The sequence below is a fragment of the Salarias fasciatus genome, chromosome 7 (genome assembly GCF_902148845.1).
Source record: "Salarias fasciatus chromosome 7, fSalaFa1.1, whole genome shotgun sequence".
NCBI lineage: Eukaryota > Metazoa > Chordata > Actinopteri > Blenniiformes > Blenniidae > Salarias > Salarias fasciatus.
In genome coordinates, this window is record NC_043751.1 from 24,674,676 (window position 1) to 24,816,693 (window position 142,018).

General features: G+C 44.1%; 10 protein-coding genes and 1 long non-coding RNA gene across 11 annotated transcripts in view; 6 read left to right on the forward strand and 5 right to left on the reverse strand.

Annotated features, from left to right (window-relative positions):
• Positions 1-7,863, reverse strand: part of LOC115391637 (NACHT, LRR and PYD domains-containing protein 12-like) — a 435,710-nt gene extending 427,847 nt beyond the window's left edge. The window contains exons 1-3 of the mRNA XM_030095923.1: positions 6,065-7,863; positions 2,434-2,518; positions 1,620-1,831 (exon numbers count right to left, since the gene is read on the reverse strand). Coding sequence (XP_029951783.1) covers positions 1,620-1,831; positions 2,434-2,518; positions 6,065-7,863 — 2,096 coding nt within the window. The remainder of the gene's footprint in view (positions 1-1,619; positions 1,832-2,433; positions 2,519-6,064) is intronic.
• A 21,197-nt stretch (positions 7,864-29,060) lies between these two features.
• On the forward strand, positions 29,061-35,792 carry LOC115391558 (tRNA-specific adenosine deaminase 1-like). The gene is made up of 9 exons (XM_030095833.1): positions 29,061-29,340; positions 29,808-29,876; positions 29,957-30,011; positions 30,456-30,586; positions 30,663-31,248; positions 31,575-31,720; positions 31,796-31,895; positions 31,976-32,062; positions 34,372-35,792. The coding sequence occupies exons 1-9, from the start codon at positions 29,169-29,171 to the stop codon at positions 34,502-34,504; spliced, it is 1,479 nt and encodes a 492-aa protein (XP_029951693.1). The 5' UTR covers positions 29,061-29,168; the 3' UTR covers positions 34,505-35,792.
• A 1,992-nt stretch (positions 35,793-37,784) lies between these two features.
• LOC115391562 (gamma-aminobutyric acid receptor-associated protein-like 2) lies at positions 37,785-44,364 on the reverse strand. Its single transcript, XM_030095836.1, has 4 exons — positions 44,180-44,364; positions 41,573-41,628; positions 39,991-40,163; positions 37,785-38,045 (listed from the first exon to the last, which is right to left on the reverse strand). Exons 1-4 carry the CDS (start codon positions 44,211-44,213, stop codon positions 37,931-37,933), a joined length of 378 nt encoding a protein of 125 aa, XP_029951696.1. The 5' UTR covers positions 44,214-44,364; the 3' UTR covers positions 37,785-37,930.
• Positions 44,365-45,149: 785 nt separating this feature from the next.
• Positions 45,150-52,241, forward strand: LOC115391561 (transmembrane protein 231-like). The gene is made up of 8 exons (XM_030095835.1): positions 45,150-45,529; positions 47,727-47,893; positions 48,190-48,318; positions 48,501-48,644; positions 49,307-49,388; positions 49,472-49,577; positions 50,595-50,772; positions 52,053-52,241. Exons 1-7 carry the CDS (start codon positions 45,391-45,393, stop codon positions 50,755-50,757), a joined length of 930 nt encoding a protein of 309 aa, XP_029951695.1. The 5' UTR covers positions 45,150-45,390; the 3' UTR covers positions 50,758-50,772; positions 52,053-52,241.
• Positions 52,242-52,553: 312 nt separating this feature from the next.
• LOC115391563 (uncharacterized) lies at positions 52,554-54,587 on the reverse strand. Its single transcript, XR_003931776.1, has 3 exons — positions 54,468-54,587; positions 53,489-53,581; positions 52,554-53,089 (listed from the first exon to the last, which is right to left on the reverse strand). It is a non-coding gene; the product is annotated as an uncharacterized LOC115391563 (long non-coding RNA).
• Positions 54,588-56,039: 1,452 nt separating this feature from the next.
• Positions 56,040-68,928, forward strand: LOC115391560 (carbohydrate sulfotransferase 6-like). The gene is made up of 2 exons (XM_030095834.1): positions 56,040-56,235; positions 65,602-68,928. The coding sequence occupies exon 2, from the start codon at positions 65,636-65,638 to the stop codon at positions 66,833-66,835; it is 1,200 nt and encodes a 399-aa protein (XP_029951694.1). The 5' UTR covers positions 56,040-56,235; positions 65,602-65,635; the 3' UTR covers positions 66,836-68,928.
• Positions 68,929-70,114: 1,186 nt separating this feature from the next.
• Positions 70,115-79,554, reverse strand: LOC115392340 (alpha-(1,3)-fucosyltransferase 6-like). The gene is made up of 4 exons (XM_030096933.1): positions 79,537-79,554; positions 78,676-78,831; positions 78,091-78,586; positions 70,115-71,061 (listed from the first exon to the last, which is right to left on the reverse strand). The coding sequence occupies exons 1-4, from the start codon at positions 79,552-79,554 to the stop codon at positions 70,115-70,117; spliced, it is 1,617 nt and encodes a 538-aa protein (XP_029952793.1).
• LOC115392341 (alpha-(1,3)-fucosyltransferase 4-like) lies at positions 79,554-86,495 on the reverse strand. Its single transcript, XM_030096934.1, has 2 exons — positions 86,402-86,495; positions 79,554-80,500 (listed from the first exon to the last, which is right to left on the reverse strand). The coding sequence occupies exons 1-2, from the start codon at positions 86,493-86,495 to the stop codon at positions 79,554-79,556; spliced, it is 1,041 nt and encodes a 346-aa protein (XP_029952794.1).
• On the forward strand, positions 86,427-108,986 carry LOC115391666 (protein spire homolog 2-like). The gene is made up of 15 exons (XM_030095972.1): positions 86,427-86,841; positions 92,991-93,034; positions 93,282-93,680; positions 95,365-95,445; positions 95,561-95,725; positions 97,099-97,185; positions 97,397-97,514; positions 98,468-98,637; positions 98,812-99,034; positions 104,146-104,267; positions 104,615-104,752; positions 104,830-104,897; positions 105,171-105,198; positions 105,740-105,837; positions 108,528-108,986. Exons 1-15 carry the CDS (start codon positions 86,544-86,546, stop codon positions 108,931-108,933), a joined length of 2,445 nt encoding a protein of 814 aa, XP_029951832.1. The 5' UTR covers positions 86,427-86,543; the 3' UTR covers positions 108,934-108,986.
• A 6,637-nt stretch (positions 108,987-115,623) lies between these two features.
• On the forward strand, positions 115,624-135,994 carry LOC115391527 (beta-2-syntrophin-like). The gene is made up of 7 exons (XM_030095799.1): positions 115,624-116,513; positions 128,010-128,226; positions 128,499-128,709; positions 130,280-130,422; positions 130,575-130,771; positions 132,792-132,982; positions 133,216-135,994. The coding sequence occupies exons 1-7, from the start codon at positions 115,793-115,795 to the stop codon at positions 133,306-133,308; spliced, it is 1,773 nt and encodes a 590-aa protein (XP_029951659.1). The 5' UTR covers positions 115,624-115,792; the 3' UTR covers positions 133,309-135,994.
• A 3,966-nt stretch (positions 135,995-139,960) lies between these two features.
• The window catches only part of LOC115391528 (vacuolar protein sorting-associated protein 4A), a 9,196-nt gene continuing 7,138 nt past the window's right edge, over positions 139,961-142,018 (forward strand). Inside the window, exon 1 of the mRNA XM_030095800.1 lies at positions 139,961-140,151. Within this exon, the coding sequence (XP_029951660.1) occupies positions 140,131-140,151 (21 nt within the window). The 5' untranslated portion in view covers positions 139,961-140,130. The remainder of the gene's footprint in view (positions 140,152-142,018) is intronic.

Consider the following 142,018-nt stretch of genomic DNA (forward strand, 5'->3'; position numbering starts at 1 on the left):
ACAGTTAAGACAAAATGATATGCTGTCTGTTATATTGTAGTCCATTTCAGTAGTCATTTATTTTTCCTTTGTTTCTCATTTTACTCATTGTGTAGCCTCAGGGTGGTTTTATTTTATTTCTTATTCTTTATTTTTTACATCAGTGTGGTTTAGTACCAGTTTCATTATGGTAAATGGTAAATGGACTACACTTGTATAGCGCTTTTTACCCTGCTTGACAGAGCCCAAAGCGCTTCACACTGCAATATCACATCAACCCTTTCACACCATACTCGGTGGTGGTAAGCTACGACTGTAGCCACAGCTGCCCTGGGGCAGACTGACGGAAGCGAGGCTGCCAATCTGCGCCATCGGCCCCTCCGACCACCACCAACCATTCACTCTCACAACTTTCATACTAGGCAAGGTGGGTGAAGTGTCTTGCCCAAGGACACAACGCCAGTTTTACGCCTGCGGGAGCGGGGATCGAACCGTCAACCTTCCGGTTATAAGACGACCCGCTCTACCAACTGAGCTACTGTCGCCCGTTTCATTAAGGTTTTTTTTTTCATTGTCTTTACAATAATTGTGAACCTTTTATTGTAGGACTTGTATTAATAAAGACAGGATTCTGAAATGTCTGTGTTGAAAGTTATGTTGGTCTTCATATAATCTGAGCAACAAAATAATACTAAAGTCAACCAGAACCTGCAAATGCAATGACTACAGTAATAAGATTTGGCTGCAGGATCATTAAATGATGTAATGTGTAGAAAAATCCAGGAAATGCTGTAAACCACACCCATTTCTCACATTGTTGACAACAGTTTAATCTTATCCTGGGTAGTTAGCCTGCTGTGGAGCAGGTTAGCTGCAGAGAATAAATCACTATGGTGACTTGCCCAGGATAAACTTGGCCAGCTTTTGTGCAATCGACTTGGGGATAACTTCGTCCAAGATAACCACAAGATCGCCACAGGATAACAACAGTTTGCCGGCTTAATCCCTTATCCTGGTTTTGTGCAATACCCCCCTGAACCCATGTTTTCACAGGACAGCAGAGCAGGAACTCTAAGAAATCCAGCAGCAGCATCTCAGACTGTTGGAAAACTCCCACCACACCATCCCACTGTTTGAACGCTACAGCACAACACCATCTCACACACTCAGACAGCTGAACATGGAGACACAGAACAGACAGAACATGACATCAGCTGGAGCATCATGTTTCCATGTTTACGTTTTTGTTCCTGTTGATAAAGACCACTGTTCCTTCTGCTGCATCACTTCCTGTTTTATCAGATTCTACATTAACTTCATTGGTTCTCCTGCAGTACTGCTAAACAAAGCAAACATAAAATGGCCCTAGAACTACCAACTAAGCATTGCTCATTGGTCTACAGAAGCCTTGTAAGCCCTCCTGTGTGGCTCCTATCATCACATTACACTCACTCAGAAACCGTTCTTTACCCTCAGTGATTCTCAGTCAGTGTCATATTAACCTGCTGTTGGTCAGTCTGTTCACAATCTCATCTGTTTCATCCTAAAAACTAAAGCTAATTGTGTTCCAGTGGAGCAGGCTGAGTGACTGCTGGAATCAGTTTTCATTTACGGTCACATGTGATCTTGTCTCCAAATACCTGAATTCCTCCAGTTGACAGACTGGACCGATCAAGGCAGTGGGAATAAGAGTGAGCAGGGTTAACTCGTCATCGATGTCCTCACGGCTTTCCATTGTCTTGGACTTTTTAGAAAGGCTGTCCTCAGAGTGTGTCATAGGATTGTCTGCTTCATGCTGATAACTGTATCTGCAGTTATTCAGGTCCAGAACTCTCAGAGGGGATTGTTTGGACTGGAGGACGGAGAACAGCGCATGGCAATACAGAAAATTGAGAGAGAACCCGGTCAGTCTGTTAAAAAATGAACACACACACACATCAAAAATTAAAAAGATGTCAGAAAAATTGTAAAAGCTGTATGAAACATCTTTGCATGCACACAACATCCAAAACCAAACAGTTAATTTACTCATTTCGTGAACTGTTCAGGGTCGTGGGGTGCTGGAGACAATCCCAGTTCCTAAGGACGAGGTCAGGGCCCACCCTGGACAGTACACCAGTCCATCACGAAGGGACAGACAGTCACACACACATTCACACCAACAGGGGCAATTTAGGGTCACCAATTTACCTCACATACATGTTTTTACACTGTAGGAGGAAGGCAGAGTACCCAGAGGGAATCCACGCACGTACAAGGAGAACATGCAAACTCCACATCGAAAAGCATTTGACCTCACCAATCTGAGCCCAACCAATTATTTTAAGAATAATTGAATCCAGCAGTAAGAATTCATGACACACACCTCAGACTCTCCAGTTTACAGTCTGGACTATCCAGTGCAGCAAAGAGATTGTGAAGGTCATCGATGACCAAATAAGGAAAACACTCCACAGTGAGGTCTCGCAGGAGTGAATCTGCTGACTGAAGGGTGGAGATGAAGGCCAGGTCGCCATCACGCAAATCTCCATATCTCATTCTGTGAAATCAGAGAGAAAACACAACAAACCACAGTGTTCATATGGCTGCTTTAGGATTAATATCAAATAAGCTGCCGTGACTCCAATAAAGGATCATTTGGATTATTTGTCTCAATAAAAATTCAAATTTACTGAATTAAAAAACAAATCTGACACAAATTAAACTGTGAAGAAATTCTCTTCAAAAAACAATCCAAGACGAATTGTGACATTTGCCAATTGTTTAGGTCCTGTCTCATATTCTCTCACAATTTTAATTTTTTGACCTCAGAAGACCAAAAATGTTGCCACACCTCTGATTTGAAATCCTGTGATTTAACTTGTCACATTCGTTGGCATTTTTAACAGTCGTGTGATGCATCATTATATCTCACATAAAGAACAGAGAAGCCCAGACATCAGTGTCTCCTGTAACTTCCTCCAGTCCTCCTGTGGTGACCGTCATCCACTCCCAGACCAAAGACACGATACTCTTGTTGGGGATGCACTGATGGACAGATCCAGCTAAGGCATGACCCGGAGTCATGTTGTCTGCGAATACTGTCCCCCTTCACAGAGAAGACATGACCCCCGCCGTGGTGGAGACGCAGCAGACTTTGAAGCTCTCTAGAACAAAGAGAGAAACTTCTTCCTCGCAGCAGGAGGCCACCGCCATCTTGTCCCCCAGAACCTGAAATGGCTGCCCATCTCCTCCACCATGTGCTCAGAACAAAGAAACCCTCATGTAATGGCCGCTTATCTCTCCTCACAGAACAAAGAAGCCAGATAAGGGTGCAATGCCACTGCCAACCTCACGAGGGCGCTCGTGAGGTTCCTCCCCAGAGCAGAGGAGGGAGGACTCAGATCGCCTTCTGATTGGCTGAGCGACCGCCACTCAAAAGTTGAGATCCCGCCCTCCATCTTCAGTTCTCTAAAAGAATTTTATCCAGGAAGGACGCACAGCCGTCCCTCCAACGGATTATACCCGGTACCGAACGGACCCGCTGGCCGGGACTTTTGGGACCAGTTTCTCTTCACCGGTGAAGCCCCTTTTCCCAGCGGAGCAGAGCGGCAGGGACTCCCCTGGAGCAGACCGAAGACACCAGCAGGACCGCACCGCTACAGCTCAGCTCTCCTCCGTTCTCCCCCTCCTGGAGCCGACCAAAAACCAACTGAGGACCCGGACAGAGGAACCGGGACCTCTTCCTCCACGTGGACCCCTCCAAGAGCCCAGGGTTCTGTTGGTCGCAACAGAACCCGATCGATATCAGAGCGACGGCTTTGATCTCCCCACCGAACACCTCATCAGCCACAGGACACACAGCGGCAGAGAGCCGCTCGTTAAAGTCCCATCACACAAGGTTTGACACCTGGGCGGGTTCAGATTAGATAGTGGTGATGATTCAATGCTTGTGTGTTTTTATTGTGGACCAGGACTGAAGCCGTTCATGATATATGCACTGTTGTTTCCTTTGTTTCCTTTCTTCATCTCTCTCTCTTTCTCCTCGTGCGCACGTTCACGAACACGAACTTCCTCCTCACAGATCAGACCCGCAAGATGCCGGCTAGCCCTGCATCTGTGCGTGTGAGGTAGGAAGACAGGCACATCTTTCTCCGCCTTTCCTCTTTACTAACCCGAGAGTAGTAAATTGAACAGAGCGGTAGACCTCGAGTCGAGAGAACGCATGCGCGCCGCTCGCTCCCCGCTCGCTCCCCCCTCGCTCTCGTCTCGCTCTCTCCTCTCTCTCTCTACCGCGCATGCGGACACCCACGTGCGGACTCGTCAGCGATCCGGACATTCACGAACACCCGAGCGTGACCCGAGTCACGCCTACTTAGTCAGTGACTCAGGATCGACTCCTCCTGTCGCTTCGGGTGGCCGCTCTGCCACACACACACCCACGCTCACACCAACACTCACACACACCTCCTCTTCCTCCAGGAAGAAGGACCACACAGCCGACCCAATCGGGCCACGCTCCGAACGGGTTAACACCCTCCTTGTGCGTCTCCAGACGCTCACACAGGCACGCACACACACACACACACACACACACACACACACACACACACACACACACACACACACACACACGCACACGCACACACAACTTGCAAGTTTTGAATGTTCTTTTTTTGTTGATTAGATGTGTTAATTAGTAATAGACATTGTTAATAAACGCTCATTAACGGAACTGAACGATTCATGCTTCTCTTTTTGGTGGTCTTGTAACAAATGTCCTGGTTGTATCAGCCTGAGCTCGATCTCACACCTTCTCTGATAATTTAATGGTTGTTTATCCAAAGATTAACTACCAGCTTAAATTATTTTTCCATCTTTGAGACTGAAAATTGGTAATGAATGTTCCTCTGACGAGGTGGTGCCCCGGAATTATTAATTAAATAACCCACAGGTTTATTTAATGCATAATTCACAACTTCCCTCAGCTCATTTTCTGTAATTTACCCATTTCCAGTAATTGTTAATTTCTGGCATTATTGATTAATTAATAACACCTTGTTAATCAATAATTTAAAGGGGCTGTATCATGCAAAATTCACTTTTTGTATGTTTTAACCTTGTTATATAGTTATGTACTCACCAAAAACACCCCCAAAGCATTTTTTTCCTACGTGCCTGTGTGTTTAAGCTTTCCTCGTGTTTCCGCTGCTCAGAGAGGCAGCCCCTCCCGCACCTGTGAAAACACTCTGTTTCCCATGGTCACGTCACACTGTGAAGATGGCTCCCCTGAGCCCCCCTCCCGCAGGCCCTCGGCAGTCAGCATTGTCGCTTTTTTCTAACTGTGATTACGGAGATAAATTTTGACCATCATCTGAAAGCAACTGTCAAGCAAGAGCAAGAGTCTGAAGGGTCTGAAGGGTCTGCGCTTCGTGAGTTTCTCACAGGAAAAGATGTTTTCGCGTGTCTTTGTGTGTAGAGAAGCAAGAGCTAAAGAGCTAAAGCTAGCTAGCATATTTGTTTTGAAGCGCTGATTGGCTGAAGTACACTGTCAGTCAACGTCCACAGGGGGAGAGGCGGGATTTTTAGTGAAACAGAGCGTTTTCTCTTCCGGGTTTCAGAATTAGCCCCAGAAAATCTTTTATTTCACACAAAATTACTTTTCCTTAGCGCCAAAAATAAACTATTACCATGTTAATGCTAGGGTTTGGACTAGCTAAAAAAGCTAAAAAAGCATGATACAGCCCCTTTAATGGTTAAATCACTCTGTGGTCTACTCCATTCCCAAATAGCTGATTATTTAACATTATTAACGAATAAAGAACCATTTATTCTGATTAATAATAATTGATGTTGGGTTAAATTACTTGGTGCTTCACTTTAAACAGTTTATTACACCGTAATTGATTGTTATTGGTGATCCACTGTGAATGATCTGCAATTATTAATTGGTAAATCAAAACTTACCCACATTAACAAGTAACCAAATTACTTAAAGTAATCCATTACTTCCAGTAATCAATACTTTAGTAATTTATCCCCAATTACCAATCGTAAACCCCAACACTCTGCTGTGGAAGATTATCTTTGAATTTGAAATACTTACAAAGCCTTCTTGCTGTTCTTTACATTCAGGAGAAGCCTCGAGAGTCCCTCAGATGTACTAAAACAGTTGGTCAGGTTTAGTTCTTCAATCACTTCTCCAGATATCTGCAGCATGGTGGACAGCACAGCGCAGTCGACGGTTGATAATCTTGCTCCTGCATTCAGGTACTTGGGGATTTCCTCCTGAAATTGCGCCTCTTTCAGCTCAAACTTGCAAAGAAACAGGTTCATGAACCTCTCTGCTGGGATGTTTCCTGTGTGGAAGCTTCTCAGGTATGTCTTCATGTCCTCCGAGGTGTCTGTACTGCTCTTCGTCTCTGGTAGTAACGCCTGCAGCATCGTCTGATTGGACTCCAGTGACAATCCGAGGAAGAAACAGAGAAAAAGGTCGAACTGCCCCTTCTTGTTCTGAAGGGCTTTATTCACCACCTTCTTCTGCAGCTCTAGCCAGCTCAGGTCTGCAATGTCCTCACCGAGGAAAGACGTCAGGGTGCTGCGATCGGTGGCACGGCAGTGAAACACGTGAAGAGCCGCCAGAAACTCCTGGAAGCTTAAATGCACAAAGCTGAACATCCTCTGTTGGTACAGGCCGCGTTCCTGCTTCAGGATTTCTGAGCAAAAGCCACAAAACACGGAAGCTTCATCAATGTCGATGCCACACTCCTGGAGGTCTTTCTCGTAGAAAAGGATATTTCCTTTCTGTAGCTGTTCGAAGGCCAGCCTGGACAGATTTAAAAGCATGTCGGCGTTCTGTGACCTTGACAGACCTTCTTTGGCCTCGTTCTTTGAGTTCTTCTCTCCATACTTCTGCTCAGATCTCCGTGTTTGAATGAGCAAATAGTGAATGTAGAGCTCCGTCATTGTTCTGATGGTTCGGCTCCTCTCGTCTCCATTCTTCAACACTTCAGCAAGGATCCAACAAAAGATGGGGATGTGTCCCATGAAGTAGAAGCTGACCATCCCTTTGAGATAAGACAGGACTTCTGTAGAGTCGCTGAATCTCTTTCTAAAGTAAATCTCTTTGTCCTGGTCAGTAAAGCCTTGGACTTCTGTCATCTGGTCGATGCAGTGAGCAGGAACCTGGCCGACCGCCGCCGGCCGGGAGGTAATCCAGAGCCGTGCGTTGGGCAGCAGACTCCCCCTGATGAGACTGGTCAGCAGCACGTCGACTGCGCATTTTTGATCGATGTCACTCACTCTTCCACCTCCTTCAAAGTCCAGGGGGAATCTGCTCTCATCCAGACCGTCCAAGATGACCAGGATGTGCACGCTGGTGAGATGTGGGGTATTTTCCAGTGGGCTCAGCTGAGGGTAGAAGTGCAGGAGAAGCTGCATCAGACTGTAGTCCCCCTGTTTCAGCATGTTCAGCTCTCTGAAGGGAAGCAGGAAAATCAGATCGATGTCCTGGTTAGATTTTCCTTCTGCCCAGTTCAGAGCGAAGAACTGAACAGCGAATGTCTTCCCAATGCCGGCAATGCCTTTGGTCATCACTGTGCGGATGGGTCCATCTCTCACAGGGAGTTGGAAACTCTTTCTTCCTGTTGTAAAAATGTCCAAGCAGTCGATCTGATCATAGTGTCCTGTAATCCGCCCCGTCTGATCTGAGACTTTGAAGTGGTCCAGTATCTCGTGTGATCTGAAATCGCCCCCCGGGGCCTGATCAGTGATGTAGAGCCTGGTGTAGATGTGGTCGAGTCGAGAGCGGCCGTCAGACGTCCCCTCGTTTATCCATGTGAAATTGTATCGAAGGTGACTTTTCAGCCTGTCTTTAACTTCCTTCATCATGTTTTCCCTGTCCATGTCTGCAGTCTGTCCTCTTCAGGTCAGACGTCTGCCTTGTTCTGGTCGACCTGCAACCAGTCAGAACAACCTGCATTTATACTGGCAGCATTTATTCAGGTTCCTCTAATGAAAGTTAGATTTTTTAATTTTTTTTAAATGAATATAAAACACGTGGAAATAAAGAGCTGGCAGAAAATCTGCTTCGTCCTTACACACAGTTGTAGAAACAGTCTGCAGAGTCCTCGCATGCTGTTTATCAGCATGTAATGAAACATTTCTACTTTAAAGCTTTTAAACAGCTTATCAACTGTAACGGCTCTTCAGCGGCTCACTGTGACTGTTTTTCACATTTCTAACATGACTGCTAACATTTCTGCTTTTGTTCTCAACATTTTTAACTTCGTACCTAACTTCTCAGCTTAAACTATTTCACATTGTTCAACCACTTTCTTAAAATTGCAACCTTCTTCGAATTTGAATTTATTTTTTAACAACTTTGAAACGTTTTCCTCCAAATCTGAGTTTTTATTTATTATTCCAACTGTTTTCAGCTCCCTGACATTTCTTCAACAATTTCTCCACATTTTGATTTCTATCAAGATATGTGACATGACATCTGAAAATATCTAACGATTAAAATCTTTCTTCATTTTATTCTTTATATTTTCGATCTGCAATAATATGCACTATTAGAGAAAGCCAATTAAAAAAATACTGAACTGTATTTAAAATATTGCAACTGAAATTAAAGTTAGTTTAAACTTTCCCAATGACCTTTGAACTTCAATCTCGATCTTTTTGACGATGTTTCTGAAATTTTCCACTTTTCCTGCCATTTTAACTTCAATAGATTCATTTTCAGCTCCCATTAACTGCTGTTGAATGAACTGAGCTTTGTCACTTTTTGTTTCACTTCCTTTTTTGGGTGGAGAAAATATGGAGAGGCCAAATGCTCCACTGAGCTGATTTCAGTTGAAGTTTTCAGTCAGAAGGAACAAGTCAGAACAACCTGCATTTATACTGGCAGCATTTATTCAGGTTCCTTTGATTAATTACATTTCTTTTAGTTAAATAACACAAGGAATTAAACAGGTGGCAGTAAATCTCCTTTGTCCTTACACACAGTTGTAGAAACAGTCTGTAGATTCCTCGCATGCTGTTTATTGGTGTGTAATCAATAGGCGTGTAATAAAAAAAAAAAAGAGGAAATAAAATTCAAAGACGCATGAAAAAATTGTAAGAAATTAAAAAGGCGACAGGGAGCCGCGCACCACTGAGAATGATGATTTTTGATCCTCCTCCTCACCTACCGTAGCAAAACGAAGTGCACACAAGAGATACGAGCTGACGCTCCTTCGTCAAATAAATCTAGGGCCGCCACTATTTCTCGAGTACCTTTAGTATAAAAAGTGATCGAGGCAAATTTTATAGCTGGAGGCTTCGTTTAATTAACCTCACGTGCCAACGAGGTGCACACGCACGTGTGTGTGTGTTTGAGAGCGAGAGAGATGTGGTGTGCGTGTGTATCACCCGGACTGTTGTGATTGACAGACATATCCAAGCGATGCCGGACCAGGTACTGACACCTGTCCCGTCATGAATTCCTGTCCACGCGCAGCCCAAATTTTGTGACTGCGTTGCACGTACGTGCCGGTTGTGCCGGTATACGTATGCACCAGAGCGCCATCGGGCTGCAGCTCTGTGTACAAAGACACCCAGAGAGTGAGACACTGGTTGACAGAGACAGCAGAGTCTGTCTGGAGGGAGGAGAAGGTCTGTCGACAGAAGTGAAAGTATCTAATCTGTCTGGCGCTGCCCCCGCGATTCAGAAACAGAAAAAAAGATAAACTCTAATACTAAATAATAATAGACTGACAGCGTATGTGCTACATTTACTGTGAATAATCGGCAATAAAAGAGCAAATAAACAGTCTGGAGCAACAGAAAAGCTACCTGAGGATGCATGGATCAGTGCACATACATGGAACGCGCACCACATGAGCCAAAAATGTTGAGTACTCGATCATTCGAAGAAATAATCAACAGAATACTTGATTGCAGATAAAACAAGAACCGTGTACCCTTTGGCTTCTTCAAAAAGCATTTCGTTTTGAACTAAAGACAGGCAACAAGAATGTTATGCTGTAGTTATCCTGTTTGTTACAGCAACAAAGCACTTTTTTATTGAGATTTTTTTGTTTGTATTTGCACTGATTTTGTTTTTGTTTTTTTCAAAGAGAATTCATTTTGTGGTGATGCAGCATTTTTTTGTATGTCTGCATAAAGAATAAAATTATTAGGAAAATTTGATTTTTGCTTAACTTCCTGCTGTTGGGGATTTTCTTTAATCTATATTTCGTAACATGAGTATTTTGTATCGTGAGTCCTGTTTCGTATTTCATATCGTTTCGTCAGTTGACCAATTCGTTACACCCCTAGTGATCAAACTTTTCTACTTTCTACTTTCCAATAGCTTATTAACAGCAGAGTGCTCCCCTGTAGCTGCTCACTGTCACCGTTTTTCACATTTCCAACATGGTTGCTAACATTTCTGCTTTCATTCTCGATATTTTTAACTTCATACACAACTTCTCAGTTTAAACTATTTCACATTGTTGTATTTTCAATATGCAATAATATACACTATAAGAGAAAGTCAATTTGAAAAAATATTATACTGTTGTTAAAATACCGCAACTGAAATTAAAGTTAATTTCAACTTTCCCAAAGACATTTGAACTTCAATCTCAAACTTTTAAACGTTGTTTCTAAAATTTTACACTTTTTCTGCCATTTTAACTTAAATAGATTCATTTTCAGCTCCTGTTAACTGCTGTTAAATGAACTGAGCTTTGTCACTTCCTGCTTAGTGGTGGAGAAAAGACAGGCTAAATACTCCAGTGAGCTCAAGTTTTCAGTCAGAAGCAAACAAGTTCAGAGACTGAAGCGTTCCAGCCTGGTAAAAAAAAGCGTCAGTACTCACAGAGCTCTTGAACATCACTGCTCTTCAGCAGGTCGCTGACAGTTTCCAGTCAAACCCTGAACAGGTGAAAAAGACCTATTCACACTCCGCGAGAAGCCGAACAAAGTTCGGCTGCTCAGGAAGTGTTCTCCCACCTCCTCCTGGCCGAACAAAGGTTGGCTGCCTCGCCCCTTGCCCTCCAAGAACATTCTTGGCTGGGTGATCGAGAAGTCTTCTGTGATTGGTCAGATTTTCCTGCTTCACCTTGACACTCCGCATTAAATGCCAAAGTACAGCTGATTGAAGAGACTGTGCTTTATTAAATGGAGAAAGCTCCAAGTTTTCCAATAATCACTCATAAAGTCAGCTAAATTTGTCTTTATTTAACTGTCCATGTATATATTTACATATACTTGTGCGTACCGCTTTTTACTTAACAACATGTTACTCATGTTCAACAGAAAAGTGCCTCTTTTGGCTATTTATACATGGAAAATTATTCTGAACTCAGATCATGTGTTAAACTGATTTTGTTTAACTCAGAGAAAGCTGTTTTATTTTTCATTATAGTTCATTTTAAAAATGGTAAAATGAGTTGATTTTAAAAAGGGTATAACTCAGAGTTGTTTGTTTACATCTTGTACTTCAGTTAATTAAAAAAAAAAAAAAAACCTTAAAACCCAGAGAAATTGTTCTATCTTGCACTTACCGTGTTGGTCCGAATATACTTTGTTGCTGCAGCTTTAAATAGGTCAGCATTGTTATGCACCCGTCCATCCGCTTTTATCATGATATACATTTCTTCGAAGGCTCCTGTTTAATAAATCCTGTCCATAAGAGTCGAACACTTGCTGCGGTCCACCATTATCTCGGAATATTGCATTATCATGAGGAAATGAGCAAGCGCAGAACAAACGGAATGAAGCCATGTCTAATTTACCGATAATTCTGCTTCTGAATGAGTGTGTTTGCATTGGACTTAAAATTCCTCTTCAATTCCAAATAAGGGTTAATTTTGCTCTTAAGATAACCATGTAAAACCCCCATTTATCCATCCATCCATCCATCCATCCATCCGTCCATCCGTCCATCCATATTCTTCCACTTATCCAGGACCGGGTTGCGGGGCAGCAGTCTAAGAAGAGAGACCCAGACTTCCCTGTCTCCAGCTGAGAGACATAGTCTCTCCAGCGTGTCCTGGGTCTTCCCCGAGGTCTCCTCCCAGTGGGACATGCCCAGAACTCCTCCCCAGGGAGGCACCCAGGAAGCATCCTAAACGGGTCACGGCCGCCATCTGTCCAATAAAAATGCTTTGCAACCCCCAGTGTGAGAGTGGATTTAATCCTTGGTTTTTCCCATATCAACACACAGCTAATAAATGTAATTCAGAATTATTTAATTCAGACACTTTAAAAAAAGAGGGGCTTAAACTAAGGGCACATTCACAGCAGCCCTGTAAAATCTGGACCTTTGACCAAAGCAAGACTTTCTGAGAAAATCTTCATCATTTATGCATGTCTGAAAGCTCCCCTGATCAAAGATCCGGATCTTTCGGGCAAACTCTGGCCTCCCTGAAAACCCCAGTCTCAGAAGAGACTTTCAAGCCTCTGAGTGGACTTTCAAACTGCTTCAGTGAGAGGACATAATATGAGCACAATGCATATAAATAGCAAAATAAACAAAGCCAACGGTACAAGTCAGAAAAGGCAGACGCACAAAGAAAGCGTTCAGCGGTCAGACGAGGAGTAGTGTGGAAGCGCAGGCGCTCAATGGCAGATGGCCAGAAGACTATAAATCAGGTGGTTTGTGGTTCGCCCCTTGCCAGCTGCTTAGCCAGGACTTCTGGTTCTAATCCTCACCAATCGAATGAGCCGGATTTCTTCTTCTGCCTGTCTGGTCAGTGTTCATTATGGTCAAAAGTGCCGCCAAACCAGCAGCTTCTGTAATTGCATGGTATCCATGTGCAAGTCAAATTAAAATAAGGTGTGAAAATTCTTGGCAACATTTCGCTTTCATAAGTTATGTTTATGTATCAATAACTCAGTATTGTAGATTTTGTATGCATAATTTGAATGTCGTCATTTGAGAATGCTGTTCATTTTTCCAGGTTTGAATGATTTAACCACGGCCTTATGGATAAATTACTGCTTTAGGTCTGACAGACTGAGCTCTGTCAATAATTTCTTATTTGTTGAGCAGACAGACGAATGCAGACTCATATTAAACTGTGTTCATGTGATGCACGTGTTACACCTGATTATATTTTAAAGGAGTCTGTGTAATTCATGGATAAGAAACATATGGCCTGCGGGCCAGAACTGATCAGCAGACAGCAATGCTCCGACTGAGGACACAGACATGCTCAGGGTTTTAAGGATTTTGGACCTTTTGAGGGTATTTTTTTCTTCTTCCATCTCTTGATCATCTTTAAATATATTTATTATTATTGTGTTTCTATTTGACTATTTTTATTTTCAAGCCTCACTGGGATGGAACAGCTGCATGTGAAGCTGAGGTGATTCTGACTGAATTGACAGCTGTATGTAAAGTTTTTGTTTGTTGGATCTAGCTGAAGGAAGCTTGAGGGGCTGAAGCTGCTGCAGCGCCTCCTGGTGGATGGTAGAGGACCTGCACATCTACAACTCACATTCATAAAACTGCAAACCAAGAACGCAAAACAACTTTATTTTTTTAATCAACAAGATGGCTCACATTTTATTTGACACACTAATCATCATCATGTTTGTTGATGAGACTTAATGATAACCTTGTCATAGTGGGAACACAGTGGTGTCTAGCTGGGGTTTGCTACACTCAGCAAGCTGCTCATGAGGACCGCGGTTCTGACACCATGGACGCCCGACCACCCACATCCTCATGGAGGAGGGTACCACAGGTAGCGCAACAGTGAGAACCTCCCATTGCTCCCGAAATGCCACCTCTTATGTGCAATAAGGTGAAGAAAGGGGTGTGGATACAGCCTAGACAACTGACGCAAAACTACAGGGCCAGTAAAGTTTGGCTGAAGCTACGTTCATTAGAGGAAACGGCTGCCTTCCGGCTCCCTCTTCCTGCTGACTTTCCACTAGAGACACCATGCGCTGGGAGTGGGAGATGCAAACGGTGCATTCACCATCAACGGCCTGAGCTGGCACCAAAAACATGACTCAACAGACAGGATCAGTGTCAATAAACCAGGGGAAGAGAGCAATATGGCCTTCATGGCTCCAAACTGGCACTAACAGTGTGGCTCAGCAGGTCGAAACAGGGTCAGCGTGATAAGCTGAGGGAAAGGGGTCATACGCCGCCTGCACAGCAGATGCAAGAAAACCAGGCACGTACGTCTTAGCTGGGCACCTCAAGCTGACACTGACTGTCACTCACCAGATAGGATCGGTGTCAATTATCCAGAAGAAGGGAGCATCAATGCTTGGCTTAAGTGATAATAATCTGGGGGAAGGGCACAAACGCAATCCTTATCGGCAACTAAATCTAATACAAACCATGTGCCAACGGTCGGGCTCAGTACGAATACAGGAGAAGAGCACACGAAAAGGCTGCACCTGCACAGCAAACGCACATCACCGGGCCAGTAGCTCAGCTAAAGCTACATCCAAGAGAGGGAATGGCCACACAGTGTTTCACTCTGGACAGTGGGCGGGCAGGACCAGCGATGATAATCAGAAAGAAGAAAACACCACAGCAGCTGTCACCAGCAGCAACAAAGCTCACACCCGCCGTGCGGCTACTGGTCACAGCGAGGCCCAACGCAGTTTCTGAGTGGTGATAGCAACACTTTAGCCATGATGGTAACCACTCTAGAATCTTTTTTTTTTTTTTTTCAGCTGGACAAGGGGTGCATGAGCAGTGCCTCCACTACAAAAATTGTTGCAGTGCAGAAACTAAATTGTAGTTTTTTAATACTGAGAAACATCTGAGTTATTATTTTCTTAAAAAGGACAATTTTAGTTTCAGGATAAATTTAGAATAGAATAGAATAGAATAGAATAGAATAGAATAGAATAGAATAGAATAGAATAGAATATTTCATCAATGCCAGAGGGAAATTCTGCAATGTTGCTCCAACATAATGAAATATAGTAGATATAATAAAATGTTAAACTAGCTTAGGTACAAGGCTTAACTCTGAGTGATATATGCATAAAAGAAACGATCAAAAGTGAACAAAACACCATTTAAAAGGAAGCATTACAAAGCCTGACAAGTCTTGCTGAAGGAGCTCCTGTTGTTGAACAGAATCATGGTGGAGGAGAAAGACATTGTTCAGGATGGGTCTCACTTTCTTTTCTCCTTCTCCTCCTCCTCACCTCCTCAACCCACCTCTGCTGAGTCTTCGCTAAGAAGAAATAACTGGCCCAGAGATTTAAATGCTCATTACTCCAGACTGGGGTATGAATACGAGATTGTAGCACATTACATTCACCCATTTCTCAATTTTCTGTTTCCTATGCCCTGCCTCCTATTTCCTCATGACTGCCCACTACTTCCCCATCACTTGACCTGGGTTTCTCTCTCTCTCTCTCTCTCTCTGTCTCTCTCTCTCTCTCTGTCTCTCTCTCTCTCTCTCTCTCTCTCTCTCTCTCTCTCACACACACACACACACACACACACACACACACACACACACACACACACACACAAAGCAACACCAGGTCAAAAAAGGAGATAGAAGTTTTAAATGATCTGTCAAGTCTGTCCTGGTTTAATAATCAGTTAGTTATTAATGTAAGACACATTTTAAAAGTAGAAAAACACAATCACTGAAACAACATCAGTGAAGTTTCTAAACTAAATAAACATTGTTCTTAAAGTTATTACTTCACATGTTTTCCATTTTAAATTCTCCTGTGTAGTTTGTTCTTATTCTAGACATTTTTCTTACCAGTCAGATCCAGCTAGCCTTGTAAACCAGCCCCGCCCACTCCTCATCCACATTTGGATTTGGAGTTGGGCCTAGTCTGGATAGGAGCCCATAGAAACTTCTTTGTACTTCAGCCAATTAGCACTTCAAAACAAATACGTCATCAAAATGCGTTCGCTTCTCTAAGGGTTAGCATTAGCTCATTAGCTCTAGCTTCCCTACACGCAGACACGCAAAAATATCTTTTCCTGTAAGAAACTCCCCAAGCGCAGACTCTTCCTCTTGCTTGATTGTTGTAATTCTTGGTATTTTGGCTATAACTTTACTTATTTCAGCTTTCAGAAGATGGTTAAAGTTAAAAGTCCGTAATCTCCGCTATGCAGTGATGGTGTCACTTCCGGTTTAGCCACCGGAATTCGCCAAAAACTTTGAAAACAAAAAGCGGCAATGCTGATTGGCTCGGCCGTTTCACCATGAGTGAAATCCCCTTCTATGGGCTCCTACCCAGACTGAGCCCAACTCCAAAATCCAAATGCGGATGAGGAGTGGGCAGGACTGGTTTATGAGGCAAAGATCCAGCAGTAATGGGGTTTTTCTCTGGCACTGTCACAAACACTGACATCCAGTGGCCACAGCTGGTATTCATTACAAGATGTAACTTGACAGCAACAGAAGATAACTAGAAAAAGTACCATTTATTATTTGTAAAATGCAGTAAATGATGCCAAAGTCCAGTTGTTTGTGTGACTTTTGTGTCCGGAGATCAGATATGAGCAGGAACAGGCCAGTCTCCGGTAAACAGAAGCACTTCATGTAGAAATGTGTGTGTGGATGATGGAGTCTGATTCATGTGTCTCATCTGAGTCTGCAGGTTGTTTCCAGCTCATTTCAGGTGTGATGAAGTTGCTGCTTCATCTCTCTTCTGCACCAGGTTTGTCAGAATGATCCAGAAAACGATGCAGCTCCAACACAGAAGAATGGGAATCAGGAAGAACCAGGACTGTGGTCCAGTCTCAGCTGTGGGGAACAGGTCAGAGTCCAGTCAGTCACCCACAGTCTGGCATCCGGCCTCGAAGTCTGCATACTGTTACACATACTGATGCCCAATCTGGGGTCTGAGACCCTCTAGAGGGTCCAGCAGAGTAGATTGATGACTTTACAAGAAGAGCAATGACCAGATGCTCTGGTGAACATTCAGACAGAAGCTTCAGTCTCACCTGCTAGCTTCAGTTTGCTGCAGGCTGCCTTCACGTCCACCTCAAGAGACCGACGTTCTGCGGGGTTTTCAGCCACACATCTGTGAGAGGAGTTGTAGTCCGGCTCACGTACGGTGAGAGACAGAGGCCCAGCAGAGCCGCTCTGCTTCACCACGTCCTGGTCTTTATACCACAGCAGCGTCGTGTCTTCAGCTCCGTCCACCGAGCAGAGCAGAGAGCAGCTCTCCGAGCTCACCGTCACTGTGTGCACTGCCGGAGCGTCAACAGGGTCTGCAGGACAGAGTCACACATGATGTTCAACCCCGACCACTGAAAACTGCATCCTCAGGTGGTGAAGAGGGAGATGTGACTTGGTGGTTCCACCCACTTCCTCCTCTGCAAGTCTGGAAGTCACTTCCTTCCTTTGTCTCTCAGTCTCCATCTTGTTTTCCTTAATAAATGTGGAGCATGTCTCTGGTTCTACATCACTGTCAATGAATGTTGTTTTCCTGAAGATATATTTCATCTGAAGACATTTGGAAAAGTTTTATTTCTTTCTGGCTTTTCATTAATAATTTTGGACGTTCGTATGGAACCATGGCATCCAAAATGTCCAATCAAGATGATTACTTCACGTATGAATTGAATTTTGAAGCTGAAACAAGCCCTGATCCTTTACGGCTCTTTAAGAACCCCTGTTCCCAACACCTAAAAACACCACAAAAAAAAAACCCAGAACCAGACAGACACAAGGTAATGCTGCAGCACTGATGATAAATCCACAACATGAGTCCTAAAACTGCAACATGAATGCTAAAACCCAAATGTGACACTCTTTTCTGTGTCTCTGCTGTCTTCGAAGATCCAGGAGACAGTCAACTCAGTCCATCGACCAGGTCCAACTGCAACTTCTGTTTACTATTAAAACTCCAGATTTTCAAATCAGCTCTGCTTTGTTGAAATGACACCAATCACAACATTTCCGTCCCATTGCACTTTACGTTCCACATAGAATACAGAAAAACAACAGGTCAAGTCAAATCATGTCTATATCCGTATCAAAAGTTATAAACTGCTGAACTTATGACATGAATGCCAATGATTCAATGTTTCAACAAAATGCCACGACAGAAATTATGAAAAACAAATGCTAATGTTCCAGTAGAATCATATGATAAATCCATTATATTTAGGCTTAAGCCACAATATTCTAACACAAATAAAAAACTGTGACATGAATGCTAAAGTTGCAGCAGGAAAGCCCAGGGTGAGATGAGTCCAAACATTAAATTTCAATTAAGACTGTAGGGACAAGCCTACGCTTGAAGCGCCTGCGCTGTTACCCGGATTTTCGGCTGACACGCTGACACCCTTTACGGTCTGAATAATGCTGCTGAGGCGATCGTTTGCATGTTGGAAATATTTCAATTCATTCTCCTCTTTACAAACTCCACCACAGAACACTAATCATTCACAACGGCGGCGTGGCGGTCAAAACCGTTTTTTATCTCTGGGCAGCAACACCTGCCAGGCCATAATTACTTTCCTTTTCTACACCTGGTGCTAACTGGCTCCTACAGAGACTTTAAATATCGAAGCTTGTTTTCTGATTGAATTGACTGCTGCTATGTAAATGAACATCTGAGGACACAAAAGATGTTTTACTTTTTCAGAAAAAGAGGTGCGGAGCATTGTAAACCTGCAGCAGCACTGAGAAAACACTCCAGTCTGACCGAGAAGCCTCGTCAATCCATTGTTTCCAATCCGATTGAAAACGATCGTATCAAAAGCATCTGTGTACATGGATGCCATATAAAGCGATCGAGGTTTAACCCTCCTGTAGAAAGACCGTGAGCGGATTATTCAGTATTTGGGACATGTGCAACAGGTCTCCCAATGAATTTTCAGGTTAGCGTTGCAGTCAGCAGTCTTCAGCACTGAGCAGTGTGTTTTCATCTGCTCCAATAGTGATCACACATCTCCATGAGGTGCTCAATAGGAAGCGTGTTGCTGGCCGGCGAAGCCGCTTAGCCCGCCGGCCTCTGCTGGCCGGCCTCGGGGCCCCACTCAGCCAGGCCCGATCCTCCACTCTACTGCGGCTGGTGGTCGACCACGGAGCTCTTTGAACAACTTACTGTTGTGTGATTTGCAGCCATCTCGCCTCTCCAGTGTTTGTTCTCACGGTTTTTATTAAAAAAACACCGACCAGTTCTCCTGCTTGGACTTTCCTCATCCCTGCTTCCTGTTTACTGCACATGTCACTATGTTACGACGTACGAGGGCAGAACAAATAATCCGCCGGTACAACGCGATCTGCTGCCTGGCGCTGTTTATATGAGGCACGGAGCGGAGTATTGATCGGTGTAGACTACCTCGCACAATCGGATCCAAAATAAAATCCGCTCCAAGTGAAGCAGATCCATCAGGTGTTTATACGACGCATTTATAATCCGCTTCACCTTATAATCTGATTATGAGGGGGATTTTTAGGCCCATGTTAACATGCCTAGTGAGGAAAGTTTGAAGTCTAATCTATACAGGAGAGACCATGTTCGAGTCCTGAACACAAACCAAGAGCTGGATCAGCATCAGTCTGACACTTCTATGAACAGTAGAAACCTGTAGGGGGCAGCACTGAGGAGCTCTGCGTGAGAAGAAGAAACCTGCTTTTTAGGAGTTTTAAATTCTCTTTTACATTTTGACAGGAAGCTGACAACAATAAAATCAGATGACAGAGGAGTTTTACGGTTCCCCCACATGCGGCTCATGCGTGTGTCCTGACCACGAATTCGAACCACACGTTACAGTTTCTTCATAAGACGACCACACAGCACAATGGAGGATTCAGAGCGGATGAAACTGGCCTTTAGTCAGTTTTTCTTCATGTTTCTGCTCAGAGGTCTCTGTATCCAACACTTCATTCACATAGTTTTAAGTAAGTAAGTAAAGTTTATTTATGAAGTGCTTTTCACAAATAAATCACAAAGTGTTGTAGATGGTAAAATAAAAAAAGACAAACATTTTGCATATCATAGATTTCTCTCATGAGATATTCAGCTCAACGCTTCTCTGAATAACGCCGAGCGCCCACATACTGCGGAACGGCTCCGCTGCGCTGCGCCGCGCAGGTCGCAGCACTCACGCAGCCGTACTAGAGCGCCCACCTGATGCGGTGCGGCTGCGCCACAGCACTCCGCCTTTTGACCAGACATGCGCTCAGCGCATGTCTGGGATTATGTTTCCATGACGATCTCCATGAAAACATGTTTGATCAGGCACTTTATATCGTTACAATTTACTCACCACTCACGCCAATAACTTCAGCTATTGTTGCCCGAGTGTTCTCCTTTCTGCTGGTGTCTTTATAAAAAATTATTACTGGTGTAAGAGAGGATTTTATGCTCTTGTTCCTCCAGGATCCGTTTCTCTTCGTCAACCATGCTGCTCGAGTTTAAAAACTTCCACTACTCCTTTGTTTTGCGACGCCAGAGCGTGTTCAGGTTTCAAAATAAAACCGTCATCCATAAAAGTGTATATTTACGCTTTTATTTACATGTAAAAACATGTGTGACAGCTTATATATATATATATATATATATCTCCCCCTAGAACTGCCACCTTAACGTGGTGGGGGAGTTTGAGAGCCCGCATGATCCCAGGAGCTATGTTGCCGGGGGGCTTTATGCCACCCAGTAGGGTCTCCCATGGCAAACAGGTCCTGGGTGACGGGCCAGACTGAGAGCAGTTCAAAACCCCCTATGATTAGAAAAAGAACAAAGGTCGTTACGTCGCCCGGTATGGCGCAGCCGGGGCCCCACCCTGGAGCCAGGCCTGGGGTTGGGGCTCGTAAGCGAGCGCCTGGTGGCCGGGTCTTTGCCCACGGGGCCCGGCCGGGCTCAGCCCGAAGGGACGACGTGGGCCTGACCTCCGGTGGGCTCACCACCCACCGAGGGAACCGTAGGGGCCGGGTGCAGTGTGGATTGGGTGGCAGCCGACGGCAGGGTGCCCAGCGACCCGATCCCCGGACACAGAGACTGGCTCTAGGGACATGGAATGTCACCTCGTTGGCGGGGAAGGAGCCTGAACTTGTGAGGGAGGTTGAGAGGTACCGGCTAGATATAGTCGGGCTCACCTCCACACATAGCCTGGGCTCTGGAACCCAACCTCTCGAGAAGGGCTGGACTCTCCACTTTTCTGGCGTTGCCCGCGGTGAGAGGCGGCGGGCTGGTGTGGGTTTGCTTATAGCCCCACAGCTCAGCCGCCATGTGTTGGAGTTCACCCCAGTGAACGAGAGGGTTGCATCCCTGCGCCTTCGGGTCGGGGATAGGTGCCTCACTGTTGTCTCGGCTTACGGGCCGAACAGCAGTGCAGAGTACCCGGCCTTCTTGGAGTCCCTGGGAGGGGTGCTGGACAGTGCTCCGACTGGGGACTCCATTGTTCTACTGGGGGACTTCAACGCCCACGTGGGCAGCGACAGTAAGACCTGGAAGGGGGTGATTGGATCGCACGGCCTCCCCGATCTGAACCCGAGTGGTGTTCTGTTATTGGACTTCTGTGCTAGTCACAGTTTGTCCATAACGAACACCATGTTCGAGCACAGGGGTGTCCATAAGTGCACTTGGCACCAGGACACCCTAGGTCGGAGGTCGATGATCGACTTTGTTGTCGTGTCATCTGACCTCCGGCCACGTGTTTTGGACACTCGGGTGAAGAGAGGGGCAGAGCTGTCGACCGATCACCACCTGGTGGTGAGTTGGATTCGCTGGCGGAGGAGGAAACCAGACAGACTTGGCAGACCCAAACGTGTTGTGAGGGTCTGCTGGGAACGTCTGGCGGAACCCTCTGTCAGCATGGCTTTCAACTCCCACCTCCGGGAGAGCTTCTCTCATGTCCCGAGGGAGGCTGGGGACATTGAGTCCGAGTGGACCATGTTCTCCACCTCCATTGTCGAAGCAGCTGCTCGGAGCTGTGGTCGTAAGGTCTCCGGTGCCTGTCGTGGCGGCAACCCCCGAACCCGGTGGTGGACACCGGAAGTAAGGGTTGCTGTCAAGCTGAAGAAGGAGTCCTATCGAGCCTTGCTGGCTCATGGGACTCCCGAAGCAGCTGACGGGTACCGGCAGGCCAAGCGAACTGCAACCCGAGCAGTTGTGGAGGCGGGTCTGGGAGGAGTTCGGGGAGGCCATGGAGGAGGACTATCGGTCGGCCTCGAAGAAATTCTGGCAAACCGTCCGGCGCCTCAGGAGGGGAAAGCAGGTCTCCGCCAACACTGTTTACAGTGGAGGTGGGGAGCTGCTGACCTCAACTGGGGATATTGTTGGACGGTGGAAGGAATACTTCGAGGACCTCCTCAATCCCATCGCCACGTCTTCCGTGGAGGAAGCAGAGGCTGAGGTCTCAGAGGTGGACTCGTCCATCACCCAAGCTGAAGTCACTGAGGTGGTTGGCAAGCTCCTCGGTGGCAAGGCACCGGGGGTGGACGAGATTCGGCCTGAGTACCTTAAGTCTCTGGATGTGCAGGGACTGTCTTGGTTGACACGTCTCTGCAACATCGCGTGGCGGTCGGGGACGGTGCCTCTGGATTGGCAGACCGGGGTGGTGGTCCCCCTGTTTAAAAAGGGGGACCGGAGGGTATGCTCCAACTATAGGGGGATTACACTCCTCAGCCTCCCCGGGAAAGTCTATTCCAGGGTACTGGAGAGGAGGATCCGACCGATAGTCGAACCTCGGATCCAGGAGGAACAATGCGGTTTTCGTCCTGGTCGTGGAACAGTGGACCAGCTCTATACCCTCCATAGGGTGCTCGAGGGTTCGTGGGAGTTTGCCCAACCAGTCCACATGTGTTTTGTGGATTTGGAGAAGGCATTCGACCGTGTCCCTCGTGGTGTCTTGTGGGGGGTGCTCCGGGAATACGGAGTCCGGGGCCCCTTGTTAAGGGCCGTCCGGTCTTTGTATGACCGGAGTAGGAGTCTGGTCCGCATTGCCGGCAGTAAGTCGGACCTGTTCCCGGTGCATGTTGGACTCCGGCAGGGCTGCCCTTTGTCACCGGTTCTGTTCATAATCTTCATGGACAGAATTTCTAGGTGCAGCCAGGGGCCGGAGGGGGTCCAGTTCGGGAACCACAGGATTTCATCTCTGCTTTTTGCAGATGATGTTGTCCTGTTGGCTTCATCGAACCCGGACCTACAGCATGCACTGGGGCGGTTCGCAGCCGAGTGTGAAGCGGCAGGGATGAGGATCAGCACCTCCAAATCCGAGGCCATGGTCCTCGACCGGAGGAAGGTGGCTTGCCCCCTCCAGGTTGGTGGAGAGACCCTAGCCCAAGTGGAGGAGTTCAAGTATCTTGGGGTCTTGTTCACGAGTGGGGGACGGATGGAGCGTGAGATTGACAGGCGGATCGGTGCAGCGGCTGCAGTGATGCAGTCGTTGTATCGGTCCGTCGTGGTGAAGAAGGAGCTGAGCCGAAAGGCGAAGCTCTCGATTTACCGGTCAATCTACGTTCCCACCCTCACCTATGGTCATGAGCTTTGGGTCATGACCGAAAGGACAAGATCCCGGATACAAGCGGCCGAAATGAGCTTCCTCCGTAGGGTGGCTGGGCGCTCCCTTAGAGATAGGGTGAGGAGCTCAGTCACCAGGGAGGAGCTCGGAGTAGAGCCGCTACTCCTCCACATCGAGAGGAACCAGCTGAGGTGGCTCGGACATCTGTTTAGGATGCCTCCTGGACGCCTCCCTAGGGAGGTGTTCCGGGCATGTCCCACTGGGAGGAGACCCCGGGGAAGACCCAGGACACGCTGGAGAGACTATGTCTCTCGGCTGGCCTGGGAACGCCTTGGGATCCTCCCAGAGGAGCTGGAGGAAGTGTCTGGGGACAGGGAAGTCTGGGCATCCCTGCTGAGACTGCTGCCCCCGCGACCCGGCCCCGGATAAGCGGTAGAAAATGGATGGATGGATGGATGGATATATATATATATATATATATATATATATATATATATATATATATATATATATATATATATATATATATATATATATATATATATAGCTATATATATATATAAATAATACGCCTAGGAATATAAAAAAGTCAACTTTTGTAGTCATTTGTTTTGATAAAATGGATGTTGCACTGTTTTTGTTTCCTGTCGGTGCTTTAACATTATGGGAAATTGACTCCGGCTCCGCTGCGCCTCCGGCAAAAATAGAACTGGACCGAATTTGTGCGGAGAGCTGTCCGCAGTACGACGGCGGGCGGACGCTCGACGCAGCCCTCGCGCAGGCAGTGGGCACGCTCTGCCTGCGACTTCATTGACTTCAATGGGTGCGTAATTGCTGCGTGAGTGCTGCGAACTGCGCGGCGCAGCGCAGCGGAGCCGTTTCGCAGTATGTGGGTGCTGGCCCTAAGAGTCTTCAAGTCCTTTTTGAAGGAGTTCACAGACTCAGGCATTCGGAGCAGCAGGGGAAATTGATTCCAGAATCTGGAGGCAACAACCTGAAAGGATCGGTCTCCTCGGGTTTTAAACTGTCTTTGGACCTTCAGGAGTTTCTGGTCTGAAGACTGGAGGGTTCCCTGTGATGATTCGGGGCACAACAAGTCTACACTGTTCTGAGGAGACTCACCATGCAACCCTGGGAGAGACCTAAAGTTTTAAAGTCAATCCGAGTCTCAACAGGAAGCCAGTGAAGACGAGACAGAATGGGGGTAATGTGAGATTTTCTGGGTGTACCTGTACCTGTATTAACGATACGTTTCTCTGATATAACATGTTTGTATTTCCTGTTTGTTACAGTATTATTCATGAAATAGCTAATTCACACAAACATCAAAATTAATTCATACACAACCTGAACAGAAACGTATCACACATCAGGAATCTTCAGTAACAGTTAAAGGAAGGCAAAAAAGGGCATACGTCAAGTCAAAGGCATAAAAAGAGAATAAATAAGTTGAAGAAAAAGTCTCTACCTCTGCATCATTTGACCAGAGGGGTGGGCTGACCAGTGAAAATGGGGGTTCTGGTGAGCTGCATTTTCTTCAACCTTCAGCTATGACTCCAACAAGAGGCCAAGCTGTGCTGGAATTATCTGGGAGAAGGTTGGTCTTCCACCTCTTCTCAAGGGACCAGAGTTCTGGTCTCAGTATCAATATGGTCAGAAACATGAACTGCATCCGTTCATCGATGCTGCCCTTGAACCTAACAGGGAGACGTCCATCTTTGCCAAGCCGGATCTGAACAATGTTCTACCATTTGGTTTGTATCAGATAGAGAGACGATTTGAAGTTGGTCATGTTGGATATCTGCTCATGCCCTTTGGCTTCACAAGCACCAGTTTGGTTTTTCTCTCTGGTTCTGCTTTCAGATGGTTCAACTTCAGTCTCACAGATTTATGTTAAGAGTGAAGCTCAACCTGGAGCCCCATGCTCTGTAACTTATACACACTTCCATTTAGGAACATCATCAGGAGACAGGGCCGCAACTTTCACAGTCTGACAGATGATACACTGCTTTATATTTCTACGTCTCCTGATGACACAGAGACAGTTGATGCTCTTTTTAACTGGCTCTTAAACATTAAATTCTGGATTTGTGAAAACTTTTCACACTGAAACCAGGACAAGACTGACATTCTGACGGTATGTCTTTGGTGAAGGGAAGGCCTCTCTTCTGAACATGGTCTTTGTGTACCTCGGTCATATCGAAACATGTAACCCCTGTCAGGTAGTTACTACGCTGGTTATTAGAAAAGAAATTGAATCTGAAAGTGGGAAAATGACTAATCAATTTCACCCCTTTGGGATATGATTACAGGAAGGGCAGCTGAGGGCAGACATCGTGAAGACCAAGTGGTGGAACGGCCTCAACCCACCTCAGTAAAGCTCAGTGAAGTTTGGCTTTCTACCAGCAGTTTCTTGTGGCTTTCAGCTTGGTAGTTGGTGTCCTCATGGACTCCTGAAGTCAAGGATGACTTTAATGAGCTTCTGTTTTACATTTATTCAGAAGCTGCTTCAGTCCAACCTGTCCTCCTGACGACTGAAGGTCTACCAAACCACTCTCACTCCCTTTTTCTCTCATCATGAAAGTTACACCAATAAGTTGCCTTTTGGTAGCTAAGTATTGTTGCCTTGAAAACCAAACTGTAAGCTTTGTGAGTATTTCCAACATTTGTGACCAAAGTCAGTATAAGCAGGTAAAATAAATTCAACATACCATAGACAATCAGTTTATATTCTGTAGATATATGTGTTCCTTTCTTCATTTCAACTGTGTAGAGCCCAGAGTCACTTCTCTGCAGCCCAGTGAGAGTAAAACATCCTGTGTTCTGGTTCCAGTGAAGTCTCTCTGTGTAATTATCATCCAGTATCCGCAGCGTATTCTTATAAATCACTGCTAAATTGTTTCTTTCATATAACAGTAATCCTCTCTCCTGCACAGCCTGGGGCAGAGTGGTGTTTCCTCCTACAGAGGCTGTCAGGGTCTTCAGTGGATCAGCAGGAGATGAGATTAACACTGTGGAATAAAAACATATTCACCCATCAGAAGGAAAATTAGCTGCAAGCTATTGAGAACTGAATCAGACTTTCAGAAAAGCTCCATCAGCCGTGGAAACTTCTGCAGGTCAAAGTGGAGCAAAGAACTTTCTTTGAGGAAACCCTGAGATATTACTTAATTTAAGAGACAAGGCAGATTTATTGATACAGCACCAATCAGACAGAAAATAAATTTCTGAACAAGTTTCTCTGAATGTTATTTGGCCTTTAATTCTTTCAATATTTCTCAGATGGAATAAAGCTGATTGTGTTGTTGTCGTAATATTATTGTTGAATTTCAGGTCTGAGTCCATAAATACATCCAGATTTCTTCCTTGTGTGACATGAAAACACAATGAGCACTGGCCTTTAAACTTTCTTGATTGGGGTTTGATGATCTATGATCTGTTTTTCGTGGATGAAGATGTTAGTTATGACACATCCACTCATTGTTTTAATTGATGCACTTATTCAGAAGGGCTGTGGTGTTCCACTGACACTGATATATAGAGCTGTGTGTCTTCTGCTGTAAAATTCCATGATCTGAACCAGAGGGAGCATGGAGATGTTAAATAAAAGAGGCCCAAGGATGTAACCTTGAGGAACCCCACAAGTGATTTTCATATGCCCAGATTCAATATTCCCATTGACACAGAACAGTTTCTGTTTTGCTAGTAAGATTGAATATATTGTCAGAAATTGCCAAATGTTTTTCAAGTCTCCTAAGCAGTTTGTTGTTTTCATCCGTGTCTACAGCAGCACCAAAAGCCAGTGACACTAGAACTGAAACTGGAGCTCTGTCACTTCTCACGTAAATGCATTTCAGCACTTTAATAAGTGCTGTTTCAGTGCAGTGGTTTGACCTAAATCTAGATTTACTCTTTTTGAAGAGGCTTTATAATTGATGTCTTTCGAGCTTTTAGAAAAACATCTGAAGAGAACTGTTGACTATCAATACATCTGTACATTTGAAGTTATACTTTTAAAAATGCCACTAAAAGAAGTTCAGGCAGAGTATTAAGACCACTTAAGGTGCTGAACAATGTCAGTCTGAGCTACACAGTCTAAAAGGTGAAAATGTGCCAGATTATACAGAATAGTAATAGGGTGTAGTGTGAATGAACATCTGGGTCAAGAATGTTCGTGTATGAGTAAAGGTGGAATAAATAAGTTTTATTTCATTACATTTGAAAACACAAATTTTGGGAAAAGACAAGAGCCATCAACAAAGATCTGACAAATTAACTCCAGTAATCTTCCAGGAATCCATTTTCAAGGTGAGTTTTTAGAGAGTGCTGAATGCGTACCTGTGATGAAGGTGAGGACGCTGAGTTGAAGCTTCATGGTTGAGTCTCTCCTCTCTGAAGGTGTTGGACATACGAAGCTGTAAGGAAACCTGCTGGTTTCTCCTCTGAGGACCAGGACAGATCAGCATCTTATTCAGTCTGAGAGCCGTGAGCTCCTCCTCCTCCTCCTCCTCCTCCTCTTCACTGCTCCTCCTGTTTCATCCACCTGCAGATTCTCCATCTGTTGTGAATCTTTCTTCATCACAATATTTGAATTTTAATGTTTTAACATTCCCAGTATTTCTTTTCTTAACATTCACCTTTGAGCATTAATCTGTGACTGTGATCGTTTTAACTCAAATAAACACAAATACTTTCTTTTTTTCTGTAGTGTCAATTTGTTTGAGGTTACACTCTCGAACCTTTATCAGTAATAATCTCTAATAATGTGTCAAGTGAACTTTAAATGTGATGCAGAGCCAGAGCTGGTTTGTTCAGGTGAATGCTTTATTCACAGGTTGTAATCTGGAATTTCAGAGGATTTATTTCTGCCTGTATGTATTCCTGTTATCATAATTATGCAATATAGTTAACACATTAAGTCAGAAACGATGTTGTCAACGAAAAACTTGTTTTCCCCAAGTATATGGTCATTTCATTTAGTTTGCCAATTTGTTGTAACATTCAGCTAATATCAAATGGACTTACAAAAAGTGTTTACATGTTGAATAGCTGGTTTTTGGGTAACTACTGTAAGTAGCTGAAATGGCATATGTACTAGATCAAGTCCTACAGTGATTCCCATTGATAAATGAGATTAATTTGCCAATGCTTAAAAGCAATCAATTAAAAATTAGGCCTATACCCTTAATTTTCCCCAGCAGATGGCGTGAAAATTGCAATAAAAGGGTATTAACTATGTACTTATGCAGTGTCTTGCCAAAGCGATGAGAGCATCTCTTCTCCTTTATTTGTGCCATTTTGGCCAGTAAAAGTTGAATTAAAGAGCACAAAAACACAGAAAAGTTGACGGTTGGGTCCATTTCGCCGATGATGAGATTCCCACGGCAGGTGAGTGGTGCCAACATCAAAGACCATAACGTATCAATATGATAATTTTAATAATATATTTTATTTATTCTTCAATGATTAGAAACACAAGGAAAGTAAAATGCAGAATAAGAGCACATTTAAAAAAGATATTACGTCTTAGTGAGCCGGTGTGTGTGGTTACCATGGTACCGGCAGAGCTCTTAATGTGAAAATACTTCAGTCCGGCAACATTTACCGGAAGTCCTCTTCATTATTTTCGGAAGTACCTATGTGTTACACCGTTAATCTTCCCCGAGTGCAGCTCATAGTGGTTCCCGCGGTCCCTCCCCTCTTTGGGTCCGTTCTGTTTGCACACTTCTCCGTCCAGTGGTCCCTCGTCCCTGGCGCCCCGTCCCGGTTCCACGTTCCCTGTCCAATGTCCGCCAGTTCCCGGTCCCCCGCTGACATGTTAGACGCGGATGAAGTCGCCCGGTTGTGTTACGAGCGGTTCGACTCGCTGCCCCGCAGAGGGAAGCCTGAGGCGGGCAGAGAGTGGAGCCTGCTGGCCGCGGTGCTGAAGCTCAGCCGGACGAAAGAGAGCGGACCAGGTGGGACACGAAACACACTACTGAACACTTTGATTTAGTAACAATAATGTCAGGAAAATAGTGAAGGAAAAATCCTCAGCAAGTCTTTTTCTTGCCCAAAAACTTTTAACTGTCTCAACTCAATGTAGCAGTCAATATTTTAAGATAAGTTTAGTTTTTTAAGTTTACATTTTTCCTTATTGTTTTAAAGATTGGAAAGTTGGACTTTAATTTGACTTTTTTTTTTAAATAGAAATAAATAAGTTTAAGAAAAGGGCTAGTGATTGACCAAAAATGTGCACATTAAACATTTTTCAACGTCAGTTCCAGAAGATACAAATTATTGTTGTTTCTTGTTTTATTGATAATTAAGCCTTGGAAGATTTAAAAAAAGCCATATATCATGAAATTGAATCTTTAACTGTATGAACTTTACAAAATGCATATGAAAATTGAATCCGTAAATACTGATCTGATGTGTTTTCCAGCTGAGATGGAGGTTGTTTCCATGGGAACGGGGACCAAATGTGTGGGACAGACAGCAATGAGTCCCAGTGGTGTGTAATCATTATCATTTCTAACTGAATTTCTTTAATTTTATTTTCTTTGTTAAAATACCTTTGTCTTGTCCTTTCAGGTGACATTCTGAACGACAGCCACGCAGAGGTCATTGCCAGAAGAGGATGTGTTCGGTGAATATTCATCACTTTTTATTGTGATACTCTTGTTCCCAGCCCGTCAGTATCTTTGTGGCGTTGCATGTGGACAGTCACCGTAATAACAATCCAACTTGGTCATCTGTCCATATGAATATCCATGTTCTCCCATTGTTAATGGTCATAGTGCGCATATGTGTGGTTTCATGACAGAAGAAAGCAATAGTGCCAACTAGTGGCCCAACATAACTTCATAATTTTCAGTGTTTCTGCCATCGCTATGTAAACGGACGTCATTTTCAAAATTTTCCGTGTAAATGCAAAACTTTTCTGAAATGAAATCTCAAAAACGATGAGGTTCACTTTAAAAGCTGTTGTGTCAACAGGTGTGAGAGGAGTTCCATAGCCTGTTTCAGTATGAATGTGGGAGACTCGGGGTTAAAGCTCCGTGTTTGATTTGATGATTGTGTGTGTGTGGAGGTATCTGACCCAGCAGCTCCTTGGGGCAGTTAGCGGCCGGGGCAGCTCTGTGTTTGAACCTGCAGAGCAGATAGGCAAGTGGAAGCTTCAGCCAGGAGTGTATTTCATCTTCTTCACCAGCCACACACCCTGTGAGTCTAGCCTGCTCCTCTCTGCTCCTCTCTGCTCCTCTCTGAGTGTCATCAGTCCAACTGTGTCTGTTTTCAGGTGGAGATGCTTCCATCATCCCGATGACTGACAGTCCGTCTCAGCCCTGCTTCGCTGTCCCGTCTGTGAGGAGCTGTGAGGCAGGAGTAGGACCCCTGAAGAGAAAATCCGAGGAGCCTGGTGGAGGAGGACCCCTGAAGAGGAGGTCTGAGGAGCCCGTTGGAGGAGGGGAGTGTCAGAAACAGACCGAGGAAACTCGAAAAGAAGACGGCGGAGGTGAACAAGTGTCAGATTGTGAACGTCTGCGGAGAAGTCCTGTTGAAACAAACTCCACAGACCTGGAGGGTCTACACCCACCAGTCCCTGACATCCACAGAACTGGAGCAAAGTGTGTCCCGGGGGGCCCGGTGGACCCTCTGCAGCCCGGGGCCCGGTACCACAGCACGGGGGCTCTGCGGGTGAAGCCAGGCCGAGGGGAGCCCACCCTGTCCCTGTCCTGCAGTGACAAGCTGGCCCGCTGGGGGGTGCTGGGCTTCCAGGGGGCCCTGCTGAGCCACTACCTGCAGGAGGCCCTGTACTTCAGTGCTGTGGTGGTGGGGGCGTGTCCCTACAGACAGGAAGTGATGCACAGAGCGCTGGTGGAAAGGTCAGCAACAGAAACTTCAGCACCTCAGGTTGAGAACCAAACAGCTTCTATGAGTACTGGGGGGTGGGTTTACAAAAACCAAATAATTACAACAAAAAAATTGATAACAATCTCCACATAACGTGAGTTTTAATGAAGTCTTGTGGTGCAAATTAGAGTGAAATGTCCAAAAACCTCTCCTGTAGCTGCTGGACTCTGCATGTTTTTAAGAACTCGCCCTGGCAGCATGGCTGTGAGGCTAATGCTGGTTTGCTAGCTTTCATTCCACCATCGGGGTAGATGCGGGGGTATTAAACCGTCCTGACGGTGGCGTTCTGTCCTCTCAGGTGTTCCATGGTCTCCGACCTTCCTCCTGGTTTCTCTCCTCATCCTCCTCAGCTGCTTCAGTCCACACTGGAGTTTCCCTTCAGTCAGGCTCAGACTGAGCTCCGACACCAGGACACACAGGGCCGCGTCTGCCCCTGTGGGGCAGGTAGGACCACTCCTCCCTCACCCCTCCATCCATCCATCATGTAGCTGCTCCACCACCTGCTAAACTGTGTTTCAGCCATCAGCTGGTGCAATGTCACCGATCAGCCACTAGATGTCACTGCTAACGGCTACAAACAAGGAGCGACCAAGAAGTCTCTGGGAACTCCCAAATCCAGGTTCCTCCAGCACACACACCTCCAGCGCTGGTGTCATTCATCACATGTGACCCCCTCCGTGTGTGTGTTTCTCTTTTCAGATCTCTGCTGTGTAAACTGGAGCTGTTTCACTCCTTCCTGTCCGTGGTGTCAGCCACCGATCCCTCGGCACTCCCCGACTCTCTCAGGTAACAGAAACCTGTTTCAAGACCTCACTGAGGGGTTTTCCTCCCCTCAGACTAAAGCCCCGAGAAGCCCCCCTCCTGACACTCCTACAACACAGTTTTCCTCTGAAAAGCTGCAGCTCTGACTCCGTCCTCTTCCTGTGAAAGTGTGTCACAGTCTGCGTCCTGCTCGGCCTTTTGTTTCCAGCTCACAGATTACGTGTTATGAAGGCTGAAGGAGTGACTCGGCTTTTACTGAACTTACACAACTAATTGTGTCAGTACAAACTTAAAAAGTCCTCATAGGCCCCAGTGAAGCCTTTTCTCCTTTTTTCTCATTTAATTCACTTCTGTTTTTTCTAATTATAGCCACGTGCAACTACATGTTTCAGGACTGTTTAAGATCATATCCTTATTTTTTCTCACAAAAAAGAGAAATTAAAGAAAAAAAAAACAACAGAACAAGTTCATTTTCTCATTTCTGACCTCTTGTTTTCTTGCCAGGGATCAGATCTCAATGTAAATTCAAACATAATGACTGGTTTCACCTTTATATCTTCTTATTCAGTCCAGTTTTAGTTGTTTGGTCAGATCACAGCAACCACAGCTGCTACAAAGTGTGCTACCCTGAAAGCATGAAGTGAAAAGGAAACAAATTTTACTCCTGCTGGTGACATGTGCAGAGGCAGCGCGTTTCTCCTCTGTTTCCATGGAGATGGAGCATTTCCAAAAAGTTGGGTTTTCAGTTGCTGTTATTGACACCCAAAACACAGTGAAGTTTTGTTTTTTTACCTGAAAATATTGTCGAGTAAACTGGCCCTTAGACTTCAGGTGAAGATATGATGGAAGAAACTGAACAACAAAAAATATGTCCCAGAGGGAAACGCTCAGACGCTCAGAAAAAGGGAGCAAGAGAAAGATCACTGTTCTTTGTAAGAGCTGAGAGATCTGATGACATACAGCTGCAGTCCAGATTATATACACCAAGAAAATATGTATTTCCAATGCAAACACAAATGATTCATTTTGCACACACACACACACACACACACACACACACACACACACACACACACCTGTGTATTGAGTTCCTGTGAAGCGGGAACAGTGGTTCTTCTGTTCCTCAGCATTTCAACACATAACCTGAACCACCCACCCCCCCCCCCCCCCCCCCCCCCCCCCCACACACACACACACACACAAGACTTTGAGGAATGACAATAGTCCGCCTGGTGAGGAGGTCACAGAGACAGTTTTCCTTCACTCACAGGGTGGCTGATGGGAAATAAATCATTAATCTGCTACTTGAGATGCAAACTGTTCATTTTAACTTTTCCGGGTTCGTTTGTTCGCAGCAGATATTTTAACCCTTTCAAACCGGCTGTGTGAATGTGATGGGTTTGGACGGGACAGGTTTCAGTTGGAGGCGGTAATCGGATCCTCGGTGGGCTTCAATCTGATCCCACTTCCTGAAGATTAACAGGAACTTGACCTATCCTGCTTCCTATTCTAAGCCTGAGAAATGAAAAAAAATGAGGTTTTGCTTTCTTCCCTGCACTCTTTACTCTGTCCCTCCACCTCTCCGTCATTTCATAATGTTTTTCAAATCAAATGTTTTCTCTTTTTTATTCCCCTAAAAGACAGTTTCGCCTTCTTCAACAATGTTTGTGCCAAACATTTCCTGTTTTTCATGCTGTAGTTTCAGTGACTTGTTTTTGTTACTTCAGGAACTTTTTTCTGATGTTTCACCTTTTAGTATCTTGAGATTGTGAGTGAGCCCTTCCTGCACCACCTTCTGACTTGTACCAGTTAGTTACTTTTTATCCCTGAAATATACCCAGAAGCTTCCTCGTCAGATACCTGAACCACATCCAGTTGTAGCTGCTCTACTGATTTCCCCATGTGAAAAAAAACAAAACAACATCAGATTTTGGTCATTTTGTATCCCTGAACTCGTTCTCTCAGGCGTGAGTCAAAGTCCATGTCCAGAGGTGAGGGCGGGCCGCAGAGTTACCAGTAAACAAAAGGCTTTGCCTCGTGGCTCAGTTCCCTGCACAGATTAGTTACTGCTGGCATTCCTGGGCGAGAGCCCGGCGGTCACTCAGCTCATGTTTCCTGAGCGGGGTCCATCAGTAAAGCCTGTGCAGGAAGGTAATGCGGCTCCATCGTGGAGGGTTGATGCTCTGCTTGTTGCATCGTGGTTCTCAGCACCAGATTGTGGCTCTTTTTGAGCAGACTATCTTTCTCCTCCATTCCCCTGATCTGCTGGTCTTAGATTTTGCTGCCAGCACAATAATGAACGTCCTCCACCCTCCCCTCCGCCCTGTGTCCAGGACGCCGGAGCTGCGGACCTACTGGGACTACAAGCGGGCGTCGCAGTCGTACCAGCAGGCCTGGCAGCAGCTGCGCAGCCAGGCCTTCCCTCTGTGGCCTCGCAGCGACAGGAACCTGCTCCTCTTCCACTGAGGACCCTCCGTGAGGCTGGAAAACCCTCGTCCGGATCCACGAAGGCTGTCACAGACACCCAGAGGTCGAAGGTCAGATCACCACAGACCTGCGAGAGACTGTTTCTCCGCGTGCACAACCGACTCAGGACATTTGAGCAGAGCTCAACGTCAAATAAAAGCAAAACCTGAGTAACATCCTGTGTGTGTTTGTTGCTGGTGACTGTTGGATCAGCTGGTGAGGAGCTCGGGACGTCTTGGCTCCCCGCAGCAGGACTCTGCACCCTCACGCTGTTCAGAGGTCGATGACCGAACCGCACTGACCCGACCGGACGCCGTGTTTTCATTGATCGCCCATATTTTTATGAGTCATAAAGAGGCTGAGGAAATCATGGAGGATGGAAAAGATGCTTCTCTGAGATTTGAATTTGTCCTATTTTCACTTATGAACCTTAAATCATTTCTCAGGGCAGAATTATAAATACAGTCACAAACTGAATTCAGTGCAAATCTATTTAACTTCGTAGTGGAGAACAGCATCAAAGGTGTGAACACTGCCTTCGTCTAACAACACATTTCTGCAGCGGGGCCCCATGTGAGACACATGATCACCCCAGCAGACAAAGAACAAGATGAATCTGCATCTTTTCACTCAACAGTGAGTCCCTTTATCGGAGCTAAGGCAGCAAATCAATGCAACAACCGAGGATCAGCTGTGTTAACGCTTCAACTCAGCAGATTCCAGTCGATTAGTAGCGTGTTGCAGCTTATCAGCAGGATGACTGAAGACTCACTCCTCAGAGTCACAAGACTTGGTTTTTATTCACTTCAGGCTTTGTTATTCAAATAAGATTTTTAAAAGTACAAATAAAAATTGCCCATATCTGCTCCATAGTGGTCCCTATTAAAAACTCTGTCACAGAAAGTCGGTGCGAAAACTAATCAAAGGAATAACTAAAGAAGTCCAGAAATACTAAAAATCAGATTAAATACACTCACTGAGAACCACACAAACTCAAAATCTCAATCATGAGCTGGGATTTTACACCTATGGAAGAAAGACACAACGATCCGTTTTTCATGGGGTTTTTATTGGTCAGGTCTTCCAGCTACCTCACCTTTTTTCAAATATCTAAAATTTATTTCAGTTTTTAAGTTACATTGAATGCTTTTACAACACTGATGAAATGCAGCAGTCCTGAATCAGCCTGTTGAAGAGGGCTGAATCAGCCCCAAAGTGCACAGATATGAACACAAAGCACGACAGCGGAAACACGCAGGATTTATTTTTGATCTGATTCATCTGCAGCCGCAAACCCTGAAGAGGAAACTGCTTTAGTTTTCAATCATTAATCCATCACTAATATTAACCAGCATTTCTTTTTTAATCATTACAATCTGAACAGAACCTGAAGGACTTATTATTAAACACTGATCTATTTTTAAGGGTAGACAGTAAAACCATCCAATTTACTGAAACGCAAAGCTTTTGCTCTGAATGTTTAAATATTGTTGCAATGAATGTGCGATAAACTGATCCAGTAAAATGAGCAGTCCAAAACTGAAGTGACAAATACCAGAAAGAGGATCACAAGAAGTCTTTTAACAAATAATAGTCAAAAAATCCAGCAGAAGTCTGAAATTATACCAAAACAAATAGAAAAGAAGTCCAAGAATGGTCCAGAAGTCATCTAAAACCAGTCCAAAAGCAATGAGTACAGACTAAAATCACTATTTGATTAAAACACAGTTTGAGTAAACATTAAAATGAATATCATGCAGACACATTTAAATGATATATGACAAAAATCAGACCATCATCAGCATATGACTTCTATAAAAAATTATCTACACGGAGGTCCAATACGTAAGAGGTCAATCCAAAAGAAGCCAAAAAACAGACCAAAGACAGTATAAACCTGCTCTGAAAGTCTTCTAAAACCCGTCCAAATGTGCTTCAATAACTCAATACAACAAAACTAGTCAGGGTTGGATGTCAGTCCAAAGAAAATCCACAAATAAACAAAAATACTAAATCAGTCATCAAACCCAGTCAAATCAAGTCAAAAAAGACCAGAAACTGCACAAAATTACATCAAAATGAACTGCAAAAAAGTATTTATCAGACAAAAACACAAAAATTGTTTGCATATCATTATTTTTTAAACATATTTTCTACATAAAGTTTTATTGTATTCCTGCTCTTCATATTTTTATACCTTGTAAAACACTGAGTTTAATTATTTTTAAATAATTGTTTTGTATGACTGATATAATTTTGTACATTTGTTTATTTTCTCTTGAATTGAATTGATCATTTTCACTTGTCATTTTTGAAGGTTTTCTCTCACGCTCGATAATTCAAGACACGTCACTGAAATTTTGTCAATCAAGTTCTTAAAATGTCCTTATAATAATTTTCAATTTGGACTTTTATATTTTTTTCCCAATAAATGTACGCCTTTAATGAGAGCTTGGTCGTTCAGCTCTTGAATGTTGATTTTGTTTTTGTAGCAGTGTTGTGTCGCAGAAAGAAGTCTCTGGGTTTAAATCCTGCGTGCTTCACCTCATTCAGTAACAAAATGTGCAAATAAAAGACATGGAGGTGGGAGTTGAGGAAGCATCGGCTGACAGGGGGATCGCTCCAGCTTCGCCTTCGTCTCCGGCTCTCTCAGTTATCTTTGCTCAGCGGCGTTCAGCCCAGTGTGGATTCAACCCACAGTGTTAAAGGTACCACATGTCTGATTTCTGCAGTGTCACCGTCGCTCTGTGGGTGGCAGCACTGAGTCGCTGGAGCATTTGGTCTCTCCTCAGCAGTTTGTGACACTCGTTAGCGTCGCCTGTTCAAACCTTCTTTGGGACAAAGACGCTCCAGGGACTCACTGCACCACCTGGTGGCAAACACTGGTATTACGGCGGGTTAGACAGAGCTTGGCAGCTCGTTGATGGATGCCTCGATAATTCTGAACATTTGAAACTACAAATCAGACATATCATACCCTATGTGATTCTCCTTCCATCGTAACAGCAAAAATCAAACCATGACGGGATCAGGGTGGATGACCGGCATGTGTGTGGATGTTGTGTGTTCGTAGCCTAATACTGCTGCCCGGTTACAATGTGCTTGTGATGCGTGGTGATAATTTGTTTATCGGCAGTGTTCCTTAAAATGGCTTCAGTGACAGAAAGACCGAGTGTGTTCGAACACTAACAATCCTCTGAGTCTGTCTGCGGAGACAAAAAGTCGTGTGTCGTTGCATTTTTGGTTAATTTTCATCATAAATTTGTCAATTTCTATATCAAAAGTCGACCGGAAACAACAAATGTGTGGATGCATCACTAGTGTTAAACGTGTAAAAGGCTGTGTGTGTGTGTGTATGTATTCGTGTGTGTTTGTGTGTGTGTGTGTGTGTGTGTGTGTGTGTGTAGCCGGTGTGGTCTAGCTGTGTTAACCCTTTGTCGTATAGAAGGTCTTGAAGCCGAAGGTGTTTTCTCCGCTGTAGGCCACGTACAGGAAGCCGTCCTCATCCTTCTCCTTGTCGTACAGCTGGCCCATCGTCAGACTGCAACAGACACACACACACAAACACACACACAGTCTGTCAGAACATTAGGTCTCTTAAAGAAGCTAAGGTCATCTCAGTGGAACATTGTAGCCTCTTGATATTTCCTGCATTCTAAACCAGGAAGAGATGCTTCCACTGTAACTTCATGTCTCATTAAAAAAGGAGGAAAGACTCTAAAATGAATGAGTCCATATTAAAACTCCTGAGTAACGGTGACGTCGGGGTTGGATGTGGTCGGGTTCGTTCAGCTGCGCTGTCGGGATGTACTGTACCTCCACTCAGCAGGATCAATTATTCATGTATCATATTTCACCCAGCCGGCAGAGAAAGTCCTCCTCATCGCCGTGAAAGCAGTTCGCTCTTTACTGCTGAGGTGTCGTGAAGTGTGGACGTGTTACCGGTGTGACCGGCGAACACGCCGAGCTGTGAGAAGCAGGTCAGATCCTGCAGATTGGCGCTGAACGTGGTGCAAACCGGCGCGTCACAAGAAAGCGGAGCGAAGGTGTGGCTCCACCCTGTTTCTCAGGGGGATCGATTACTGATGTACTCCTCGGTTACACGCTTGGACAAGAGAGTCACGCTTTCTGCTTCCACCTTTCTGGGCTGAGAAGTGTGTGTTTGCCTACAAGAAGCTATAAATGAGTTTGTGAAACATGTGGGAGGATGAACAATCCTCTCAATGGCTGAACTTTTTTAATTTCATGCTGTTAGTGATGATTATCACCCACTGACTGGAGGATATGAAACTGACCCTCCATCAGACCTCTGATATGAACTGTGAAGCTCCCTCTGATGAATGAGGCAAAGCTTTTTGCAGTCCGGCCACAAGTAGCTGGTTAGTATCAATAAATCTCTGCAGCATTGATTCTGACCATAATTAACATGAATAAATAAGAGCATCAGCAGAATGCTGCAGCTTCTTTCAGGAGCAGCAAAAAAAAAAACTTTTTGGCCAAAGCTGATAGGCCTGCAGTGAGAAAGTCGCTGTTGGTTTTGTGTTTTACTGATAACCTGAGGCTGTTTAACTGTCATGCAGACTCCTGCCACTAGTTGGAGATGCAGGACAGAAGTCCCCCTTACTGTAGCAACTACTTGAGTAGATTGCAGCAGAAGCATGATGTAATGTCGCAAAAATATTCACAAAACCTGCGTGATGTATCATCTAGATAGTGAAAACAAGGCAACATCCAAGTGACATACAGTACAACCAGTTTGATTTTGAATGAGCAAAATATTTACATATCATAACCACAAAAATATTTCCATTTTATATAAAGGGACCACAAGTAAATCCAGAAAATGTTTTAAGCCTGTCTTTCCTTGACAGCACAATCTCTCTGGCCATCTGTCTTTACCGTACATGGCTTTAATTCCAATTTTACTTAACAGACAGCATTACAGGGATTATTCCTGATCTGAAGCCCCGTTTATATGACATTTCAAGCGACAATACAACATTTCCGCATTTTTGTTTAATGTCAGTAAATATCCTCTTAATAATTTCACCCTCTTCATCGTCATCCTGTGGCTCATCCCTGTGACGGGCCTGTTTTGGTCCTTGGGCCAGATGCTAGACAACCTTGATATGAGACATCTCTCCACGAGAGCATTGCACTGCTACATTCAGCTCAAGCATCTGCACAAATTAACTTCTCCTAACAGCTACAGCTCATCCTCATTAGATATCATTTACCCTGAGACGCTGTGATCTGAGACGGTAACACGGCTCATCCTTCGGCCGATTCAACCAAATGAAGCAGCCGAAGGCTTCATTTGGTTGAAGCCTCCAGGAAGTTGATGGAAAACATTCCATCTGAATACAAGGTGCTAAATCTCGGCTGTTTTCTGGGAACTTACGTTTTTTTCTGGAGGACTCGACTCTTTTTAATCAAAATTATTGGTCTGAGATCATCCAGACTGCATGAGCAGACATGTCTCTCACCTGGACTGGGGGACGGTTTTGTCCACGAAGAGGAAGATGGCTTTCTCTGAAGGCAGCTGGATGCGTTTCCTGATGATCCACATGAATTGAGCCACTGTGATGTCCGAGGGCACCAGGTACTTCCTCTTATCGATGTCCACGATCTGAGAGCCGGAGACCTTCTCCACGATCACCTGCAGCACGGGCGGGAGCACACAGACGGAATTTAATGTGGTGGCAGAGGAGCACTTTCTGTAGCTCTGAAAACCTACTCTGGACGTCACAGATCAGAGACTGAATCAGATCCGTTTGTGAGACTCTGGCCTGAAGTCAGAAGAACCTCAAAGTCCGCCAGCTTCTCCTACTGGTTCCAAACTACAAATACAACGTAGAACCTGTTAACACGACATTTCATGTGAACCCCTTCAAATTAGTTTACAGCTGACAAATAAAACTAAACTTGAGGCTACTTTTAGATCATATTTCGATTATTTCCAAGCTACATTCAGACTGGTTCTGAAGTACTTTAAATCCACATTCTGATAGCATTTGGGTTATTTCTGGACTGGTTTTGAAATGCTTTCACAATATTTTTGGACTACTTTCAAGAAACTTTGGTGGTGGTTCTCAGACGCGACAATGCATCGAGCGATCACAATAGAAGGAACGTCCTGCTCCCATTAACCAGGTGCAGACGAAGTAGGTGCAGGGATTGGATTTAAAAAGGCATTGTCCTCCACACAAAAGGCTCCAGGTCCGATGCCTCACCTCTGTGAATGCAGCATGACCTCAGGCGTCGGCCCTCAGGCCCTTATATGCTCACCTCCTTTATTTCTCAGGGTGTTTAAAGCTTTTGTTGGGCTGTGACAGGTGGACTAAACTTTAAATACAGTGTAAATAAGCAGCAAGGGACTGTGTTCATTTGAAACAATACATCACGATGGAGACAATTTAAGAGACAAAATTGGGAAATAACATTGACGCCTGGGACCCTGGGCCACCTGGAGGGGTCTGACGGTTAAAACTAGATTTGTAAAAGTTGAAGAAGGAAAAAAACAAACTTTTGGCCAACGTTTACATGACAGTGTTGCAAGTGAAAAGGCAAACTTTGGTTGCATTTTGGGTGTCTGTTTACACGACACTGGTGCTTGGAGCCACTGAGAAATCTGCTCCCAAGGAGGAACTTTGTGACAATGCTCCGACTCCGCCTCCGTGGAAATGGGGCGAAACGCAACTTTTGGAAAACAGTCAGGTTCTTATGTTCTTTGTGTAGATGGTAGAAAAGCTGCTATTGTACATGCACACAACGACCGTGGAAAATAGTTCTTCTGCACATGGTCAGTAGATGGACCATAGTGTTTCTAAAATAAGGAGACCACAGGACAGAAAGAGGTCAGACCTCAGTCACCGTCTCCTCTGACTGAGCAACACCTCCCTATCTCACCGTATGCTGATGACTAACTACTGTGACAGAGTTTATCCAGTCGAAGATGAGCTGTTACCTTACGGTCACTTTCTCTGACCCTCGCTCCTCATCCGTCACCCTTAAGCCAATAACACCTCCCTCCCCTCCCCCTCCCCTCCCCCTCCTCCATCCACTCACCGGTACTCTGTCGGGGTATTTGTTGCGTATTTTGGCCGACTCCACACATCGGTGCTCTGAGGGAGAAATGACAAACAAACAGGAAGGCTGGGATTAGAGGGAGGAGAGAGGCCTCATGGGAGATTGGGGAGGGTAGGGGTGGATGGGGCACTGGAGGTAACTGAACACTCAGTCAGAATGTGATTGTTTGTTCCCGTTGAGGCGATGTAAATGTGTCTATCATTGTCAGACAACCCTCACACAGGCAGTGAGAGCGGGGAGAGGACGGGTGAGGCAGAGCAGAGGGGCAGAGAGGTGATAAAGCCTTCCATTTACGTGTCTTCATTAGCCCAGATAAGAGGCCTACTTCTTTAAGTGCCTCTGTGGGGCAGATGCAGCAGCAGGATGACTTGCAGAGGTGGAGAAAGCTCTGAACCTCACAGCTGCTGTGATAAGACTTTAACTTAACTCCACCAAAATACAGCTTTTGTACAGTAACCTGAGTGTAATTTGTTTGATAAATTTGAACCCAGGTCTTGTAATGTAATGTTAAACTCTACCCTACTACACTGCAACCCAGTGATAAGACAGCTGTACAGCTAATGACACACAGTCAGGGTCAAAAGACAAATGATCCACCCTGAGAAGAATGAGCCCGCCAGTCTGAACCAAGGACTAAGAAAACTCTGATTTAGACTGGGTGAACATTATGTTTTTAAGTGAAAACACTAAACTTTCGTTGTGTTTTGGGCGTCTGTTTACAGCACAACAGTTTTCAGGCCTACTGAATACAAAAGTTTTTGAAAACAGTCCACTCTGACTCCATCTCTGTGTGAATGACAGAAAACATAACGTTATGGAAATACTCCATCTCTGTGCAAACAGAGCAAACTGCAACTACTCATGAAGCTGACTATGTTGTTTTCAGTGTTCTGCTGTTTCTGTGTAAATAGTAATTTTCAAAACTTTTCTGAAACAAACAAAAATGATACACTTGCTCTTGAAATGTGTCAACAGGGCCTTACAAAAGAGCAAAATCCTCCACAAAAAAGAACGAGAGGTGGAGACAGAGATATTCACAGGTCAGAATAAGTCTGGGTATACTTATCTGAATACACACAAATCTAATTCCAGATGCACAGTTTAATTGGTGCACATGACCAGTAGCAGAATGAAGCTCCAGCTTTATCTTTTTTTGAAAACTCCCACCTTGGGAGCTGTTTTCAAAAAGTTTTCTCTTCAGTAGCCATTTTCATGTAAACAGACACCCACAGTGCTACAAAAAGTTTTGTGTTTTGATTTGAAATTGTTGAGGTGTAAAACGAGTTCTGGGACTGTTGGCAGTGATTGTTGGAAAGGTGACAGTGGAATTGAGAAACAACAGCTTTTTTTGGAGACTCTCTGAAAGAAACAGCAGATTAGAAATGGGGCGAAGGTTGTTTCGGTTTCTTAAGAGCTGTGGGATATTATAGCAGCAGCTTTGAGAGAATGGAACAAGCTCTGCATCGGTTTCAGTGGTCAGGACTTCCTGTGCAACCTCGAGAAGCTGTTAGCCTGCAGCCTGTTGCAACACTAACACTCGAGGTTTCCCATATATATGCAGAAAACACTAAATCAGTCTGGGACAAGATCAGGGGGATTAATGTGACGTAGCAACAACGCTTGAGCATGAAGACTTATGGGGTGATTACAATAGTCATATTTGAGTCTCTAAAAAAAATTGTGCTTCCAGTGTAAACGTCTGTCTTCACCTCCAGGGACTGTGTGGTTAGTGCACAGCTTTCAAAACACAAAGTAACACTGTAGTAGAGCTCAGTGATTATACACATCATGATATTACAGGACCTAGCTTGATGTCTGATGTCGAAACTCAGGACTAAATAACACAGGGATTCTCTCTCATGGCAAAAAAAAAGGCAATCCATCCAGGTACGAAGACATTTCGATGTCTGAGCACACTCACATATATTACACAACTCCAGGTACACGCTCACAACTATGAATATCAATGCGCACATTTGATAGACTGACAAATATTCCACACATAATGTTTATGCAACACACAAATGTCATTACAGTGACACAAATGTCAATACACGCACAAGTCTAATTACTGACACAAACAGAAATATCCTCACACTAATCTCATCGAGCACACTCGAATTTCATCACAGGGACAAATATAGCACACCCAGAAATATCAATATGTAAATCAATATATCACACAAATATCTGTTCATGCACTGAAACTCGAAAAACCCAAATATCACTCCACTAAAGGAAAAAGCATGATACACACATATCGCTACGTACATTCAAATATCAATACATCCAAATGCACACATGCACCTGTGCACACACGCTTCCATAACAGCCCCATGAACCCTGCAGGACGAAAGACGCTGATGCATCGACGGGGCGTCTGCAGGGGGCCGAGGCTGGCGTGCACACGCACCCCGCACATCCCGCACCGTGTGTGGGATGAGACTGCATAACATCTCCTGTTTCATAACAACTGTGTGTGTGTGTGTGTGTGTGTGTGTGTGTGTGTGTGTGTGTGTGTGTGTGTGTGTGTGTGTGTGTGTGTGTGTGTGTGTGTGTGTGTGTGTGTGTGTGTGTGTGTGTTACCCAGGGAATGGTCCTCTTTAAACATCCATTTCATCTTTGCTGGTTCCCGCACTGAGGCGTGACGTGCTGGCGGGGAGAGGCAGAGCTCCTGGATCCGCGGCCGAAGTCTGCGTGATGCGCTCAAAACGCACAAAAAGCGAGGAAACACAAAACGTCAACAACGTCGCGCGGAGCTCTCAGCTGTGCGTCTAACGGGAGCTGACGTCACCGTCTACAGAGAAGGACGGCGGCGCGTTCACGGACCCTCCGACCAACTCGCACAGGAAACATGAAAAGTGTGACGCCATTATGTAGTGTTGTATTCAAAACCACCGCGGGGCTAACCCAGGATCACCAAGACCCGAGAATCCCAGAAATCAAGACTTTCAGGGGCCAAGAAGACCAACCCAAGACCAATATCCTGAAAATGTTCGACTGATTTTGAGTACTACTACTACTACTAGTAGTAGTGATTAAAGTGAAAAACTACAAAGGAGACTCGATATGACAAAAAAAAAAAAAAAAATGCTACAAAATAAAATCGCCTTAAAGTCACCAAAAATAAGCCAAAACCAGGTTACCAATGCTATAAAAAATAACCATAAATATGTCTTTAAAAACACCACGTAATGCAAGATCAACAATGAGAAATGAAATGACACAACAGTGTAATAGAAAAATACCCAGACACGTGCAGTCAACCCACAACCAGACACTGCAAAATAGAAAAAGATGGCCACAAAGTTACAAAACAATCACAAAGAATCAAAATGGATACAGATATTCAAAACACTGCAACAAACACAAAGCATCCACAAAAGGAACGAAAAGCATCAAATCAGGAGACACAAATGTCTATAAAGTGACATAAAACGAACAGACAGTGAGAAATAGAAGCCTGTAATCTAAAATATGAATGTATTTGGAATCATCAATAATCCGCCTGATGCGCCTGTCTGTTGTGTCCGTGAACGTAGCACGACCGCTCTGTAACCACGGTAACCGCGGGACTCCAACATGGCGCGGTACGTGCGGCTTCGTTAGCTGACCGAGCTAACGTGAATATCACGTAATTGCGACACTTTCCGCGAAAGCGAGCGCTCCAATGAGCGGTTTGATTCGTGATGCGGTTGGAAGGATGTGAACTTACGACTGTTAAAGTGCGTTTTTTGCCCTTTTGCCCACGCTACTCCACGTTGTTAGCGCCTGTGCTATCCTTCTAGCTTTAGCCCATGGCTTTCTACGATGTGTACTCTCACCCGGCTCTGATCCGGTACCGGACGAGCGTGTGCACTAAAGCCACACTGTTCCTGTTTCTGGTTCTATGTCTCACCTACATCTCACCGCTGCTGGTTGCTTACAGGAGCCAAGGTAGGGATTTCCATTTTTATTTCTATCGCGCCGAATATAACGGTCATCTCAAGACACCTTTATAGAGAAAAACCCACATTTCCAAACGAACAAGTAAAGGAGACGGGGGGGGGGGGGGGGGGGGGGGGGGGGGACTCCCGCTTAACAGGAAAACATCCGCAGAACCAGACTCAGAGGTGAAAACTTTCTGCAGAATCAAAGGAGAGAGAAATATCTCGCCGATTCACTGTAAACATGCTGCTCATGTACAGTTCACAACAATCAACTTGCAGGTCATTTAAAAGTGCAAACGAGTTCTCATTCATCACAGAGACTTTTTGAGTGCAATCGGTCCCACCACATATTCATTATAAGTGACCATTAATTTAGGTTTGCTTTGGTCGTTATTTCAAATGCAATGCATATTCAGAGAGACCCAAAAAATAAAAATTTAAAAAAATCAATCAATAAAATGTAAAGTGGAATCTCACAAAATCATTTAATTTTCCCCAAAGAATCAAAACACTGCACAAAACCTCCCAGAGCCAATGAGAATGCATTTAAATCATGGCCATATTCAGCGAGGAAATAACTTCAATAAACATCAGTATTTGTCCCTATGTGCAAATCTTGTGTGATTTCATGTATTTTTCATTGTCAAACAGACAGTGATGCCCAGTACCACTGCTTCTAGTACCTGTTACTGCTCTCTTCAGGTCCACATTCATCCCCAGGTCATCCCTGACTGGTCTGGGTGAGGTCGATGAGAAAATACTAGTCAAAGTCAAATCAAAATCAGTGAACCTGATTCATATGATACAACTGCTTTGCTTTAATTTTTTTGAATATATGTAATAGTTTTTGTAGGTTTATCAGTCTGTTAGCCATTATCACCCTGCAGAAATGGTTAAAATGCAGAATGTTGACTTTTTGGAACATTTGTGTTTTTTTGAAGGGCAGTTTGAATAAATACTAAAGAGTGGTCCGTATAAGTGGTGTTGTGTGAAGAAAGAAGTATCTTTGTATAATGCAGCAACACTTTTCGAGCAGAATAAAACAATTACTTTAGCTATCAGTGAAAAAATAGTGGGATTCATTTTCACTCAAAGATGAATGCAAGATTGAAAAGAGGATATTTGTGTTGCAGCACAGCAGGTCTCCGGTTCACCAGGAAGCATATTGCATGTTTTTGAAACTGATAACTTCCTGTTTCTCATGACTAATACCAATAATTGATCATCTTTTCTAAATCATGTGTGGAGTTCCAGCACAGGCCTGAGGTTAAGTGAAGAAGAACTAAACATTATCCTCTGAATTATTGACACAAGGGAGCATTAGTGAGTAAGAAACTGAATCATTTGAAATGTTGTTTTGTTAATGGTTCCAGTGACTGGCAAAGGTTTTTTTTCTTGTCAGTGTTAGTGTTTTTCTTCAGTAGAGCCGATGCAAGTAATAATAAGTCAATCACGTTGAAATGGAGGATTCCAACATTTCTAGACTTTTGGATCTGTCTTGTTTCTAGAACTTGTCTCCTTTCCAGTGTTTTCCCAATGAACCTGTTGACAGTAAAGCTCCTTCAAACACGTCCTTCATGTGTACCATTTGTCAGACCGGGATCATTCACTTTCATGATGATGTTTGGTTTTCTTCTTATCAACCCAATTCCATATCATTGCTTCTTCTCACATCAACAACCTGTCACAGGATGAGTTCAGGACATAAGGTCAGAGTTGAACGCAAGCACTATGACCTTAAGTCCTGGACTCACAAGCAACTATGTGCACATGAACTTTTTCAGTTCCTTGAACAGAAGGAAGTAAAAGTGATGCAAAGCAACACATTAGCAAGATCTAAAACGAACTAAAATTCCCTGTTAGTAGGTCAACAACCCAATACTGAGATTCTGCTTCACAATCAGAATCAGATTTTATTGCCAAGTACAGTTGCTCATACAAGGAATTTGCTGTGGTGGAAAAACACCAAGGCAGCCATTTGCGGCACCCTGTCTTGGGCGATCAAAAGGTGTTGTTGCTTGGCCACCACAAGAAAGTAAACCGCATGCTAACTTTTCTGACACCTCAACTGCAAACATTAAGAAAACGGAGCTGGTGTGAATCAGGAGCAAGAGACAGAGAACTGTTATTTTTAAGAACAAGCCTGAAAACACAAAGACATTGACATCAAGGTCACAGCAAAGCTTCTGCTCCTGTCGCCTCAGGTTTCTGGATCAAAAGGAGCACGTACGAGGAGCAGCCGGTGGTCAGATTTCAGTACCAGATTCTGCTGGTGGCAGCGACCAGCACTGAGGGAGACTACCTGGCCTGGAGCACCTTCCCCCACCTCAACAACATGCTGGGGCCCAACCTCAGGATCCCCACCGTCTCTGTAAGCCGCTGCAGCTGACATCCAGATTATTGAGTGTCTTCCTCCCGCTAACTGACATAACTTCAGTTACTCTTAATGAGTGAATCGGTCATTAAACTGGCCCATAAAGCCCTGTCAGCTCAGCTCGTGCTAACACTTCAACAATACACCTGGCTAGCTGCTTTTTACTTTCACTGACCTCTCAGTAGCACCGCTACATGAACTGTGACCACTAACTGTTTCAGCATTGCACAGGTGCAGCAGATCCCTGCAGATTTGAGGGTCACTTCATGTTTTCATGTGAACTCGGCCCACAGGTGAGAGAGGAGGACCAGAACCAGGACGGGAAGTTGGACCGGCTCACCTTTCAGCTGCAGCTTCCTCTGAAACCTGAAGAGCAGCTGTACAGCATCCAGCTGCTGCTCACCTTCAGCTACCAGCTCTTTGTGCGCATCCCACCACACACACACACACACACACACACACACACACACACACACACACACACACACACACATCACATGCCATGTCCTTTCTGTTTGTTGTCATTATGCTGAAGATGAAGCTGTGTGGGATTCTCCTGACAGACGAGTGTCACACTGCGTTGACGCTGTCTGTGTTTCCTCAGCGGATGTCCACGGTGGTGATGCAGAGCCTGGGCTACCTGCAGCACTCGTCTCCCGTCCCCGGAGCCAGGCTGTGGGTCAGCGGAGACCTGAGGCTGCAGCAGAGGACGCCGCTGCCTCACCGAGGACTCTACGACGTCTACAACGTGAGAACACGCACCTCTCTCTCTCCGTTTGGACGTAAATGGTGTGTTTAATGTACATTGTTTAATTGGCTCTGAGAAACCTTAACCACAGGTTGAATCGCCCTGCATCTGAGAATCAGAAGCAGCAAAAGTACTCACATTACTTTCTAAAACTTAAATATTTAGGGGAAAAAAAACAAGTCTCTTCTTTATAGAAGAGACTAAATGAATTCCATGTAAAACTTTGATTTTGGAGGTAATTTTATTGTTGATATAAAGACATGAAATCTCGTCACTCAGTCACTATTGATGTAATCTGATTACTTGTGCAGTTTCAGTGGGGAAAAGTGTTTTCATCAGCTGTTTTGATCCTTTCACTGTAACTCTGAATTGTCCTCATACAGCCACACCATAGGCAAGGCGCAGCTTGAGAAACTATAAAGATTTGTCTTCACATGGAGAGAAGAGAGGATTTAGTTACAGTTTTTGTTAAATTTTGTTGTTTCCCACTCCTGCTGAAAACACAAACAAGCACAGGGAGAACATGTAAACCTCACATAGAGATAGAGAAAGAGATGACGCTTAACACTGCACCACAGAACCATCTCCAGTGGAACTCCAGTCATTCAGTATTAGTTGCTGAACAGTTTGAGAAACATGAACGTCTCTGTTTCGATGCGCAGGTGTCAGTGATCGATGCCTCCAGCCTCTTCGCAAGCTCATACGACCTGGAGAAGATCCTCAGGAGCTACCAGGAGAGAAACCGTGAGTGCAGCTGGACTCTATCAGTGTCTGAACCTTGCACTGCGATGGGTTTCATCGCTCCTCTCTTTGCTCTGTCCTCACAGTGACCACAGTGCTCTCCTGTCCGATGCCCGTCTGGACCGTGGGACGAGCTGCAGGTTCACCGTTTGAGCTCAACGCTGAAATCCGCTACCCTGTGGAGGTCATCAGATATCCTTTAACAAACACACTTTAACTCAGAAAGACTCCAAACTGACCTCAGCTTTCTGTTAAATATACTTTTTATGGCAAAACTCCACAAAACGCCCCATATGAGGCTTAAGATATTTTTATTGTGGTAAAATCTGCTGCACATAAATGAGTATTTACAAACATTGCAAATGAATTGATGTAGATCAGGGGTCATAACAATCCAGATAATAAAAGATGAGGAGTTCCATGGTTTGGGAGCAGCAACAGGAAAGCTTTTATCTGCTCTGAAGTTTAAGGCCATCCTCCCTTAAATGTCACTGAGATAAAAGTGCCACATCAGCGTGACAGTAGAGAGAAATTTGATACATTAAAAGTAAATATAGAGAAAAAAGGAGGAACCACATATATCAGATGAACCAATTATTTTTAACAGCCACCAGAGTTCTTCCTCTTAGACTGGATCTGAAGTACAAATGCCTGATTACCGGAATATTCTGCTCCACTGTATCAAATATGAAAAACACGAACAGATCAGAAAAGAGAAAAAACACTTGGGTTAATATGTAAAAGAGTACCAACGATTATCACCAAAAGAAGACTGAATCCCGACAACTATCTGTTACCACAGCCACCCTTTTTTCTGCTCCTGTTATCTGTAGAATAGCTGTGGACACTCAAATCTCTTGGCTTGCTTCCTTCCTGTACAGACAAAATCTGTTCAGTGAGCCTTTTAATAATTTTATTTTTAGGCTAATGCTAGTTTTCTACGTTTCATGGCAGCGTTCTGATATCTCAGAAAATGTTCTCTTGTGTTCATATCATATTTATGTGAAAACATATGCAAGCATATAACATATAGTTCATCAGATCCCCTGCAGGGAATTGAAAAACATTGGCAGACACTGGAGTCATGAGGTGCAGGTCATCCCAGGCGAGCGACGGCGTGCAGTAAGGAAGCAACGAGGCAATGTCAGGCAGGGAAAGAACATGTCGGACAGCATCGCTGAGGTTTGGCCTTGACATCGTCTCGTCCACCTACCGGCCCGGTTTCTGGGAAACCATCAAGTTCGCCTGGATTCAGTACGTCAGCATCCTCCTCGTCATGCTCTGGGTCTTCGAACGCATCCAGAGATTCGTTTTCCAGAACCAGGTTCTACCAACCGTACCCATCCCCGTGGAGAAGACGCACCGATCGTGACGCTTCCACCTGCCGGTACTGACCCTCTTCAACACGCTCTCTGTTCGCTCCATGTCTCAGTTCAAACAAAACCTCACTGGTGGTGTCTGACTCAAACGCCACTGAGATCAGACTAACCTGTTTACCTTTTGGCTCAGACAGCTAAATGTGTTTCATGTTGCTTTTTTATGTATGAAAGCAGATTTGGATTGAGCATTAACCTGCTGTCGCCTCCACTAAGAATAGTTCCTATTCAACTAAACTCCTGTTTACTGACTGAGGAGTGTCTGATTAATCCTGAACTAGTTCAATCCTCCTGACAGCAGCATAAAAGATGTCCCTCTTCATATAGTATCAGGAACCAAAGTTAAATAGAGTCTGTGTAGCTGTGATGAGCGTTATGCGTTTCACAACACAGGGATAGATTATATTAAACGTACCTTTACCTGGTAACTAGCTACTTTTTACTTCCAGTAACTTGTACCATAACTACTTGTAGGTAACTTGCACATAAAGCACTGATGATCAGAAACTGAGCCACATCTGTTTTGAATATTTGGAGATTAATTTCGACCCTCTTTCAACCAGCTCGTACTGGAGCTCCACCCAAGCCTTTAACTGTAACACAGCATCTACCAGTTAAGCGGTTAACTGCAACGCAACATCTACCGGCTGCTGTGAGAGATAACCACAACAGCACCAGCTGTTATCTCTGGGTGTGGCTGATTTAAAAGGCTCATATTATTCAGTTTTTCCACAGTTTCAGATGTTTATTCCTTCACTGTGGCAGTTCTACGTTTCCAAATGAAATAAAGGACTTAGAATACTTCACTTCCACTTAAAAAGATAAGTCAGGTTGAGTGAAGCTGTATTCGGAGTGCTACGGTGGTGCAGTGGTTAGCACGCTTCCTTCACAGTCATTCTGTGTGGAGTTTGCACAGTCTCCTTGTGCGTGTATGGAATTTTCATAAGGTGCTCAGTTAATTTGTGATTCTAAGCACAAATCACTCCTTGTGTTGTCTGTGTGATGGGCTGGTGAGCATTTTAAAAATGTGAACGTCAGAGGTTCTGGATCTGATCCCAGCTGACTGAAAGCAGGTGTGAGCAGAACATCACAATTCACCTCCAACACATCAGAAAACCTCCGAAAGCACAGCGAGAACAAAGTCTGCACAGAAAAGATCCAAACTGAGGACATTTTCATTATAAAGCACGACCTTACCACTACACCACTGTGGCTCCGCATTTTAATTCTCCCCAGTGTTACGTCAACAAACACACTGAGACACTCTTTGTTTCATCTTTTCTTTCCACAGGTTCCTGCTGTCGTCGTCCTGTGATGGATCTGCACTGACTCTTTCTTTCTGAAAAACACTCCTTTTTTCTTATTTTTACTATGGTTTTCTAGCAAAAAAAAAGTTTTTATATGTTTGTACATTTGACCTTTTTTGACAGGAGACATTTGACAGTCATTGACAGAAATTTGTGATAAACTTATCTTTAGAGTAAAACTTAATAAATAATTGCTTTAAATCTATATGGTGTAAACAGAAAATTTTTTTAGCTGTTTTTTGAGCAGGGTGTAATCGTTAGGTGGGATTTTGTTGGTCCTGATGAATTGGTGACCTCTGTAGTGTGTGGCCAAAGTCATTTATTCATTCAGAACTGTGACTTTGGACCTCTAGTGTGTCAGCAGTAATCGTAGAGTATTTATTTTACTGTTTGGGTGATTCATGGAATCAAGGCTATAAAGTCACAGCTTGATTAAAAAACACACACACACACACAATCAACACCTCCGGCCTTCATAATCGGCTTTATTTTTCCTCTGGGCTTCCAGGCAGGAGAGGCAGTCTGCAGGAGTTTGGCTGCTCCTCCTCCTCCTCCTCCTCCTCCTGACTCACCGTCCCCGGGGATGTTTGTTAGTCAGTGGGTTTGTTGTGTGTCCTTCTGTCTGTTGGCCCATTAGAACTGGAGCCAGACAGTTTGGTGAAGGAGTCGCACCCTGTGAGCTCAACAACCACAGCTGCTGGTTCTGCACACAGCCCCACAACTGTTTTCCACACATATGAAACACATTTTAATAAATGGGTCAGTGATGCCTACAGACTTTTTTACAAGGATTCATAAGGATTTTTTTTTTTCATATAAGCTTCATCTTCAGCTTGGTTGCAGTTCAAAATGTCAAAATGGCCAACAGCAACACAAAAACCCACTAATGTTATTTTGAAGTGTACACACTAGGTCATTAGGTACACCTGTTCACGTGCTTCAAAGCCCGGTAAACTATGAAAAATACTTGAGTTTAATACATGAAGCTGGAAATGAAGTCTACTCCTTGACACGGTGAGGGCTGAAAAAAAGGTGGACAAACCAAAGTTAACCAGAAATACTCTATATGAAAGTTGTCTGAATACCTTCAAAACTAGTTGGAAAATGGTAAAAACAACAAACTACTTCAAAATTGGTCCCAGAGAAATTTTAAACTGATCGAAAACCATTTCCGAACTGGTATAAAACCATTATTAAATGTAGTCACACAAGTCTCAACCTGACTGACAAAAAAGCAAAAACAATCTACTCTAGTCTAGAACTCAAACAGTTACAAAATAATGATGTTCCAAAGCAGGCCTAAAACTAGCCCAGAACTACTAATGAAACCCACCAAAACTAGTCAGCAAAGTTTTTTTGTTTTGTTCTTTTCTCCCAAAGAATGCCGTGATGAAATCAGAAATAGCCGTAAAACCAATACCAGAGCCGTGAAGTCTGCAGAGTGTCCTGAGGTCAAATCTTCATCCTCTTTGTCTCCATCCAGACGGGTCGGTTTTGGTTTGGGCTGTTGGGCCTCCGAGGGCCAGAGGACAGGATATGAGTGTGACACACAGGAACCAGATGCATCCTATTTCTTTTCACAGTGTATTATTTTACTCTCTGAATGAATCTCTGTGATCATTTCATTCACAGAGACAGTGGGAGGAGGCTAAACTATAGTTTTGTTGTGTTCGGGTTAACATTAAAAAAAGCCCATCATATGGTTCCTGCCCAGGAAAACCAGCCTCAGCCTCTGAAATTAGTCAGAACACAACTTCTCCACAAGGCGTCTAACAAGCCCTCTAATTGAACTGCACAAGGAAGAATACCGGGTAAATTTGGAACTGCCTGAATATACCCGTCTCTGTGTAGACAGCCGAAACGCTGCCACTGTGTGTGGCATCGAGATCAGAGTAAAGAGTTCTTTTGCACATGCTCAGTAGATGAACAAAAACGATGTTTGCCTCCAGAGTGTCGTGACTTCCAGTCCATGTTCTCCTGGACTTGGTAGTTTTAGAGTTGACGGTCACTGTAATAACAGTCCAACTTGGTCATCTGTCCATACAAATGTCCGTGTTCTCTGTTTTGTTAGTGTTTACTGCAGAATGTCGTCAAACAGAGGTCAGTCCATGTCCACAATACACTCACTCACACCACGTTCTAAAGACCAGCTCCGGACCTAAACCAGGTCCCTGCCCAGGTCCTGTAAACCAGTTCCCGCAGCTCCAACATTAACAGACAGAAACCAAAACACTTTTTTATTAATTCCACATTTTAAATGATGTAATGGAGTATTATTTTCAGCGCTACAATAGTACTCTCATTGTTGACATGAGTAAAGATGCTGAATGTATCATCCAGAGGTGTTTACCAGAGTTCAGGATGAGAAGAGTTATTGTGTTGTTGGTTAATTCATTTACCTCCAGCCTGGTGCTTCCAGGGTCCCTGGGGACCCGGGGCTCCTCTGTTGGTAACCCAGCCTCGTCCTCCATGACTCAGCAGCTCTGGGGCGCTCTGGGCATCTCGCCCGGTGGTGAACATGTTGTCTGGCAGCACCGGGCCGCCGCCGCCCCCCTCCAGTCGGGACACTGGCTCTAGTCCCGGCTGCTCCACAACACCCGGACTCCAAAAGGTTTTTAGGTCTTCTCCAAACCTGATCTGACACTATTCTGAATAAAACCTCTCCAGAACTTGTTCCAAGATGAGTAAAAGACAATTTAAAACTATTTCAAAAACATTAAAAAGTAGCCTGAGACTAGTCTGAAATCACTCAAAATCTAAAGTCAATTATCAATTCACGCTAATATTAATCTCACAGTAAATGAATTTCACTTATTTAGCCTTTTACTGCGTCAGTTGTCCCAGAGCAAAAATTACTAGAAAAGTACACAGTAAAAAGCACTTCAAAGTGTTTGTGCAGGTTATTTCACCTGTTGACTCCAAATCGCTTGTGTACCAATATTGGTGATTCAAACATAGTTCTTTATATTCACTTTTAATAAGCATCATTATTAAATCAATAATTTATCAAAATTACAGTGGCTTGACTGCCTGCCATGAAGTGTAGGCTGGCTTGACTGCAGTCATAGTTCACAACTTGTAAAGGAGCCCCTCAAAATAAACCTGGAATATTTTAAAGGTACTTCAAGATTAAATCTTAGGCCCCATTTTGCTGCAATGGTTTCAAATAAAGATGCAGAACCACACATAATTAATAGATGGACAATAAAAATAATGGCGGGCAGTGTCTTATTTCCCTCCTTGGACTTCGTACTTTTAGAAGTAAGAGTCACCTGAATTGCAAACCAACTTATTTGTCTGTCCATCCGAATGTCTGTGCACTCTCACTTTTGATGTTCAGAACAGAATTGTTTGCGTTAGGCATGGGTGTGTGGCTTCATTGCACAAACAACAAATAGCACCAATTGGTGGTCCAAACTACATGAATTGCTGTTCCTGTGGAAATGGACAGAACTTTACGTTTCTGGAAAGAAAACGCAATTCTGATGCATTTTTGTACTTGAAAACTGGTCTTTAAGTTCTATCAAACCAGTATTAATACGCCTTTAAACCAGTTAAAAACTAGTTTGACAACTGTGGTAAAATGGGCTTCAACAAACCTTGAAAAGACTGATGTGTGTAATCTTTGTTTTGACTTTGGACAAAGGTTCTTGGTGTCAGTCCAGGTTAGGTTTCAATACTACTGGACTGGTTTTAAGCTCGTTATTGGATTAAAAGATAGTTTTGGGTTAGTCTCGGATTTAGACTGCTTTTGTGATGGTACTTTGACTTGTGAGGGAGTTCTTTTCATGATAGTCCATCCGTATGGTGCCTGGTGCTCCGGGGAGCTCTGGGCTTCTTGGCCGGAGGTGAGCGGGTTGTCCGGCCGCTGCCCCCCTCCAGCCGGGGTCCCGCCCCCTCCTCCTACCACCCAGCACCCTCCTCTCTCTATCTCGGAGCGCCAGCCGTCGCCCAGCCCACTGCCGGGGAGCCTCCACAGCCTCTGGCCACGTCTCAACGCTGCGCTTTGTGCACAAGCGGCCGCTGCCAGGAACTTTCTCCCGGCAGCTGGTGTCCGAGCACCGGGGGGGAGGAGAGCCGAGCCGAGCACCGCGCGGCGGAGGGACCGAACGGGCGGACGGACTGAGGACTCAGCACGCACCGGTCCCGGGCTCCGGGCAGCTCCAGGTGGGAGACTTTATTCTCTAACAGAATGGCTGGAATACAGATTAAAACGGGTCTTTCCGCTGCTGACCGTCTTTTTTCTCTCTCTCCTGTTTGTGGTTCAGCACGTAAATTAACACTGAACCAATCCCACGAGACACTTTCCATCAGTTTAAAATCCAAACTAACTTAAAAAAAAAAAAAAGTTTTTTCTCAACTTTTAACCAGACTCAGATTTTTTTTCCTTCTTCTTCACTTCGGAGCGGGTAGTCCGCGCACCGGGCTCCGCAGCACCCCGTTAACCCGGCTCCGTACAGCATGTACCGGGTAACGCGGGGCTCTTCCCCCCTCATCATCACCCACCAGTTCACCCTCTGATCACACTCCCTGTCCCGATTTCATTAATTCGATCATCAAATGTGGCTCTTGAAGTTGACTCAATGTATTCAGCATCAGTTAAATAATTTAAAGCAGTGTGGTAGGAGCAAATATGATCCTTTTGAATGTCTCCTGACAGGCATTTAATTTTTAATACTTGTGCTTTTCAGGTTAACAGCTGTAGTCCATATCTGAATGTGAAGGTGCAAGGATCTTTCTTGAAAAAGACATCTTTATCCGTGAAAAGTCAGACTAAATTCAAACAGATTTAGGACTGAAGCCATTCCAAAATGTTTTAATCTTAATTATAATAAGTCTGAAATCTGTCCAACAGCTGCAGATGTGTCTTCCACTGTCAATGTTAAGGGATATTTTCAGGGATTAAGTCTTCAAACTTCCCCATTTAAAACGGTTTCTGGAGTCAGGGCTGCCACTACTCTGAAATCAGTCCAAAATCAGAGTTGAACAGCTAGAAATCTCCTTGAACCAATTTGAAATTAATCTGATCTCAACCCACAACCTCTTTGAGTTAGAGTCAGTATAAATCCGTCAGGGGTTTATAGAGGGGCCAAAATTATATGGAAATTAAAAATTTGACAAAATGTATGGAGATAAAGCATCAACTCTGTCAGTCACCAACCACGTGTTCAGGTATGGGCCCCATTTCAGCAGATATGTATCTCTGTTGTCTCCTGCAGCTTATATAACACTCTTTCTTAAGCTGAAACTTTACCCATTTGTATTGTCCGCCCATTGAAGAGGTTCACGCTTATTCCAGTTCGTTACTGCTCAGTCTGATTCCAGTATTGAGTGTTCAGATGTTGAGAAGAAGCAAACAACACATTCTGTTCTCCAAGTACTGAGGTAAATTGACTGTTAAATAATATAAAATGTTTATCCAGTGTTAATCTTAGTAAATTACCGCTGTAAGTGTTTCAATGTTCCCTAATCCACCTGACACATCCAGCAGGTTGGAGGGTCTGCAGAGGGTTCAATAAAATCAACACAGCCTCATTATTCCAATAAGGATCACTATTAGATTGCTGAACATACATAATCTGAGAGTTTCTGCAGACATTGAGTCGTTCCTTCTTCATTATTAAAAAAAAAAAAACTTTTTCAATGGAAGGCTTAAAGGCTGAAAATTCTTCGTCTTCGTCATACTCCTCCTGTCTTATTTATTTATCAGCTTCATGACCTTTATGTAGAAACTGAATAATCTTGTGTAATTTATCTGTTAAACTGGTAAAACATAGACTCACTCTATAATTTGTTTACAATAAGTCACTGAAGTTGTCTTCAGAGTCGGATTTTTGGTTGTAGATTATGAAACAATTTGTGAACACTGCGTAGTTAATCTATTGTAAGGTTACCTGAGTCAGTCCATTTCTTCCAAATGAATACATATTGTGACGTTAATCTTTAACTTCGGGTTTTGTCACATACTGGCAGCTTTATAAATCCTATTAAGGTTCAAACAAACTACGTCAGCCTTGAGAACTTCCTGCATATCTTTGAAGGTGAGAGATAACTGAGTGAGCACTCCGATCTTCGGATGTTTCACTGGACTGACTGCTCAGTGTGCTACCACACTGATACCTGGGGGATGTTTATGCTTGAGACCAAAACATTAGGAGCCCCAGGAGTAATTTTAGTAGGTTAATGAATCATTTAAATGAGCTGCCAAGGATTTCCAGTAGATAGTTCATTTCAGGGGGCACAGTTCATTTTGACAATGTTAACTTTTCACCATCCAGAAGTACTTTTCTAAATTTTATGCCAGTGTCTCTAACATATTTAATAAGGGTCGGGATGAAAGGTCATACAGGTTTTACAGTGCAAGAGTGTGCCAATGTAGCGGCTCTGTACTCTCTCTTGCGTTGTGACGGAATCAGCCAGGACACTGGATCTCTTTGGCATCGATCCGCCGTTTAATTCTGGTAAAAACACACGTCGTCATATACTCTCACAGTCGCGCACGTGAAGTTTGAAACTTGCTAAAAATACAAAAGAAAATATTACCTATAAAGAAAACGTGCTACATTTATTCAGCATCTCGTTTCCACAACTTACCACGGCGCCGGACACAGCAGACTGAGAAAGTTATGTGGGGTGAAACACCCCAAGTCTGCAGGGGCCCGAATGTACGTCACATCCGGTCACCGTGGGAAATTATTATAATACTGCACAATATGAGATGGCAAGTGGAATCAATTTTTACTCCGCTACTCTAAGGTGTGATAATTTTTTTCCGGGCCTGTTGAATCTAGCTGGAAAACATCGCTGGGCAGTCCCTTGTAGAGGGTAGCGCCTCAGATTTATCCCAATGTAGCCTGATACCCTTGACACCAATAGAACAGTATCATCTGCACACAGCAATTTAGCGGAAGTGCCATTATCCATAGTTTTGATAAACTTTGTATAACCTTTGATTGCAGTTATTCTCAAGGCTAACTATACAGATTTGGTCTGTATTTACAGAGCTTGCAGATATGTAGAACACCCACATGGAATCAGTACCAGGAATGGACTCTGGCAACAACAAAAAAAAAATAGCAGAGCTTTTCCTTTTAGTTAAGGAAGGTGCAGATAGTTATATTAAACAGTTCATCAATTTTTGAAACATTTTCATGAAAAAATGCACTGTGCTAATGGAAAATATAATTGAAGTCCTCAACTAGTGGCTTCTTTCAGATTGTTGGCAGCCAGGAGTTGGCAAACCTAACCTGAAAAAAAACAAAAAAACTGGACCAAATGTCGTCCTGACATTTTAAAACACTTGGATTTTCACAAGAAGCGTCTCCTGATTGGAACCAACCTTCACCAGAACTGAATGTTGTGAAGTCCTACCACCGTCACAAAGCCTTTTAAAGACTTTAAATACCGTAGTCACACCCGGAGATGTAGTGCAAGATGCAAGGTTAAGCTTAAGCAGCTGAAGTTTCACCGTGTCTTGCCCAAAGACACGTTGACACATTGACAAGGTGAGATGAGGGATCTAACCTGTGTTTCTACCGTTGCCTTAAGTCCTTGGGATATTCTGCCCACCCAGCTGATCACACAAGGAAAAGCAAAGAATGTAAATATGCCACACCTGCAAACCGGTGAGGATGAGAAGAAAAGCGGAGTCATTCTGACAGCTTTTCATTTCTCTTTGGTAACTGCTGTCCATCATTCCACCCAAGCCAAAACCACAGATGTTGTCCTTAACAGCTTCAACCTGTTTTCTGAACTCTTTAGTAACATTTTGGTCTCCATGATTTCTGCCATATTCCTCTGTGAGTATTCTTATATGTGGAACTCCTCTTACTGGTTTCAAATTCTCCTCCAGAATCTTCATGTTCAGCACTCGGCATCCAGCACCATGCCCAGAAGTCCTTCAAAACAGCAGCTTCCGGTGCCTCACTGGCTCATTTTCTATGGGCCTGTTTACACGACAGCGATTTCTTGTGAAAACTGCAATACTTTTGTTGCTTTTTGCGGCTCCATTTACACAACAGCTGTGCTCGGAGCCTCTGAAAATGCAACTTTTTCAGAACGTCTCTTGCGGTGGAATTATTTGAAAATGGTCTGGTTTCATTAGAAAAACAAATAGCAGCGTCAACTCATGGCCCAACATGGAAACGACGTCTACATCTTCTTCAGTGTTTCTGTCTTTGTCGTGTAAAAGGACATCGTTTTCAGAATGTCAGCATGACATTTTGTTGCCATTTAATGCAAAAACTCTTCTTATTTCCACGTTATGCAGCAGTCGTGTTACTGATGGTAACAAATGGTCCTTCAGGGTGTTTTCTGTGGTAATAGTAGCTCTTGTTTAATGTCTGCTTCCACCTGCATCGCTGTGAAACGTCTGCGGAGCGTTTGGGGAAATTATGTGAAGAAAGCCTCTGACTGCTCGATGTTGACAGATTGAAAATCTGTGATCGTTTCAGAAGTTTATTTATCTTCCACAAAGTGGCCTGTGCAGCTGCACAGCATCCTCAGGCAACCCCAACACACACATACACGCACACACACACACACACACACACACACACACACACACACACACACACACACTTTTTAATTGCTTTATGATCAACAGACTTTTGTAGTCATTGCGTCACATCTTGTTACTCAATCGATGATTTAAACCTTTACATAACTTTTTACTCGCTCTGTGTTTCTGCAGATGGATGTGCGCTTCATTTTTTTTCAAAGTTATGCATGAATAAGCTGTGTGACATCCCGTGATAATATGATGATGTCGTCTAATGTTTCAGTAGTGATTTTATGTAGGTGATGTTCAGGTCTGTGCGCTTTGGGATTTGTTCTTAGCAGTCCTCTTTCTCTGGCCACTAATTTATACCAGCTGCAACTGGACCATGTTTTTATTAGGGGTCCTCCTAGAAGAGGAGCAGCTTGTTGGCTTTTTGTCTTTTAAATCTTCCAGAGTGTGAATGGAAAGATCATTTATCACAGTTCAGTCTTTTTTGACATGCATATGGATATCGCTGTAATGATTTGCAGTATATTTTGCAGCCCTGGTTGGAAACAGTCACTAGATTTGCACTTGTTTTACGATTGGTTTGGTAGTTTTGCATTTGGTGTTCTCTAAGTTTTGAACAGCATTTGAAACCTGATTTTAAAGGTGCATTGAGGAGTTTGCACGTTTTATGCGAAACAGCGCCCCCTGCAGGCCTTGGCCGTAATGCAGCTTAGTGAAAAACTCGTCCCTGTGGCTCGCGTGCACGGAAGAGGCGAACTCTGTCTTCGCTCGTTTAGAAGCGCTCAAGTAAGATTTAAGTTTCTTTTACCTGGTGGAGTCTGTGCTGGAGCTGTGGCAGTGCTAGAAGCCAGTCTTTTCTTACTTTCTGGGAGATCCTGCTCAGTTGTTGCTCACTAAGCATCTGGCGGAGTAATGGCGGACAAAACGAAACTTAACGAGCTGGAGCGTGCATTACGTCATTCCTTTCAAATTCTCCACAAAAAAATCCTGGTGCCGGACCGGCACTGTGACTTTCAAGTGACAATTTAGCGCTGTTAGAGGTACTTGTAATGAATATGTCAGGGCACATTGTACACATCATTAAAAAATGTGTAACATATTTATGGTGGAAAATAAGTATTTTTAAGGTTGTAAAACTCCTTAATGCACCTTTAAACTGGTTTTGAACAAGTTTTCAGAATTGGTTTTACACTGGTTTTTGAGTGCTTTTACACTTGGCTTTACTCAAGTTTTAAATGAGGTTTTATACAAGTTTTCAACAAGTTTTCGACTTGATGTTACACTTCTCATATCTCCGTTTTAGACTAGGTCTGGATACGGCTTAAACTTGGGTATGCAGTGGTGTTTTAAAGTTGGTTTCATATCAGTTTGGAAAACTTTTAAAGACATTTTCCAGGTTGAAAACAGAACCATCCTCACACGTGACTCCACTGTAATCCCTGTGAGAGGCAGTGGTTCTCAGATAAGAACAACTGGATATGCTGTAATAGGCAGTTTCAGATTACGTTACATTTGTTTGACATTTAGTTTCTGTTCTGAGGTGTGACCAGGAGGAGGACGTCAACCAGATAATGTTGCCAGAAGGAAGAGTGAAGAATGAGCCTCTGCAGGCGTCTTTCTCCTCCATGATGGGATTGCTGATAACTGCACTCTTATGTCACTTACATACAAAACTGCAGTTCTAAGAGGTTTTCCAGTCCAACGATTGATCAAAACATGTCTGGATCAAGATTAAGCACAATACTGATTCACAATTAAATGTCTACAACCTTGTTTCAAACAGCTCAGGGTACACAAGTGTAAAATACGTTCTAAACTAGTTCAAAGCTCCGTCTCAAACACGGAGTCTTGTGTTGGTTTTTGGTTGCGGATCTGTTTTGGACTGCAGCTGGTGCTGCTTCACATGCAAATGGTATACTGCAGTAATTACACCCAGTATGTGCCAGTTTATGCTTATTTTTGCGCTCATTTGGGACTAATTTCAGGGTCTAGTTAGAACAGTTTAAGACTACCTTCAGGCTTGGCGTCACAAAAAATTTGAATTTATTTTACACTAATTTTAAGACTTACTTTTACGCAGTAGTTTTAGATTCTATGTTATGTTATTTCCAGACTTGCATTTACACTAGTTTTTTTTTTTCAACAGCTTCAAACTTGGTTGTGGACTACTTTTTGACTAACTTTAGACTTGGTTTTTCACTGGTATTAGACCGGCTTTTAAACTCAGATGCAGTCATGCAAATGCAGTGCTTTTTCAGCATGTTCATTTCCTCATATATTTGAATGTGAAGGACATCTTTTACCAATGAGAGTCACTGGGTTTCTCTGCACTGATGTCTGACGTGGCTGCATTGAACTACCATATGTTTCATATAGGCTGTGGTTTGGCCTGCACATGGTCAGGTTTACGTCATAGCCATGAGTCCACGGCATCATAAATACTTGGCTTCAGAAGGGCTCCTGCGCCACATTTGCTTTTATACCATTTGTCTTTTTCCATCCACGCGTAGCACAGGCAGCAACGTGTGAAGATGGATACTTTAGGTTCCTGCGTTTAAAGCCTTTATGTAGTCGGAGGAACATGATGAATAAATCACTCTTTCATAAAGTTTTTAGAATTAGTCTTAAACTATGTTTGTATTCATTTCTGAGTGTATTTTGAAGAAATTTCAGATTTGATTTTGCACAAATTTTAGAATTGGTTTGACACCAGGTTTGTACTAGTTTTAAACTCATTTTAGACTAGCTCCAGATGTGGTTTAAACTGGTTTTATTCTAGGTTTGTACTTTTTTTTTTTACATTTTGCACAAGTTTAATTTTTTTGACTAGACTGATCCTTTTACCAGTTTTGTCTCAGTTTATAGAAGCGGTGTTGAAATAATTTGGACAAGTTTAAACAAGTGATGGACTTGACTTTGAAGTGCTCATGGGCTTGATATGAGAGACTGGTTTAACGTGGGCTTTTGGCGGTCTTTGATTTAGCTGGTTTTGAGCTGGTTTCAGACTTTATTTTGGACAGAGGTCCTCCAGATCAAGACTCTGATTAAAAAAAAAACACACAACTAAATAATCCCAGATTTTCGGACTCAGTCGGGGTGAATTTATTCAAGTCAAATTCTCCACTTTCACTGCAGAAACTCACGTCATGAGCGAACTGCAGGTTTTAGACTTCAAAGGAATTCTGGTGATATATTTGTCTGGTGCAACTCCATCAGCACGCCATTAAAAAAAAGTGTAAACATTTGCTCAGGGATGAAGTCTTGTTTGGCTCCGATCCCACATTGTTAAAACGTCCTGGTTTGTTCAAGGAAACAAAACCAGATATGTTAATCTTGGTTCACACCTGAGGATCAGTCTGAACAAAGAGTGGAGAAGCCAAGTCTGCAAACCACCAGCAGGGATTGCTCTGGGTGTGCACACAGCCTCGCCACCAAGGGTGCTGAACACACACACGCACGCACGCGCACACACACACACACACACACACACACACACACACACACACACACACACACAAATGAGTCATTAAAATGGATCACTGGATCAATTCGAAGTAGATTTTTCTAATTAAAGTCAGGATGTTGTAATATTCACAAGGCATGACCTGAAGTTAAAGCTGCAACTAACAATGTTTCTGATAATTTTTTTCAGTTCAGGAAAAAAGCTTTTCTCTTGTTTTATTTTAAATTTCTTAAGGAGTTGAACTCCTCTTAAATGTATCTGCATAATGTAATGGAATGGAGTCAAAACCTTGACAAGAACAAGTTCTTCATCATTAGTCGTTTGAGCTGGAGCCAACTTGCTCAAACTTCTGTTTAACATCAGCGAAACTATTTAGAAGCAAAGTTTATAGATTTCTAAAAATGTGTCTATTACCAGATTCAAAACCAAACAACTCTCAGAAAAACCTGAAGCTCAAATGCAGTTTAAAACCAGTTTGAAGTCACAGCTTGAACGATGAATTCAAACCTAAAAGCAGCAACAACTCACAGCACGGTCCCTGTCCAGTGTAAGAGCAAGTCCAGGAGTGACCCTGTTTGCTCTGCAACATTTCAAGTAAAGATGCAGTTTGTTATTTATTTGCAGGTGTGTCTCCGATAAGCTGGTTGTTAAGTGTGTAAAGTATTGCGTGTACATGTGCATGCAGGTGTGTGCGTGGCAGTGAGAGAGCTGTCACCTGTAAATGCGATGACAGATTCCTGACAGGTCGAGTGAGGTAGAAGGGATGTGAGGTTTCTGCCCTGAGGATCTGGAGGTGAGTCGCTCCTGTCAGGACTTGTCCCATCAGCTAAACACATTAACATCTCTGGGATCACGTCAGCGTGCAGGAGGAAGCCCCTCTGCTCCTCCCCACCTCCCCACCTCCTAAACAGAATCTATATTACACCCACTTAAAGCCGACAGTGTTTGCCAGAATCAATTGTAAAATTCCTAATTGTTCATTAAAGTGGTGGCCTTTTTTCAAGTTATTTATCAAGTTTGCGTTTGACTTTTGAATTTTCAGAGCCTCGGGGCCCTCAGGGAGAGGTGACATTGCCTGGTCGTTAGATTGATATAAACCTGCTCTGGTCATGTGTCACCCCATAAACCTGCTTTTAGAAATTAGTGCTTGACTGCTGTTCATAGTTACTTTAAAAAAAAAAAAAAAAGTAGTGGAGTTACTTAGCTTAGTGACTGAGATCACGTCTCAGTTTAAAGTTTGTTTTCGCTCGTCTTTCCTGATAATTCTGAAATGACTGTATTACTGTAGTGTTGCTGTGACACACTTTTGACCCTTTATTCTTTATTTAGGGATGAAAGTGTTTTTTTTCTGGTTGCTTGTGCTAAAAGTTATAGGAAAACACTGGTCTTGCTCTTTGCCCTTGCTTTTAAGACCAGGACCAAGACACCTTGAATTTTACCATTTGTGGAAAATTCCCGTAGAGAGGGTGGTGGCGTCTGCTCCTAACGGTCAGTGCTGCCATCGCCGCCGGCTGCAGGCCTGTCACTCATATTCTCTGTTTTTCCTTCTGTGTTCCTGCAGGAAGAAACTCGCAGGACGACCGTGATCGTCAGCCATGATGCCCCGCTGCAGAGTCAACCTCAGCACCATGATCTTCCTGGTCATCCTGCAGGGGGCGGCGGTGGTGCTCTTCTGCGGCTGGTACGTCCAGCTCAACCCCTGCGGCTCCGCCCCCTCCAACGGGAAGGTTCACGTGGTGCTGCTGTCGTCGTGGCGGTCCGGCTCGTCCTTCCTGGGCCAGGCGTTCAGCCAGCACCCGTCCGTCTTCTACCTGATGGAACCGGCGTGGCACGTGTGGACGCGGCTGCAGAAGCCCGGCGCCCGGTCGCTCCGGATGGCCGTGCGGGACCTGATCCGCAGCGTCTTCCAGTGCGACCTCTCGGTGATGGAGGCTTACCTCCCGGACAACCACAACGTGTCTACGTTGTTCATGTGGAGCCACAGCAGGGCGCTGTGCTCGCCGCCGGCGTGCCCCCTCACGCCGCGCAACCAGCTCAGCAACCAGACTCTCTGCATGCAGAAGTGCGACGCTCGGGGCCTGCAGAGGGCGCAGGAGGCCTGCGCCACCTACAGCCACGTGGTGCTGAAGGAGGTGCGCTTCTTCGAGCTGGAGTCCCTTTACTCGCTCTTTCAGGACCCCGGCCTCGACATTCGAATCGTCCACCTGGTGCGAGACCCGCGGGCTGTGATGCGGTCCCGGGAGGCGTCGGCCAAAGCCTTCATGAGGGACAACAGCATCCTGCTGGAGCAGAGGAGCGTCCCGGCCGCCGAGGTGCAGTACCAGGTGATGCAGGAGATCTGCCGCAGCCACGTCCGCATCAACGAGAGGGCCGTCCTGAAGCCGCCGCCGTTTCTGAAGGGCCGCTACAAAATGATCCGCTACGAGGACCTGGCGCGCAACCCGCTGGAGGAGATACGCGCCATATACGAGTTCGCGGGTCTGGAGATGACCACGCAGCTGGCAGAGTGGATTTACAAGGTCACACACGGGAAGGGCAAGGGCGCCAAGAGCGAGGCCTTCAAGATCACCTCGCGAAACGCCGCTGACGTCTCGCAGGCGTGGCGGACGTCGCTGCCTTACGAGAAGGTGAAGCGTATCCAGGAAGTGTGCAAAGGCGCCATGTCGCTGCTGGGATACAGGACGGTGAGCAGCGAGCAGGAGCAGAAGAGGCTGGACATCGATCTGCTGGTGCCCCGGGAGCCGTACCAGTTCAGCTGGTTACCGACCAAGACGCAGCATCCCGGCGATGATTAGCAGACGTTAGCGCAGCAGAGACTCCGCAGGAAGTACGAACTGCTCCCCGGCCGGTTTCAGGCTGTTCTGGGTACTGCAGACTGACCGATGCACTGTATGAACGGAGGAAGCTCTACCGGCGGGGAATGTGCCATGGTAACAAGTTTCACAACATTTGGAGTGCAAAGTTACCTTGATCCTCAACACTCCTTCACAGGATGAAGCATTTCAGAAGTTTTTATGAACCTTAAATGTAACACAAATCCTGAAAACAAAGCAATTTAACCACTAAGTAAAAATACTTAGTGCTTTTTTTTTAACCCCATGCTATAATTTTGCTCCACTCTTAAATTATGAGGAAAGGAGCCAATGAACTAGAGCGAAAAACATCATGTCACTGATTTTACTTCTCAGTCATTTTGAAAAAGCATCAAGAGGCTACAATGTTCCGCTGAGCTCATTTTCTCTGTCATTTTCAGTCAGAAGAAAAAAAAAAACGAGATTTAAGAGTTCACAGCTGTTTATTATATTTTATTGTCTTGACCTGCTGCAGCCACTCGGTCTTTGAGCAAAAGCACAATGCAAAACAGACATATCAGTCCAGTTATTACATCTTTTTCTCTCCTCACACCAGGAGAACAGCTTCCAACGCTTTTCTAACCACTCAAAGTTACAGTCAAAATCAGCTCCTTGTAACTTTGTAGCCTTCTGTTATTTTTATTCTTTTAACTAAGACGTCTTGATGAAAAATAAATATTTCATTCAAACAGGCATTTTTTAGCATTGAATTTCCCACACGTATGATGGAGACTCATTTATGAAATGATTTATAGCACAAAACCAAAAGTTGTAACACTTCGGCTATTTATGAAGACTTTGAACTTGGAAAGCAAGAGATGCAACAAAAACTATTAAGTCAGTGTAAACTTCATCAAGTGTGATTTTTAAAATGTGTGCAACTGTTTTTTGTTTTTTCTATTATTTGAAAATAGATCTGTGAAATCCAAATGTCTTAAAAAACACACCTTTCCTTTTTAGACCCTATTTCCAGTATGTTTTCAAGTGAAAACGGTACATGACAGCGTCACTGAAAACAACTGGCTCTCTCTGGAGTTCATATCACATCCCAATGGTTGTGATCTGTATGACTCTCCCTCTGTTTCCCCAAAGTGGTACGGACCAGTATGACAGGTTGGCGAGGTGTTTACTGTTAGCAGATAATTATCACTTAGTCGACAGCGTGACTGTTGTTTCCTGATATGTATGCTGTTCCTGGTATCTAAGTTCCTTTGGCGAATTGTTGGTTCTTTTTCGTTTTGTTATTTTACATTTTCACACTTTTTTTTAGATAATATTATTTATTAATAACTAATTATATAAACATCACAGCACCACTGTCTTCAACCATTGTAGCGAAACAAATTATTCAGTTCATGTTTATTAACATCAAAGTACATCGCCTGGTGTGATGTGTCCATCCACTCAGTGGAAAAAATGTTCTAAAAATTCTGAACTTTTTGAAAATGCTCTGAATCACTACAAAAAAACAAGCAGCAGCACCCAATACTTGCCCAACATCAAAACTACATCGTTTTTCAAAATGTTTTCGTGTAAACGCAAAACTTTTCTGAAACTCAAGCACGATTAGTTTTGTCATGAAATGTTGTGTAAAGGTGTCCTTGAAGTGAAGTTGGAGAGAATGTGGAGTTCACTGAAGCTTTCAACACATCGTACATCTGTGAAACTCATCTCTCGCTGCGAGTTTTCCTCGTGTGTCACAATCGGTGACACATTTCTCGCTGACAGATATGAAGATGTGGCCGGGCGTGAATGTGCTCACTGTTCTTATTTATGTTTGTACATTATTTTAAGTGTTGAGTGATTAATTAATAACGACGCACTATAAATGACTTGTGCAGTTTGACAGTGATGGAGGATCAGAGCATGTCGGAGTAAAGTTGTGTTGATTTCCGTCTTCTCGGTGGGATTACAGAGATTCCGACACTGTGAGGAGTTCTGATATTTATTTTGATCGATCTGTTCGTACCATGAGCTGTGAAGACATTTCCTTTGAATGTGGATTTATAAACTGTGATAAAGTTGAACTCAACTGTTCAAAAAAAAAAACAAAAAACACGTGACATGTGTGTCTACTTCAAAATAAAAAACCCTGGTGTCAAACTAAAAGCTCTTGAGTGTGTCGTACTTGTTACAGAGTTTATCTCATGCCTCTTTTCTGAGGTAGTTTTAAATGTCCTATGAATCCTTTCCGACAGTTGGAACATCAGAAAGGCCTCAGAGGCTCCTCTGACTGCTGCTCGCGACATGAAGGACTGTTGTGGCTCTTTGTGTGTTTTCTGCAGCTGCCAGAGCTCAGAATGCAGCCAGGGTTTTCTGTCTGAGATAACAGGCTGCAGCTGAGACCGAGACCGGCCGTGTGCCATGCGTCTGATCGGAGGAGGAGGAGGAGGGACGAAGAAGAGGAGGGTCTGCAGAGATCTGCAGAGCTGTGGATCAGGGTGAGAACATCGTGTTCTGCTAGTGACAGAGGAAGGCAGAGTGTTTCTTTATCAGACAAGCTATTCCTTTGATTGGCCCACAATGGGAGAAATTCTGATTGTTACAGAAGCAAGTGGACAGAAGAGTAGCAAAAGAAAAGAACAAAGAATAACTATGTAAAACAGTAAGAACAGTAACAATGACAGTACAAATATGACCGTGGCATAATTTACATTCTTATGAGAGTAATGTTGCTGTTCATTGGAAATACACCATCGATGTTGATCTTTTTGCACAGAAAAAATGAATAATGGGTGTATATTGCACACAGAACAGTATTCAACATGAAGTGTGCAGTATGTGGAATTGTCCAGGTTGAAGGTACAGCCCTCTTTCCACAGCAACAATTCAAGTGGAATTGCAAAGAAATCTTCCTCCAGTGGAAGTCGCGAAAAGAGGAGATGGACAAGGGAGTAGGATCGAGTGTAGTTTATTAAAAACACACCAGTGACCGCTGTTGTCCCAGAAAGCACCACACTGACAGATCAATTCTGCCTTTTTAACCCCCACCGTCAGTTCACCACACCTTCCCAAGTCACCAAACCCCACCCGTTCAAATGTGATTATTTCCCCCTCCCAGCAGACACCACACTCCTATCTTTTTTTTTTTTTTCTCTTCTCATGAGTGGCCCAAAAACTCTTTCTTAGTTTTACGTATCTCCCAAAGAAGAGTTTTATGTCTTCCTGGTCATCCCAGTAAACCTTTTCTGGCTCCACCACAGGCCGGTGGCTCTGAGGACATCATGAGTAAAACCACGCTGCCAGGTGTTGGACCACATCAGTCCTGCCTTTGCGCTCTCTCACCACCCTGCAGGCTGTACAGTGGAATTCCCTCCATTTATATGGCCTGTACATGCTGTAGTCTCTCCTCCAGCTGAGGTGTAGCTCGATCAGAGACGGACTGTCCTTCACCACCAGCAGGTACCGGGCCAGGTCCCGCACTGTGGGGAAGTCATCAACGTGGATGAAGGCCTCGGGGGGCAGGAAGCGCTCGTAGTTCTTCCTGGATGGACCCAGGACCACGGGGATGGCGCCACCCTGCACCGCGTTCCACAGCTTCTCCGTGATGTAGTCGGTGTACTGCGAGTTCTCGAAGGCCAGGTAGAACCGGTACTGTCGGATCAGCTCCACCACGTTCTCCTTACCAGGTGGGATCGGTGTCCCTACCCCCCCAAACACGTCGATTTGAATGTACTCTTTGAGGTGTTTGTAGAGGGACACGCGCTCCAGGTTCTCCCCCCAGTGGCTGACCACCCAGGACACGAAGCCGGGACGCGGACTGGAAGTGGACGATGTGTCCAGCCGATAAGCATAAGAAGCCATTGGGAAGTCATCCAAGAATGCGTTTGGGATTACATACCCAACAGGCAGAGCGATGTCAGAGTCTTCACGGTATGTCAGTGTGAGGTTGTAAAGTCCTTCATATTCCCACAGCCGCAGTGAATTCGCAGGATGGTTCATGTTGAACCAGATCCACTTTTGCCCAGGCGGTCGTGACTCCTGAGGCAGAGACCAGTCGTCGCTGTTGATCACATCGCGGTGCGCGATGAGCACGGCGTGGGCCCGGCTGTACAGCCTCCTGTCACCGGTGATGGTACACCCACTGATCCCAAAGCTTTGCTTGCAGTCGGGAGGTTCCCCCCCTTTGTGAAACCACAGCAGGAGCAGCGTGTCTTCGCTGGTCGGCTCTGAAAGAGGCGCAGATGGTTCAGCTGGTACGCAGACTCCTGGAAGCAAAAGAAAAGTCATTGCTGCCAAACAAACCAAAGAGTAAATCCCTTTAAAAGAAGAGTTCTTGCGATGGGATGGAGCGGAATTCATGTTTGATCGCAGAGCAGCCGGTTCGTACCAAACAAGTGTTTCACTGCCCAACATCAACTGCAGGGAAGGCTGTGTAACTCTGACATAAAACTATGTGTCACCTGTCTCACCCATCTACAAAGAATTTCCCTCAGGCATCAATGAAAAATTTCTCTTTTATTCTATCCCACTTAATCCTGTGCAGGGTCATAGTGTGCTAGAGTTTTCAAAAGGTGGGGGCAGGCTGTACCTGAACATGTTACCGGTCCGTCACACGTTCACGACGAGGTCACCAGCTGACCTCACGTGTGTTTGAATCAAATGTTTAAACAGGCTGCCACAATTCTGTTGAATAAACAGACTTATAAATCTACACAGTTACCATCATTACCTTGATTCATTGTTTCTTTAATGCATGACTAAACTGTAAGGCGGTGGGAGTGGCAGAAATGTTTTCATAAGAGATACATACGGTGGAACTCACTGATGATCGGCGAGCGAGCGTTCACAATTAGCAGACCTTCATCGAAGAACGCTTTTAAATAAATGTCAAGGCATTGTTATGTGGGTGTGTTTGTGTAGCACACCTTTTTTTCCGTGTTCTCATTAGCTTCATGACACACAGACACAAACACACTGTTGAGCTACATATTTGTGGTCCACGACTGTTTGTCTTTGTCGCTTCTTCACTCCATCCCCACTTCCCGCAGTGCTTTGAGTAAAACCCGGGTTACTAAACAATGTTGACGAGGGAAAACAAGTTGTTTTTGTGATTTAGTTTCAGAAAATGTTCATATTTACACAGCAACTATTTAAAAAAAACAATGTCTGTTTTACATGGCAAAGGTAGAAACTCTGAAAATGATGTGGTTAGCATGATGGGCTAGGAGTTGGCGCTGTTGTTTACTGTCCTCTACAGAAGGTCAGAACATATTAGAACACAAACCAAGCACGTAGTCAACGGAAGTGTCTGCAGAACTCAGAGACAGTATTCTCTCCAGGCACAAATCTGGGGAAGAATCTAGAGAGATTTCTGATACACAGTGGCCTCCATCATCTGTAATTCCAAGAAGATCAGAACTGGCAAAACTCTTCTAGAGCCGGAGGATCGGGGGAGCTGCAGAGAATTGACTGCGAATCTCATGGTGACTCCGTCTGAACTCCAGGAGAAGCTTCCAGAAGAACAACCATCTCTGCAGCGGGCCAGCGGTCAGAACTGTTGGTAGAGAAGTCAGAAGGAAAACACTACAGGGTAGAAGACACATGGCGGCCTGCCTGGAGTTCACCAAGATGCACCTGAAGGATTCTAAATTTCCACAATTTTCCCACAGAAACTGAATTCTATGGAGACAAAGATGGAACTCTTTGGTTCAGTCACCAGTCACCTCTCAACAGCAGGTCAATACCATCCCGACAGTGAAGCATGTTGGCGGCAGCAGCATGATGTGGAGAGATGTGGAGAGTCTGGACCTCAGACCGGGATGACGATTCATATTTCAGCAGGAGAGCGATCCAAAAAACAGTCGAATGAAGACTTCAGTCAACTCTGTCATGGTTCTTGAGTTCGCCAACCAGAGACAAGACTTGAAAATTAGAAAAGCAGTGCATAATGTTTATTTCTAGAGACTTTAAGTAGTCAATGAGCCTCGTTTAAAGGACTGAATAACTGGTTTTCAGATTTTTAGCTTCAGGGCAGGAATTTTCCTCCACTTCACAGTCACAGCATTTTGTGTCCTCGCAAAGGTTTCCTCATTTTCTAAGTGTTTCCTGAGAAGACGATCATTTCGTTTCCCTCAAAGTTCCTGACAAAACCTCCAGCTACACAAATAAACAGCAGCTTTTTCAAAAGAAAATGATAAAAAACAATATTTCACATTTCAAATATAAACCCAAAACAAATAAACTAGTAAGAGGTGGGGAGATTGCAAGAGAAGAAGATATGATCTAAAAATATATTTTTTTAAATAACTGACATAGTGGAGTTTTTAGGTAAACTGCTGTAAGTTTAGACTGCTGGAAGTGTAAACGTGACAGACTTTCTCTCTCTCTCCCTCCCTCTGCCCCTCCTTCAGGTTCTTCTGTGCTGAACTGAAATTCTCAGGCAGGTGAGAAACAAGTTCCAAAACCTCCTTGATCGTTTCATAAAAAAAGAAACACAATGAAAAGAAAAACACGGTAAAAAGCATCTTGTTCTTATTTGTTGGTCTTTTTCATTGGACAGCCTGTTTTGAATCAGATGGTTTCACTGCGTGAAGTCAAACAGAGTGTTTGCGCCCTCTGTTGGTGCTTTGTTGCACTACAAGCTTTCTCCAGGTGACTGGTTCATTTGTATTTGGTGAGTTTTTATATTCACTTTAAGGTTTTTTTGGTCATTGTGCGTCAGTTTTTATTTGTTTGACTGCTAACAACATGCTAAACAAACATGCTAAACCTTTTGGGGAGGAAAAACCCAATTTCCTCTTCATTGAGATGTTGCTATGCCACATGCCTCCTTGGGTGTAGACCACCAGCACCAACATTGTCGTGCCGAGCCTTGGACTCTGCCCACTGAATCTGATTGTTTTTTTTTTTTCCTGACCACCTAGCAGCCTTTCCCAGACACTCTAGCCACTACATTCAGTCTTTCTACTCTGAGTAAAGTGGCGTTTTGCCAGGAAGGAAGCTCTGGCACCTGACCGGCGTGGCAATTCTGGGCTGTGCGTCTATCTCTTGTGCTTCAGCGACAAAAACTGCTGTGAGGCCGCCGATGATGGGCTTTCAGCCTTTTTGTTAGATGAGGACAAGCATCTCTGACTTTTCAAGGACTTCTCAGAAATAACCTCTCCTACATTCTCGGCACCAACAGTCAAACGGGTTGGAGCGCCATAATGTCACAAAGGGCCCCCAACCTACACCAGAGCGCGACACCTCAACCTGAAACTCGCTACAGCGAAAGCTGAGTTCACTCACAAGGGAGAAACTGGGCATCATCTGCCGCTCTGACAGCCCGTGGCTGCACTGCTGCACATCTTCCTCAAACCCAATGGTGCCCGGGTGGGGACTACCATCGCCTCAATAACAAAACAAGACCCAACCGCTACCTGGACCTGGTGCACAGGTATCATCAGATGCCACTGCACCCTGCAGATTTCCCCACGACGGCAGTCATCACCCACTTTGGGCTGTTCAAGTACCTGCACATGCCATTCAGGTTGAAGAACGCAGCCCAGTCATTTCAGCGGTTGATGGACTCAGTCCTCTGGGACGTGATATTCATTCTCATCTCCTTGGATCTACTTGGATGCTATTCCATGCCCTCAGTCAGTGCGCTGTCAAGGAGTTCCTCAGCATGGTAACCTTTCATCACTGCTTCATCCCACGAGCCGCCCACATGATGCAACTGTTATATGAGGCACTTAAAGGTGAATCCCCTAGCCAGGCCATCAGCTGGACTGAGGAATGTGATTTAGCTTTCAAAGAGTTCAAGACAATGCTGGCTCAGGCAACACTATTGGCACACCCATCAACCACGGCACCCATCACCATCACCACAGATGCATTGGATTATGCAGTGGGTGGGGGACACCTGGCATAAATAATAATAAAAACATGAATATATGTGAGTCAATATGAGATTGGTAAGATTGTTATTATGTGAAATTTTTAGGTGATAATTTAGATGTAAATTTGCTAAAAAAAAAAAAAAAAAAATTGACTTGACTTTATTTAAAAATGAAATTTTATAATTCAGCATTTTTTCACTTTTATAATAACCTAAATCTTTTGCTCTGATATTTCAAATCAAATCAAATCAAATTTTATTTATATAGCACTTTTCATATTTATAAAAACAACGCAAAGTGCTGAACAATAAAAACAGTCATAAAAAAAGAAGAATTAAAGGTGCATTAAGGAGTTTTACAACCTTAAAAATACTTATTTTCCACCATAAATATGTTACACATTTTTAATGATGTGTACAATGTGCCCTGACATATTCATTGCAAGTACCGCTATCAGCGCTAAATTGTCTCTTGAAAGTTGCAGTGCCGGTCCGGCACCAGAATTTTTTCGGGGAGAATTTGAAAGGAATGACGTAATGTGCGCTCCGGCTGTTAGGTTTCATTTTGTCCGCCATTACCCCGCCAGATGCTTAGTGAGCAACAACTGAGCAGGATCTTCCAGAAAGTAAGAAAAGACTGGCTTCTGGCACTGCCACAGCTCCAGCACAGACTCCACCAGGTAAAAGAAACTTAAATCTTACTTGAGCGCTACTAAACGAGCGAGGAAGGAGTTCCTATACGGGAGCCACAGGGACGAGTTTTTCACTAAGCTGCATTACGCCCAAGGCCTGCAGGGGGCGCTGTTTCGCATAAAACGTGCAAACTCCTCAATGCACCTTTAAAAAAAAAAAACCTAATTTTTTTTTTTTTTAAAACCATGCCATCAAACTATGCATGACACGCGCACACACACAGGTTTGTATTTCTATCCTTGTGAGGACACTCATTGACATAATGCATTCACTCGCCTCTAACCCTGACCCTAATCCTAACCCTAACCCAAACCACAACAATGCCTAACCCTAAAGAAATGTTTTTGCACTTTTACTTTTTTCAGTAACAACATGGTCAAGAAAACACTGTTTCCCCTCATTAGGACCGGAAAAAGGTCCCCACAAGGCACATCGTGCCAGGTTTTCCTATCCTTGTGGGGACGTTTGGTCCCCACAAGTATAGAAAAACACGCACACGCGCACACACACACACACACACACACACACACACACACACACACACACACACACACACACACACACACACACACACACACACACACACACACACACACACACACTCACTCCCATTATGTTGCACAGAACAGAGGAGACATAGCATGGCACTGAGCATCTTGACTCAATCTATTTATTAAAATGTGGTGGTCTACTGTGTCGAAGGCGGCACTCAGGTCCAGTAGAACCAACACTGTGAGCTTTTTCTTATCTAAATTCAACTTGATATCATTTAAAATTTTTAAAAGGGCTGTCCCGTCTCGGTACTGTGATTCACTCTAAAACCAGACTGATGTCTTTCTAAAATGTTATTTATCATTAAAAAGTCATTGACTTGGTTAAAAACCAGTCTTTCTAAAACTTTACTTAAAAATGGTAAGTTGGATACTGGTCTGTAGTTGTTAAGAACATTGGGGTCTAAATTGCTCTTCCTAAGAAGGGGCTTCACCACGGCCGTTTTAAAGGCAGTGGGGAAGACACCCGTCTGAAGAGAGCAATTCACGATATTTAAAATCTGTTCCTCCAGGAATCCATAAAATGATTTAAAAAGTGGTGTGGGAATGGGATCTAAAAGGCAGGTTGTTGATTTTACTTGGGAGAAACTCGACTAAGAGTCCTGCATCAACCAGGTCGAAACTGTCCAGCTCCTCAGCCATGGACAACGGTTCAGCTGTGTTCACTGATAAAACCTGTTGGGGTAAAAAACTTGACCTAATGTCCATGATTTTAGTTCTGAAGTGGTCTGCAAAGTCTTCACAGAGAGCGTCTGTTGGCACCTTAAAAGCTTTCTTAAAATTAGTGCCAGTTAAAATGTTGAAGGTGGAGAAGAGGAACCGGGGGTTGTCTTTATTGTCTGAAATACGTTGAGAAAAGTGTGAAGTTCGGGCCTGTTTAACTGCATTATTGTAAATTTTGAGTTGTTGACGTAGAATCTGGTAATGTCAACTTGGATTTTCTCCACCTTCTTTCAGCACTCCTGCAGTTTCTTTTCAGTTTGTTGATTATATCATTTTTCCTCCACGGGGGTTTAGAATGGCCCTTGACAGCTTTAGTTAAAAGTGGAGCTACTGAGTCCAGGCTGGACTTCAGTTTACTGTTAAAATCGTCAACAATAAAATCACAAGGTGCAGGTAAAATCCCAGCAGGAGTGCTCTGTAAAATCTCTATAAAATCTGCAGGCACTTCAGAAGTAAGGTAGCGTCTCCTCACTGTTCTCACCGGGGCTTCCTGCTGGTTAGAGCTGGTGATGTTAAAAAACACACAGAAGTGGTCAGACACAGCCAGGTCAACAACAGAGGACACACTGATGGACAGAGCGGGTTAGAACCAGGTCCAGGGTGTGTCCTCGGTTGTGAGTTGGCTGTGTGACATGCTGTTTAAAATCTAAACAGTTTAAAGGGTTTAAAAATTCTCTGGACATTGAGTCCGAGATGTCATCAACATGTAAGTTAAAGTGCCAGGTAGTCAGTCAGCGGGGGATGTGTGGACTGTGTGCTGAATGTTACCTGCTAAAATGGAGCTGCTCGGATGAAGTCCGGTGATAAAAAGCTGGGCGGTTCCAGAAAAGGTTAAGATTGTCAATGAAATAAAAATTGGAGGCTGTGCAGGAGTGTTGAAGCCAGGTGTTGAGGCTGAGCAGTCTGGAGAAGCGTTCAGCGCCCCTGGAGAAGGTCGGCAAAGGTCCAGAAATAAAAACCGACCTTCCACAGCTCTCCAACAGGTTAAAAAGGTCTTTAAAACCCTGCTTAGTGACCTCCGACTGCTGCCAGGCTGTGTCGTTAGTGCAGACATGCACGATGACCCGGCGGACAGTGGAGGGAAGGGACTGCAGGAGCTCTGGGAGTCCATGGAGGATCGTGGGGACAGTAGCACCAGGAATACACGCGTGATGGCATTAAAAAAGCGAATATTCCTGATGCCACTGTCCCCAACCAGGAGAGATGTGGGGGGAAAAAAGGGGACGGGGTGAGGGCGACTGCGTGGCGACGATGTGGGTGTCCAGGGCTGGGGAGCACTCCGTCGGCGCAGCGGTGCCGCCAGCAGCAGCCACGTGGCTGGAGCGGTGGTCCTGGTTCTGGTTTTCCCCGGAGCGGTGGTCCTGGCTCTCCCCGGAGTTGCATTGGTGACTTCCCGAGTGCCTCTTCACCGCCTCCCTGGTCAGCCTCCGGCGAGCAGCGGAGGTTGAGGTCCGGGATTACTGCTGCCGCGCTAAGGCCGACGGTGCAAGGCCCACTTCCAGGGTCGCGGCAGGGGGCTGCGGCGGAGTGAACCGAGGCCGCGGCGGAGTGATCCGAGGCCGTGGCGGGGAGCTCCTTCTGCGGGGCCGAGGTGGAGTGGGCCAGGACCGCGGTGGAGAGATCCGTCTCCGGGGCCGGGGTGAAGAGATCCGGAGCCGTGGCAGAGCGACGGCGGTGCCTGGTGGTGTCTGGCAGCATGGCTTCCGGGGTGTCATGGCAGCGAGCGGCGGGCCCACCAGAGGATGCGGGAGCAGCAGCGGCCACAGCAGGCCGCGGACCCTCACCACCCGCCGGGCTGTCGTCATACTGCACCAGGGCATGGAAGCGGTTCGAGAGGGGTAGTGGAGGCGAAGCCGCGGTGGGCTTAGGCTTGCAGCCCCGCACTGCCACCTCCGCCCAGAAGTGCTGATGGTCCGGAGTCGAGCAGGAGGAGCCCAGGATGCTGGAGCGGTGGTGTTGTTCATGAAGGACGAGAGGATCATTGATTGTCCTACAGCCAGCATCCGGGCCTGCTCCAGCAGATCGTCTTTTCCCCTGAGCTCCTCCGACAGCTGGCGGATATCCTCCCGCAGGTCGGCGACGATCCTGTCCGCCTTAACAACCAGGGGGTGCAGGCGAGGTCCGCGGTGCAACGCTGCGGCCGTGTTGGGCTGGCGGCACAGCCTCACACGCCGGTACCCACGGGAACGCACCTCTGTCCCTGGTGCCCGGGTTCACTACCGGTGTAACCTTGCTGCCTCGCCGCTCCTGATTCACCACTACCGGCTCGCCACTCGTAAGCCGCCGCTCCGCCTCAGTGCCACTGCTCTGCTTCTGACCCTGAAGTGCTGCGCGCTCGTCTCAGTGCTGCGCGCCCGTAATACACTATCGATGTTGATCTTTTTGCACAGGAAAAATGAATAATGGGTGTAAATTGCACACAGAACAGGATTCAACGTGAAGTTTGCAGTGTGTGGAATTGTCCAGGTTGGAGACACAGGCCCCTTTACACAGCAACAATTCAAGTGGAATTGCAAAGAAATCTTCCTCCTGTGGAAGTCGCGAAAAGAGGAGATGGATGAGGGAGTAGGATCGAGTGTAGTTTCTTAAACACACACCAGTGACTGCTGTTGTCCCAGGAAGCACCACACTGACCCCACCGTCAGTGCGCCACAAGTTCCCACGTCACTAAACCCCACCCCTTCAAATGTGATTAATTCCCCTTCCCAGCAGACACCACAATACTATCTTTTTTTTTTCGCTCGTCTCATGAGTGGCCCAAAAACTCTTTCTTATTTTTAAGTGAAGAAAAGTTTAAGAAGAGTTTTATGACTTCCTGGTCATCCCAGTAAACCTTTTCTGGCTCCACCACAGGCCGGTGGCTCTGAGGACATCATGAGTAAAACCACGCTGCCAGGTGTTGGACCACATCAGTCCTGCCTTTGCGCTCTCTCACCACCCTGCAGGCTGTACAGTGGAATTCCCTCCATTCATATGGCCTGTACATGCTGTAGTCTCTCCTCCAGCTGAGGTGAAGCTCGATCAAAGACGGACTGTCCTTCACCACCAGCAGGTACCGGGCCAGGTCCCGCACTGTGGGGAAGTCATCAACGTGGATGAAGGCCTCGGGGGGCAGGAAGCGCTCGTAGTTCTTCCTGGACGGACCCAGGACCACGGGGATGGCGCCGCCCTGCACCGCATTCCACAGCTTCTCTGTGATGTAGTCGGTGTACTGCGAGTTCTCGAAGGCCAGGTAGAACCGGTACTGTCGGATCAGCTCCACCACGTTCTCCTTACCGGGTGGGATCGGTGTCCCCACCCCCCCGAACACGTCGATTTGAATGTACTCTTTGAGGTGTTTGTAGAGGGACACACGCTCCAGGTTCTCCCCCCAGTGGCTGACCACCCAGGACACGAAGCCGGGACGCGGACTGGAAGTGGACGATGTGTCCAGCCGATAAGCAAAAGAAGCCATTGGGAAGTCATCCAAGAGTGCGTTTGGGATTACATACCCAACAGGCAGAGCGATGTCAGAGTCTTCACGGTATGTCAGTGTGAGGTTGTACAGTCCTTCATATTCCCACAGCCGCAGTGAATTTGAGGGAGCGTACACGTTGAACCAGATCCACTTTTGCCCAGGCGGTCGTGACTCCTGAGGCAGAGACCAGTCGCCAATGTTGATCACATCGCGGTGCGCGATGAGCACGGCATGGGCCTGGCTGTACAGCCTCCTGTCGATGGTGATTGTACACCCACTGATCCCAAAGCTGTGCCAGCAGTCGGGAGGTTTCCCCCCTTTGTGAAACCACACCAGGAGCAGCGTGTCTTCGCTGTTCGGCTCTGAAAGAGGCGCAGATGGTTCAGCCGGTACGCAGACTCCTGGAAGCAAAAGAAAAGTCATTGCTGCCAAACAAACCAAAGAGTAAATCCCTTTAAAAGAAGAGTTCTTGCGATGGGATGGCGCTGAATGCATGTTTGATCGCAGAGCAGCCGGTTCGTACCAAACAACTGCTTCACATCAACTGCAGGGAAGGCTGTGTAACTCTGACATAAAACTACGTGTCACCTGTCTCACCTGTCTGCAAAGAATTTCCCTCAGGCATCAATGAAACATTTCTGTTTTATTCTATCCCACTTAATCCTGTTTGCAAAAGGTGGGGGCAGGCTGTACCTGAACATGTTACCAGTCCGTCACACGTTCACGACGAGGTCACCAGCTGACCTCACAAGCTTCAATCAAATGTTTAAACAGGCTGCCACAATTCTGTTGAATAAACGGACATGTAAATCTACATAACTACCATCATTATCTTGATTCATTGTTTCTTTAAGGCACGACTACACTGTAAGGCGGTGGGAGTGGCAGGAATGTTTTCATAAGAGATACATACTGTGGAACTCACTGACGATCGGGGAGCGAGCGTTCACAATTGGCAGACCTTCATCGAAGAACGCTTTTAAATAAATGTCAAGGCATTGTTATGTGGGTGTGTTTGTGTAACACACCTTTTTTCTGTTTTCTCATTACATTCGTACCATACATGTTTGACATGTGTTTTTAAATGAAGAAACGGACACAAACACACTTTTGGTCTGTAGATTTGTTGTCCACAACCGTCTGTCTTTGTCGCTTCTTCGCTCCACCTCCACTTCCTGCAGTGCTTTGAGTAAAACCCGGTTTACACAACAATGTTGATGAGGGAAAACAAGTTTTTTTGTGATTTAGTTTCAGAAAATTTTCACATTTACACAGCAACTAAAAAAAAAAAGCCATGTCTGTTTACATGGCAATGGCAGAAACTCTGAAAATAATGGAGTTAGCATGATGGGCCGGGAATTGGTGCTGTTGTTTGCTTTTGTGATGAAAACACACACTTCCGCTTGAGAACACTAAGCTATGAGCATGAATAATGGGAGAACACAAACATTCACATGGACAGACGACCAAGTTGGATTGTTCTTCTGGAGACTGTCAACTTTGAAACTACCAAGTCCAGCAGAATATGGACTGAGTCATGAGACTGTGGATCAAAACGTTTTATTTACTGAGCTTGAGCAGAAGAAGTGCGGAGACAACATGTTAGAACACAAACAAAGCACGGAGTCGACAGAAGTGTCTGCAGATTGATTCTCTCCAGGCACAAATCTGGGGAAGAATCTGGAGAGATTTCTGACACACAGTGGCCTCCATCATCTGTAATTCCAAGAAGATCAGAACTGGCAAGACTCTTCTAGAGCCGGAGGATCGCAAGAGCTGGGCTTCAGTCAGAGAATTGACTGCGAATCTCGTGGTGACTCTGTCTGAACTCCAGGAGAAGCTTCCAGAAGAACAACCATCTCTGCAGCGGGCCAGCGGTCAGAACTGTTGGTTACACAGGTCAGAAGGAAAACACTCCTGGGTAGAAGACACATGGCGGCCCACCTGTAGTTCACCAAGATGCACCTGAAGGATTCTAAATTTCCACAGTTTTCCTAAATTCTATGGAGAAAAAAATGGAAATATTGTGTGTGAATGTCAGGCATCATGTCAGGAAGAAACCAGTCACCTCTCATCACCAGGTCAATAACATCCCGACAGTGAAGCATGGTGGCGGCAGCAGCATGCTGTGGAGAGCAGGAGAGCAATCCAAAACACACAGTCGAAAGAAGACTTCAGTCAACTCTGTCATGGTTCTTGAGTTCCCCAACCAGAGACAAGACTTGAAAATTAGAAAAGCAGTGCATAATGTTTATTTCTGGAGATTTCAAGTGTTCAATGAGCCTCGTTTAAAGGACTGAATAACTGGTTTTCAGATTTTTAGCTTCAGGGCAGGAATTTTCCTCCACTTCACAGTCACAGCATTTTGTGTCCTCGCAAAAGTTTCCTCATTTTCTAAGTGTTTCCTGAAAAGACGATCATTTCGTTTCCCTCAAAGTTCCTGACAAAACCTCCAGCTACACAAATAAACAGCAGCTTTTTCAAAAGAAAATATTAAAAAACAATATTTCACATTTCAAATATAAACCCAAAACAAATAAACTAGTAAGAGGTGGGGAGAATGCAAGAGAAGAAGATATGATCTAAAAAAAAAAAAAAAAAATATATATATATATATATATATATATATATATATATATATATATATATATATATATATATATATATTTTAATAATAAACATAGTGGAGTTTTTAGATAAACTGCTGAACAGACTTTCTCTCTCCCTCCCTCTCTCTGCCCCTCCTTCAGGTTCTTCTGTGCTGAACTGAAATTCTCAGGCAGGTGAGAAACAAGTTCCAAAACCTCCTTGATTGTTTCATAAAAAAGAAACACAATGAACAGAAAAACAAGGTAAAAAGTATCTTTTTCTTATTTGTTGGTCTTTTCTTTTTCATTGGACAGTCTGTTTGAATGGTGGGTTCACTGTGTGAACTCAAACAGAGTGTTTGCGCCCTCTGTTGGTGTTTTTTTTTTTTTTTTTGCACTGCAACAAAACACCTCCAGGTGACTGGTTCATTTGTAGTTTGTGAGTTTTTATATTTGGTCATTGGTCATTGTTTTTTGGTCATTAAGCGTCAGTTTTTATTTGTTTGACTGCTAACAACATGCTAAACAAACATGCTAAACCTGTTGGGGAGGAAAAACCCAATTTCCTCTTCATTGAGATGTTGCTATGCCACATGCCTCCTTGAGTGTAGACCACCAGCACCAACATTGCCGTGCCGAGCCTCGGACTCTGCCCACGGAAGCTGATTGTTTTTGTTTTTTTTTCCTGACCACCTAGCAGCCTTTCCCAGACACTCGAGCCACTACATTCAGTCTTTCTACCCTGAGTAAAGTGGCATTTTGCCAGGAAGGAAGCTCTGGCACCTGACCGGCGTGGCAATTCTGGACTGTGCGTCTATCTCTTGTGCTTCAGCGACAAAAACTGCTGTGAGGTCGCCGATGATGGGCTTTCAGCCTTTTTGTTATATGAGGACAAACATCTCTGACTTTTCAAGGACTTCTCAGAAATAACCTCTCCTACATTCTCAGCACCAACAGTCATGGGGTTGGAGCGCCATAATGTCACAAAGGGCCCCCAACCTACACCAGAGCGCGACACCTCAACCTGAAACTCGCTGCAGCGAAAGCTGAGTTCACTCACAAGGGAGAAACTGGGCATCATCTGCCGCTCTGACAGCCAGTGGCTGCACTGCTGCACATCTTCCTCAAACCCAATGGTGCCCGTGTGGAGACTACCATCGCCTCAATAACAAAACAAGACCCGACCGCTACCTGGACCTGGTGCACAGGTATCATCAGATGCCACTGCACCCTGCAGATTTCCCCACGACGGCAGTCATCACCCACTTTGGGCTGTTCGAGTACCTGCACATGCCATTCAGGTTGAAGAACGCAGCCCAGTCATTTCAACGGTTGATGGACTCAGTCCTCCGGGACGTGATATTCATTCTCATCTCCTTGGATCTACTTGGATGCTATTCCATGCCCTCAGTCAGTGCGCTGTCAAGGAGTTCCTCGGCATGGTAACCTTTCATCACTGCTTCATCCCACGAGCCGCCCACATGATGCAACTGTTATATGAGGCACTTAAAGGTGAATCCCCTAGCCAGGCCATCAGCTGGACTGAGGAATGTGATTTAGCTTTCAAAGAGTTCAAGACAATGCTGGCTCAGGCAACACTATTGGCGCACCCATCAACCACGGCACCCATCACCATCACCACAGATGCATTGGATTATTCAGTGGGTGGGGGACACCTGGCATAAATAACAATAAAAACATGAATATATATGAGTCAGTATGAAACTGGTAAGATAGTTATTTTGTGACATTTTTAGGTGATGATTTAGATGTAAATTTGCGCACACACACAAAAAAAAATTCAATTAATGACTTTATTTAAAAATGAAATTTTAGAATTTGGCATTTTTTCACTTTTATGTTAACTTAAATCTTTTGCTTAGATATTTACATATAACTACTAAATCGACTGTAATATATATATATATATATATATATATATATATATATATATATATATATATATATATATATATATATATATATATATACATATATTAACATTATTAAATTATTTGAAAATTGATTATTAATATGATACAATCTGTTGATCGCTTGTTTCCTGTGATGAGGCTGAAGCAGCGCGTCTCCTCTGCAGGTGGACACTGCGACAGCCGGGACGCCGCTCTGCCGCTCCGTGTCTGTTGGTCCATTCCGCATCTGCCGCCGCGCCGGGCCGCCGCCTGAAGGCCTCAGTATACTTCCCCGTTGCCGCTACGTCGTTCCTACGACGTAGACGTCGTAGCCCTACGACGGGCTACGTCGGGCTACGTCGGGGCTTGACGTGCGCCTCCCGAAAATTGTGACTTCGCGTCGTTTCGACGCGTGGTGACGTGAACGTCGAGGGCTGTGATTGGTCCGCTTTCGCGTTGTTTATAGAATAAAGTAGAACTCACCCGGAATGCTTTTCTGATCCGAACAGTGCTTCGGGAGAAATTGAGATCCAGAATTGAGCGGCGCACATCCCTATACTGTTAGCAGTGTTAGCAGACGGGGCTATGTGTATAGCCGCTCCTCAAACGGCTTTAATCGTCCAAAAGCTCATTAGTTTCACCAATATTTCATCACAGTCCGCTCATGCCTCTCCTCCACCACAGCCCGGTGTCACCAGATATGTCATATATGCAGATATATGTTCGGTAAATGCACGCGTGTCTAGATACGTACGTCCACATATCTATGTGTATAGATCTATGTCTAGGTAAAGCCGGAGCTACGGAAGCCGCATTGTTGTTGTGACTGCCAGCGGCTTGGCAGAGGAGGGCGTTCCCTTGACGCAGGAGCAAGATATGTTCAGTAGCGGCGTAGGGTTGCCGGCGTAGGAACGCCGTGGCGGCGACGGGGGAGTATACTGAGGCCTTGACGTGTCTCCGCAGCGCCGCTTCCATTCGCTGCATTCGAAATAAACCGAGTGAAGTCAACCAGAAACACCCAGAAACACTTCCGGTGACGCTCACGCTTTACTTTCAAATTCAAAGCACCGAACTCAATAACTTTAAATTTATTTATTTATTTATTTATTTATTTATTTATTTATTTATTTATTTATTTATTTAGACTTTGCTCGGTACAGTTTGCTTGATGAACTTTAAATAATTAATCAGCTAAGAGCTGTTTGTCAGCTGATTAGTGGTTTCCTTCGCTCCTGGAGGGGCAGTGGGCTGGTTTGGGACCTGTTACCTTGGATGCCAGGTGTGCTGCTTTGAATCCCCTCCGCATCAAGTTCGAGTTGTACCCAATGTAAAACAGACACACATATCCATCTGTTAAAAAAAAAATTGTAATACTAATTCCTCTAATAACTTATGTATCTGTTGTGTCATGTGCTCATGTGCTTGTTTATGCTTGTTAAACGTGGACTCATTTGGAAATGTAACTGTTTTGGCTTGTTTTTGGTTTGTGTGGTCAGTATAACTAATATTAGCAGCAAGGTTATTGTCAGTTGTGATTATTTTGTGATTTGATGTGGTAAGATAAAAATTGTGGGGTTTTTTTTGGGTTAGTTTTTGCACGAATGGCAAAGAAACATCAGATTTTAATGTATGGGTGTATTGAAATATCTTTTATTCCTACTCAGGGGTTGAAATTTAAATTTTCAAATTTTCAAATTTGTTGAACCATTTTACTTTGAAGCTTTTATTTTGGTTAGGCCCAAACCGGAAGCGGTGCGCTTACTATCCCCGCCTTGACAGCGCGGTGGTAACGACCTGAAGCTGCGGCACTTGACGAGACGTTTGGCGGCTGCCAGGAGCAGACTGGGCCGCTTCATGGCACCGGTGACCGCGGACTGAATAATGGGCTCCGCGGCTTGGCAGCCATGGCCAGATCCACCAACAGAAGCTCCGAGGACGGGGACCCGCGGGTGAGCGCTCCCGGGGACCGCGGAGGGGCGCGGGACCTGGCCGAGCCCCGGGAACTGTCTCTGGAGGAGGTGCTGAAGTCCTACGAGCAGCCCATCAACGAGGAACAGGCATGGGCGGTGTGTTACCAGTGCTGCAGCGGGCTTCGGGTACCCCGCCCGCCGGCCGGCAGGGTCCGCCGGGTGAAGGACCCGTCCTCCATCCTGCTGCACCGGGACGGAACCGTGTCGCTGCCGCCGGAGCCCCAACACCAAGGTAGGACGGCCGCAACTTCCTCCCGTCCCAGCAATTCCAAATGAGAATCCAAAAGTTCCGTTTAACAGCAAATCATGAGTTTTCTGAAAAATTTAAAACTCAACAGTTTCACTTTTGATCTTGTTTTACATATTAAACATATCTTTAAAATTCGGCTAAGAAAAAAATCCTCGCAATTATTACATTTCAGCAATATAGCGACTTTTTGTAGCTGTTTTCCAACAGTAAAACTCCTTCGCTGCATTAGAGGGAAAGCACTGGAACCAATGCAGAATATCAAGAACTCTCAACAACTGCACTAGTTTTGTTAATTTCACTTGAGCCGAATTTAAGACAGTCTTGTATTGTTTCCTAAAATCTTGCAGTTTTACTTTATAAGCAGTTGCAGAGCACTACATCAAATCTCATATAAATTGTGCGAAATTCAAGCGGAGTTTGGGACGTAGGGACAACCTTCTCTTGCATATACCAGAACAGCTCCCCTGATTTTAACCGACCTTCAGCTTTACCATTTAATCACTTTGCTGGGAATTGAAGCACACACTTCCCCACGCAGCATTGTTTTTATTATGTAACATGTGAGTTTGTCCCCCACCCCTGAGCCAGCCGGGATGACTTAGATTATGCCGGTAAATGATTAATAATTCATGGGGCACAGCTTCACCCGAGCATCCCCTCATGCTCAGACTGTTTGGGAGACTTCAAAAGGATGGAAGGAAGCCCAGAGGATCTTACTGTCTTCTCCTGGTTCCCCTGCTGAATACCTGCATAATATCACACTGAGGCCTATTTATGTCCTTCTTGGAAACTTCAGTCAAACTCCTGAAAACCTCCAGAGAAAATCTGGACCCAACTTTAGTTCATGTGATTTTAAATCATTGTTTTTAACCACATTTTAATCAGTTGTCGGTTGCAGGAATTCAGTTAAAAGTAGACACAATTCTGACATTCAAGAAATATTTCTTAGATGATGAGTGAAGTAACAAAGAACCTGCTCACTCCTACCATTAACGTGTTTCAGGTGATCTGGTCACAGATCACAGTATGGCGAGTCCCGGATACAAGTCTGAATAGGCACTAAAGTGGTTTCACGCAAACCAATTCCCGAGGTGTTGTGGGATGCATCTGACCACATCGGCTCTGGCGTGTGAATAGTCATGCATGCAGTGAAACTGCATTCTAGGACAGTGGCATAGCAGGAAAGGTACATCATACTTAATACATAATCATCATCAGTGCGTGCTGTGTCCTCGTTTAAAACAATTCGCCGGTCTGAGTTTCATAGTGGCGGCAAAATGCACAGCTTTTGCGATGGCAGTGAATCCTTCTTAGCTCGAGAAAAGGAGATATAAACAAATCCAGCTTTTGTGTGGGGACAGACTGTGGAAACTGGCCTTTTGACCTTTTAGTAGCAGTAATATAAAATACAGTCCCAACTCAAATGGTTATCCCGAAATGCATGTTATGGACAGTGTGAACAGTCTGTATCAGGGCTCACCATGAAAAAGTTATAAGATAGTAAACATGTAGCCACAAAGTAGGCTACTAGCTGCATATTGTTTCTTTTTATCAATTGTGCTTAATGATGTATAGTATTTTTTTGGACGGTAGTTTATGTGTTAACGTTAAAGTTTTTAGCGCTCTTCCTCCAATTCCTTGTGTTTTCGCTGCGGCAAGTGGAGTAAAACGTAAAGCCATAAGTAAAACGCAGCTGTAGCGCGTCCGGTGGAAAAACAGCCATTAGAATGAGGGCTGTTTGTTGTGCCTGCTGCAGTGCACTGCGAAAAAACAAGTCTGTAAAAAAATAAGCTACTCAATATAAAAACTACACTCAAAAGTAGATTACATGATCCGAGTTGTTAATGAAAACTACATTTTTGAAGAAATTGTCTTAGTATCGAAAACTACTACTTAAATACATAAATAAAAACATTTATGGTTCAGTGCCTTCACCCCTTTTGATCCTAAAAGGATTCAGTAATTACTAATGTTTTGTCTTTCCCTTCAGTCTCCAGCAGACTGAAACCATACAAACGCTTCAGAGTGCAGATTTCCTGATGTTTACTGTTTTCCCATCAGGAAAAAAAAAGCAGTGTGACCCCAAACGGTCGTAACATGAAGTGAATCAATGATCTGCAGAGCTCAGAGAGGCAGAAATGTTTCTGCTGCCTGAGCCAGAATCTGTCGGCTTCCTACTGCACCATCTACCTCCAACTGAGTCTCAAGATAGATAGAAGCATATTTCAAAGTTCTTATCTTTTTATGATCATTCTATCAGTTTATTCTATTTTTTTCTGTTCATAAATATCTGACCAGAATGAGGAACTGGGAATTGTGACACACTCTGGTGGTCGTATTGATTATGGCAGCAGAAATGTTGACAGGAAAAAGAAGTTTTACTAGGTTAATACAACTTTTTGTAATATTTTTTTTACCCATGTTTGGTGGGCATTTAAAAAAAATATTTTGGAATTGTCTGTTGTGTAGCATCGCTAAAAGTTATGTTTTGGCCTATTTCTGTTGTGTTTTATTTTTAACAATTTGAGTGAAGTTTTGGCCATTTGTGAGACTGATTGTTAACACAATAATGTTTGCAACATTTTTGCGTTTATGTTTCTGAAAAGCTTTGTGTTTCCACAGTAAAGTTTTGAAAACGAAGTTCATTTACACAAAAACAGCCGACGCACTGTAAACAGTGTAGTTTTCATGTTGGGCCACTAGTGGATGCTGTTGCATGTTTTTGGAATGAAACCACACGCGCACACACACACACACACACACAGCACACGCACGCACGCACACAGAGAACAAACATTGTTCTGCGCATGAGCAGAATTACTATTTATTGCAGCCCTGTTGTGTGCGTGCGCAGTTGCGGCGTTTCCATCATCGACACACACAATTCCACCCCGTTTCCATGGAAACAGCTGGCGCATTCTCGAAAAGTTGCATTTTCAGAAGCTCCAAGCACCGCTCGGTCGTTCAAATGGACCCCCGAAACACAACGAAACTCTTGAGTTTTCACCGTTGTGTAATCACAGCTCCACAGCGTCTCTTCACACGTGAGTTTGTTTGATTGACGAGATTAAAGGTCAACATGATTCACTGAAGTCAAAGTCCAGACACACGTAACTCCAGTCAGATAAAAAAGCCGGCACCACTCAAACCCCTGACCCTCAAGAAGGAGGACAAAAGGCAGTTTTTCACCGTCTGTTAGAAGCTTTTAACCCACGGTTTCACGTTTCAGCTGCGCACACACACAGCATCCATTCATAGACACTCACAGCTCATCTATCCCTTCAGGTACACATTCAGGAGATTACTCCTAAATGTTTTCCTGTTATGATAATAAATGCTCTCATCTTTATCTGTGAAGGCCAAAGGGCTGCGTGGATGAATCTGGGTGAAGGTGTGATTTCCGCTACTACTGTGACACATCAGTCGACTTGTCAGAAATCTGCTTAAAGATCTGCAAATGCAAAGACATGTTGTTATCCCAGCAGCAATTTGTCTTTGCATAAAGACATAAATTTCGCATTTGTGGTTTTGTTTACAAAGCCCACAAGAAGCTGTCTTTTGCTTTGGTCAGTTCACTGACTGGATAGGATGATGCTGTGCACATCAACCTCCAAATGAATCTGATTGAACAGTTTACATGAAAACAGGACAATGTGATCTCTTAATGGGAGACAGTTCAATCAGTGACCAATCAGAGCTGCTGTTTTTAACCAGTTTGTTGTATTTGGAAGTCTGGTGTTTGTACTCAGAAGACCCCAGCAGAGACTCCTGTCTGTCCTTCACTGGGGGGTATCGGGTTCCTCAGATGGCAGCTGGAGGGCAGTTGGAGGTGTTTACAGGGCAGATTCCTCTCAGCTTTTGTGTCGATGCCGTGGCGACTGTGGGAACCGGTGGGTGTCGGTATCGGCCGAGCTTCACGTGAACCTGCTCCACAGGTTTACGGGGGTTCAAGTTCGGAGGCGGAGGAGGGGGCAGCGCCCGAGGAGGGGGAGGGGCTCTTTTGTTTGCGGTGGAAACAGCGTCCGCGTTCACATGGCGAGCACAGCGGCGCTTCTGTTGTCCGTCCCAGCTTCACCTCCCGCTCTCAGCGCTGTTGTTGACAGCAGAGGATGCTGGAGAAGGCTCCCCTCCTCCACCTCCTCCCACCTTCTCTACCTCCTCCTGCCTCCTCCACCTCCTCCCTCTTCTCCTTTTCTATCACATACACTGTTAAAAACTTAATGGATCACATTATTCTAATATGAGATCTTTCTGACAGTCGATTAAACTATAAATTATTTTATCACGTCTGGCTGTATTTTTATTTCAGAACAAGGTAATTTTAGCATTTACACTAACTTTCCTGTGTTTGCTGAGGAGTTACCGTCAAAATGTCAAATCTTTTCAAGTCAGCTCTCATCAGTGTCTTAGAAGAGAAGGTTGTTTTGCAGCAGAGTTGAGGTTTTCATTTACATGTTCTTAAAGTCGACTCAGGTCCCACTTACCACACGTTTTCAAGTGAAAATGCAAAGCTTTAGTTGTGTTTTGGTGTCTGCTTACTCAACAACACAACAGTGCTCAGAGCCACTAAGTTTTAAGGTGAGTTTTTGAGGACTCCCAGAGTGGAACTTTTTGACAACAAGCAGAAACGCAGCTTTCTGAAAATGCTTGGGCCCGTCTGCATGTAGACGGCGCCAAAATGCTGCATTTTCACTTGAAACTCTGTCGTGTAAATGGGGCCTCAGTTTTGGAGTTCAGATCTTGAAAGTAACCCAGAAAAAAGATGTCGAAATCTCCAAATGAGGCATTGAGAGTCGAAGAAGTTTGATTCATTCGAGCTCGGTTAAGAATTAATGCCTTCGTGCAGAGATCCTGAAATAGCGACTTCCTCCTGAAATAAGCCACAAACTCTTGAAATTCTCCTTGAGACATCATTCTAAGCAAGTCATCATCGCTTATTTAAGAGCAATTAGACCTCATTTTCCTGCATCAGAGATAAACGATCTCATGCAGTCGTTTACAGATTGAGCGAATAAAGAGACGCGTCTGATCAGCGAGTGCAGCTGGCGCTCCGATGACAGAGAGGATGATGTTACCGACGTGTTGGGTTTCCCTTTTTTTTCTGCAATGTTTCTTTCTTTATTCTGCTGAACTCTCATCCGTCTCCTCCCTGATCCTCCTCCCGTCCGTCCACGCTCCGGTTTCTCCGCAGTGAGAGCTGCTGATCGAGGAGTTTCAGGCCTCTCGGGTGTCGTTACTGACATCCGAGCCGAGGCTGAAGGATTGTTTTTACTCTCTGACCTGGCAGACACAACACAACACAACACGGCTCCGAGCTGAGGGACCGCCGGAGCGACACGCCGGCTTCTGGGAGAAAAAGCCTGGAAACGGACCGTGTTGGCTCACTGTGATTTATTTCACTGCTGCCACACTGGAATTGGACTGATGTAGTTAAACTGAATTGAAAAATGATGCAGTTCCTAGTTAGTGTACTGAAAGTTAGGACTGTATGATCGATGTTAAAAGGGGATAACGATAAATTATCAGTATTAATTCTGCTCATCAGAGTGATTCTTAATGGATTCCAGATCAGTGTGGGGTCTTCTTGTTTTCCACTGAAGGTTTTATGGTTTAAAACAGGTGCCAAACATCAGGCCTGCTGGCCAAAACTGGCCCATTAGAGGCTTGAGTCTGGCCCACCAACAAACAAATTGTAAATATTTCAAAGAAAACTGATTTTTACCAAACAAAGAATTTCCGCTCAAAAACAAAATACATGACCGAGGTCAAAACAGCAACTTTCAAAATAGAATTATCTCTTTCAATACCATCGTTTTCCAGCTAGTTGAAGCTATAACTCCAACACTGATAGTTAACATGTTTAAGTATGTTACTTTATTGTAATTTATGAATATTTTACTCTGATTACAAACTGTGTGGCCTCAGTTTTTAGTCTTTCTTCCATTCGACGATGCTTCCTGTTGCTGAGCGGTTCGAATCACAATGCAGAATCATGTTGTGTTACGCTGAAAAAAGTCCGAATGAGTCATAAGAACCTTACTAAAGGAACCAACATATAATATGTTGTGTCATCTGCAAATGCGACCATTCAGATGTGTTTTACATACTTTTGTTTGTTCTTCTTTGTTCAGATGACGCTGAAGCTCCTCCTCTTCCTCCGGCCGCAGAGCGACAGGTGAGAAGAAACACGACAAGTGCTAAAATATGTTAAAAAGAACCAAAATCACACATACTTGATCATTTTTAGCTTCAGAATTTTTAGAATAGTATGAATTCCTCGCTTCTTTTCCATGAATGATGACCTACATGGTTGTGTGCACAGTTTTCTTACTTCGTATTGCATTACTTGTATTTTAAAGAAAAAAAACAATGAGTCACACCGGTAAGACGCATCAGGTTGTGATTTTCCAAACGCTCCTCAGCTGGTGCAGTCGCTGGGCGTGGCCATCTACCGAGCGCTGGACTGGGGTCTGGACGAGAGCGAGGAGCGGGAGCTCAGCCCGCAGCTGGAGCGCCTCATCGAGCGCATGGTGGGCGGAGATCAGGGCGGCCAGGCCCGCTGCTGCGCCGCCAACGGCACCTCGGACGAAGGCTACAGCGGGCAGGAGGAGGAGGAGGAGGAGGAGGAGGACGAAGAGGAGGAGCAGGTGGAGGGAGCCGTCCGGCCGGTGGCTACGTTCCGCCAGGTGATGGCGCTGTGCGCGTCCCGGCTGGCCAACCGCAGCCTGGCTCCGGAGCACTACCAGGCCGTCTGCAGGGCCCTGTTCCTGGAGACCCTGGAGCTGCAGACCTTCCTCACCAAGATTAGAAATGCAAAGGAGGTGAGTTCACTCATCCTCAAACATAAGATGTTCCTCCTGCAGCTTTCCAAACAATGACTCAGAAGTTATCAGGAAAAATTTGTGTAGAATTGACATTTTTACAATTTACGTGATGTTTTGGTCAGATTGGAGCTTTTTGCGAGTCGGTTTTGGTCCACGGACTTTATGTTTGACACCCCTGCTCTAAAAGAGCTGAGTTTTTACTTATGTGTCAGTCCTCCGATCACTTTTCTATTTGAAATTTGCATATCTGTTTGTGAATTTCAGAAACATTGTGCAACAAGTCACGAAGAAAAACTTTGTTTAATACTACGAGTATTTCTGACCAGACTGCATCTGTGTCTGTTTTGATGTAACCTTTGCAAGAGGTCATGTTAAACTTTTCACATATTATGCACCAAGATTCTGTATAATCTGGATATTATTTATTGCTCTGTAGTATTACTCGTACATTGACATTGTGAATCTGTAAGAAAGGTCCTGATCCAGGGAGGCGGGAGCAGCCGAGAGCTTCCCGGGAAGCAGGAAGCATGACCTGCTTTTTCGTTTGGAACTCGGGCAGCTTCTGGCTCCGTGCTGCAATGCACGCTCTCTGAATTTAAAAATGCTTATAGAACCTTTCACATTAACATTCCTGTTTATGGGCTGCGGAGCAGCGGCTGATAACTGAGCGAAGAAGAAGCTTGAGTCTTCCTCCCTGTGCTCAGCTTCAGATGTCTTTCTGCAGTCGTGTCTCTGCGGTGGTTACCATTCTTCATGTTTATGTAGCACAACCACAGCAGTGGAAGATTTTTTTTTTTTTTTTTCATGAATTCATCAGTGTGTTTTCTCAGCACAGATTCATGACACAGTTTGAATTTCTGCAGCAGATCTTTTTTGGCCTGTTTTCACCCCCTCTGACAACCGTGCACAACATTTCTCATACAAATAGAGAATGACATGCTTCATTTTTCCTGTTCAGTCATCCTGAAGAACGAGAGAACATAGAAACATCTAGTTCCACGTACCCGTATGATTATTTGTGGGTAATTTTGAGAGCTGCAGGTGTAATTTACTCGTTTCAAGTGAAAATGCATTGTTTTCAAAACGTGTTTGCAGTGGCTTCACCCAAAATGAAACAAATGTTTTTCCCTTTTTAATTGAAAATTGCCTAATTGACAACTCATCAGCTGGTTATTAAAACTACAGGTGGAATTTATTTGCAAGTTATTTGCAAACCAATAACAACTCATTGCTTGTTCCCTGTGTGTCCTGTGTTTATAGGTCGTGGCTGTATGGTTGTTGTGCTGCTGTGAAACATTAACAAAGCTCGAAAACGAGTCAAAATATAATCTTAGCCAAAGTTACGTGCGTGAGCTGAGAGTAGAATGAAGTAGCCCAGAGTTACACATGAATAATAAATTGAGCAAATGTGGATTTAAAACTGGATTTTCTCATTCACAGATCAAAAGGTTTTGACATTCATTCACTTTGCGATCAGACCTCAGGAGTTAATGAAAGAGTAGCATCATAAATTTGCATGTTTGAAAGGAACACGCACACTCCAATCTGACTTTTTTCTGCTGGTGGAGGTTATAATGAACCTAATTATGCTAATAATGGCAGATTAAATATAATAATGATATCTATTGTAGTGAAAATGTCAAGTTTCTGTTAATAAATAACTTTGTGCGTTTCTTTTCAGATGCTGAAGAAGATTTCCACTGAGGAAGCTCTGGAGGACAAATCCACGGCTGAGCTGGACGCCCTCAAACATCGAGACTGGGTGAGACGGGCGGAGCCAACGGCCGGGACGGTGCAGCAGGCTGACACTTGACGATGATGATGATGATGATGATGATGATGATGATGATGATGGTGTGTGTGTGTGTGTGTGGCAGGCCCGCCTGTGGGTGCAGCTGATGAAGGAGCTCCGGCAGGGCGTGAAGCTGAAGAAGGTGCAGGAGCAGCCCTTCAACCCGCTGCCCACCGAGTTCAGCCTCACGCCGTTCGAGATGCTGATGCAGGACATCCGAGCTCGCAACTTCCAGCTGCGCAAAGTCATGGTGAGCGTCCGGAGCGCCGCTCCTCCAAAAGAAGGGAAGAGGAAAGACACTTTTCTGCAGGACAGAGCTCTTCGCTCACTGAGCCACTGTGTTCTTGTGCTGCCATGTTTTTCTCCTTTTCACCTGTAGTTTCCAGTCAGAAGGAAAAAAGCTTTGAGATTTAATCGTTCACAGCTTTTCTTGAGGTATGAAGAAGAGAAAAGAGGCTGGTAATTGTGCTTATTTCAGACTTGTTATGTTCACTAGTTCTCGTCTGAATTTAGTGTTTTTATCTAGACTAGTTTTGAACTCAGCATTTTTCAGATTACTTGCATTTCAGACGAGCTATGATCAACTCTGTTCTTTTTCTATGTTTATTTCAGACTATTTTCAGACTGGTTATTGCCATATTTCAGACCAGTTTGCACTTATTTTGGTGACATACTTTTGAATTAGTTATGAGCTGGTTATAGTGCTGCAGGCCAGCTTTTGGTGTATTTTAGACCGATTTTGGAAGCGATCTGGACTGGTTGGGATCATATTCTGGACTGTATTTCAGATTAGTCATGAACTGGCTTGAGCTGTATTTGAGATCGGTTTCGGAATATTCATAGACTGTTTTCAAGTTTGTATTTTGTGCGCTGGACATGATGATGTTACTTTGGATATATTTTGTAATATCTTTGATTGTATTTCAAACTTATAATTCACTGTTTTCAGACTAGTTTGGAAACTATTTCTCTGCTACATTTAAACATATTTAAGACATAAAAGGGTCTAACTGGTCTGCTGCCAACATCTTGGTGTCAGATGGAATAACGCACCTTCTGGTGGAGTCTGGGTCAGAAAGGAGAATTAAACAGCATCCAGCAGGTGGTCATAATGTTGCAGCTGATCTGGTTTTTTGATTTGTAGATGCTGAGAACATTCAAAACGTCTGTTTCCGGATGAGCTTGTAAATCATCAAAATGCTCGATTCAGAAGGTCGATCAGGATCCGACTGCAGACTGGAGTGAAAGCAAAGACCTTGAGGCTTTTTTTTTTTTCCTTCCATTATTCCGTCCGCCTGCTGATTTCCACCCTCTATGAGCTTTTTGTACAAATGGAAAACACCATGTAGCTGGCACACATGTAGCAGAGAGACACCTTGGGGCTTTCTCCTGAGGGCAGATACATAATTCAGCCTCAGAGCACAAATATTAATGAAGGCTTCTCTCAGTCTGTTGTTCTGGCTGAAACTACCCAGAGGACCGCAGTATGAATAACACTATTCCTACCCGGTATTTTCACGATAGAATAAAATACTACAGCTGAATGCAGTATGCACGATGCTGCGCCGCTCGCAGGGAGGGTGGCGTGTTGCTGACGATGTGGATGTGGTGATTTTCTCTCAGGTGGACGGTGATATTCCTACCAGAGTGAAGAGAAACGCTCACGAGCTCATCCTGGATTTCATCAGATCGAGACCTCCGCTCAAACCGGTACCATCTGTTCACTAATTCACACTGCGAAGGGTTTGTTTTCTGCAGCATATTCCGTTTTAAAGTGGAAAAAACTGGATGTGTCAATGGAAAATCTATGAAATTGATATGTAATGAAAAGTGGATGGATTTTAGCGGTCAGTAAAACTAGACGAACTAAAAGTTACCAGTGTTTTTGAATTGCACGGGGTGTGTTTTGTGTCCTCGTCAGGTTTCGGAGCGCTGCCTCCCTCCGCCTCCCCCCCAGCAGCAGTCCCTCCATGAACGGGTCCTGGCTGAGATCAAGCAGGAGCGAAAGCTGAGGCCGGTGGACCCGCCGAGCTCCCGACGTAAGATCAGGACCGCTCCGAAGCCCCCCCCCAAGAAACAAACAAGAAACAAAAACTAAATGCGAAAATGTGAAGATGATCAAAGTAAATTATCGGTTGTAATCCCATCAAGATGTGCTTCTGTCGTGCACATACACATAGTAAGTTTTTGTAATAGGTGGGGTGTGGCTTTTTTCTTTCTTTTCAATTTTATACACTTACCTGCTTTAACAACAGTTTCATATCTTTATGGGCCCGCACTAAAAAACACTCATAAAGATAAATAGGGTGATGTTGAGCTAAAAATATTCCCATTAAAATGCCCGTTTGTGCTGTCTGTACTGAAGCACACAGGGGTCAGGAGCATTTCTCCATTTAGAGCCGCAGTGTCTGTGAAAGTGGTTTCACATTTCACAAATATTGACCGACTGTCTATTTCCAGACGAAGGTCACTCAAGGTGAATGACCGTGTGGGCCGCTGATGAAGGAGCTTCATTTTACACACAGTGAATTCTCTCTCCTGCATGAATTTATCGTAACACTTTACTGAAAATAAACCGTCAGAAACCCCTCAAATTTCCGTAATCTGCGGAGTTGCCTGTTAAAAGAAAAACCCCGGCTTCTTGTACACTCAAAGATCAGTAATGCTGAACTGTTATCACAAAGTCATTTTCCAACATGTGAAGCCTTCCGAGGGAAGCGGTGAAACTACTTTTTATGAGCAAAACTCGATTGAAGGCTTTATAAAACAATAAACGTCTGTGAATGAATAAGAACTGGAGTGTAATTTCCTTTGATGTCAGATGGGCTGTCAAAACTCAAAGTAGCTCTTCAGATGTCTTCAACTGAGGTGAAAATGGATTATTAAAAAGTTAACATCCAGATTAGAGAGCATCTTCCTCTAACATCCAGATTGGTGGCCAGGCTGAGTGTTGGCGCCTCGGCCTGTCTGATGATGTGTTTTCCCCCCTCAGCGTTCGGCTCGCTGCCCTGCCTCGCCCAGACCTGTCAGTGCAACGTGAAGTCCACCTCCTGCATCGACCTGTCCACGTCGGGGCTGGGGACCCGGGTGCCGCCGACCCGCCCTCGCATCCTCCTCAAGGCCCCGACTCTGGCCGAGATGGAGGAGATGAACATCTCCGAGGTGCGCTGACGAAGCATCCGCCCACTCTGCTGTATTCAGAATCCACTGCACACTGCTCACGATACTTGATTACATTTGCTAGTTATTTTCTTAATAACCTACTGCTCTCTCTCTCTCTGTCTCCCCCTTTCCCTCCCTCTCTCTCCCTCTCTGACCGCCTCGGATCCTCCACAGGAGGAGGAGTCCCCGGACAACGGGGAGCTGAGGAGGACGGAGAGCTCCCCGATGCCTCTGAAGAGGGACCGCTCCTTCTCGGAGCACGACCTGGCGCTGCTCCGCGGGGAGATGCTTCCTTCGCTGTCCGAGTCGGCCCAGCTGGACGGTGCCGTGCAGCTGAGGAGCGAGAGGCCTCGATCCAGGACCCTGACCGGGACCGGGCCACCTCCTCACTTCAGAGGTCAGAGTCGAAGAACCTGAGCTGCTGCTGTGTTAATCAAATGCACAAAGCACGCTAGCAGAATTAAAACTCCCTTTTCTGAGAGTGTTACCAGAGCATTGCTGACCAGACTAGACCAGATTGACACCACACGCATCATTTTTGTGTTTTCATTTTGGACAACTTTTGCGTTTAAAGGGCAATGCTTTGAAAAAAAAAGTCTGTTTTTCTTTGAAAACAGCAGATATGGTGAAAATGGTGTCGTTTTCATGTTTGGCCGCTGGTGGGTCCTGTTGTTTGTTGTGGTGATGAAACCACACACACATGCACACAGAGAACAATACCTAGAAAATCAAAGCAGACAGCTGAAAAGTGCTGATAAAACTGTCTGCTACCGGGAGGTTTTAAACCTGGAGGATTCTGAGGTTCACATGCAGCTCGAATCTGGATGTGTTTTAGCTGTTGTCGACACTTCAGGCTGTGGAGCGTCGATTTTCAGTCATTCAACCATCTGCAGGTAAAAAAATACTTAAAGCTTTGCTGCTGCTTTCACATTTTACATGTTTACTTCTTCCTCTTTCCTGAATGAGTGATATCCCATCCATCCATCCATCCATCCATCCATCCATCCATCCATCCATCCATCCATCCACCCATCCATCCATCCATCTGTCTTCTGCATTTTATCCAGGGCTGGGTCACGTGGGCAGCAGTCTAAGCAGGAATGCAGGGATAATTAGCTGGAAAAAAAACAAGCTGCACTCTCCTCCTGCTGCAGTTTGAGCTTCAGTCCTGCAGAGGGAGACACAGCACTGTTGTTTGTATTGACACACATGCTGATGTTTGGTTTTTGACTGTTTTAGCAGCAGTGGACGGTACAATATGTTTGTGGTTTCAGAGAAGATAAAGAAGCTCCAGACTGTGTTGTTTGGAAACCAAGAGCGTCAGTGATCCTGCGACTGACTGAGTGAATGATGATGAGAGTGATGTGGTGTGTAAAGCTTGTGAATAAATCCAGGATAAATAATCAATCACATGGGATTGTGAGTCCAGGGAGATGAGGGGCAGGAGCAAGAATCACTCCAGACTAGAGAAGGCTGGACCACAGCAGAGCTACTCCACCCCGGTCCTCCTGGACCCTGGTAGTTATAGCTTATTTTACTGCAGATTTGACTTCTTGTTGGAAAATGAGAAGTTTTTTTCCATGTGCTGCATACAGACATATCAAGCTAAAACTAGAATATCCACTTTACCAAAGACTGCGTGAGGACTGGACAGTAATGTAGAATCAGAACAAACCCCCCCCATGTTGGTTTGACTGCAGCCTTCAGAGCAGCGAGTCGGGCTGCGTCCGGTCTTCCTGCTGACTCCGGTTCACGTGGGCCATGAAGCTGTCGACAGGCCCGTGATGGATCCTAATCAGATGTAAAGATGTGCTGATGAAGTCCTGACTCCGTGATGGAGTTTGGAGGCTAATGGCTTCAGGCTCCGAGAGCGATCGGATCTGTTCCACCGCCATAATTCTTGCATTACAGCCGCCGCGCCGTCCGCGCGGGGAGTTAATAGTTTGAAAAATGAAGCAGGCTTCAGCCTTGCTGACCTCTGCAGAGTGAAACACAGCAACAAATGCCACCAGGATGTAATGCCACCAGTTTCTGACCACGAGTCTGTAGAAACAGTTCCTCAGTTCACTCTGATTAAAGCTCAGTTTGAAGTTTGTAAACCTGAACTACTGTTCCTGTGTCCTGATCCAGCACTACCTCTGCTTCCACTGAGATCTCTACTGATAATCATCAAACATTTTAATGTTCCATTTATACAGCGATTCAACTCAACCTCTAAGACACTTTTCAGGTAAATACAACAAAAACAAAACGAAACAGAAGACAAGTAATAACTGCTGGAATAACCACTTCTACAGCTCATGGTGCTGTGGCTGAAGTTACTTTTATTTGTGCTTCTCGCATCACTGCTACATCGTATAGTAATATTATCAGCAGTAATCCAATAAGCATTAGAAAAGGGCCTGTTAGTCATTTTTGTGATTTATTTATTTTTTTTAATGGAGTACATTTTTTGGGGACCTGCAAAATATTATAATATCATCTAAAATGAAGGAACAACATTTTTCAGGCTGCATTCATGAAGTGTCACAGCTACAATTGACACTGTTACATTTTTAGCTTTTGTGGCCATTTTTAGAGCTCTGTCCTTATTTTTCTCGGCTTTCGGCAGCAGCGTGTTTGACTGTGCGCTGGTCAGCCGGCTGAACTCTGCTTCATTTTTCAAACTATTAACTCTCTATTAGAGCACGGCTGCTGTAATGTAAGAATTATGGCGGCTGAACAGATACGATCGCTCTCAGTCTCCTCATGCTGCACGCATTCTGGAGCCATCAGCCTCCAAACTCCACCACAGCCAGAGGAGGAAACAACAGCAGCAGCAGTGGCAGAAGCAGAAGCAGGAGTAGAGTTATCGTAAAACGAGAATTATAAACAGTAGTGTATCACAAATTTATCATTATTGTGATATTAGCACGAGCTGTATACCTGTTTCCATCTATGATGCATTTGTGCTCTGCAGAGTCCAAATGGAGTCTGATTTATCATGATTGACTGAGAAAAAAGTGAGCAATTAGGGAATTCATACAGTTTAGTTGACAAGCGGACAAACATTACAAAACAATTATTCCGTTTTTTTCTTCGGTGCTGTACCAGCGTTCTGTTGTCTTTCAGCATCTATTACTATACTATTACTATTACATACTACTAATACTACTCTGACTACTTCTAGTGCTGCTACTACTGCTATCACTACTAGAGGGACTAAAATGAATTCGAGCAACTAATACTACTAGTAGTAGTACTTATTCTAGTACTACTGTACTAATACTAGTATGAGTACTACTATTAACAGTAAGGATCGACCAATTATCGGCCTGGCCGATAATATCGGCCGATATTGGGCATTTTTCTAATAATCGGCATCAGACTTTTTTTCCACTAATAGCCGATAAAATAAATGTATTTAAAAACGTGCTCTTTGGATCATATATACAACCGTCTCTCTCTCTCTCTCTCTCTCTCTCTCTCTCTCTCTCTCTCTCTCTCTCTCTCTCTCTGCCTGAAGTCACCTCTCTGGGCTGTGGAACAATGTCCCACCCACAGCTACATTTTGACGCCAAAATGTTCAGTTTTACTGCATATGAATATCGGTCCGACATATCGGTTATCGGCTTCCATAAGTACCAGTAATCGGCATCGACATCGGCCCTAAAAAAGCCATTTCAGTCGATCCTTAATTAACAGTGCTACTACTGTTACAATTACTCCTAATCATACTTATTCTACTGTTGCTGATACTCATAATGCTGGTACGACTCTAACCGCCACTCCCTTTATGACCACCATGAGCTGGGGCGGACCAGGGAAATCCAAACGGTTTAACTAAAACAGTGCATCTTGAAGGCCCTGGTGGGGAGTTTGACTGGGGCGGTGCACCTGTCAGTCATACGTAACGTCCTGAGGACAGAAACCTCCCGTAGAGCAGAAGGGCAAAAGCTCGCTTGATCTTGATTTTCAGTATGAGTACAGGACGTGAAAGCGGGGCCTCACCATCCTTCTGACTTTCTGGGTTTTAAGCAGGAGGTGTCATAAAAGTTACCACAGGGATAACTGGCTGGTGGCGGCCCAGTGTTCATAGCGACGTCGCTTTTTGATCCTTCGATGTCGGCTCTTCATATCAATGTGAAGCAGAATTCACCAAGCATTGGATTGTTCACCCACTAATAAGCAACATGAGCTGGATTAGACCGTCGTGAGACAGGTTAGTTTCACCCTACTGATGCTGTGCTGTTGCTCAGTACTACTATAGTATTACTATTTCTTCACCACTATCACTGCTACACCTGATTCGCATCCAGCAGGATGTAGTACTGATCCCTGTCCAGCAGGGGGCAGTCTGCTCCCCTGTGTGTGTGTGTGTGTGTGTGTGTGTGTGTGTGTGTGTGGGTGTGTGGGTGTAAGCCTGTAAGCCTCTTCTGTCATGAACAGCTGATCCAAATTATGTGTGCTGATGATGTTTACGACCGCTCGGCCTGTTTACTCTCCATTAGAGCCGGACTGACACCTTCAATGCGCAGGACGGTGGAGGCAGAGGCTCCGGGCTGCGGCGGCGGCGGTGCGGTGGTACTGTGGTGCTGTGCTGGTGTTGCTTTGGTGCTGTGTTGTGTTGAAGGCCCCTCACTGGGATCTAAGCTGCAGCTGCAGCAGCACGGGCCCTCTCCCTCCACTCACATCACATTAATAATCCAGGACGGCGTGCAGCCGATCGACAGGCGCTCTGCAGGCCCAAGACGGCCTGATGGGTATTTCATGGGCTTGTTAGACCAGGATTTGTGACTGTTTCGTTCACCATCTGCAGCCTGATTACTGAGTCTTCAGATTTATCGTGTGCTTCTCCATCTCCCAGCCTCGGAGCCGAAGTCACACCAAAATACAATTTGGGCAGTAATGGCACCACAAAAAAAAATAAAAAAATTTTGACCGACAGAGTGAGAAAAATGTCATAAAAAAAACAAAATATCAGAATGTATTCCACTGAAGAATGATCAGTTTTAGAATTTACAGTCTTACAATAAGAAAGGAGAGCTTCTCCTCCAGCGCTGGTGTATTAACAGCAAAGCAGATAACAAAGAGAAATAAAAAAATACAATAAATAATTCACAATGCTGAGAGGATATTGCAGTCTAACTTGATCGTCTGTCTGTACGAATGTCTGTGTTTTCCCATTGTTAATGTTTAGGGCTTATTGTTCTCTACATGCATGTGTGTGTGGTTTCACTACAAAAACAAACAACACACACTAGTTGCCCAACATGAAAACGAAATAGTTTGTGTGTAAATGGACATGTTTTCAAAACATTACAGAATAAATCTGAAACTTTTCTGAAATGAAAATGTAAAAATGAAGTGTTTCCATTTGGAAAGCGTGCGTCAGTCTACCTAACCCTGTTAGTTCTTTCCCCTCAGCCAGTGATTGATTCATTGATTTCTCAGTCCAATGTCAGACATAGTGAGACATTTTCTGTCCACTCTCGCTAATTGTCTTTTTCTGCTTTTTTCACCTTTCAGCCTCCTTCCCGGTCCACGGCTGGGTCCCGCCCTCTCCGGCCCGCCTGTCTCTCAGTGCAGTTGACGAGATGACCGAAGTGTCGGAGTCGAGCTCCAGAACCGGAGACGAGCCCAAGTGGATGGTGAGGCAGCAGCAGGGCACCGTCTTCTACATGAAACTACAGACTGAACCTTGTATTTTCAGTTTCGTACATCTGCATTAGTTGTGATCATGTCTGAACATCTCTCTGACGTTGCACTGATTCTGGGAAAAACTTTACAGGATATAACTTTAATGTTTCAGAAGACTTCTTTCTGAATGATCAGAATCTAAAGCCCATTTTTTTGTGTTTAAAATGTGTTCCAGTCATCTATGAGTTCTTAATTCCATCTTTCCCTCGGTTTGATGACACTCTCCTCCTTTCTTCTACTTCTCTTTTCTGCCATCTCTGGTGCATCTGTTGCCTTCTTCTTCTTCTGTGGTGCTCAGGAGGAGTTCAGCCACCCGGTGGAGAGTCTCGCCCTGACGGTCGATGAGGTCATCAACGTGCGCCGAGTGCTGGTCAAGGCGGAGATGGAGAAGTTTCTCCCGAGCAAAGAGCTGTACAACAACCTGAAGAGAGGGAAGGTGAGCTGGAGCTGCTCTCTGCTGCTCCAGTAACTCTCTGGAGCCGTTTCAGTGACTCTTTCCGTGGTTTCTCTCAGGTTTGTTGCTGCTGCAGGGTCAAGTTTCCCCTCTTCTCATGGCCGTCCACCTGCTTACTCTGTAAAAGGTATCACCCCACGTTCATCTGTCTCTGATTTGCTTTATTTATTCTGCAGTCAGAAAGAAAACTACATGTGATGTTTCCTCTGCCATCCTCTCATGCTCTGAACCCAGTTCTCCTCTTCATACCTCCAGAACAGCTGTGAACTCTTAACTCTCTCAGCTTCTTTCTGACTGAAAATTAAATTCAGTTGAACTGGTTTCAAGTGTTTAGAACAATATGTTTTCATGCCAGACGTGTCAGTGGAGTTCCTTTAATGAATTTGTGTTTTTGCTCCAGATCAGTGTGTGGCTCCTGCAGTGCAAAGGTAACTAAACCTTTTAAAAAAAACATTTCCATGTTTCTTTACAAAACAACAATGACACTTTTTATTATTATTATTATTTAGTTGTCACCGCTTAAGCTTGTTTATGTATGTTTGTTATTTTATCATTACTCTTATTATAACTGCACTTTTAGGCCCCGTTTACACAACGTTACAAGTGAAAATGCATCGTCTTTGCGTTTTCGTTGCAGCGATGTTGATAATATATGCCAACAATGATATAGTTGGCACATGGATCCACTCATAAAATGCTGTTTGTTTTTGTAATGAAACCACACATTGGTGCTCTGCTCATGCTCACCTCGTCATTTAAGTGTTTGTTTTTCTGTTCACTTCTTTTGTTGCTTCTTTTCATCTGTTTCTTCAGTTCTGGCCGTGATGGAGGTTTGAGTCGTTTATTGTTGTGTTTTTGTTTTTGTGTTTGTTGCCTTTGTGTGATGTGTGTGTTTGAACCTGTTAGTCGTACTTTTCACCATCTACTGTATAATTGTTTGGGTTTTTTTTTTTTTTTTTTTTTTTGCAGATGAAGATTCCTTCGAAGAAGATGGCCCACATTCCCGTCTACACGGTGGGCTTCCACAGCACCCCCAAGAGCCATGGACAGAAAAGCCAAGTCTATAAGTGAGTGTGTGTGTTTGTGTGCAGGAACCTTCAACATACACGAGTCCAACAAGAAATGACACCATTTAATATTACTGTTGGCAGGTTGTTTAACTTTATTAATATTTTTGGGCACATGGTGGTGTTTGAGGTCATAGGTCACAGGAAAATGAGGACACAGTTCTCAACAGATGAGGAATGGACAATTGGGACAAAAACGTACAACTTTCTATAGGAAAACCCAGTAATGTTCATTATTTACTTTTTCAACAAAGAAACCATCACTCCACTGGAACATTTAAATTGTCATTACAGCCATAAAACGACGTATAACAACTAAAAACCAGAAAGAATTGGCACAATTAGACAGAATGACACACAGGATAGCTAAAATGTTACAGAAAATGATTCCAAACAGAAACACTGATAAGGTACTTAAACAATGTAAGTGTAATCCTCAGATAATCCTCAGATGGAGCCTGATAAACATAGAGAATCACAAATAAAGTCACCAATCATGGATGAAGTGTTTGCGTCCGTTTGGCGGATCCCTTTGACCTCCAGCCGAGCTCGAGCCCTCACGTCCCTTCAGAGGTTTGTTGTTCAACTCGGGGGCCGTCCGAGGTCGCAGCCGAGCCTCCCTGAGTGGATCGCAGCCGACCTCCCAGTTGGTGCTCGGACCCTCCTCGCCCTCCTCGTCCTCCTCGTCCTCCTCAGCCGCTCAGCGCGGCTCCCGTTCGGGGTCGAGTGCACACGAAGGGGCTGAGAGGGCAGCGCAAATCTGTTTAAGTCGTTCGCTGACTGCTAACCTCCTCCAGCCTCCACGGTCACCTCAGCCAATCACAGGCCGCCCCCTCTCACCCTCCTCTGTGTGTGTGTGTGTGTGTGTGTGTGTGTATGTGTGTGTGTGTGTGTGTGTGTGTGTGTGTGTGTGTGTGCCTTATATAATCAGAGCCTCTTCAGCGCCTCTAAGCAGTTGTTATGTAATAATTACCCAGCTGTCATTAGCATCCTCACTCCTCCTGTGTGTGGGGCGAGCGAGCTACACACACACACACACACAGAAAGAGAGAGAGAGAGGCCATGCGGGCAGAAAGAGAAGGTTTTATAACAGCCAGGGTTAAAAACTGCCAATGATCTGCTGGATACTCTCCCGCACGCCACCATGTTTACGCCTCGCTCACTTCAAAGGAGCCCAGGAGGTTATGCAGCTGTAAATCACTGTTTACTGTCAATATGGAACACTGCATCACATCAGTCAGGCCACCATCGCTCTAATTTACAGTTTAAAATCTTCAAATGTGCAGAGGACATGAAGTTTACAGGGAATTCATGAAAATACTGTATAACAGGCTTGAAGTTTAGATATGGTTATTGCAGTCCTTTAAATTGAGTTTGTGTGCCACATATATGAATAAAATGTGCTTTAAAAGCACTGCACTGACAAAAACACTGCATTTTTTTGTCATGGACAGCTTTAAAAAGTCTCTGTTTTCAATGCATTAATGTAAAAAAAAAAAATGTTTTCATGTTATTGAGCTTCACTGCAACATTACCGTAAAAAAATGACTTGGTAAAAGCAAGATTGATTTGGACTTCTAAGCTGATCTGAAGAGCGCAGGGTCCTGCCATGCTCACGGACAGTGAAAATCTGACAAGTAAGAGAGAACCAGGCCATTGATGGCATTAAAAACAATCAAACAAAGAACTTTAAAATCGATTCTAAAACAAAACTGGAAGCCAGTGGAGTGACGACAGCACGGGGGTAAAGTGTTCATGTCTAGATGTGCCCGTGAAAAATGGGGCAGCAGCTTTCTGTACAAGCTGGAGACGCGAAATTGAAGACTGGCTGAGGCCAACATAGAGGGCATTCATTCCAGTAGTCTGGCCTTGAACTGATAAAATCATGAATAGTCTTTCTCAGATCGTTCCGATTGACAAACGGCTTCACTTTGGCTAGGAGGCAGAGCTGAAAAAAAGTTTGCTCTGACAACGCTGATTAGCTGATCAGTTTTGGTCAAATCTAAGCCGGTTGTCGAGCATAACCCGAAGGTTTATAACGAAAGGTTTAAAAGAAGGGGGCCGGAGCGCTGGGGTTGGCTGGCAAAACGTCGGACATAAGTGGCGTGACAAAGAAGATACTTTCTGCTTTGCCGTCATTTAAATGCAGAAAGTTCTGCGCCAGTCACTGCTTTACGTCTTTAATACACTCCAGTAGTTTAGTAGCAGTGTTTTAATTTGATCTCACGGGCAAATAAATGTGCAATTCATCCACATAAAAGTGTGTTTTCTTATGATTGATCCCAAGAGGATGTACAAAGAAAACAGAACAGGGTAGAGGACAGAACCTTGTGACACCTGACAAGGGAGAGAAGCACAAGAGAAGCAGAGGTCGTCAATCATAACAGAGAAGCTCCTATTTGCCAAGTATGACCTGAACCACTGGAGAGCAGTGCCACGAAAACAACATATTACCCTAGGCGAGATACAAGGACTGTATGGCAGACTGTATCAAAGGCCGCTGTGAGGTCGCACAACAGGATTCTCAGCTTCCACAGACGAGGCAATATCATTTTCAGAACGTTGTCATGTAAACATGAAATGTTTCAGAATCACAGTAGTAAAAATGTTTCCTTTTCACTTGAAAACATTGTCGTGGAAAAGAGGCCGGTGTCGCCTTTATGAAAGCTGTCTGATCTCTTTACCTGCAGGTCCCTGCGCAGTCTGTCCCGCCGTTCGGTGGAGGAGGAGTTCCCTCACCTGTACGCTCACGGCTGCACGCTGCGCGACGTCTGCGCCGAGTGCACCAAGTTCGTGGCCGACGTGATTTCGTCCAGCCGCCGCAGCCTGGACATCCTCAACAACACGCCCAAGAGGGAGGCCAAAGCAGCCGCCGCCGCCACAGCCGCCGCCACTGCTCAGAGACCCACGCTGCAGCGACAGGCCCACCTCGACCCCGACACCCACCCGGACCTCCACCCACATCCACAGAGTGACGCCCACCTCCCCCCTGCCCCTCACGCCCACCTCCATCAGCAGCACCTGCTTCACGCCTCAACGCCGTCCCGCTCGCCGCAGCCGCGCCGCACCGGGACCGCCAACAGCCTGAACCAATGAGCGAACTGACCGACACTGACCGCACTGTGCTCAACTCACCGCAGCAGGAGGGACCGCTGGGGGGTCTCTAAGGGGGTCTTCGTCCTTCAAGATTCAGGCTAGAGATTCTTGTGGAGATCTATAAGGGTCCATAAACAGGTCTCTTCCTGGTCTTTAAGACATCTTTAGGGGGTCTTTAGGGGTTCTTTAAGGGATCCACTAATGGGTCATCAAACATTTTTCAGAGCTTTTTAAGCTTTCATTCTGGGGCCTGCTGACGTTTCTTTGAGTATATGCTAATGGGAATTTTTGAAAGTACCTCAAGGTGTTTTAAAGCATTTTTTCAAGGCCCTTCATTGTCTGTTGTTTATGTTCTACAATAGTCTTATAATGGTTCTTTAAGGATCCTTCAGGCTCATTGGAGGATCTTCATGGGATGTCCAGGAATCCCTTCAGGGGTGTTTAAGGTGTCTTCAAACACCCTTACAGGTTAATACCTAATATTTATTCAAATATAAGTGGTAAGGTTTTCAAGAGTCCTTGGAAGATTCCTGTGAGGGTCCTGAAGGTGGTTCAGGGGTCCTTAAGCATGTTTTCAGGAGTCTTTGAAGGCCCCTTACCATTTACTCAAATATATGTTAAGGGGTCTTCGGTGGACTTTTTCCAGTTTTTTCAGGAGTTTTAAATGATCTTTAAGAGACATTTGAATCAGTAGTTTTAAACCATTTTTCTTTGAGTGCCCCCAAGATAGCCTGAAAAGACCATGGACACTCTACCTGACCTCTGATCAGCTGAAACATTACCATGAAGCCAAACACTGTTGGTTGGACTCTCCCACTGGCACTGGCCAGTTTCCAAGTTATTTTTGAGTTTATGAAAAATGTTCTTTTGCATTTCATTTTTTCTTTGCTCATCTCAGAGCAGACAAAGCCTTGGTTCCTTATTAACACTTGCAACTCCCCCAATGGGTTCCAAATCTGGGATGCACCGCTTTAAGGGGTCTTCAAGTGTCCATTCAGTAAGGGTTTGCCATGGGCTCTGCATTTGGCTTTACTGTAATGTTTTATCAGCGATCAAAAGGGAGATCCGCAAACTAAGAGGCAATCTGAAGGATTCTATAGAAAAAGAACTAGAAACTGCTGCTTTCAGGGTCTTTGGAGGTCGTTAAGGGCAGTTTGTCAAACATTCCTTAGTTGTTTTTAGGGGATTTTCATTGCCTTTTTTTTAAGGGACTTTTAAAGACTCTCCTAAAGATGTCTTTTGGTGTTGGAGTTTTATGATCGGTTCATACAAATACAAACGTAAGGCTTGTTTAGCAATTAGCAGCTTGAACACAAAATGCAAGAGACAGAAAAATAAACTGGAAAGCTTTCAAGGTTTCAGTCGTTTATCAGGTCTCTATCTCGCCTGTTGCATTGTGCCGCACAGCAGAGTGCAAATGTAGCTTTTTTTCACGTTGTGAAAGTCTTTAACTCTGGCCATGTGTCCTCTTCATGGTGGCTTTCCATGTTTGGAGATGGATGCGACGTGATTTCATCGCCTCCTTCGTGTCTTTCTGCAGATCGGGAGCAATTTCAGTGTCAAGCTGGTAAATTGTGCTGTTTAGATGCAGAAAACCCATCAACACAAATTCAAGCATTAGAACGATCAGTTTCAGGTTAAATTCATAAAGCTTTGAATCTCAGTTTGTGGTGGCTCAGTTTTCCGCACACAGGCTCAGAAATAAAACCGCGTAAGGGCGCTTCTTTGATTATCGCTTGTGACGCTATCCTATACAGAAGTTAAAAAAGCAACATGAAGCAGTTTCTGGAGCTACGTAGGATCTTTTTTAACTGCTCGACACCTCCTCCACCTCACCTGTCATGTATGATCATCCACATCTCACACACAAAGACTCACAAACTGTTCTCGCGGGAAAATTCGGGGAGCTGTGGGCGGGGTCGAGAAAGACGGCGGAGGTGGTTTGAGCATTAGCGTTTTAGCTCTCTGTGGTTGCCTTGTTTTAGTCATGAATGTACCTTTTCGAAAACCCGACGTGTACGATGAAAACGCTCCGCATATACAGTGTTTATTTTTCAAACTTTTCCCCTTGGAATGAGGGATTTGTGAGTAAACAAGCGGCTGCTGCACTAGCGAAGCCTCCTTTGCCGTCTTTAGCCTGTAGAGTCCCCGGGTCTGACTGGAAGAGGGTGCTGATGGCGGGAGCGACACTGTGAATGTACCGGCGGGAGGTTACTGGTGGTGGGGTGTGGGGAGAGGGGTGGAGGCTGCATCTTTTCATCCCGACACCCGCAATGAAACTCCCGCCTCTTTCACGCTCTGCCGACGGACGGATGGACGGACGGACGCTTGCAATCTGCTCTGGTTTTGTAAACACAAAGAATAAAAAGCGGGAAAAAATCAACTGCAATAAAATGTAACGACCAACACAAGAAGCTCCGCCTCCGAGAGTTTTTACCATCTGCAAGAGCTGCCATCCGCCACTCGTAGTGTTTCAACAGTGTTCCTTTTTCTGTGTTGGTACATTTGTTTGTTAAGCAGCTCATGTTCAAAATGAGTTATGAATGTAATTTTCAATCTAGAGAATAGATTGAGATTCACTGATTTGTCATTTCTGTAGTTCGCTGGAGAAACTGACATGTCCATCAATCAGCTTTTACTCATTTTTGAAAAAAAAAATCAAACGTTTAAAATCATAAAACAACACTGCAAAAGAAAAAAAGAAAACCACGCCATTCGATTTTTTTTTTTTTTTTAACATTAAAGACATTTCAGAATACTTTATAATACCAAAACAGGTTTGGTGTTCCTCAGGGTTTGAACATGGGTCCACTTTACTTTGTATCCGAGTTAATAATCAATCCTTTTTTTTTTTTTTTTGGGGGGGGGGGCATAATTGAGACACGAACTTTAGTCTCTTGTTCATATGAACCAGATTTTACTCTTCAGTCATGTCATGTTAGGTTAGATTTTACAATCGTAAAAATGTTTGAGCACCGTGAAGCAACATGAAGCAGTTTCTGGAGTTATGTAGGATCTTTTTTAACTGCTCGACACCTCCTCCACCTCCTCCAAAATCAGAGATTTTGAATTGAATCATGACTTGCTTATTGAATGGAGACATTCAGTAAATCTGAGTCTTATCCGCATATAACTTTTTTAAATTGTCTCATATCTGAGAAATGAAATGTCAGACCATGAGTTTTTATAATTTGATGTGTGGGTGTGTGTGTTTGCAGAACAAGCCACGGCAGCTGAGCTCACTTCATTCAAAGTTAATGGAGGTGAACGGATGCCTGCTAACTGGCTCACAGATGTGACTCTGCTGGCAGCGAACAACAAACGCTCCTGGATCGAAGATCAGCTTGGGACTCTGTTGGAGGTCAGAAGTGTGTGCATTAAAAATGAGGAGAAAATATCTCCTCAGTATGGAACAAGAGGCTGAACGACACCTGATCTTCTGCAGTAGAGAGGAGAAAGCCCTTTTAATCCAGTCTGATATCAGTCTCACTGAATTAAAACAGCTGTTACGTACGTAAAAAGTGGCACTGAAATTCCACAAATTCACAAATTCAGCCTCGCTGTGGATTTGATGCTCCTTTTGCTTTGTCGTTTTTGATGTTTTTCCACTTTACAAAGCTGAATTGAAGCCATACTTGGTTTGACTCCTTGTTGAGCACATTTTTTTTCCATTGTAACATGATTTTTGAATTTCAATTTAAAAACAACAAACTGTTTTTCATTAAAGAACCCCTTATTTTTATGTTTATAACTTTTCTATCATGTTGTTTTGCTCATCTCAATGTAGGCATGTCTTTTATATATATATATATATATATATATATATATATATATATATATATATATATATATATATATATATATATATATATATATATATATATATATATATATATACATATATATATATATATAACCTGATCTAATATTATATATTATAATAAGATTAACAATATTATGATTTGGCCTAATGAATTAATAAACAAGTGTAAACTTTTATGTACAAAAACTGACATAATGAACATAAAAAGGCCATTAAAAGATATTAGATATCCACAGAAATGGCCACAAACACACACAAAACTACCATCGATAGACATAATGATAACAAAACATACATACAAAGGAAACAATATAGGAAACAAAATTCACAAAACGACCACAAAATATTAAAATTTATCATATCAAGGTATGACATAACAGAAGAAATGTGTTCAAAGACACACAAAAAACAACAGGTAGTACAAAGTCATTAAATTACTGCATAGAGTCAAAAAATAACTAAAAAGTACAGCAAAAATCAACAAAAAGACCATAAAGAGCCAATGAATGACCACAGAGACAAGACAACACAAAGCAGGCAAAACAAAAAAGGAAAAAAATTGACTTTAGAGATAGGTCACACGAGGACACAAAGAGACACGAAACACCAAAAAGTGTTCAAGTGACAAAACAAACACAGTAATACAAAGTTAACAGTCACAATGTAAGATCAAAACAATCATGCAATGACCACACAGAAAAGCCCTAAAAATAATCATAATTAATGAAAATACCACATGAATATATAAAGTGACATGAAGAAACATAGAATATAATATACTGAACCAAGAGTTTTAACACATTTCTGCTTCATAAAAACGTAAATATCCTCTTATTGACAATTCAAAGCAATGATAATAATTAAATTCATTTATTAGGATAAAAAGTTTGATAGAACCATTTTTGTGGTTTGCTGGTTTGTTTTTGTCTTCACCTTCACACACTTTTTTCAACCTGCTTTTAAAATAAACTTTGTTACATCTCGGAGTTCAGGTTGGGAGTTCTGGCGTCAGGTTCTGCCGAACTCCGTCCCAGTGGGCGGAGCCAGAAAGAATCCTCTTGAATAATTAATCAACCCACTGGCCGCGCCGCCATTGGCTGCCTCGCCTGTCATCCGCTCTCTCTTAGCCCCGCCCACAACACAGTGTTTTGGAAACAAGCTGTCGTTATTCAGAGCCGGACCGGAAAAAAAGTCGACACTTCTTCACAATAAAGGAAGAAATGTGTCGATAAAATTTCAATTGAATCAAGTTTGATTTTGTTTATGAAATAAAACAAATGAGGGTAGTTGTTGTATGCTTTTTCAAATATTAGCACAAATCAGTACAAATATTTTAGGTTATTGTGAGAAAATCAAAGTGAAAACATTGCATCATACTTTGGTTTGTGACATTAGCATTCTCTCAAATCTTAATCTAAAATTAAATAAAAAATAATTGATTAATTTTTACATATGTGTTGGAGATGCTGGGTGGATGTGCAGTTTTATGAATATAATATTTTCCTGGAGAAACGTTTTCTCATTTTTTTTTTGCCAAAGTGACAATAAAAGCTTGAATGATTGATTTATTGTTTACAGACATACAGATAAATTAACTGGTTGCATCTATTTAAAGTTGTAAAACTTTTATTGGCATGAATTAATTAAAAATCTTTTTTAAAGACTTTTTCCAGAATTATACCTTCCTCATCGTGAATACATTTTAAGGAATTCTGTTCAATATTTGAACTTGAATATGGGAAAATCTGAACTTCGTGAGACTTTATGAAGACAGTGAGCCTGGACATTTAAGCACCTTTTAGATGGCAATGATTTAAAGAGAAGACAACAAACTTTGGTTGAGAACGGAGAAATTTTGAGAACGGCAGGGTGGAACTTTTCAAAAATATCCTGACTCCATTGCTATGTAAGCAGGCAAAAATTGAACTTTCTGATGACACTCCAACACCATGTCTGTGGAGATGGTGGAAATGCTGCGAATGGTCCTGTGAACCACTGCCCAAGTAAATAGTTCCTCTAGGCATGCTCAAATCAACAAGTCCATTTACCTCCAGAGTGTCATGACTGCCAGTCCATGTTCTCCTGGATTTGCTAGTTTTAGAGTTGACAGTCACCTGAAATAACAATCCAGCTTGGTTGTCTGTCCATATGAAAGTCTGTGTACACACCATTACTAATGTTTATAGCGTATTATCCTTGGTGCGGGTGAGTGGAGTCATTAAAAAATAACCAACAGCACCAAACATGAAAACTACTACCGTTCCCATGGAAATGGTGTCGTTTTCAAAACATTGTCATGAAAATTCTAGGTGTTTTCACTTGAAACATGACATTTTTACTACAATGAAATTGAGTCAAAAGGAACTTTCTCAATCAATATAATAAGCTTATATCTAAAAGCATCAAATAGAATTGTGATGTTTACAGGTTTGCTTCAATTTTCAAAACTTTTTCAACCTTTTCTTTATTTCTGAATGAAAAATATAAAATCTTTAATTTACATATTTCCCTACAATTAATCACATTAAATATTGAATTTCAACAGTAATTCTTATTTTTCTCATTGTGAATTATTTATCATTAACTTCTTCCATTAGAATGCTCTGAAATGTTGCCCTAGATCATATTTCCAACCCTCTGTGTGTATTTGTCATTAAAAGTCTGAGGTGGTTCGTGTGAATCGTTTTATTCTGAAGGCCCGGACCGGAAGTCCTCCCCTGGTTTTACGCCAGCTTTGCTCTGGAACTCGGAGGCTTTAGCGGCTGAACTCTCCAGCGGGCGCGGAGCGGCTGGCCCGTCGCAGCCGGTTGTTCTTTTCGGTTCCCCCGCCTGTTTTTTTTTTTTTTTCTTTTTTTCTGGAACTTCCTCCGGTTCCCCCCGCCTCTCCGCTCGTGGCCCTGGCGGGAGTGGGTGTGTCGGCGCGGGGCAGCGCTGCCTCGTAGTCGCGGCTCGTGCGCACTCTGAAAAAGAGGAAAAAGTTGAGGATGAGTTCAGAGTGAGCGCGGCCCGCCTCGGAGCCACTTCAAGCGGCCAGGGATGGCAATCTGGACCCGAGCGGACAAGAACGGCCAGCTGGACCTGCTGCTCCGGGACCGCTGGATCCGAGTGGCCGCGGAGCTCACCCGGGAAACGCTCACTTTGACGGCCGAGTCGGAGGCGAGCGGAGCTGGGGCCAATCACTGGGACTACAGCAACTCTCCGGCGGGCCTGCGGAATGGCATGTCGAACGGAAACGACCCGGGAGCGAGTCCCGGGAGCCGCGCTCCGTCCTCCGGCCAGGACCAGCTCCACAACCAGCACCACGGTGGCCGGGGGCGCAGCGGCAGCCCGGGGCGCAACCCCGGGGCTGCCGGCCGGGGTCAGTACGACGGTCCCAACAGCCCCGGGAAGTACCCGAATAACGGCACTAACTCTGACTTTGGCAGCCCGGGCTCCAGCTACGGCAGCCCCGGGTCCAGCTTCGGGTCCAGGCAGGGCGAGTTCCCGGTCAGTCTGGACGGCTCCTCGGAGGCGGTGCGCAAAGTCCGGGTGGTCAAGCAGGAGTCCGGGGGGCTGGGGATCAGCATCAAGGGGGGGCGGGAGAACCGCATGCCCATCCTCATCTCCAAGATCTTCCCGGGGCTGGCCGCGGACCAGAGCCGCGCGCTCCGGGTGGGGGACGCCATCCTGTCGGTGAACGGGAACGACCTCCGGGAGGCGACGCACGACCTGGCGGTGCAGGCGCTGAAGAAGGCGGGCAAGGAGGTGACGCTGGAGGGTAAGTTGGTCAGCGCGAGCGCGGGGATTTGAAAAGGCCGGGATTAGACTCCCGTGGCTGGCTGCACACCTCCGCACTGCCCCCCCCCCCCCCCCCCCCCCCCCCCCCCCCCCCCCCCCCCCCTGCAGCCCACCGCCCGGTGCACTGACAGCTCCCAGCGGAGGTGTCACTGCGGGGATCAGACTCGATCACTCATGTCCTCGAGCTCAATCCGAAACGCGTTTCCCCCCAAAAAAACACTTCCAAACCTTTTGAGGAAATATGTTGCATGTCGGAGCTTGCAGCTGAGCAGAAATCTCAACAAGTCACAGGTGAAACGTCACTTTCGGTAAAGTGAGCTGCAGCTCCAGGCTGCTCAGACACCACACAGCTTTCACTGCACAGTTTTACTTCAAACCTTCCTGAAAAACACTTTGCATCTGGTAAAATATTCAGTTTTTTCTTCAAAGTGTGAAGAGGACGCCTCATAACTTTTCTTCTTCTTTCAATATCAAATGAAATCAAACTTTATTTATAAGGCATTTTTCATTTAAAAATCAATACACGTTAAATGATTATTTTAGCATTTACCAGCTTTGATAAACTCTTTTTGATGCTTCCTGGAGTCTTTTACAATGTTCCAGCTGCAGCTTCCAGTCATGTGACAGATTCATAAAAGATTAACAAATCAGTGAAATTTTGTCAAATGTTGATGAGTTCATGTGCAAACTTGAAAGTGCGAGTAGTGACTATACAGTGAAGGCTGAGCACCTCTTCTAGTTCAAGCATGTACCTGAACGCCTGCTGTGAAACGCACAACAACCTGAAGCACTAAACTTATGACTAACATGACATAAAGTTTTAAATGAAATGCTCAGTTCAGAAAAAAACGTGAAAATGCATTTTTGGATTAAATAAATTTCACTTGTAATTCTTTATCCCTATAATTAAACTCTTTTCGGGTAATAAAGGGTGGCTGTTTACTTCTCATAGCTGCCAGAAACAAAAAAGGGAAAAGGTTCCTAGTTTGACGGCTCTCTAATATATTTGTTTTTGGAAGCTGGAACTCTACCACTTCACAGTTTGGCATGAACGCACCATGAGCTCACACACTTGTTGATTAGGAAGTCTTTTTCTATGCCCAGTACTTTCTTTTTTTTAAATTTCTGAAATTAGGTTTGTTTCAAACTGTCATTAAGTTGGGTTTCATAAATGGCCTTGTGTCGAGCCACACTAGCTTTACGTAGCTCTTAAAAAGTTCCCACTTTGTCAGTGTTCAGATGTATTTTTCCCCTCTGGAATTCGTAACACTCCCACTTCCCAGTTCCACATGAACGCATTACAAATTTCAGCTTCCTCCCACGATTCACAAACATACATTTGAGGTTTTTGGTGACTCTGCGTTGCCCCTCAGTGTGAATGTGAGTGTGTGTGAGTGTGTGTGTGTGTGTGTGGTTGTCACTCTCATTGTATTGTCCCTGCTATGGACTGGTGAACCGTCCATTGTGGACCCTACCCTCGCTCATAAGTAGCTGGGATTGGCTCCAGCACCCCGCGACCCTTAACAAGATCAAGCGATTTGGGAATTTCCCACCTTCCTAATGGGAAGTTTTGAGTTTGGCCACTTTCAGGTGTATCTTTCCCTTTGTAAAGCCAAACACTATTTCAGTTTTAACCATAAGTGTGCTGCAAACCGGCACATTGATAAAAGGATGAGATAGATGTCAATATTATTTCTACATCCCATTTCCTCATTAAATCATTATCGGACTAAATCTTATCACTTTTCAATTGGAAAGTTTCTGGTTTGACGATTATTCCATTATGTTTCCCATTCTCATTTTCTCATTTCCCGACTGGTCCTGAACGCACCATGAGACTGATTCCAGTGAACACACACGCGCTCTGTGGTTTAGTAACTTTCACCACACATAACTGTGTGTAGCGTACACGCGTACACACATACACACACACACACACACACACACACACACACACACACACACACACGCTGATGAACTATGAGGAGGAGATGAAGGGTTTGAATAATCTGAGCCTCACTCAGAGCTTTTGATTAGTGTAAACAGGGATGTGACCACATTTGTGGCTCAGTCAGACGTGTGTGTGTGTGAGTGTGTGTGGATGACTGTTCACAGTAAACAGGAGCCGTCGAGCAGAAAGAAAATGTAAATACAGAGTAAATGATCAGTGTTTACCCAACAGAACAGACGGGAACCTTTTCATTTCTGTCAGGTAAACATACGATACTGTTGTTGAGTGTTTCCATAATGACACCGTTTGGCAGCGTCGTCTCTTTTAGACGACTGAAACAGCTACACTACTTTTCCTTTATTCTTCATCAACTAATTGAAGCCAGTGAATAAACTAATAAATACACAAATCGAACAGTGCTCCCGCTCAAACTGTAATACTATTAAGATAGTGCAAATCCATTTTTTTCAAAATATCTTCAGCTTCACTATAACTTGTTCTTCTGTTTGTTCCTTTATTTTCCAGGTTTGATTTTTTCTAGAGAACTGCTTTCCATTATTTGTATTGCAGAATAATTTCCTTATTTTACTTGTGGAGAAAAAAGTCAATGAAAAGCGATGGTGCACTTTTGTTTGGTTAAATCCTCTGATTTAAGGAGATTCATTCTTCACAACTCACAGTGCTCTTTCTCTTGGCCCTAATTTCTCTTTAACTGAACGTCTTATAAATAGGATGGGTTGATTCTTCATTTCCTCTCATATTTGAATATCCGTATATTGAATTTGCAGTTCAGATACGTCTCTGGAATCTAATATGAGCCTTTCTAGTAAAGGTTGGGTGATATTCTTATTGTGTAGCAAATCATAATGCGATAGCTTCATATGTATAGTAATATTTGGCTCATCATGTAATAAAATGGTTTTGAGCATAATGAAATAATTAAATATACATTTTCCTTTATTTTCCAGACTATAGGTTGTAACTTTTGTAGTAGTTTGGCGGATCATCTGTCTTGTTTGTGAAAATATAAAGGTATATGCTATCTGGAACTCTTTAAGCTTTACATATTGGTCTATTTGTTTGACCACAAAATAGCCAATAGCGAGCTAGCAAGTTAGTGACAGAACAAACACAGACTCCACATTATCTGTTAGCACTCAGCAGGTTTCCTCTGTTGGATTTCCACCTGGTCCAGTTCCAGTCCGATTGCTCCGTATACATGCCGGAGAAGATCCGCTTTTAATCACATGATCTGTGGAAACTTGTTTCAGCCCAGCTAACATGTTTATATGTACTTTAAAAGTCCAGGTTTAGTCAGACTAAGGCAGTATTTCATTTATTTTGATTTACGTAATTCTGTCAAGTGTATGTAGCATCAATTTTTTAGTATAAATGTCAATAAATTGTAAATCTTTCATTTAAGAATTAAATAATAGAAAAAAATAGTATTACGATTGACAGGATTAAAATCAAAGCAAAAAAAAACTGAAATAAGATGTGAACGACTGTGTTTGGTTTCCACTCCGCTCAGAGCTGTGACGGCAGAAACGCTTCAGTCCGTCGGAAAGTGGAAAAAGCGGCGTCAGGTCCGCCATCGCGGCCTCGGGCTTTGGAAACACGAGGTCAGGAGCAGCTAATCGAGACGTTTAATGGCTCCTAACGAACGCCGACTGAATACTGACGAGCACAAACTCACCAAGCCATCAATGTGGAACACCGAAAGTCAAAGTTAATGCTTCCTGAAATCAACCGGGTTTAAAGTGACCTTTAAAGTCGATCGCTGTGCCGATTATTCACCAACCCGAAGCTCCGAAATGTCCTGAAGCAACTGTTAGACAAAAGGGTTTATCACAATGTGTTTCTGTTCACACTGTATTGTTAAAATATCGCAAAACAATATAAAACACGAATACTAAAGTGAATTTTTACCTTAGAATTGGTCATTATTTGATTTTATTCAGCTAATTTTGCTTGATGTGGTTGACATTCGACATGGAGTTGGTTTTTGTTCTGTGGCTAACTTGCTAGCTCGCCATTGATTATTTTGGGGTCCGAGAACTGGAGCGATACAAGCTGGAGGAGTTCACCCGAGGCAGGCTGCAGGAATGTATCGGCCGCCCGTCACTGTTTGCCCGTCGTTTGTGGGTCTGTCACCGCGCCGAGAACGCAGACGGAGGTCATTTTCCTCGAAGTCTGAGCTTCGGACCGCCGCTACATGAAGCTGACAACCCCTCCGTCCGCCCTCCGTCCCCCCCCCCACCCTCAGATCCCCTCACAATTAGCAGAGGAGCCCCACATTCCTGACCTCCTCGTATCCAGGTCAAAGGTCAGCAGGATGATCCGGTCGGAGCTCATTTTCTAGACGCTTTTCATGATTAATCCGAGCGCGTAAATCGACAAACTCGAAGAAAATTCAGCTTCAGGATGAAGATAAACTGTTTTATTGGAGAGCTGGGATTGTTGTTCTTAAAGCTGCCATGAGGAGCTTTTTGAATTTAATAGTCAGGATGCACTTCTGAATTATTTCACTCATAATTTGCTCTCTGTTATTTGGATTCCCGATCATTGTTTTATCTTTTTTTGTTATTTTCTTCATCTTTTTAGATGTTTGAATCCCTGTTGCTGTGGTTTTCAGTTATTGTGGTATTGAATCTTTTTGTAGCTTTTGTTTGTCTTTTTGTGTCTTTTTGTCAGTATTTTGTGACTGTTCTTGTTTTTTTAATATTCTTTTGTCTTTTTGTAAGTGTTCTGTCATTCTGTGGTCGCCTTTGATGCTCTTGGATCTTTTTAGAGAGGTTTCATGTCTTTGTAGGTTCTTTCTATTTCTTATTTTTAACCTTTGTTGTAGCAGTTTTGTGTGTTATGTGTTCAGTTGTTCTGTTATATTGTAATCGTTTTTCTCTCGGTTTCCCTCAATCTCTTTCAGTTTTTAGTGTTCGGAGTTTAGTTTTTGTTGATGTTTATTGTCTCTCTTTGTGCCGTTTCAGTTTCTATCTTTTTGATTCTCAGTTGTATTTTTTTTAGAAGTACCTACTTTGTTAATTATTTGAAAAACCACAAAAAGTACCGACACCATTCTGTGTTTGTGGTTAAACATACAATATTTTTGTCTAACCAACAGTACAATCCACAAAAGTTGTATAATTTTGGTAATTTAAGACCAAAAAACCAACCAAAATGTAATTTTTAAGAATCTCATGTATGTGTTACACATGCATGGATTTCTCTTTTTTTATATCTTCAAAAAAGCTTTGAAATCTGAAATCTTTTTCCTTCTGATTGTAGATAACAGCTGAAATCAGCTCAGTGGAACCTCTTGATATATCTTCACCATTACCAGTAACTTCGTCTGTATTTAAGAGAAAAATGATTCATATTCAGGGTTTATTTCGGGACTTTTCAGCACTTACAGCACAGTTTATTCCACTGCTCTTCCTGTTTGCGTGTGATTTTCCATCATTCTGTTCTCACCAGGTCTTATCTGCTCTCTCAGGTTGTTGGAGTCTCTTCTTTTTCTTTCCCCGGCTGGCCTGCAGCTGAACGCTCGCTGCTCCTCTTGGCAGCCCGAAGCTGCTGCAGCTGCAGCAGCAGACATCCATGAATGGGATTATTTCTGTCCGTAATCTGCTTTATCCTTTTGTAGAAAGTTGACACACATTCAGATACACTGTCGGGCCGCGCGGCCGGTGCAGCGACCTTTAGAAAACCAGCTTATGTAATTTCATAAATGTGTTTGCACTTCGGCGGCGCGATTTCCCGCAGGAGGCCGAGCGGAGGTGTGAGGCTGAGGGATCAGCGTGCGCACGATCCGAGCTCGTCGGAAACTCTGCGGAGTGGAGGAGTTCAGAGCCGAAACTGAGAGGACATCAGATTCCGACTTGAAATAATCACTTGTTTATTTCACTGATCGACGCTACAAAGGGTTTATTTTTATAGCATTTTTGGTTATAAAACAAACAGACATGAACACACACACACACACACACACACACACACACACACATCTGTGCAGACATGAGCACTCACACATGCACAGAAACTCGCAGAAACGCAGACATTCGCATGAACACACACATAACAGGTTTTAAACTTTGGTTATAAATCAAAGTTATTCAATAGTTTCTATGCACACATTCACTGAAGGCATAATCATGAACACACACACATAAGAATAAACCCACAGCCATCAGGATACGTGCACTTACACATGCACGCGCAGAGCCTTTTTTTTTAAACTTTTGGTTTGAAGTTACACACACACACACACACAAACGGGTCTGCATCCTTACACAATGTTCTCATTATGTTTCTGGCAGAAAGACTTGAGAGAAGATGGGCTCGGAGGAGAAAAGAAGCAGATTAGAAAGTAAAAGCTGAGGTGAGAGGAGTGGGAAGAGAGGACAGAGGATGAGGAAGATGAAGGAGGAAGAGGAGGTGGGCAGAAAACGCTGAAGGAGAGAGAGGAATGAGAGAAGCGAGAGCCGGGCCAAACCACAGGGGAATTTCTGGACAGTTTGGGGGGGGAAATCCAGAGTCCGGGGTCTGACTGAGGCCCTCTCTGCTCTGTAAGCTATTATTTCATACCAGCACATGATTACTTCTGTACATGTGGGGAGGGAGAAGTTTTACAGGCGGCTTCGCGCCACAGCCGTCGCCGCAAACAAATATGTGTGGAGTCAGTCTCTCCTCCACACGCTCTCCATTCTCGGTCCGCAGAGGAGCCGGCCTCGCGGGACGTCGGCGGGCATCTCCAGGGGACTCTGCCTCCGTTAATGTAGAAACGCGCGGAGCGCCGGGTCCTCTGTGGACAGGCCTAATTAGAGGCAGAAGTGGGGCTGAGTGACGGACTCCACGGCGCTAATGAGTTCATCCACAGCAGAGACAGACAGTGGAAGCTGCCGGCAACCCGGACCAGCAGCACCGCTTTTCATCCGAGGCGCTCACCGTGCACGGCGAAGAGTTATTAGCCCTGGCAGGAGAAACGGGGGAAATTGGGAACATTAAAAAAAAAAAGAAAGAAAGGAAACTTTTGGAGAAGCTAACCCATAAATTAACCTTTCAAGCCGGAATGGCCTCCTCCGAGTTGTCTGTGACATTTATGTCCGTCTGGACTCATCTCATATGTACTGAGGAGTGTGATAAAAGGTGTTACGTGTGTGTTTTTGGTTAGAAGAGAGCTTGTTCTCGTGTGTTTGGAGAATGCTCTTCAATGGAAAACAGGCAGATTCCTCTCTGAGTCTGCTGTAACAGTCGAGCCGACTGGCTTCGTGTCAACAGACGAAATTAAAGACATGCGGGGAAACTTTTATCCAGATCTGTGCCACACTGTCCCAACGACTGCATCAGTCCCTAAGTGGAGTCACAGCAACCTGAAGTTTTTACCAACCACAATCTAATCAGCTCGTCTTCGAACCGAAACGACTGTTGGAGCCGAACTTAAAGAGATTTATTGAAGAGAGACGTCATGTCGGACTTTTCTCGGCCAGATTGAATGAGGGACTCCTTGTGTAATTAGTAAAACATCGCTGAACATTTTTCTTAAATTTGAAGAGATTAGCTCGTGTTCTCTCATTTTCACTGTGGTAATGAAAATGAGAGCGAGGACCGGAAAACATCCGGCCTCCAGTGATCCGGAGAGCAGAACTTCAGTTGGTTTTGATTTGGATTTTTTCCTGAGACTTTGTGGAAGAAATCTCGGTCTTTACTTGGTTCTGGTTGAAACTCTGTGGTGTTGATTCAGCAACAGATTTTTCTCCAGCGTGAAGCTTTTTCTTCTGAATTGAACCTTGCTAAGCTGGAACTTTTCGGTCCTATCAAGTGGAATAGGAACTTACTCTTGCCCTGAGTTCTCACCTAGGAAATTTGCTACTCGTTGGCCTGAACTCGGAACTCGCCAGTCGTTACTTGGAACCCCGCGGTCGTCTCCCTGGACTTACCTTGGAACTGAACGGCGATCGTCTGGGACATTAATCTAAACTTTGTCGGGCTTTGGCTTTGACACTGTTGCCGTTGACTCTTGATTTATTATTCCTTAGATGTAATTGTTCCTGGTCGTCCCAAATCCTTTCAAACATTTCAGTGTTTATTTTCCTCTTGACTGAAGAAACAGATCAGAGTTTCGTCGTCGTTACCAGGAACACGATCAGAAACCTGCTGATCTTGATGTGGAGTCTGTTGGTCCTGACCTGTCGGTCTGATGTTTGTGCTCTTGGCTGTCACTGTGTGTCGATAAACAGACAGGGTTGCTATTCTTTCATTTATATATCAAATAGATATAAATCAAATAGTTATCTGCTGTGGTAATGCGGTCACACATGCTGCTTTGCTGAGGTTTTAACGTTGTGGATGATCTGCAGCCCTCAGCCGTTCTGTAAACCACAGTTGCTACGTGGTAGAAACAAGGCGGCGCGTCGGGCTGACTGTCGGCTTTGAACCGATGACGGATCTGATTTCTGCTCCGGCTCTGTCACTCAGGCCGAAGGAAACAAAGAAAACACAGTGAACAGAAGCAGATGTACAGCCGTCCACGGAGCCAACGAGTTACACAACCAAACGTTCACAAGCTTCACTGCAGCGAGACAAGAACTTAATTATACACAGCGGAGACGGAGAACGGGACTTCTGCTCCACTCTTCCCTCTCAGTCTAAGCTCAGCTTTTAATTTCACTTTACCAGTAATTATCACATTGTAGTTTACTTGTATTTTAAGTCAGGTTAACTTTTGTGTAGTCAAGATGAATTGAGACAAATCAACTCACTTTTATATTTATATAGGATTTCTTTTTAAAGGCTGACGGTAATTTAAATTTTATTTCATATAAGCAAACAAGAGAAAGTGCTCTGGCTCTGTCCCATGTAGTTCTCGTGTGTGGTTTCATTACAAAAACAACCAACAGCACCTGCTCAGGCCCGTCATTCAAACTACTGTTTTCAGCGTTTGTTCCTTTGCCGTTAAAAGTTGCGTTTTTTTTGATAACGTTGCCACATAAACACAAAGCTTTTGTGATAGGAAAATGGAAAAACGATGCGTTTTTACTTGAAAGGTCTGTTTCACTTGAAACAGGAACCAAATAGGAAAATGAAACTCTTACATTTGTGTAATACATTTTTATGATGAAACCAGTGAAAGGTCAATTGAAATGGTTGAAAAAAAAATAAAATTCAATGAAAATTATAAGACATATTTCATATCTTAGGCATGCTTGTAAAATTAAAAAATAATACAATAAACAAAAAAAAATGCAAGATTAAAAAAATGTCAAAATAAAAAATATGATGACCAGGAAAAAAAAAAATGATGAAATCAAATTTATTGGGTGAAGATTTATACAAATAAAAATGAAACCAACGATATAGTTAGTTTATGTGCGCGCGCCTTTCATCCAGATATGAGATTTAGTTCGTCTTACTGTTGATTTTCTGTAACCAAAACTCCTTTAATTTAATCCCTAGTTTGCTGCAGATTTTCGGTTCTTGCCGAGTTCCTCAGGGTTGGAAACAGCTTTCTGTTCAGCTGAGGTCATGCAGGCCGCTCAGTTTTCTGTGCTCCAAAAGAAAATCATTTGTTATTACGTGGAGGCCAGATAACCACAGAGCTGTGATACCGGCTGCGTCGCCGGTCGACTATGTGAAGATGTAAACACGCAGAACCGCAGAGAGGCCCGGCTGTGGCGAGGGAAACTATCTGAGCCCGGCATCTCTGCAGCCCATCAGATTATTAGTGTGAGAGCTGCAGCGGAGACTGGAGACGTCCTCCTTCCTGTGACCCTCACACGTAAACATGGGCAGCCAGGAATGCTCTCACACTCGCCTGCTTACTCCAAACCACTTAGGTCTGCAGTAATGGGCCCGGACCTCGTTGGTGTGGGCGGCGCGGCTTGGATGGCCGGCTCTGGCTGCACGGCACGCATCGCTCCCCGACCCGCCCTCTGCTCTCAGCCTGATGTACAGTGATGCACAGCAGGGATTCATCATTAATACCAGATTACACTGAGTCACACATGCAGTAATGTACCACATGTGAAGCGTTGCATCATTCAGGCAGCTATATTTCATGCGCACAGCGATGTGTTAAACAGACGTGTGTGTGTCAAACTGAGTCAAACGTGCAGTCATTTATCACACTGACTCACACATACAGTAAGGAACCAGTTATGAAGTTTTGCATCATATGTACGGTTATGCATCAAACCTAAGTGTTGACCGACCTTCCTTTACTTTCAAATCGTGTTTTGTTCCCCGGTGCTGCGTTTGGTCAAGTTTTGAAGCCATGTTGCAGAAGTAAAGGCTAAAAACCATCCACATCGACAGTAAAAGTTCTAAGAACTGCCTTTCCTTGACCTCTGTAAAAAAAAAAGTTAGCAGCTTGAATAGATGCTTGCTATTGTTTATGTGTAGCAGCTGAGTCAATATTACACATCACGTCTCTGGTCAGAAAGCACTGCTGCAGACGTTCTCGTAGTCCGGAGTCTCTCCCCTGCATGCATGCCTCCACAAAGCAAATATCTCCGTCTCCATTCAAGAATGACTTCACCTCCTGAGAGACGGCTCTCAGGTTTCATCTGGAGCAGACCGGCTCATTGTCCAGCACGCCCACAATCCCAGACACCCTCTCCCATTTCTCGTTCCCCACGACGACGGCGTGCACGGGAGGAAATCCAGAGATCAGAGGTGCACACATGAGGAGAACAGAGGGGAGAGCGTGGGCGTGAGGGAAGGAGGTGGACGGTGACTCCAGGGCTTCAGAGTCACGGCTGTTTCCACACAGGCCCATTTTACAGCTGTGCGCTCAGACGTGCACTGGAGAGAGCAGGCCCGGTTCCAGCTCCGGGTTATCATCCATCATGTGATCTGTGAGTCCGTCCGGCGTTTAAACTTCAGGTTGGACGAACTCTGGATTTAAAACTAGAGCTGGCTGTTGAAAAAGTCCAGCACAATTTTGAAAACACTTCTAAATCAAAGATAGTGTTTAGAAAGTCTTTTTTGAGCCCTTTGTAACAGTGGTTCCAAATGGGAGGGGGGGGGGGGGTGGTGACTTGGGGAGCCCTGGAGGCGTCCAGAGAGGCCCTGAGGTTTTCCAGGGGTTTCTCTGCTGGGAAGTCGTTAAAATGAAATTTTCATGTCAGTTCAAAAACACTCTCCAGAATCCACAGCAGACCTTTTCAAACATGTTTTTATTTTGAGGGCCTGCTTCTATAGCTGGTGTGATGGGTGTGTCCATCAGTGATGTTTTAACAGACCACAAATCAGAGAGGGGTGAGATGGGGGGGGGGGGGGCATGGCTTTCTTTCTTTTTGAAGGTAATCAAGGCGGTCTACAAGGAAAAAAAAAAACATTTTGGGAAAAACCAGGTTAAGAAAATAAGTAATCATTTCCACATGGAGACGCACCTCATTTCAAATACACTGGTCTCTCCTCTTCATACCTGTAGAACAGCTGCGAACATTTAAATACCTCCGTTTGTTTCCATCACACTGAAAGTTACAGTTCAAATCAGTCCAGCGTCCCCGTGTGTCTCCTCCACAGTGAAGTACATCCGCGAGGTGTCGCCGCTCTTCAAGAAGCCGTCGCTGGTGGCCGACCTGCCGTGGGAGGGCGTCCGGCCGCAGTCGCCCGGCTACAGCAGCAGCGAGGACTCGGGCTCGCCCAAACATGGCAGCTCCTCGTCCAAAGACCGCAAAGTCATCAGCCTGAAGATGTGCTTCATCAGCAGGAACCTCACCATGCCCGACCTGGAGAACAGGTGTGTGTGTGTGTGTCTGTGTGTGTGTGTGTGTGTGAGTGTGTGTGTGTGTGTGTGTATTAATAGAAAGATGTCAAACAGGTTCTTCTTCAGTCAGAACATCAAACGGTTTCCACATTGTTCGAATCGGTAAAAGTCTCAATGTGTGTTTATGATCTCTTCAAACTGACAGTGGCTTGTCAACAGTGTTTCTTCAGTCTGACGTTTCCATGACGACTCACACACTCTGCTGTCAGTGAGTGAACGAGGCTGGTGTTGATGTTTCCTCACAGACTGCTGGAGCTCCACTCCCCGGACGGTCAGCACACCGTGGTCCTGCGCTGTAAAGACGGGCCCACCGCCAACTCCTGGTTCACCGCCGTGCACACCAACATCGCCGCCCTGCTGCCGCAGACGCTCGCTCACGTCAACGCCTACCTGGGCGCCTCCTCCTCCGCCTCCACACACCCCCACCTTAAACACATCGGCTGGCTCGCTGAACAGGTGCGTCACGTAGAACACTACGCACATGTTGGTATTGTTAAGAAGAAGTCGAGTTACTTCTCTAGTCACTGCAAAAAGTGGATCCTTACCTGGTAAAGCAACTGTTTAGGTTAATGGTTACATTAGTGTGAGGAAGATGCTGTATAATCTGATTACAGTTACTAGTACTCTTTAAAATGTAAGTTGTAATGCTCTGTGGGTCAGGGGGGCTAACCTTTCATCAGGCATGCTAATGCTAATCACAGCTACTCTGGGTGCAGGCTAATGCTACTGGTTGACAGTCTTCATGCTGCTGTCAGGAGGACTGACTCACCCTGTACAAACTTTATAATCAGCCGTTAGAGTTGCTGTTTACTGGTGGTTTGGGGTTGCAGGACCCTTTCTGTTTAGTTTCCGTCAGAGGGGAATACCATCACACAGCCTTTTTCGGTTTCCTTTTTGTTCCTTTCATATCAGTGCGCGCACGCCCACTTCCAACATACAGACAGGCACTTCTGCTCTGACCTAATACCTGCAGCGGCACACAGGAAGTGCGGGTTTTCATGAGTCAGCCTCGGCCCCGAAGTTAAACACGGCCTCCGAAACCAGGACGAGTCTCAGTTCTCCCTCACAGAAATAAAACCCGCTGCTCGGATTATTCTCGTTTCCAGAGTTCACTCCAGGTCGCTCTGAACGTATGGACGCACGGCTCCGGCTGACTCCGCCGTGCTCCGGCAGGAAACACAGATAAAAAGTTTCCGTTGTGTGACTTCCTGCCGAGCCCACCGGCTTCTCACCGCCGGCCGGGTTCAACGTTGGCAAAAGCACGATGCTCTATTTTTAACACAGGTCAGACAGTCTGAACGAGCTGAACACTGTCAAACTGCATCAGTGAGCCCGTTTCCATGCAGGGCTGTCGGCTTTTTAACTCTCTCGAGCGGACTGGCAGCTTTTTAGGCCAAGACATTTCATTAGCAGCTACTCTTGCACCAAACTCATGTTCACGGTTGCTGCAACCTGTTATCTTTTACACGACATTTTCAAATGAAGATGCAACTTTTTAAAAATGCTTCGTCTCCGTGTAAATGAATGAAAATGCAAGTTTTGCGATACGCTATGACTGCACAGGTGCACAGCCCTGGTAAACAGTCAAGAGCAATGTTTACCTCCAGAGTGTCACGACTCCCGGTCCATATTCTTCTGGAACTTGGTAGTTTGGAGCTGAATTGCAATCCAAATACTCATCTGTCCATACGAATGTCCGAGAACTCCTATTGTTCTCTGCAGCATGTGTGTGTGGTTTCATTGCCAAAAAAAGAAAACCCAACATCACCCACTAGTGGTTCAACATGCTAATACATGATTGGAAAAGGCTTTCAGAATGTTTCTGTGTAAATGCTAAACTTTATACTAAATGTAAACATCAAAACGATGCCTTCTGTCCTGACAGCAACATAACAGATATCTGCAGTAACTGATTGTTATGTTTAAATAATGGTGACATTCCCTTTCTGTGTTGGAATGTACACAATATGAAGAAGAGGCTGTTGTTGTTTTTTTTAACCCCGACCTTCCTGACGCTCTGCTGCAGGTGCAGCTGGAAGGCGGACGGCAGCAGTACCGGCCGGTGGTGATGGCGCTGACGGAGAAAGACATCCTGCTGTTTGAGTCGGTGCCGTGGAGCCGGGAGTCCTGGTCCATGCCGCTGCTCACACACCCTCTGCTCGCCACCAGGTACAGCTGCACCCATTCACCCATTCATAGTCTGTGGACTACTAATGAAATATCCACATTTCGTTGTCCTCACTGTCGTCTGTATCGACCCGTCTGTGTTCGTCCTGTCGCCTCTTTTGATTGGAATCATCGGTCTGTGTGCACTTCTGCAGGCTGGTCCACTCGGGCAGTGCCCGGGGTTCTCCGGCTCAGGGCTCGGACCTGGTGTTCGCCACGCGGACCGGCACGGGCCGAGGCATCGAGTCCCACATCTTCCGGGTGGAGACCCACTGGGACCTGTCCTCGTGGACGCGAGCTCTCGTGCAGGGAGCGCACGCCGCCGCCGAGCTCATCAAGGAGGTCTCCATCGGTGAGTGTGAGCTCAGGAGGCGTCTTCTGTGTTTTCTCTTGGAAAGAGAGCAGAGCGTTGAACACACGTCTGTGTGAGCAGGAATCCTTCAACATATGATGCTGCTACTTTTAACCGAGGTAAACACATAAAAAAGTTTCATTTTGTTATACAAATAAGTCGAAAAATTCCAGAAAGACCACTGGTTTATGTGTGTGTACGTGCTCGCTGCTGCAGACCTTTAACCAGAGGAAGTGGGTTTGGACATCATCACACTTATGAGCAGTGTTTATGTAAAGAACTGAAAACCAGAACTTGATTCCAGTTGTTGGTGATTTTATGAAAAGGGGTCAGTGGTATTACTTGGTAATATAACTCACTGAATGTGTTTGGACAGTTTCTTACAAGGTTTTGAAGGTGTTTCACTATTTTTCCCTCCTTGAATCTCAAAGGTAGAGATGAGATACAGAGTTAAGTTACTCAAAAAGAGTCATTCATTACAGTTTATTTCAAAAGTAATGCAGTAGTTCCATCTGATATCCTGCCTCATGGCCTCCTGCCATATTATTATATGACAGGGAAGTAAGTAATGAACTTACTTCAGTTCTTTGGAGGAAGATGCTCTATAATCCGGATGTAATATAACTTAAGTTGTTAGCCTAAAACTGTTGCTATGCAGCGGTTTCAGCATGCAACAAAATTAGCGCCTTTACAGAAAGATTTGCATTAAGTTGTTACTGGTGTTGCGTCTGTTTTGTTCAACGTTGGCTGCTGCAGTCGAGACTGAGACTTCCTCACGGTGGTTTTTTGGTTTTTCCTGCACACGACTGGAGTACAGATCAGCATGAGTGTGACTGTGGGGGGAAGCAGAAGTGGGAGCCAGCAGAGGGCAAGGTTTCCACTCACTGCGGAACAATAGCTGGCTGCAGAACCTCTGACACACACACACACACACACACACACACACACACACACACACACACACACACACCTCTGGAGTTACAGTAATGCACATGGAAGTGCTTTCGGATCAAATGACCTCACAGAGGAGCAGCAGGCCGGCCCAGTTGATTTTTTTTTTTTTTTTTCTTTCAAGCACATGTACTCTTGTCTTGGTGCTGCAGCTCTACACTCTTGATGTTGAAGTACTTCTGTTACACCACTGGTTCCCCAACGAGGGGTCCAGGGCCCCCCCTGAAGGGACAGCAGAGATCAAAAGGGGGCCGAGGCTTTGTCTGCTCTGAGGTTATTATAAACAGATTTGCACATGTCAACAAAAACCAGGCTGAGAGTCCGGCTGGAACCTACAGCAGACCTGGGAACTGTTGATGAGAGAAGGCATGGAGGCCAGTCGTTTTGCCCGAAGACTCGGAGTTCAGCTCTGACTGATCAACACTCAGTTCCTGGTCTTGGACTTGTTTTGGACCTGGTCTATAACCAGCCTCACTCTGTTTTTACAGTCAGTCCAAACTAATAGAAAAGTTGCTTGGTTCGGCTTGGTTTTCACTGTTCATGTTTTGGCTCTGGAACAGGTTTAGACTAGCCTAACATTTGCTTCAGATCTTATTTTTGGAGTTCGTTTTGGACTGTTTCTTCCCTTTCAGACCATTTTGTTTCGACTTGTAACAGTCAAGTATTTTTAAGACCAATTTAAGGGTTTCAGACAAGACCAGTTTTAATCTAACCTGTTCGTTTATCGTGTTAAAATCCTTCAAGTATCATTCTGGACATAATAGTTTTCTTGGTTTTAGACATTTTTCAAATTATACCAGTTGAATTTCATCTCGAGTCGGCCGGACTGCGTGGTTCGTTGGCGGACCCGATTGGAGCCTGTTGCAGCCCTGTTTTGTCCCATGGGCCTTATGTTTAGCTGTTTTTGGGGTTGGTTTTAAACTGTTTTTATGACAGTTTTGTCTGGTTTGTGTTGAGTGTTTTTCTTGTGGCTGGTCTGGAAGTCATTTGTCTCCAGTCACCATAAACAAAGTGATTTTGTGACGATCCGGCAGATTAAAGGCAGATTTCTGCCTCCCGTCTCTTCCAGGCTGCACGTTGAACCGACAGGACGTCCGGCTGACGCTGCACTACGAGAAAGGCTTCACTGTGACCAGGGAGCCGGTCGACACCGCGGGGGGCGCCATACTCTTCAGATACCCCTACGAGAAACTCAAAATGTCTGGCGACGATGGGATACGCAACCTGTACCTTGATTTTGGCGGTCCGGAGGGGGAAATGGTGAGCTCCACTGTAAGATGAATGAAAACTATTCAAATCTGTGGGTTTCATTTGTCGGAGAACTCAGTTTAAAAGTTACTTCTCGTTAAGAACTTTGATCAATACAGAGCTTGGAGGCTGGAGGATAGAAGGCTAATTTATTGGCTAGTCAAGGGCTGCGTGGATACAAAAATAGGAAGTTAATTGTGTTTTTATCTCAGTAGAAATGACCTGTGCTTCCTTCCTCCCTCCAGGTGTTTGACCTCCACTCGGGTCCGAAGCCGGTGGTCTTCGTCCTTCACTCCTTCCTGTCAGCCAAGCTCACCAGGATGGGCCTCCTGACGTGAATCGGCTGTAGTGGCGCCGACCAGAGGATGTTTTTCTTTTTTGTAATTATTATTTTAGCTTGTTTTTTTTTTTTTTGTTTCCATTCCCGGCTGAAGCTAGGCCTGAGGTAGTGCTGCGGGGGATCTTTGAACCCAGGAGATTGTCTCAGAAACTGTGCCTTCTCCTCCAGCTTCTCCTGCAGGTCCAAAGGAAGTGAGGGGCAAAAAGTCGCTGTTAACAATCTCGTAACATTCCACGTGATCATGTTTTTTAATGTTGGTGCGTTCATGACCAACTGGGAAATTCGAAAGCTCCCACTTTTTAGTGGGGGGAAAAAGAAAACACATCTGGGCAGTCAAACTCTCACAAAACTGACGTTTTCTGAGTTTGAGGCTGTATTTTACCCACTGGGAAGTTTCACAAAACATTCAACTCAAACTCTGAGCTTCCCACTAGGGAAGTGGGAATTTCCCAAATGGAAAGTGAGGATTTCTGCGTTAAACACGCAGGTTACATCCTCTCAGAGGTTGAACCTTTCCCTATCAGAAGTGGTCGTAAAAAGGAATCTGTAACATTCTCCTCACAGGCAGAGTGGGAAGTTCCCACGTGGGTTTTACCCATTTGGGAGTCTGACGTATGTATCTGAAACTTCATCAATCTGAAACAATGACAACAAACACCTGTCAACCTGAGCTGAAAAACTAGGAATTTCCATTTATTGAAGTTCAGGTTGTTTTCACCTCAGTTTTCTTTTTCTGTTTTTTTTTTTTTTTCTTTTCATCAAGTTTTATTCTCAAAATTCAGAAGTATGAAGTGCTGCGAGGAATACCTCCGATCCATCCTTCCTCATTTATTCCTGGAACTCACCCAGGAACCGGTATCTCCTGAAGATAGACTGTCATAAACAAATCATATTGAAAGTAAAGTTTAAATAACCGTATTTGATTAACCTAGCCCGTAGTCGGCTAGCTGCAGAGCTAACAGCAGTATTTACGTATGTCTGGAAGGTGATCAATAATAGCGACTCCTTCATGTGTTATCTCATAATTTTTACAGTTTATTTAGAAAGATAATTCAGGAAATACATAAATATTTTGTATGTTAATACACACGGATAAAGTGTTGACTGCATTGTAAGTCCTTAATGGGAAATGGGACTTTCCCAGCTGGTAACTTTCCGATTTCCCAGGTGAATGAACGCGCCACTCCTTTACATTTGTGCGATATGATGTTATATATATATATATGAATATAAAAAGATGCAGTGTTGTTTGTATGAGACTGCAGCAGCCGTGCAGTCTGAGAAAAGTGTTTATTTTTTGTCTTCTTGTTAGTCGTTTTGCGCTCAGACTGGGAAACGCTCCGTTTTTACTCTGCCTATCATTCCGTAACAGCCTTCCAATCGACTCTGGGCTCTTTCCGCGGCAGTTTGTCGGCGTCCGTGTGGGGAGCCGGACGCAGTTTTTAGTGGCGATGCAGTCCTACCTGAGCACAGACTGAAGATGTTCTGGATGCTACTCGCTACTGTTGGCTTGGTAGTTTAGTGTGCCTGCACGTTACCCAAACACAAAACCCACTGTTGTAATCAGGATCGCCAACTGTGCCTTGTTTCATGTAGTCAGAGACACTCTTTCTAAATGTTACCCATGTTTTTTTATTTCACACAATGGGAGAATTCCATGCTTCGGACATGCACAAGCAACAGTATTACTCCTCGAGCGTTAAATCCTGTTACCATGTTAACTGTTGATCTCCACATGGCGTCGCTCCACAAACATGAGCTCTGGGTGTGTTTACACGGCAGTGATTTCAAGTGAATCACACAAAACTGTTGTTGCGCTTTGGGAGTCTGTTTACACGACAATGGAGCTCGGAGCCACTGAAAACACTCCGACTGAAATCAGTACAGCTTTCAGAAATTGCTCGTAACCCGTGACGTTGTCCTGCTCACGCTCGGTAGATAGAAAATAACAGTGTTTTCCTCCAGAGTGTCATGACTCCCAGTCGTTTCAGAGTTGACGGTCACAGTAATAACCATCCAGCTTGGTGGTCTGTCCATACGAATGTCCGTGTGGTTTTATTCTAGCACCATGAACCATAACAGCACTACCAACAGCAGCCACTAGTGGGCCTACATGAAAACTACATCGGTTTCAGCGTCGCTTCCATTTCCATGTGAAACTTCGTCATGTGAACAGGAAATTTTCTGAAACACAAACGCAAAAGCGATACGGTTTTATTTGAATCATTGTCGTGTAAACAGGCCCTGTGTCAGATGGTGATGAATGACGTCCTGTGGGGTTATGATACACGCAAAATGTCTTTTGTGTGTGTTTGTGTCCTGATTTCTGTGTGTGTATCGACATTTGTTTCAGCCTACCTTTGTGCATCAAATTTTGTGTGTAACATGTTTGGTGTGTGTATCCAAAGCTGCTCGGACCTGTAAGTATCTTCTCACCTGATTGGATTTGGGTCTTCTGCCATGTCAGAATTTTAACCCTCAGTCTGGACTTGCAGGCTCACATGTGTCCAGTTTTGTCTCATCCTGTTCCCGTCATGTTATCAGTGACACAGTGAACCTGCCAGTCCACGGCAGGGTAAAAAAAAAAAAAAAAGACATAAGCTTCTGTCATGGCAGAAACACCAACTTCTTGTGCAGAGACATTTATTGTCCTTGTGTCCCAACACACACTGAACATACACACAGTCAAAATCTGTGTACACAAATACTAACACACAAGTCAGTTTGCTACTATAACACACAAATGCACTCATGTCTTCTACACACTACCATCAAGTTCCTCTTTTTTCTGTCTCATAACCAGTAAACCGGCGACTTCATGTTCTACATGTTTAATTTCTGCGGTTTTGACCATTTCTGCAGTTTGTTTGTTTGTTTTTTTGTCTTTAAAGGTGCAGTTTGTAAGATTTAAGCAGTACCACATGTGTGCACTGGGTGGCAGCAGTGAGTCGTCTCATCTGCCCTCCAGTTCTTCAGAAGTTACACCTTCAGAGTGTTCTCTGATGCTTCTTCTGTGGTGGCAGTGAGGACGGAGTAGCTCACTGCACCACCTCGTGGTTCAAAGTGGAATTACAACACATAAGACGGCTGTCTTTCACATGACTCTCCGTCTGTTGCTTTTTCAGTATTTAGTTTGTTTTTGCATGCCTTCAGCTTAAAAAACAATTCCTTGAGTGATCGGAGATCATACTTTACACGGAATGCAACAAACGAGTGTGAAAACTCCCACAAAATGTTTTAACGGCTGAGAAATGAGGCTGTCGAATTGAGATTTATACAAGTCAAAGAAAACTGGAGTGAGAAACTTTACAGAAAACTTGGAACACTGTCCACCAGTGTCCGCTGTGATGTGCAGCAGGATCACAGAGAGGGTCCATGGAATTACTTACACAGCCTGAGACAATAATGTTCTCCTCTAATTTGTTATTTTTAACCTTTTAATTGATCATTTCAGTTCTTTGTTGTTTTTCATTTCTTCCTGATTGTTTTTGCTTATGTTTTCTTTCTTTTTTGGCTTCTCTGTGACTTGAATTCAGAATCTGATTGGTTTTGTCTCATGTTGAAAATTTTCTTTTTATCCCTGTTTGAAACATCAACAGAAAAAAAACAACAACAAATGAACCAAAAGTTCAAGCGGTCAAACTTCTGTCTCACAACTGTTTGAACTCCTGAATTAGTTTTACTTTCACTTCCTTTCCATGTGGTTGTTAAATCTAAGGTCAGCTGACTTTATTATAGATGCATTTTGGTTCTTTTTGTTCTCCGTTCAGTGACTTCCCTTCTGCTGTGAGTACAGACCTCGGCAGCAGGACTCTGCTGAAGTCGTGCTGCCACCTTCTGCTGCTCACTGCTGTTCCGCGCAGCTCTGCGTCCTTAATGAAACAGTGGACGGCATTGTGCTCTGTGCTGCTCGATGTTGCATTGTGCTGCTCCGGATTGCATTGTGCAGCTCCTTGCTGCTCGCCGCTGCGTTATGCAGCTCCGTGCTGCCCTGTGGTCGCTCCCTCCAGTGCAGACTGTGAGTTGCTCTTGGAAATCAGACAAAAGTCCCATTGTCTGGACTGACTGAAACATCAGGAACACAAGATAAATCGTCTGTCCTCAAAGGAACAGCTCTCTCTCATCTCCGTGACCCTGCGCTTCATGTCCTTCACTCACTTTGGGGAATTTTTTTTTAATCTAAAATAGGCCGTCACCATGGAAACATTAACTGAGCAGGTTTAGAAACCGAAATGGGCCGAGAATTCAGGAGAAATAACAAGGAAAAGACTTTTAACAAGACAAATGACCCCAGACCAACGGATTTACTGCAAATATTCAGAGATTGAAGTTTAAGATGATTCTCATCAACTCCTGGAGTCATTGTGGAAATCTGCAAAAGGCCCAAATGACACATTTTGAACAACAAGGAAATGCAAGAAAAACAAAACATGTAAAAAAATTGTTTATATATATATATATATATATATATATATATATATATATATATATATATATATATATATATATATATATATAAGTTGATACACTTATTAAAATTTTTAGCAAAAATGCTAAAAATATCAAACAACCACAAAAACGTTCTGCTTATTACCAGAATTTACCCAAACTAAATGGACAATTGTCAAAATTGGGTTGGATTAAAAACTTTAAAAAAAAAGGATGTCTAATTACTATATTGTGACCTATTAGGCAAATGAAAAATAAACGTTTTCAACAAACTCAATGAAGAATTTGGAAAAGCATTAGAAGGAATGGTTGAAGGGAAAAAAAAAAACTAAAAATTGAGTGAAACTAAAGCAAAACTAAGGAACTCTAAAATGGTTAAATATTTCAGCCAAAACTGTTTGTGCTTTGTGGGAGTTTTCACTTTGATCGCTTTGTTAACGTCACCTCGCTCTCACCACTGTAATCTGATTCCAGCCTGCAGGCCGTCCGTCTCTTAAGCTTCGTGCACTAAACCCGAGGACCCCGCTCCCCAAGCCTGTGAATGTACCCCTTTAACACCCTTCTCTAACATGACGGACCCGGTTTTTCTTCTTGTCTATGCAAAGCAACACTTGAGAGAAAGAGGGAAAGACTTTCTCTTGTCTGTGGAACCAAAGGTCCAAGGTGTGGCAGCTGCGTCCGACACAATCAAACCTGTCATATGCAAAGTATTGTAGACTTCTTCACAGTATGTGTACCCTGTATCATAGCTCTGTAGTAATCTCATGTAAATACAGACCAATAAAACTCTTACAAACTACTCTGGTGGATGTGTCACTCAAAAAGAAGCTGATTACTGTTTCTTTTTTTTAAACTGTAGCGGAGCCACTGTTTGTAATGAGCATCTTTTTTAATTTTTTTCAGACTGCATCAGAAATTCACCTCATTTGTTGAGTCTGTGAGGTTAAAGACCGTCAAGATCACACCTGGAACCAGGGAAGCTGATTTCGCCTGAATTGATTTCATTATCCTTTTGATTTTAGTGAAGGGGCTCAAAAATAAGATGGCCTGTTATAGTGTAAAAATCACAAACGTAACCTTAAATTGTTTTTTTTTTGTTTTGTTTTTTTTTTTGCTTTCCAATAAGAGTAACTGCTGTCCTTGACACATTAAACAACATCACATATCAGCACCAAACTGAAGAACTGAACCTGCAAACATCATCAAACAGGCCAGAAGAGAAACGATGTGTCAGAGGATGGTTCAGATTATTTTCCCCAAAACAATCAAAATGCAACAATTTATTATCAGTTATCACAGAAGCTCCACATTGCACAAATACAAAAAAAATTAAACATTATTTGAAATGCTATTGACAAGAAAATGATACAATAATAAGAATTTATAATGAAAACATGTTCATATTCACAACATGTAATAAATGACTGACACACAGAAATAGGACATGCATGAATGCATCTTTTCAAATGAGGATTTTCAAATTTCATGTAATTGTAAGAGGGTTTTTTTTTTCTTCTTTTCTTTACAAAGCAAAATAAGTGGAATTGTTTTCTATAGGTTTTTTTCCCCCTGTGGTCTGCTTCCCTCATAATGTCCAAAGTTTGACAGGGAATAGTAAAGTCCTGTTGAGTTTTTTTAGTCTTACAGAAATAGATAAATAAATGTGAGATGACGAGAACAGATTATTGAAACACACACACACAGAAAATCTAGAAGTTTTGAAGTATCTTAGGGACATGAACATCTTAAGGAGAACTGATGTGTTTCCGCTAGAGAGAAAGATGACAAAAAGGGAATGCCAACAGAGTTTCATCGAATATGGCTGAATTGAAGCAATGTAGAGCAATTGGCAATTGGAGCTGAATGTTTGTTTTGAGGAGAAAAACTGGTGAAAAAAAAAAATATTTTTCTCTGGTCTGCATCTTCCAGGGCTGTTTTATAGTTGAAGTTGTAGTACTAGAATCTGGCGGCTAGATGGAGACAACTCCTCTTTTAATCTGAGTTTAACCCATGTCAAAGTCTTTTTCTTAATATTTGACCAATCCACTTATAAATTTGAATTTTATCCTTGCGCAATGTTTAGATTTGAATCGTGACTAAAGGTATACAATTTAATAAATATTTCAAAAATGAATTCTGATATTTTTTTAGGTTTCCGTACTTCCGGTGTTTTACTGTGAAGACCGGAAATGCAGTGTTAGCAATAGCTGGCCGTTAGCCGCAGTGTCGTTGTGTTTTCTTCTGGTCATGTCGCGATCGAACCGGCTAGTTAGCTCACTGCGCCGCTAGCCGCTTCACCTGTTCGCCGCGCGCAGCTGCTGGAGGCCCGCGGATAGAATCTGGAGGACGGAGAGCGGACGACTGAGATGAAATGACAACGTCAACATTACAGGTACGGCTAGATGCTAGCAGGCTAACGTTAGCGCCCAAGCTCTCCCCCGCGGAGGAGGCCGTAGCGCGCACGCAATGAGCTGAGGAGACTGGAACGCGCACGTCAAGGCTTGGGAAGCAATTCACATTTTTGCCTTTTTCTAAAGAAAAAAATTCAACCGAAACTCCTAGTTGTATTAATTCAATATGTAAATACAAACATTACTATTGTATCATACAAGATATTTCAAAAGTAGAAAATATATAAAATATATAGAAACAAGCTATTGGCAATAAATTGTGTATTAACTCTGCATCCAAATTAAAAAATGAATTTGTAAACCTGTTAATGAAATAACTTTATGTCCATCGCAGCTGCGGATTTTTCACAGAAAAAAGTTGAAATGAGATCAGTGTCCATGAATAACTTGGAATTATGTGCAGACAGTTCAACCTGATGAACACATTGTTTTAATGACTTTGCAATTTCTCAGGATCCACCCATAATGACCCTCCTTCAGCCTAATTCTGTTTTTTAAATATATCGAAAATGTGTAAATGGTTAGACGGAGGTTCAGTTCGCATTTTGGGATGGATGAGAAGCTCAAGCTCCTCTATTGGGAAAATGTTAATGATGAATTCATGAGGCAGTTCAGAATGCTTTACAATAGCTCTTAAATTTTTCTTTGTCTTTATTAACCTTTGAGACAGGTTTTAGAAAAGCCCATCTTTCTTTTCATATGTGTTTTCATTCACATTTAAATCACACTTAAAAGCAAAGCTTATTGATGATCAGTGGTTTCTATTGCAGATTCATCTTGCGTTATGTTTATTGTCATCATTAAATCTGACCCAGGTTTTTCTATGTATGTGAAGAGAAAACCATTTCAGAAATCTTTACAAAATCTTGGTGGGGTGTAAAGTCTGTGCGCGCTCCCGCGGAGGAGGGGCACAATTATCCCTGTGCAGAACTCAGTGAAACATCTTTCAGGTCAAACAAATAAAGGAAAATCATCAATATATCTGTGAATAACATGGAAAACGCTTAATATTGTTTCTAGAATACAAAAAAGACTTCTAATGTACCATATAAGGTGTCGTTTTTTTTTTTAATTTTTACAAGTATTAACTTGCTGATTCCTAATCACAACAACGATGCTAGCAGATCTGCTTCCCAAATAAACCAGTAATACTAACGTTTTTCTTCATAGGGAAAATATTTATCCATCTCAATAGATCGGGGAGTTTCCTCAGATTTATTAGACACAGTTGAGGCCTCAAGGAGTGTCTTTAAAGGCACGTGTTAGGCGTTTCTGTTGTCGGAGATAACAGCTAGCTGAAGCTAAATGCTAATGCAGCGTCAGTGTGGCTTTAAACAGCTGATGCTAACGCTGTTAGCATGTGCGATTTACAGTGAAATTAGCGTTTCACGCAGCTAAACCAACATTTATTCAACAGAAAGTGTTTGAATCAGCTAGTTAGAGGATTATATCGGTTATAAGAGACGCTGTTTGGTGAAGGAGAGGCTGTTTCTTACGGGACCTGTCACCGTGTGCCGGGCCCGTTAGCTTTACTCATCATGACACCGAGCGCCTTTTAAACACGTTTGGAGCACAAATTCGTGTTTTCTATTGTTTTAATGAACATCAAACCTTCTAGATCAGGTGTTTGGGGTTTTATTGTTGTCATGTGCAGGCTGACAAACACGTGTGGTGTGGTTTTATTTATTAATCTCCACCCAACAACACCAATCCTTCAGCTGCACCCAGAGGCTCATCTTCAAGTAAAAAATATGTAATTTTACAGATTAATGTCACGTTTTACTATCCCCAGATCTTATTTTACTTTGAGATCCTCTTTCCAGTTGTGTCCACGGCAGATCATATCTG

Coding starts and splice junctions, on each gene's coding strand:
- LOC115391666 (XM_030095972.1), top strand. CDS start 86,544: ATGGCCAGATCCACCAACAGAAGCTCCGAGGACGGGGACCCGCGGGTG. Junction 93,035..93,281: donor CTCCGGCCGCAGAGCGACAG/GTGAGAAGAAAC, acceptor AACGCTCCTCAG/CTGGTGCAGTCGCTGGGCGT. Junction 104,753..104,829: donor ACAACCTGAAGAGAGGGAAG/GTGAGCTGGAGC, acceptor GGTTTCTCTCAG/GTTTGTTGCTGCTGCAGGGT.
- LOC115391561 (XM_030095835.1), top strand. CDS start 45,391: ATGGCTTTCTACGATGTGTACTCTCACCCGGCTCTGATCCGGTACCGG. Junction 45,530..47,726: donor GGTTGCTTACAGGAGCCAAG/GTAGGGATTTCC, acceptor CTGTCGCCTCAG/GTTTCTGGATCAAAAGGAGC. Junction 48,645..49,306: donor GACTCTACGACGTCTACAAC/GTGAGAACACGC, acceptor TTCGATGCGCAG/GTGTCAGTGATCGATGCCTC.
- LOC115392340 (XM_030096933.1), bottom strand. Junction 78,587..78,675: donor AGCAGGCCCGGATGCTGGCT/GTAGGACAATCA, acceptor CCGGACCATCAG/CACTTCTGGGCGGAGGTGGC. Junction 71,062..78,090: donor GGAGGCTGACCAGGGAGGCG/GTGAAGAGGCAC, acceptor CGCCTCTTTCAG/AGCCGACCAGCGAAGACACG.
- LOC115391560 (XM_030095834.1), top strand. CDS start 65,636: ATGATGCCCCGCTGCAGAGTCAACCTCAGCACCATGATCTTCCTGGTC.
- LOC115392341 (XM_030096934.1), bottom strand. CDS start 86,495: ATGAAGCGGCCCAGTCTGCTCCTGGCAGCCGCCAAACGTCTCGTCAAG. Junction 80,501..86,401: donor GCGCTGTCAAGGCGGGGATA/GTAAGCGCACCG, acceptor CGCCTCTTTCAG/AGCCGAACAGCGAAGACACG.
- LOC115391562 (XM_030095836.1), bottom strand. CDS start 44,213: ATGAAATGGATGTTTAAAGAGGACCATTCCCTGG. Junction 40,164..41,572: donor AATACCCCGACAGAGTACCG/GTGAGTGGATGG, acceptor CCCGTGCTGCAG/GTGATCGTGGAGAAGGTCTC. Junction 38,046..39,990: donor AAAACCGTCCCCCAGTCCAG/GTGAGAGACATG, acceptor TGTCTGTTGCAG/TCTGACGATGGGCCAGCTGT.
- LOC115391527 (XM_030095799.1), top strand. CDS start 115,793: ATGGCAATCTGGACCCGAGCGGACAAGAACGGCCAGCTGGACCTGCTG. Junction 130,772..132,791: donor CATCAAGGAGGTCTCCATCG/GTGAGTGTGAGC, acceptor CGTCTCTTCCAG/GCTGCACGTTGAACCGACAG. Junction 132,983..133,215: donor GCGGTCCGGAGGGGGAAATG/GTGAGCTCCACT, acceptor TCCTCCCTCCAG/GTGTTTGACCTCCACTCGGG.
- LOC115391558 (XM_030095833.1), top strand. CDS start 29,169: ATGTCCGCCAGTTCCCGGTCCCCCGCTGACATGTTAGACGCGGATGAA. Junction 31,249..31,574: donor CACAGAGCGCTGGTGGAAAG/GTCAGCAACAGA, acceptor CTGTCCTCTCAG/GTGTTCCATGGTCTCCGACC. Junction 32,063..34,371: donor GCACTCCCCGACTCTCTCAG/GTAACAGAAACC, acceptor CCCTGTGTCCAG/GACGCCGGAGCTGCGGACCT.